Raw genomic sequence first — 142022 nt, 5'->3', positions numbered from 1 at the left:
TCTGCTGTAAAGATCTATGAATGGGTGTGTATGTTTTTTTGAGTCAGTCTCAAGTGGACAGAGCTCACCTGTGCAGGGTGAATTAGTGCTGTCAGAGCTCACCTGTGCACTGTGAATTAGTGCTGTCAGAGCTCACCTGTGCACTGTGAATTAGTGCTGTCAGAGCTCACCTGTGCAGGGTGAATTAGTGCTGTCAGAACTCACCTGTTGAAGGTGGTTGGGGGGTAGTTTTCGCCCTCTATGCGGATGTCCGGGTACAGCTGGCTGATGGCTCTGGAGTACTCCTGGAACACTTTACTGTAACCTCAGGAGATACTGAAATCAAAAGAGGACACACCTGAGAGGTGAGCACAGCAGGTCAAAGCTCACCTGTTGAAGGTGTCTCTGAGGATAACACTGAGGTTCATGAGTTGATGGAAACAGATAGAATTAGTTAATAAACTCTCGTATTGATCTTAATTTAGTACAATTCAGTGTAGCCTCCTGGCTTGTTGCTGAGTTCACCTTTTCATACACCTTCTCCTTTCATACATTATAAAGATCAAAAAAACCAACAACAACATATTAATAATAATAATATTATTAATAATTATTATTTTAAAAATTAAATTAATTAATAGCATTAATAATATTATAAATAATATTAATAAAATTAATTAATATTACTATTAATCATATTATTATTATTATTAATATCATATTAATATTTTTATTAATAAAAATAAAAATAATAATGATAATAATAATATTGTTAACAATTATTATAAAAATGTTTAAATTAATTATATTATTATCTTTTTAATATTGTTGTTAATTAAAATAAAATAAAATAATAATAATAATTAATATTGATAATAATTAATATTATATTCATTAATATTAATAGTAATTATGAGAATAATAAAATAACCAATGCTCATCTCTGCAGCCAGCAGCTAGCTTTAGCCTCCGAGCTAACTCACCAGTACTGGAACCGGAGCACGGGCCCGGTGTACAGGGAGGGTTTGGCCGCCGTCCCGGGCTCAGAGTCGGGCAGGGGGTCCGGGGAGAGTCCGGGTCCGTCGGCCTGCTGGTGTCCGCGCTGTGAGCCGGATCTGCCGAGGTACACGTCTCGCACTGTGAGCGCCGTGAAGAGGAGCAGAGCCGCCAGCAGGCCCGCCTGGCTGTACTCCGCCATGTCTGCTGACAGGAAGGGGACTGATCTCCCCGGTAACACCATTCTGCAGTACACCGTTTCCGGTTCAACTTTTCACAATAAAATAAATAAAAGCTTCCAAAAAGACATGTTAGAACTCGAGTGAAGGTCTCAGTTTAAAGGTCCTAGTCTACCCTGCTGACACTCTTAGTTAAAACACTGATTCATTTAAATCACATATTCAAACATTTTGATATTTTTTAAAATGTATTTTAAAGAACCTTGACACTTGTTAAAATGATAACCTGCAATAAAATGGTGTATGGGGAGCTGGGAAGATACCCACTCTGTATTGCAGTTAAAAATTGTTATATAAAAATAATTATTGGGGGAGGTTGATCACAGGTAAAGAAAGAGAGTTAAACCGTATTATGTATAATTATCTGCTTAACCTGCACAACACAGGTGCCTATGTATCACCATAGGGTTTAAAGGTTAAACAGATACCTGTCTTACCTCTGGATCACACAGCAGTGTAACAACATTAACTGGCTTAGACGAACTGTTGAACAGAGGCTTAGAGATCAGTTTCTGCAAAAGTGGCAAGGTGAACTGGATAAAATGACATCATGTGATTTATATGTACAATTTAAACGAGATGTAAAACTAGTAAAATATTTGTTATTTGAAAACCAGAAGTATAGACAGGCTATCTGTAATTTTAGAATGAATAACACCAGGATCCCTAAGGCCACTGGACGGTTTAAAGGCCTGGATAGAAAACAGAGGATTTGTAATCTCTGTCATGATAATCGTGTGGGTGATGAGTACCATATTCTATTTGAATGCAGGAACACAAGCATTCTGAGTTATAGAGACAGGTTGATACCAAAGTATTATTTAAAATGTCCCTCTGTGTTTAAATTAATTCTACTTTTGCAATCAGATAAGCCGAAAGTTATCTGTAAATTAGGGGCTTTTCTGAAGAATGTCCTTCCATGGTTTAAAGGGGACATATCACGCTTTTTTCATCAACATATATTGGTCTGAGAGGTCCCCAAAACATGTCTTTAAAGTTTATGCTCAAAAAAACACTTTGAAATCAGATTTTGGTCTGCCTGAAAAGCCCTCTTCTTCAGTCCTCATCAGAACACTCTGTTTTCTCTCTGACCACGCCCCCTCAGGAAGTGGATGTGCCTCGGCTCTCCAGCACGTTGATCTAATGTTTACATGTTGGCTGAATATAAACGGCTGCTAAGAGATCACGTTACTTCAACCCTCTGAATCTGATCCTGACGGAGAGGCGCCTGTAGCAGGACCTTTCTGAAGGATAGGTCATAGATTTAGTGTTTCTTGTTGTTTTATTTATCAGTATGTAGACGTGTGTCTTGGTACACAGCTACCAACATGTAGCTATGTGGCTATGCTAACTAGCGCTAGCACTTATCCATGATAAATAAAAATCCTCCACTAGATCTTCAAATCTGCAGACCACGGGAGTAAAACCGACCTCTGCCAGAAAGGCAGCAGGACCTTTCTGAAGGATTGGTCATAGATTTAGTGTTTCTTGTTGTTTTATTTATCAGTATGTAGACGTGTGTCTTGGTACACAGCTACGAACATGTAGCTATGTGGCTATGCTAATTAGCGCTAGCACTTATCCATGATAAATAAAAATCATCCACTATATCTTCAAATCTGCAGACGTGGGGAGTCAAACCGACCTTTGTGTTTATTAAGACAGCCTACAACTAGCATGCCTCCCTCCTAAGCTCCTTGTTAGCACACATTTGTGCAGGTAATGAAAAACGGAGGAGGGATTCAGTATTATTTTATACAGTCTATGGGCTGAACAAGCTCCGAGCTCTGACTCCGTGACAGACCGGATATTGTTGTTACGTAACAAAAACACTGAAGTCTGAAACGGCTGGTTTCACATACATTTACAGAAAGGTGGAGAAATCAGAACAGGGGCAGAATGGATTTTTTTCATTCTCGGGGGGTTTGTAGACAGGGACACATATTTCAGGTAGAGAACCATTAAAAATTCAATTTTGCATGATATGTCACCTTTAAGTAAGATCTGCTGTACTTCAGCCATGCAGTGTGCCATCATTATATTGTTTTTTTATTTGTAATTTATGTTCTGTTTGCGGCTCCATATACCATTTGATCATGGTCTGAGCATCAAATTAAAATGAAATGAAATGAATTAAATCTGTCAGTTTTAAAGGACAACTGGAGCTAATCTGTGAAATAGATTAAAATTAGATTTCACAGGTTATTACAGATAAATAATAAATATGATACAGCTGATCTGATTAGGCTGCCTAATAGAGCTGTGTGTATAAAAACATCTTGAGATAGACTAGCTAAATTAAAAATGATCAAACATTAATAATCAGAAGTAAAGTCTGTGAATAAAACAGTTTAAAATCACATGAATCTTTCTTTTACACGTGACATTGATTAAAAACATTTATACTATACTTAAAAAAAAGCAATAGAAATATATTTTAAAACTGTCACTGCCTTTCTGTGTCTCAGTCTCTTATTGTGAAGGAAGAGTCTGTCTGTTTCCGGTTTGATTCTCGTGGTGGTTTCCTGGTTTATAAAAATCCATCAGCAGTTTAAAACCACATCAAACCATCATGTATATCTTTAAACATCAATAACAATGTTTCTAATTTAGGGATTCATTATTTCAGATTTTATTTTAAGACGTCATATCTCCACGACACGAGGGATAAACAGTGTGACGTCACATTCGTGCGACAGGCTGCTTCCTGCCGCTGGAGGAGGTAAAGGTGAAGGAGCAATAAAACCTGAATAAGGGTCGGATCCCCCTCACAGGAACTCCTCCAAGAACAGGGTCCAGGTCACCTGACGGCTCACGTCACACAGGTACATTCAACTGTAAGGTAACCAGGGGACTACAGACTGGATTTAAACCCTCTTAATGCTGAGGGTCCACCAGACCAGACACAAGGTCTATGCTGGTCTGGGCTGGTCTGTTAAGGTCTGTTATTATCTGTTCTGGTCTGTATGTTCTGGGTCAGTGAACTGGACTCTGGTGATGAGGATCTAAAGGCGGTTCTGTTATTGTTTTGTAGTTTTTTGTGTTTGAATACCTGTCCTACCTGTCCTACCTGTCCCCTCTATCTGTTTCAGGACAGGTTACCATGGTGATTGCGGGGGGGTTAATAAGGTCCTGTGTCCTGAAGCCCCGCCTCCTGAAGCCCCGCCCCCTGGACTTTTCTGGACAAGGATTCAGTTTTTCCCCAGTTCACAGAGAGTCACCTTCACCTGCTCACAGTCTCTCTGCACCTCTTTCTGCTGGACTCCCATCATGCAGGCTCAAGAGGGTACCTGTCAGGGACCTGTCCGGTGTCTGGACGGCGTCAGGACTCAGGGACCAGTCAGGTGCCCCATTGGTGTCAGGACTCAGGGAGCTGTCAGGTGCCCCAATGGCATCAGGACTCAGGGACCTGTCGGGTGCCCCTACGGCGTCAGGACTCGGGGACCTGTCAGGTGTCTGGACAGCATCAGGACTCAGGGACCTGTCAGGTGCCCCGACGGCGTCAGGAATCAGGGACCAGTCAGGTGCCCTTGCGGCGTCAGGATTCAGGGACCTGTCAGGTGCCCCGTGGGCTCCAGGACTCAGGAACCTGTCAGGTGTCTGGACAGGTTCAGGAGTGAGGAGGTTCTCGGGTGTCTGGACGGGTTCAGGAGTGAGGAGGTTCTCAGGTGTCTGGACGGGTTCAGGAGCGAGGGGGTTCTCAGGTGTTGCAGGTGATGAAGGATCAGCCGGCTGGTACAGCGTTGTGTCGGACTCGGCTCTGGTCCACCTGTGTGAGCACTTCCTGGTGAGCGTGCAGCAGGTGAGCGGGCTGCCGTGGTGGTCTAGCATCATCGTGGCGACGCTGTCAGTCAGAACGCTCGTCACTCTGCCGCTCGCCGCCTACCAGATGGTCATCATCGCCAAGGTAAGGGTTACAAAACGGGGACTCAACCAAACTTCAGTCAAGCTACTGTGAGGTAAAGAGGCGGGGCTTCAGCCTCCTCGCCAACAGCTACAGTGTTCCTGTCAATCAAGTCAGCCACGCCCTTATTTGGGCAAAACTCATAACTTTGTCCATTAGACGCTCTATGTAGTTTGGCTGTCGTGTAAAAAGTCTCCAGCAGGGGGCGACATGCTTCAACAAAACCATCACCAATGATCTCTTAGCTTTTTCACACACTCTGTTTCTTTCACACACACCGTCCTGCTACACACACACACACACACACACACACCGTCCTGCTACACACACACCGTCCTGCAACACACACACCATCCTGCTACACACACACCGTCCTGCAACACACACACCGTCCTGCAACACACACACCGTCCTGCTACACACACACACGGTCCTGCTACACACACACCGTCCTGCAACACACACACCGTCTTGCCACACACACACACACACACATCCTCCTGCTACACACAGACACACATCGTCCTGCTACACACACACAATCAGCCGATAAAGGAGAGTTAAGGTTTAGAGGTTCAGATGTAGACCTGGTTCTGATTTAGAGGGTGTAGATGGAAACCTGGTTAAAGTTTAGTGGTACAGATGTAGACCTCGTTCAATTTTAGAGGGTTCAGATGTAGACCTGGTTCAGGTTTAGAGGGTTCAGATGGAGACCTAGTTCAGGTTTAGAGGGTACAGGGGGAGACCTGGTTCTGGTTTAGGGGTTCACAGATGGAGACCTGGTTCTGGTTTAGGGGTTCACAGATAGAGACCTGGTTCAGGTTGAGAGTTACAGATGGAGACCTGGTTCTGATATAGAGGGCACAGGGGGAGACCTGGTTCAGGTTTAGAGTTACAGATGGAGACCTGGTTCAGGTTTAGAGGGTACAGATGGAGACCTGGTTCAGGTTCAGAGGGTACAGGGGGAGACCTGGTTCAGTTTTAGAGGGTTCAGATTCACCGTCCTGCTACACACACTCAGATCTCAACCTGTGGATTCATCAAACACAGACCCTTTACTTCCTGTTTGATAAAAACTACAAAGACCAGCGGCTTTAAAGGTGAAACTACAAATCTGACACACGTGTCAATGAACCAATCAGCTGCGAGCTACAGACAGGAAGTCAGACAGGAAGTCCGACAGGTGTTAGAGTGATCATTAATCAGAATGCTTGCCTCTGATTGGGTCCTGTAAAGTGCTTCATAGTGACCTCCATGTGTTCACAGGTGGAGGCCCTGAAGGCGGAGGTCTCTGAACTCGCCAAGAGACTCAAATATGAAGTCTCAGTCCGAGCAAGAGAGAGAGGCTGGACGGAGAAACAGAGCAGGTAAACAAACCAACAAGAACCACTGCTCGTCCTCAAAGAGTCCAGGTTCTGTGTAGAACCAGGTCACAGGTCTTTGTGTTCCTATGTGTTCAGGTTCCAGTTCAAGAAGAATCTGCGTCGTCTGGTCTCTCAGCTCTACATCCGGGACAACTGTCACCCCTTCAAAGCCAGTCTACTGGTCTGGGTCCAGCTCCCCTTGTGGATCAGCCTATCCTTTGCCCTCAGAAACCTGAGTCTTGATCAGTCCAGTAAGCCTGCACACAGTCTGGACCAGTTCAGTACACTGGTTCTTGGCAAGTTCAGCAACCTAAAACTGGACCATGTAATAAGTCCATATTGACCCTACTTAGGTCCAGAAACAGGACTTGGCTCAGGACCAGGACTGTTCTTTAGAACTAGTCTTGTCCTTACCCAGAACTTGTTTAGGCATAGACCAGTACTTGGTTTGTTCCTGGCCCAGGTCTTGATTCTTCTTGTTCTGGTCTCTGCAGCACAACACTCCGGTCTGGCGGCAGGGGGAGCGCTGTGGTTCCCCAACCTCACTGCACCGGACTCTACCTGGATCCTACCGGTCTGCCTCGGACTCACAAACCTGCTCATCGTAGAGGTCAGTGTGATCATTTGATGACGTCACCTCACCTGATGATGTCACATGACCTGATGATGTCACCTCACCTGATGATGTCAACTGACCTGATGATGTCACCTCACCTGATGATGTCACCTCACCTGATGATGTCACCTCACCTGATGATGTCACCTTTCTTCAATTTAAGGTGTTTTCTCTCCAGCGGGTCGACCCGACGCGTTTCCAGAAGTTTCTGACGAATTTCATTCGAACGATTTCAGTCCTGATGATCCCCGTCGCCGCAACAGTCCCCTCAGTGAGTAAAAACAGTCAGTAAATAAATACAGTCGGTAAATACAGTCAGAAAATACAGTCATTAAATACAGTCAGTAAATACAGTCAGTAAATAAATACAGTCAGTAAATAAATACAGTCAGTAAATACAGTCGGTAAATACAGTCAGAAAATACAGTCAGTAAATACAGTCAGTAAATAAATACAGTCAGTAAATAAATACAGTCAGTAAATACAGTCGGTAAATACAGTCAGAAAATACAGTCAGAAAATACAATCGGTAAATACAGTGAGTAAATACAGTCAGAAAATACAGTCAGTAAATACAGTCAGTAAATAAATACAGTCAGTAAATAAATACAGTCAATAAATACAGTCAGTAAATATAGTCAGTAAATACAATCGGTAAATACAATCTATAAATACAGTGAGTAAATACAGTCAGAAAATACAGTCAGTAAATACAGTCAATAAATACAGTCAATAAATACAGTCAGTAAATACAGTCAGTAAATACAGTCAGTAAATACAGTCAGTCAGTAAATACAGTCTGTAAATACAGTCAGTAAATACAATCTATAAATACAGTCAGTAAATACAATCTATAAATACAGTCAGTAAATACAGTCTGTCAGTAAATACAGTCTGTAAATACAGTCAGTAAATACAGTCAGTCAGTAAATACAATCTATAAATACAGTCAGTAAATACAGTCAGTAAATACAGTCAGTCAATAAATACAGTCTATAAATACAGTCAGTCAATAAATAGTCTATAAATACAGTCAGTAAATACAGTCAATAAATACAGTCAGTCAGTAAAAACAGTCAGAAAATACAGTCAGTAAATACAGTCAATAAATACAGTCAGTCAGTAAATACAGTCAGTAAATAAATACAGTCAGTAAATACAGTCAGTAAATACAGTCAATAAATACAGTCAGTAAATACAGTCAATAAATACAGTCAGTAAATACAGTCAGTAAATACAGTCTATAAATACAGTCAGTAAATACAGTCTATAAATACAGTCAGTCAGTAAATAAATACAGTCAGTCAGTAAATACAGTCAGTAAAAGCAGTCAGTAAATACAGTCAGTAAATACAGTCAGTAAATACAGTAAGTTAGTAAATACAGTCAGTAAATACAGTAAGTTAGTAAATACAGTCAGTAAAAGCAGTCAGAAAATACAGTCAGAAAATACAGTCAGTAAATACAGTCTATAAATACAGTCAGTAAATACAGTCAGTAAAAGCAGTCAGAAAATACAGTCAGAAAATACAGTCAGTAAATACAATACAATAAAGGAGAGACCTGGTTCAGGTTTAGAGATTCAGATGGAGACCTGGTTCTGGTTTAGAGGGTACAGATGAAGACCTAGTTTGGGTTTAGAGGGTGTATAAATAGACCTGGTTCAGGTTTAGAGGGTGTAGATGAAGACCTGGTTCAGGTTTAAAAGGGTGTAGATGAAGACCCGGTTCAGGTTTACAACTACATATGGGAACATGGTTCAGGTTTAGAGGGTGTAGATATAGACCTGGTTCAGGTTTAGAAGTACAGATGGAGACCTGGTTCTGGTTTAGAGGGTACAGATGGAGACTTGGTTCAGGTTTAGAGGGTGTATAAATAGACCTGGTTCAGGTTTAGAAGTACAGATGGAGACCTGGTTCTGGTTTAGAGGGTACAGATGGAGACCTGGTTCTGGTTTAGAGGGTACAGAGGGAGACCTGGTTCTGGTTTAGAGGGTACAGATGGAGACCTGGTTCAGGTTTAGAGGTACAGATGGAGACCTGGTTCAGGTTTAGAGGGTACAGATGGAGACCTGGTTCTGGTTTAGAGGGTACAGATGGAGACCTGGTTCAGGTTTAGAGGTACAGATGGAGACCTGGTTCTGGTTTAGAGGGTACAGATGGAGACCTGCTTCAGGTTTAGAGGGTACAGATGGAGACCTGGTTCAGGTTTAGAGGTACAGATGGAGACCTGGTTCTGGTTTAGAGGGTACAGATGGAGACCAGGTTCAGGTTTAGAGGGTACAGATGGAGACCTGGTTCAGGTTTAGAGGTACAGATGGAGACCTGGTTCAGGTTTAGAGGGTACAGATGGAGACCTGGTTCAGGTTTAGAAGTACAGATGGAGACCAGGTTCAGGTTTAGAGGGTACAGATGGAGACCTGGTTCAGGTTTAGAGGTACAGATGGAGACCTGCTTCAGGTTTAGAAGTACAGATGGAGACCAGGTTCAGGTTCAGAGTCTGGCCTCAGGTGTGTTTTCTGAAACATGCTCAGGTGTGTCTGACATTCCTGAACTCCTTCATCAGATTAAACACATTCAGACACGTTTATCAGCCAACATGCAGAAAACATGCTGCTGCTGGGACACGCACCTGGACCAGGACTTTACCTGAGCCAGGACTAGTCCTGAACCAGGACCAGAAATTAAGACTGACCAGCAATGAAACCTTTATTCATGACGTCACAGAGACGTTTTTATTCATCAATAGAAATCTTTAAATCTACATGTTGATGTTTTAGTTTCACTGTCTCTGAGTCACTAACACACACCCTGTTGTTTTTACCCCCTCCACACACACACACACACACACACACACACACACACACACACACACACACACACACACACACTAACACACACACACACACACACAGTCCATGGCTCTGTACTGGTTTGTCTCCAGCCTGGTCGGGTTCAGTCACAACCTTCTCCTTCGATCTCCGACGGTCCACAAAATCCTCAGACTGAGAACTCAAAGATCTGAGTCCCCGTACCGAGACCTGCTGTCTGCCTTCACCAACAAGTACTTCAAATAAATACTACAGAGTACTGTAAACAAATACTGCAGAGTACTGTAAACAAATACTACAGAGTACTGTAAACAAATACTGAACGTACTGTGACTAAATCAACAAATACTGCAGCCTGTTTGGAACAGCTCATGACATTTGATCCTGTTAAAAGAATCACTGCTCTGAATGTGAACTGATGAAGTCTGATGTTATACAAGTGTACTCCTGCTGTAAATACACAAATGAAATATGCTCTGTGTGTGTGTGTGTGTGTGTGTGTGTGTGTGTAACTTCCTGCTCCATGTGAACACAGTTTGAACAAATACAGGAAGATTAAATTTGACCTCTGCCTTGAAATATTTCCTGTTTACTGTTTTCCCACTGACCGACTGAAACATTCCAAGAGTTTAAGATAGACATTTAATCCCCAGTTTATCAACATTATTAGATCATTTAACATTTCAACATCACTTTATCAACATAACAATCTCTTATTGGTGACATGCACACATTGCTGGGTCTGCATTCACTTTTCTTTGTTGCTTTTTTCAAGATTTTTACTAATAAACTGATTATTTATTTACATTTCTATAAAATCCTTTAAAAAAGATTTGATGTTTAGTTTTTTGGAGATGTTTAAATCTCAGAGTGTTTGTGGAGTAGTGAGGTGAGAGATTACACAGGTGTTAGTTATGTCTGAATAATAGCTGCCTTGAGTCTCAGGCGGTCACTGTCAGTGTTTATGGATCCTTGTGAACAGCTGATTGAAGTCTGATTTGACTTTCAGTGACTAGTAATAATAATAATAATAATAATTAATATAAATACAGTCATTTCATGTTCAGAAGCTCTCAGAGATTCATCACTATTTGAAACATAAAACCGGAAATGAGCACAAAGTTTAAAAGTAAGATTTTATTGTTTTTGATCACTAAATTATTTCTGCACATATTATTGTTCCTGGAACTAAAGACTTCAGTCTAACTCTGACCAATCAGCTGAGGGGGGCGGGGCGAGCTGCTTGAGACAGCTCTCAGCCTCCACTTAGAGCTCAGACCAGGACCCAGCCGCGACCAGGACCCAGCACAAACCAGGACTTGTTTCAAACACTCCATATCAAAGACCTCATCACCATGAAGACTCTACTCTTTCTGCTTCCGGTTCTGGCGCTCCTCTCGGTCCCGGTTTCTGCGGGTCCAGGTTGTGGACCATGTGACCCGGATCAGTGCGCCCCCCTCCCTACAGAGGGCTGCCAGGCGGGCTCTCTGATGGACGCGTGCGGCTGCTGCTCCGTGTGCGCCGCGGCGGATGGAGAGCTGTGCGGTGGCCGCCGCGCCGCAGCGCGCCGCTGCGGATCCGGGCTGGAGTGCGTCAAGAGCGTCGAGGACAAGAAGAGAAAGCTGGGGGTCTGCGTCTGCAAGAGCAACTACGAGGTCTGCGGGACCGACGGGACCACATACCGGAGCGGCTGCGACCTGAAGAGAGCCAGCCTGACAGTCGAGACCGAGGGCAAAGAACCCATCACCATCCAGAACAAGGGACGCTGCGCCACAGGTGAGACTGAGACCCACAGGTGAGACATGAGACTGAGACCCACAGGTGAGACTGAGACCCACAGGTGAGACTGAGACCCACAGGTGAGACATGAGACTGAGACCCACAGGTGAGACTGAGACCCACAGGTGAGACTGAGACCCACAGGTGAGACATGAGACTGAGACCCACAGGTGAGACTGAGACCCACAGGTGAGACTGAGACCCACAGGTGAGACTGACACAGGTGAGACATGAGACTGAGACCCACAGGTGAGACTAAGACCCACAGGTGAGACTGAGACCCAGACATGAGACTGAGACCCACAGGTGAGACTGAGACCCACAGGTGAGACTGACACAGGTGAGACTGAGACCCACAGGTGAGACATGAGACTGAGACTGAGACCCACAGGTGAGACAGAGATCCAGGTGAGACTGAGACCCAGGTGAGACTGAGACCCAGGTGAGACTGAGACCCACAGGTGAGACATGAGACTGAGACTGAGACACAGGTGAGACATGAGACTGAGACCCAGGTGAGACTAAGACCCACAGGTGAGACATGAGACTGAGACCCAGGTGAGACTAAGACCCACAGGTGAGACATGAGACTGAGACTGACCCACAGTAGAGACATGAGACTGAGACTGAGACCCACAGGTGAGACTGAGACAGGTGAGACTGAGACACAGGTGTGTGTGTGTGTGTGTGTGTGTGTTTTTCTCTCTGTTTGTGTGTGTTTATGTGTGTCTGTGTGTGTCTGTGTGTTTCTGTGTGTGTTTCTCTGTGTTTCTCTGTGTGTGTGTGTGTGTGTGTGTGTGTGTGTGTGTGTGTGTGTGTGTGTGTGTGTGTTTCTCTGTATGTGTGTGTGTGTTTGGACATGTTATTCTGCTGTGAGGCTCTCTGACTCTAACTCTCTCTGACGATGATGATCCTCCTTCATCCCTCTAAAAAAACACCGAATTCTTCCTTCATGAAAAACCTCACTGAGCATGCTCAGAACCTCACTGAGCACGCTCAGAACAAACTGAGGTCAGACTGAACTGAATTCCTCTGAGGTCACTGAGGATTTTCTCTCGGAGGATTCCTGCGACTTGTTTCATCCTGTTTCACATTCAAGTGGAAACTTCCCCTCAAAACCTCCATCCCTGATTCTAATAACCCCAAATACCCGTCTGTCTCTCTGCCAGTCTGTCTCTCCACCCGTCTGTCTCTCTGTCTGTCTGTCTGTCTGTCTCTCTGTCCGCCTGCCTGTCTGTCTGTCTCTCTGCCTGCCTGTCTGTCTCTCTCTCTGCCAGTCTGTCTCTCCACCCGTCTGTCTCTCTGCCTCTGTCTGTCTGTCTGCCTGTCTGTCTGCCTGTCTGTCTCTCTGCCTGCCTGTCTGTCTGTCTCTCTGCCCGTCTGTCTCTCTGCCTGTCTGTCTCTCTGCCTGTCTGTCTCTCTGCCCGTCTGTCTCTCTGCCTCTCTGTCTGTCTGTCTGTCTCTCCACCCGTCTGTCTCTCTGCCTCTCTGTCTGCCTGTCTGCCTGTCTGTCTCTCTGTCTCTCTGCCCGTCTGTCTGTCTGCCTATCTGTCTGTCTGTCTGCCTGTCTGTCTCTCTGCCCGTCTGTCTGTCTGTCTCTCTGCCTATCTGTCTGTCTGTCTGTCTGTCTGTCTCTCTCTGCCTGCCTGTCTGTCTGTCTACCCGTCTGTCTGTCTGTCTGTCTGTCTGTATGTTCACCTGTCTGTCTGTCTGTCTGTCTGCAGCTCCGGTCATCGTCACTCCTCCAGGTGAGGTCTACAACGTGAGTGGCTCTCAGGTGTACCTGAGCTGTGAGGCAGTGGGCGTGCCCACACCTGTGCTCACCTGGAAAAAGGTGAGCGATCTCCGTCCTTGAAACAGAAGTCTTAAAGTCGGTCTAAAGATGAAGTCAGGCAGATAACTCAGTGACCCCCTCCCACCCGGGCTTCCTGTTTGGCTCACTTCCTGCTTCCTGTTTGAAACAATAAGAGTCCGCTCGAGATCAAACAGGAAACAAATTAGGAAATTAAAGTTGAACTTCTGAGAGACTTGAGGACACTAGAGGTGGTTTTATCTGATATCTGAAACAAACCGACCAATCAGAGGCTGCCGCTCGATTGATAGGAAATGATTACTAACGTGTGTTTATAAAAGTAAACATTTCAAAAGAAGAGCTGCTAAAAAAAGACTCTGGATGATGAAGATGTTGTTTTCACTCAGGTCCTCACTGGGAGAAAGAGGATGGAGCTTCTTCCTGGAGATCGGGACAATCTGGCGATTCAGACGAGAGGAGGACCCGAAAAACACGAAGTGACCGGCTGGGTGCTCGTACGTCTATCTATCTATCTATCTATCTGTCTGTCTGTCTGTCTGTCTGTCTGTCTGTCTGTCTGTCTGTCTGTCTGTCTGTCTGTCTGTCTGTCTGTCTGTCTGTCTGTCTATCTCGGTGTGCTCGACAGTAACAGCTCTGTTTCCTGTTAGATCTCCCCTCTGACCAAAGAAGAAGAAGGATCGTACGAATGTCACGCCGCCAACTCCAAAGGAGAAGCTTCAGCTGTCGGATCCATTCACCTGGTTGAGTCCATCGATGACATCACTGTCAAGAAAGGTAAACATGACAACAAAATACGCCGCAGTCAGATCAACAAACACGACAAAAAACAAAACAAAACACAATAACTTAAAACAACAAACACGACAACTTAAAGGTGACATATCATGCAAACTGGACTTTTTAATGGTTCTCTCCCTGAAATATGTGTCCCTGTCTACAAACCCCCTGAAAAGTAAAAGACTCCATTCTGCCCCTGTTCTGATTTCTCCACCTTTCTGTAAATGTGTGCTGAAACCAGCCGTTTCAGTTTTCAGTGTTTTTCATACGTCACAACGCCATCCGGTCTGTAACAGGAAGTCAGAGCTCGGAGCTTGTTCAGCCCATAGACTGTATAAAATACAACTCAACCCCTCCTCCGTTTTTCATTCCCTGCACACATGTGTGCTAACAAGGAGCTTAGGAGGGAGGCATGCTAGTTGTAGGCTGTCTTAATAAACACAAAGGTCGCTTTGACTCCCCACGTCTGCAGATTTGAAGATTTAGTGGATGATTTTTATTTATCATGGAAAAGTGCTAGCGCTAGTTAGCATAGCCACATAGCTACATGTCTGTAGCTGTGTACCAAGACACACGTCGACATGCTGACAAATAAAACAACAAGAAACACTAAATCTGTGACCAATGGTTCAGAAAGGTCCTGCTGCAGGCGCCTCTCCGTCAGGATCAGATTCTGGATCAGATTCAGAGGGTTGAAGTAACGCGGGTCTGTGAGCAGCCGTGTATATTCAGCCAACATGTAAACATTAGATCGACGTGCTGGACAGCCGAGGCCACACCCACTTCCTGAGGGGGCGTGGTCAGAGAGCTCATTCTCATTTAAAGGCACAGACACAGAAAACAGCCTGTTCTGAGCAGGGCTGAAGAAGAGGGGTTTACAGGCAGACCAAAATCTGATTTCAAAGAGTTTTTATGAGCAATAAACTTTAAAGACATGTTTTGGGGACCTCTTAGACCAGTATATGTTGATGAAAAAGAGCAGAATATGTCACCTTTAAAACAACACAACAACACGACAGCATAAAACAACAAACAGGACAAACTACAGAGAACTTCAGAAACACAACAAACGAGAGTAACGACTGAATGTTCACCAAAGAGTCTCTGCAGCAGTTACTGTTAGACTCTGAGGCCGCCTCTTTAACTCCACAGCTCCCCCTACTGGACCAAGTCAGACCACATTTAACAGAAACATTGTCTCCTCTTTTTAAAGCTCAAACTTTCAAACTTTGACTTCATTATTTTTAACGTTTTGATAAATATTTAAATCGATCATCATGTTTAAATAAACAAACAAAAGAAAGAACATCGCTCTGACGTGAGAATGTTTCCTCACCAACTTCATACGACTTAAAAACTTGAATATCTGATGATGTCATTTTCTTTCAGTGATGAAGGACGATGAGCTGTGACCAGCTGATCAGAGATCCACGGAGACGATCAGCTGATCAGAGATCCATGGACACGTTATTTTTGTAGTCCTATATAGAATTCGTAGTCTTATTTTGAGTTTTTGTTTAAGTTTTAACCTTTTTGTTTTTATCAAATTATTCACATTTTAATATTTGTCTTTTATTTTGTTAGTTTTCTGAGTCACTCAGGCTTTTACTTTGGAAAGATCTGCAGTTTCCTTCCTTAAACACATCGTGATGCTTTCAGGTGCTCATTAGTTGTTGGAGAACTCTAAAAAACCTCAGACATTTGTAATGAACTGATGCACCTAAACGCAGCACGGTGTGTGTGGTTGGTGGTCTTTGTGTCCGCCCTGTGATGGGCCAGTGACCTGTCCGGGTGTAACCCCGCCTCTCACTCAGTGACCGCTGTGATTGGCTGATCAGGATGAGTCGTATAGATAAAAGATTGATGAATAAACTGATTAATATCAAATTCTGTTTGTCCAAGCTCCGCTTTGTAGAGCTCAAATTTATCTTTGAGAGAAATAAACGATGAGAAATGTTAAATAAATCAAAGAAGACGTGTTTGTATCCATGAAACTGATCAATGATCCATTTTACTGTCATCATCATCACTGTACTGTTTTCATATATCTTTGTTTACTTGTTCTGGTTTTTAATAAACACAGTATGAGTCACTTTGTGATGTTTCTCCCCCCCTCACATAAAATATAAAAACATGTTTGATTTAAAGTCGTGAAAAATGATCGCTCCAGAGTTTAATCCTGTTTTTAACACATTCACATCACTCAGCAGGAACTCAGTTTCTATAGCTGCAGTATGATTTAATGTTATATATATAGTATAGTATATAGTATGTTTGACCTATGACCTGCTGGATGAGTCACATGATGTTTAGGAACCAATAAGAAAGAAGGAAAGAAAGAAACATTGGACCAAAAGGCAGACGAAGTAAATCAGATTTATTCCACTTTTACAAAAAACTAAACATTAAAACTAAAAACATGAAACTTCTGGGTGGTGTTGAAGTCAGCCTGCAGAGAGGCTTCTGATTGGCTGAGACACTATGATGTCATCATACGTGGAGCAATGCTCATGGACATCAACTCCTGGAAGAGGAGCTTACAGGCGTACGGCATCCGGACGAGAGATATCTGAGAGAGGTGGAGAGAGAGAGAGAGAGAGAGAGAGAGAGAGAGAGAGAGAGAGAGAGAGAGAGAGAGAGAGAGAGAGAGAGAGAGAGAGAGAGAGAGAAGGTTTAGTTATGTGGAGTTGTGTTGACAGTAGTTACCTGTAGGTGTTTTTCGACCAGAGGAACTTTACCCCTGAACTACGTGCATTTCAACTGGTGGACCCAGGGTCTAAATTTAGTTCAGGGGTAGATAATCTCCCCCCTAGTTTTTATTTGTTCTATCTTTTTTGTATGTGTGTGTACTTTTCAAAAGAAGAAGCTGTGATTCTCTTGATTTAGCAGCTTGTAACAGTAGTCTTCTCTCAGCCCACCGTGAATGCGTCTCTCCTCCCGGTGTTCCGGTTTTAAAAGTGACCCTGTAAACTGGAGACCTTCAGCTGAACGTGTCAGTGTTTGTGGAGTTTACACAGCTGTTGAAACACAGAGGGAGTTCCTGGAAATGCAAACTAGTTTAGTTTTTATTAAGATTTCAAAATATCCTCATCAGATATTTAATGATGGTCTAAAGACGTTTATGAGGGATGCATCCGGCTGAGAGTCTCCAGTTAACAGGGTCGCTGTTTAAACCAAAACACCGGCCCATCTCTGCGATCACGGCTTTTTGAGTTCAAAAGGATTGGTGTCATCTGTGATGAATGGCATTCCTCTTTGTGTTACTGCCCTCTACTGGTCTGAAGGTGTAGTGCAGTTACTTCTTTTTCCTTCATACATCACTGGCCGGATTTGCACAATCTACCCGGGACTTCAGCCCATGGTCAAAACGCAGACAACAATGGGGGACCAGGAACCTTTTAGTTCAGGGTAAAGTAGTTCTGGGGGCTGAAAGACCCCGGGACTCTTGGTCCAAATGCACCTTGTGTGTTGTGTTAATAACTCGTTGACAGTAGTTACCTGTGTCTTGTTGCGGCAGCCCCGACACTCGTAGGTGTGTGTGCGAGTGTTGGCGATGGCCATCAGTCCACACAGGTTACACACGTGTACCTGATACGGGTCAGACGCCTCGAACAGACGCTCTCTCAGGAACTGAGCCGCTCCGTGAGCAATCTGACAATCACGCTCCATCTCTCCGAATCGCAGACCTCCATCACTGACACACAGACGGGTAACAGGTGAGTCAGACAGATCACAGGTGAGTCAGACAGGTCACAGGTGAGTCAGACAGATCACAGTAGGTCTCAGGTGAGTCAGACAGATCACAGTAGGTCTCAGGTGAGTCAGACAGATCACAGTAGGTCTCAGGTGAGTCAGACAGATCACAGTAGGTCTCAGGTGAGTCAGACAGATCACAGTAGGTCTCAGGTGAGTCAGACAGATCACAGTAGGTCTCAGGTGAGTCAGACAGGTCACAGTAGGTCACAGGTGGGTCAGACAGGTCACAGTAGGTCTCAGGTGAGTCAGACAGATCACAGTAGGTCTCAGGTGAGTCAGACAGGTCACAGTAGGTCTCAGGTGAGTCAGACAGATCACAGTAGGTCTCAGGTGAGTCAGACAGATCACAGTAGGTCTCAGGTGAGTCAGACAGGTCACAGTAGGTCACAGGTGGGTCAGACAGGTCACAGTAGGTCTCAGGTGAGTCAGACAGGTCACAGTAGGTCACAGGTGAGTCAGACAGGTCACAGTAGGTCTCAGGTGAGTCAGACAGATCACAGTAGGTCTCAGGTGAGTCAGACAGATCACAGTAGGTCTCAGGTGAGTCAGACAGATCACAGTAGGTCTCAGGTGAGTCAGACAGATCACAGTAGGTCTCAGGTGAGTCAGACAGATCACAGTAGGTCTCAGGTGAGTCAGACAGGTCACAGTAGGTCTCAGGTGAGTCAGACAGGTCACAGTAGGTCTCAGGTGAGTCAGACAGGTCACAGTAGGTCTCAGGTGAGTCAGACAGGTCACAGTAGGTCTCAGGTGAGTCAGACAGATCACAGTAGGTCTCAGGTGAGTCAGACAGATCACAGTAGGTCTCAGGTGAGGTAGGTTATTCAGACAGGTGCCTGGCTTACCGTGATCGTCCCTCCATAGGCTGTCTGTTGAGGATCTGGACGGGGCCCCGGGCCCTCGAGTGGATCTTATCGTCCACCATGTGCTTCAGTCGCTGATAATATGTGGGCCCGATGAAGATCTGAGACGTCAGCTTCCTCCCCGTGAACCCGTTATACAACACCTGATCAAGAACCAATAATCAGTTAAACACCTGATCAATAACACACTAGTGACAGAAGATAAAGGAGAAGAAGATAGTGACCTCATTTCCTCTCAGGTGGTATCCGTACTCTGACAGAAGGTTCGACACCTTTTGCACGTTAACAGCGTCGTTGAACGGCGTGGCGTCGCCGATCTCACCTTTGTTTGCAGAAACCTGAAACAAACAAACAAACAATTATCTTTTAACAACAAACCTGCGAGTCAACAGGAAGGGTGTTAAAACCCCTGAATAGAAAGTCTCAGACCGAGACGAGGTTTGAACTCTCAGCTGATGAACACGTGTCACATCAAAATGATAACCTCTCAGTCGTTCTGATTATTACAGCCTCATATTTGATTCTGCCTCTTCATTGATAGACAGTGTATAAAACAGGAAGTCACCTTGCCCTGCAGACACTCGATCAAATGGCCGACTGTCATTCTGGACGGGATGGCGTGAGGGTTGATGATGATGTCAGGTGTGATTCCCTCACAGGTGAAGGGCATGTCCTGCAACAAGAACACAGTTACTGACTGTTTCTGATGTCTGATCAAACTTACTGACTGTTTCTGATGTCTGATCAAACTTACCGACTGTTTCTGATGTCTGATCAAACTTACCGACTGTTTCTGATGTCTGATCAAACTTACTGACTGTTTCTGATGTCTGATCAAACTTGCTGACTGTTTCTGATGACTGATCAAACTTACTGACTGTTTCTTATGTCTGATCAAACTTACCGACTGTTTCTGATGTCTGATCAAACTTACTGACTGTTTCTGATGTCTGATCAAAATGACTGTTTCTGATGGCTGAGCAAACTTACCGACTGTTTCTGATGTCTGATCAAACTTACTGACTGTTTCTGATGTCTGATCAAACTTACTGACTGTTTCTGATGTCTGATCAAACTTACCGACTGTTTCTGATGTCTGATCAAACTTACTGACTGTTTCTGATGTCTGATCAAACTTACTGACTGTTTCTGATGTCTGATCAAACTTTCCGACTGTTTCTGATGTCTGATCAAAATGACTGTTTCTGATGTCTGATCAAACTTACCGACTGTTCTGATGGCTGATCAAACTTACCGACTGTTTCTGATGTCTGATCAAACTGACTTTTTCTGATGTCTGATCAAACTTACTGACTGTTTCTGATGTCTGATCACTTACTGTTTCTGATGTCTGATCAAACTTACTGACTGTTTCTGATGTCTGAACAAACTTACTGACTGTTTCTGATGTCTGATCAAACTTACTGTTTCTGATGTCTGATCAAACTTACTGACTGTTTCTGATGTCTGATCAAACTTACAGACTGTTTCTGATGTCTGATCAAACTTACTGACTGTTTCTGATGACTGATCAAACTTACTCACTGTTTCTGATGTCTGATCAAACTGACTGTTTCTGATGTCTGATCAAACTTACTGACTGTTTCTGATGTCTGACCAAACTTACCGACTGTTTCTGATGTCTGATCAAACTTACTGACTGTTTCTGATGTCTGACCAAACTTACCGACTGTTTCTGATGTCTGATCAAACTTACTGACTGTTTCTGATGACTGATCAAACTAACTATCTGATGTCACACCAAACTTACTGACTGTTTCTGATGTCTGATCAAACTGACTGTTTCTTATGTCTAATCAAACTTACTGACTGTTTCTGATGTCTGATCAAACTAACTGTATCTGATGTCACACCAAACTTACTGACTGTTTCTGATGTTTGTCATTGTTTACCAAGTGTACCTCCGTGTTTCTCTTTATTTTCATGGTGTTGTTTACCTTGTTAACACCCTGTTTACATTGTTTACATGGTGTTGTTTACTTTCTTTACATCCTGTTGTTTACCTTGTTTACACCCTCTTGTTTACTTTGTTTACCTCCTGTTGTTTACATGTTGTTTACTTTGTTTACACCCTCTTGTTTACTTTGTTTACCTCCTGTTGTTTACATGGTGTTGTTTACCTTGTTTACACCCTCTTGTTTACTTTGTTTACCTCCTGTTGTTTACTTTGTTTACCTCCTGTTGTTTACATGGTGTTGTTTACCTTGTTTACACCCTCTTGTTTACTTTGTTTACCTCCTGTTGTTTACTTTGTTTACACCCTGTTGTTTACTTTGTTTACCTCCTGTTGTTTACACCCTGTTGTTTACCTTGTTTACACCCTCTTGTTTACTTTGTTTACCTCCTGTTGTTTACATATTGTTGTTTAGTTTGTTTACACCCTCTCGTTTACTTTGTTTACCTCCTGTTGTTTACATGTTGTTTACTTTGTTTACACCCTGTTGTTTACCTTGTTTACACCCTTTCGTTTACTTTGTTTACCTCCTGTTGTTTACATGGTGTTGTTTACTTTGTTTACCTCCTGTCTGTACTGTATTCCGCAGGTTCCTTTCTGTCCGTGTCGGCTGGCGAACTTGTCTCCGATCTGTGGAATCCTGACGGAGCGAACCTGAGAGCAAACAGGAAGTTCATATAACACACGTCTTCCTCTCTGAGATGACTCAGGTGTGTCAGGTGTGTCAGGTGTTTCAGGTGTTTCAGGTGTTTCAGGCGTTCCATGGTGTTTCAGGTGTGTCAGGTGTGTCAGGTGATTCAGGTGTGTCAGGTGTGTCAGGTGTTTCAGGCGTGTCAGGTGTTTCAGGTGTTTCAGGTGTGTCAGGTGTTTCAGGTGTGTCAGGTGGGTCAGGTGTTTCAGGTGTTTCAGGTGTTTCAGGTGTTTCAGGCGTGTCAGGCGTTTCAGGTGTTTCAGGTGTTTCAGGTGTGTCAGGTGTGTCAGGTGTGTCAGGTGATTCAGGTGTGTCAGGTGTTTCAGGTGTTTCAGGCGTGTCAGGTGTTTCAGGCGTTCCATGGTGTTTCAGGTGTGTCAGGTGTGTCAGGTGATTCAGGTGTTTCAGGTGTTTCAGGCGTTCCATGGTGTTTCAGGTGTGTCAGGTGTGTCAGGTGATTCAGGTGTGTCAGGTGTGTCAGGTGTTTCAGGCGTGTCAGGTGTTTCAGGTGTTTCAGGTGTGTCAGGTGTTTCAGGTGTGTCAGGTGGGTCAGGTGTTTCAGGTGTTTCAGGTGTTTCAGGTGTTTCAGGCGTGTCAGGCGTTTCAGGTGTTTCAGGTGTTTCAGGTGTGTCAGGTGTGTCAGGTGTGTCAGGTGATTCAGGTGTGTCAGGTGTTTCAGGTGTTTCAGGCGTGTCAGGTGTTTCAGGTGTTTCAGGTGTTTCAGGCGTGTCAGGTGTTTCAGGCGTGTCAGGTGTTTCAGGTGTTTCAGGTGTTTCAGGCGTGTCAGGTGTGTCAGGTGGGTCAGGTGTTTCAGGTGTGTCAGGTGTTTCAGGTGTGTCAGGTGGGTCAGGTGTTTCAGGTGTTTCAGGTGTTTCAGGTGTGTCAGGTGTTTCAGGTGTTTCAGGTGGGTCAGGTGTGTCAGGTGTTTCAGGTGGGTCAGGTGTTTCAGGTGTGTCAGGTGTTTCAGGTGTGTCACATGTAGACACAGTCTCGTGATCGTGGCATCATCTCACCCTGATTTTGCAGAACTTGTACCCCTCCTGGTTCAGCGTCACCATCACCTGGTCCACGATACCGGTCTCGCTGGTTCTCAGGAAGGTGCTGCAGTCTCTCTTGGTGTAGCGGCGGTTGGTGCTGTCCAACTCGTCGTCGTTCTCTGGAAGCGTCACCGTCTTCCCGATGATCACGTCCTCGCCGGAGACTCGAACGCCGGGCGCTATGAGCCCGTCGTCATCCAGCTTGTCGTAGATAGCGTGTCTCATACCTGGGACACATTTTCATTTTCATTTGTGAACTACTGAAACTGGTTCCTCATAATCCACGTAAGGTACACCTTTCAGTTTGAATGACCGGCTCTCACCTTGACAGGTTTCACGTGTCGGCTTCTCAAAGATCTCCTCCTGATCAAATCCTTTCTTTGACTCCTGCTCTTTGTACGAGCGATAGAACACAGACCTGCAGAACACACACAGAACTGATCAAACACAGACAGGTAACATCGCTACCTACTGGGTCACATGACACACCAACTATCAGGTGAGGCAGTTTTTTTAAAGCTTTTTCCCCAATAACACCTCAGGGGCGAGTAAATACACTAAATTACAGTAGTTCTTAGAAAACATTCTTCATGTGACCACTGTGACTGTATTTTCATTCTCTTGATTCACAGAAAAATGCCATGAAAGGACTGTATTGCACATTTACGATGATCCTTGAATGCACCTGCAGTGACAGATGCACTGGACAGTCAGTTCACGGCACTCTGAAATGCATCTGCATCTTTGATGACGAGGAGTTGATCCAAACTTTCTAAATGTGTCTGATGTTTCACCAAACTGGATTAAATCAAGCTGTAGACGGTAACCACGGCAACAACGTCAAACATCAAATATTAAACAGACGTCCCCCGGTTGTGTCTTTGTCACTAACGCACACCGGGGGGTAAAAATCCTCAATGAAGATGAGACAGATGCATGGAGGTGAGGAGAGCTGGTTCATAAAGCACACCTGCTGCAGGTAGAGACCAAGCTAACACTGACTAAAAATTTCACTTTCATGTTTTTTCATGTCGGTTGCAAAATTTTCTATTTTTCATGTTTTTTCATGTCAGTGGCAAAACTTTCACTTTTTCATGTTTTTTGAGGTCAGGGGCAAAATTTTCACTTTTCCATGATTTTTCATGTTATGGTCAAAATTTTCACTTATTCATGTTTTTTCATGTTATGGTCAAAATTTTCACTTTTTCATGTTTTTTTCATGTCAGGGGCAAAATTTTCACTTTTCATGTTTTTTCATGTCAGAGGCAAAATTTTCACTTTTTCATGTTTTTCATGTTATTGTCAAAAGTTTCACTTTTTCATGTTTTTTCATGTTATTGTCAAAATTTTCACTTTTTCATATTTTTTCATGTCAGGGGCAAAATTTTCACTTTTTTTCATGTTACGGTCAAAATTTTCACTTTTTCATGTTTTGTCATGTTATTGTCAAAATTTTCACTTTTTCACATTTTGTCATGTTATTGTCAAAATTTTCACTTTTTCATGTTTTTCATGTTTTTGTCAAAAGTTTCACTTTTTCATGTTTTTTCATGTTATTGTCAAAATTTTCACTTTTTCATATTTTTTCAGGTCAGAGGCAAAATTTTCACTTTTTCATGTTTTTTCATGTCAGAGGCAAAATTTTCACTTTTTCATGTTTTTTCATATTATTGTCAAAATTTTCACTTTTTCATGTTTTTTCATGTTAAGGGCAAAATTTTCACTTTTTCACATTTTGTCATGTTATTGTCAAAATTTTCACTTTTTCACATTTTTTCATGTCCGGGGCAAAATTTTCACTTTTTCATGTTTTTTCATGTTATGGTCAAAATTTTCACTTTTTCATGTTTTTTCATGTTATGGTCAAAATTTTCACTTTTTCACATTTTTTCATGTCAGGGTCAAAATTTTCACTTTTTCATGTTTTTTCATGTCAGGGTCAAAATTTTCACTTTTTTCAGCTTTTTACAGTGATGGCAGCAACAACGTCAAACATCAAATATTAAACAGACGTCCCCGGTTTTGTCTTTGTCACTAACGCACACCGGGGGGTAAAAATCCTCAATGAAGATGAGACAGATGCATGGAGGTGAGGAGAGCTGGTTCATAAAGCACACCTGCTGCAGGTAGAGACCAAGCTAACACTGACTAAAAATTTCACTTTCATGTTTTTTCATGTCAGGGGCAAAATTTTCACTTTTTCATGTTTTTTCATGTTATTGTCAAAATTTTCACTTTTTCATGTTTTGTCATGTTATTGTCAAAATTTTGACTTTTTCACATTTTGTCATGTTATTGTCAAAATTTTCACTTTTTCATGTTTTTCATGTTATTGTCAAAAGTTTCACTTTTTCATGTTTTTTCATGTTATTGTCAAAATTTTCACTTTTTCATATTTTTTCATGTCAGGGGCAAAATTTTCACTTTTTCATGTTTTTCATGTCAGGGGCAAAATTTTCACTTTTTCATGTTTTTTCATGTTATTGTCAAAATTTTCACTTTTTCATGTTTTGTCATGTTATTGTCAAAATTTTCACTTTTTCATGTTTTTTCATGTCAGGGGCAAAATTTTCACTTTTTCATGTTTTTTCATGTTATTGTCAAAATTTTCACTTTGTCACATTTTGTCATGTTATTGTCAAAGTTTCACTTTTTCACATTTTTTCATGTCAGGGGCAAAATTTTCACTTTTTTGAGCTTTTTACAGTGATGGCAGCAACAACGTCAAACCTCAAATATTAAACAGACGTCCCCCGGTTGTGTCTTTGTCACTAACGCACACCGGGGGGTAAAAATCCTCAATGAAGATGAGACAGATGCATGGAGGTGAGGAGAGCTGGTTCATAAAGCACACCTGCTGCAGGTAGAGACCAAGCTAACACTGAGCCCCTCAGATAATAACTCTAGTATCTATAAATAACAACGTTGTCATGGTCACTTGGTCTTCTTCTTCTGTACACCTTCTTGTTTGCTGCTGTAACTCCATGAATTTCCCCGTTGTGGGACGAATAAAGGAGCATCTTATCTTACCTGAAGAACCCTCGGTCGACGGCTGATCTGTTCATGATCACCGAGTCCTCCTGGTTGTAGCCGGTGTACGAGGCAATCGCTACGATGGAGTTAATACCTGAAAAACAAAAGGTCCGTTAAGAGGTGAGGCTGCCTTACAGACAACGAGCAGGGTCAACTAAACCCTGAAACACACCGGACAACAGGTGAGCTACAGTTTATAGCCGTTACATGTCAGAGCAATCAGTGTGTCCAGGTGTGAGTTACCTGCTGGCAGCTCTCTGAAGCGCAGGTACTCCATGGATCGCGTGGTGACGAGCGGTTTTTGAGGGTAGTACAACACGTGAGCCAGCGTGTCCATTCGAACATGGAAGTTTGTGATGTAGACGCCCATGGCCTGTTTCCCCATAGCGGACTGATACGTGTTCCTGGGAGACTGACATACAACAGGTGTGTACAGGTGTGAACAGGTGTGTGTACAGGTGTGTGTACAGGAGTGTGTGGATGTAGAATGGTACAGAAAGGTCTTTATGTGTGTGTTGCCGTCAGACGTCTCTGTGTGTTCGTACCTGGTTGTGGTCAGGGAAGGGGATGATGGACGCACACACTCCCAGGATCATTGACGGGTGGATCTCGCAGTGAGTGTAGGTGGAGCAGTAGGCCACGCCCTTTTCCTGCAGGTCATCAGGTGTCATGGCCAGCATCACCGTCTCCTCCTCCAGAGTGTCGATGTACTCGACCACGCCGCTCGCCACCAGGTCCTGCCAGCTGAAGACAAAGGACGATTTTACTGGAGACACGTTCGCAACTAAGCCCCGCCCTTTCCCTCCGGCCATTAGGCCCCTCCCCTTCCTGTTACTCAGGAATACGTGTTAGAATGGAAGCTTGCTATTCTCCATCTCACCTGTACCTGTTCAACATCTAGGACACACCTGAGGTTGTTTTTACTTTGTGTAACCGGTGCCTGTACCTCACCTGTCCCCTCGCCTCACCTGTAGCTGTTATCACTGTCTCCCCTGTCCCCTTGCCTCACCTGTACCTCACCTGTCCCCTTGCCTCACCTGTACCTCACCTGTCCCCTTGCCTCACCTGTATTTGTTATCACTGTCTCACCTGTCCCCTGGTCTCACCTGTCCCCTTGCCTCACCTGTAGCTGTTATCACTGTCTCACCTGTCCCCTGGTCTCATCTGTCCCCTTGCCTCACCTGTAGCTGTTATCACTGTCTCCCCTGTCCCCTTGCCTCACCTGTACCTCACCTGTCCCCTTGCCTCACCTGTAGCTGTTATCACTGTCTCACCTGTCCCCTTGCTCACCTGTACCTCACCTGTCCCCTCGCCTCACCTGTAGTTGTTATCACTGTCTCACCTGTCCCTCACCTGTAGCTGTTATCACTGTCTCACCTGTCCCCTTGCTCACCTGTCCCTCACCTGTCCCCTTGCTCACCTGTACCTCACCTGTCCCCTTGCTCACCTGTACCTCACCTGTCCCCTGGCCTCACCTGTAGCTGTTATCACTGTCTCACCTGTCCCCTTGCTCACCTGTACCTCACCTGTCCCCTGGCCTCACCTGTACCTGTTATCACTGTCTCACCTGTCCCTCACCTGTCCCCTGGCCTCACCTGTAGCTGTTATCACTGTCTCACCTGTCCCCTTGCTCACCTGTAGTTGTTGTACTCGCGCTCCTTCAGCTGGTCGATGTGGCGTCTTTTCAGCAGCAGTTTTTGTTTTTCGACGATCAGCAGCGGTCGACAGATTCGTCCTGCGTCCGTGTAGATCCGGATCTCTCGCTCTCTGATGTCTCTGATCATCGACACCTGAAACCAACAGGACACCTGAGCTCAGGCACTTCTCAGGTACACAAAATAAATCTTTGGACAGGAACATTTTTGATGCATCTAGGAGCTCTGCAGGACCCCTGAAAAAGCTGTGTGTATACCTCAGACACGATGATGTCCATCTGTCTGCGGAGTTTCCTCAGAGTGTTCATCAGCTGTTCCGGGTCTTTGTGGATCCCGACCCAGCAGCCGTTCACAAAGATCTTAGTCGCACTAAAACATTAAAAAGGAAATATAATTTAAACTAAATAGAGTTAAACAGAGTCCGATTCAGTTTCAGACAGATGATGTTGGTCTGTTTAACTCTACGTTTCAGTCCAAAATGAGGCTCTGCTGCCCCCTGCTGGTCACTTTCAATCATTAAGACAGAGAAACCACTACAATGATTTAATACTAATCTACGTCTCCTCCTGCTTTAATACCGGATCAATAAAGTAAGATCTTATAATGAATCAGACACGTACTCTGCAATGGCTGCAGGTGAGATCTCCTCCAGGTTCTCCATGCTCCACTCCTCCAGAAACTCCAGGATGGGAGATGGCTGGGAACCCACGGAGATGTAGGCCATGAGAGCGAGATTCTTCACCAGACCCACAGCATGACCCTGAAACACAGCAGAGCTACGTCAATAATCAATAATCAGTGACTGATAAGAATCATTCAGCAGACTGTGAGGCTCTCTGAGGGTCAGCAGCTCAACAAAAGTTGTTTCCATTTTGTACCTCAGGGGTCTCGGCCGGACACACCATCCCCCACAGCGTGTTGTGTAGCTGTCGGGGTTTGGCCAGTTTTCCGTCCCTGCCGATGGGAGAGTTGACTCGACGGAGGTGAGACAGGGTGGAGGCAAAGGTGAGACGGTTCAACACCTGAAAGCAGAGGAGTCGGAGAGTTTTCAAGCTGTCAGTAGATATACAAATATTCAAGTGTTAATGTGACGTAAACATAAATCAGCTCTCTAACGTTCTCCAGTTCAGTGACGCGTCAGTTTGATGAGGCTCAGACCGTCTCACCTCTATGCAGGAGTCTTACCTGGGACACTCCGGCTCTGGCCTGGTGAGCCTTCTTGACATCCCCCCAGTTCCCTGTGGCGAGCGAGTACTTGAGTCCGTCAGAGATGATGCGTGTTTTGATGGCGAGCTCTAAGTTGAAGTCTTTCCCTCGATCGATGAACTTCTGAGCGTAAATCCTGATCTCCTTCAGCAGGTTCTTAAACATGCTGTGAACACAGAGTTCATGTTTATATGAAGCTGCATTAATGTGTTCATAGAGACAGGTTCTTTAACATGCTGTGAACACAGAGCTCATGTTTATATGAAGCTGCTTTAATGTGTTCATAGAGACAGGTTCTTAAACATGCTGTGAACACAGAGTTCATGTTTATATGAAGCTGCATTAATGTGTTCATAGAGACAGGTTCTTTAACATGCTGTGAACACAGAGCTCATGTTTATATGAAGCTGCTTTAATGTGTTCATAGAGACAGGTTCTTTAACATGCTGTGAACACAGAGCTCATGTTTATATGAAGCTGCTTTAATGTGTTCATAGAGACAGGTTCTTAAACATGCTGTGAACACAGAGTTCATGTTTATATGAAGCTGCTTTAATGTGTTCATAGAGACAGGTTCTTAAAACATGCTGTGAACACAGAGTTCATGTTTATATGAAGCTGCTTTAATGTGTTCATAGAGACAGGTTCTTAAACATGCTGTGAACACAGAGTTCATGTTTATATGAAGCTGCTTTAATGTGTTCATAGAGACAGGTTCTTTAAACATGCTGTGAACACAGAGTTCATGTTTATATGAAGCTGCTTTAATGTGTTCATAGAGACAGGTTCTTAAAACATGCTGTGAACACAGAGTTCATGTTTATATGAAGCTGCTTTAATGTGTTCATAGAGACAGGTTCTTAAAACATGCTGTGAACACAGAGTTCATGTTTATATGAAGCTGCTTTAATGTGTTCATAGAGACAGGTTCTTAAACATGCTGTGAACACAGAGTTCATGTTTATATGAAGCTGCATTAATGTGTTCATAGAGACAGGTTCTTTAACATGCTGTCAACACAGAGTTCATGTTTATATGAAGCTGCTTTAATGTGTTCATAGAGACAGGTTCTTTAACATGCTGTCAACACAGAGTTCATGTTTATATGAAGCTGCTTTAATGTGTTCATAGAGACAGGTTCTTAAAACATGCTGTGAACACAGAGTTCATGTTTATATGAAGCTGCTTTAATGTGTTCATAGAGACAGGTTCTTTAACATGCTGTGAACACAGAGTTCATGTTTATATGAAGCTGCTTTAATGTGTTCATAGAGACAGGTTCTTTAAACATGCTGTGAACACAGAGTTCATGTTTATATGAAGCTGCTTTAATGTGTTCATAGAGACAGGTTCTTAAAACATGCTGTGAACACAGAGTTCATGTTTATATGAAGCTGCTTTAATGTGTTCATAGAGACAGGTTCTTAAACATGCTGTGAACACAGAGCTCATGTTTATATGAAGCTGCTTTAATGTGTTCATAGAGACAGGTTCTTTAACATGCTGTGAACACAGAGTTCATGTTTATATGAAGCTGCTTTAATGTGTTCATAGAGACAGGTTCTTTAACATGCTGTGAACACAGAGCTCATGTTTATATGAAGCTGCTTTAATGTGTTCATAGAGACGGGTTCTTTAACATGCTGTGAACACAGAGCTCATGTTTATATGAAGCTGCTTTAATGTGTTCATAGAGACAGGTTCTTTAACATGCTGTGAACACAGAGTTCATGTTTATATGAAGCTGCTTTAATGTGTTCATAGAGACAGGTTCTTTAACATGCTGTGAACACAGAGTTCATGTTTATATGAAGCTGCTTTAATGTGTTCATAGAGACAGGTTCTTTAACATGCTGTGAACACAGAGTTCATGTTTATATGAAGCTGCTTTAATGTGTTCATAGAGACAGGTTCTTAAACATGCTGTGAACACAGAGTTCATGTTTATATGAAGCTGCTTTAATGTGTTCATAGAGACAGGTTCTTAAAACATGCTGTGAACACCGAGTTCATGTTTATATGAAGCTGCTTTAACGTGTTCATAGAGACAGGTTCTTAAAACATGCTGTGAACACAGAGTTCATGTTTATATGAAGCTGCTTTAATGTGTTCATAGAGACAGGTTCTTTAACATGCTGTGAACACAGAGCTCATGTTTATGTGAAGCTGCTTTAATGTGTTCATAGAGACAGGTTCTTTAACATGCTGTGAACACAGAGTTCATGTTTATATGAAGCTGCTTTAATGTGTTCATAGAGACAGGTTCTTTAACATGCTGTGAACACAGAGCTCATGTTTATATGAAGCTGCTTTAATGTGTTCATAGAGACAGGTTCTTAAACATGCTGTGAACACAGAGTTCATGTTTATATGAAGCTGCTTTAATGTGTTCATAGAGACAGGTTCTTAAAACATGCTGTGAACACCGAGTTCATGTTTATATGAAGCTGCTTTAACGTGTTCATAGAGACAGGTTCTTAAAACATGCTGTGAACACAGAGTTCATGTTTATATGAAGCTGCTTTAATGTGTTCATAGAGACAGGTTCTTTAACATGCTGTGAACACAGAGCTCATGTTTATATGAAGCTGCTTTAATGTGTTCATAGAGACAGGTTCTTTAACATGCTGTGAACACAGAGCTCATGTTTATATGAAGCTGCTTTAATGTGTTCATAGAGACAGGTTCTTTAACATGCTGTGAACACAGAGCTCATGTTTATATGAAGCTGCTTTAATGTGTTCATAGAGACAGGTTCTTTAACATGCTGTGAACACAGAGTTCATGTTTATATGAAGCTGCTTTAATGTGTTCATAGAGACGGGTTCTTTAACATGCTGTGAACACAGAGCTCATGTTTATATGAAGCTGCTTTAATGTGTTCATAGAGACAGGTTCTTTAACATGCTGTGAACACAGAGCTCATGTTTATATGAAGCTGCTTTAATGTGTTCATAGAGACAGGTTCTTAAACATGCTGTGAACACAGAGTTCATGTTTATATGAAGCTGCTTTAATGTGTTCATAGAGACAGGTTCTTAAAACATGCTGTGAACACCGAGTTCATGTTTATATGAAGCTGCTTTAACGTGTTCATAGAGACAGGTTCTTAAACATGCTGTGAACACAGAGTTCATGTTTATATGAAGCTGCTTTAATGTGTTCATAGAGACAGGTTCTTTAACATGCTGTGAACACAGAGCTCATGTTTATGTGAAGCTGCTTTAATGTGTTCATAGAGACAGGTTCTTTAACATGCTGTGAACACAGAGTTCATGTTTATATGAAGCTGCTTTAATGTGTTCATAGAGACAGGTTCTTTAACATGCTGTGAACACAGAGTTCATGTTTATATGAAGCTGCTTTAATGTGTTCATAGAGACAGGTTCTTTAACATGCTGTGAACACAGAGGTCATGTTTATATGAAGCTGCTTTAATGTGTTCATAGAGACAGGTTCTTAAACATGCTGTGAACACAGAGTTCATGTTTATATGAAGCTGCTTTAATGTGTTCATAGAGACAGGTTCTTTAACATGCTGTGAACACAGAGTTCATGTTTATATGAAGCTGCTTTAATGTGTTCATAGAGACAGGTTCTTAAACATGCTGTGAACACAGAGCTCATGTTTATATGAAGCTGCTTTAATGTGTTCATAGAGACAGGTTCTTAAACATGCTGTGAACACAGAGCTCATGTTTATATGAAGCTGCTTTAATGTGTTCATAGAGACGGGTTCTTTAACATGCTGTGAACACAGAGTTCATGTTTATATGAAGCTGCTTTAATGTGTTCATAGAGACAGGTTCTTTAACATGCTGTGAACACAGAGTTCATGTTTATATGAAGCTGCTTTAATGTGTTCATAGAGACAGGTTCTTTAACATGCTGTGAACACAGAGCTCATGTTTATATGAAGCTGCTTTAATGTGTTCATAGAGACAGGTTCTTTAACATGCTGTGAACACAGAGCTCATGTTTATATGAAGTGTGATCATATGAAAATAATTGCGAGTACTGATGGTTAAAGGTGTGTGATGCCGGAGGTCAGAGGTCATGACAGTGAGTGAAAGAAGACCCACCCCCTGAACAGGAAGGCCAATAACGGCCCAGCAAGGTCCAGCCTCTTGTTGCCATAGTGATCTCTGTCGTCAAGCTCCCGTCTGCCGAGAGCGGCCAGCAGCAACCTGTGCACCATGTACCTGTACACACACACACACACACACACACACACACAGTTCTTACATGTTAATTGTTATGCATCAATGAGGCAGGAGAAACAGGCAGCAGGTTTACAAGACATAGCGACGTTTAGCTCCTAAACTCAGACTGAGGTTGTTATTGTCGTCGTTATTGTTGTTATGGTCGCTGTCGTCATTGTTGTTATCGTTATTGTTAGTGTCGTTAATGTCATTGTTGTCATCGTCGTTATTCCTGCTGTTTTTGTTGTCCACATTGTTGTCGTCATTGTTGTTGTTGTCGACGTTATTTGTCATTGTTGTCCTCGTTTTTGATGTTGTTGTTGTAGTTGTCATTAAAGTCTTCATCGTCGTTGTTATTGTTATTGTCGTCATTGTTGCATTGTTATTGTCGTTGTTGCCTTTGTCAGCGTTATTATTGTTGTCATTGTTGTCATTGTTGTTGTCGTTGTTGTCGTTATTGTTGTCAACATTTTTGTTGTCATTGTCCTTTTTTTGTTGTTGTACTTGTTGTTATTGTCGTTGTTATTGTTGTTGTTGTTGTTGTTGTCATTGTTGCGTTGTTGTTACTGTCATTGTTGCCAGCATTATCATTATTGTCATTGTTGTTGTCCTTGTTGTCATTGTCGGCCACAAACCCCTCAGAGACTCTCTGATATGACTCAGGGATGTGACTGACAGCAGAGACCCCTCACATCCTCATATTGATCATTAAATGTAAGGTGCTGTGAAACGATGACCTTTGAACCTGCATGAAGAACGTGTCCTGAATGACGACATTGTGCTTCTATTGTTAGCTCTCGTGCTGGTACTGTTACAGGTGTGTGTCAGGTACACTCACCCTAAGAAGTAGGCCTTCTTGGTCTCACAGAAGTCGCTGACCCCCACGTGGGGCAGCATCTCTTTCTGCAGGACTTCTTTGGCGTATTTGATTCGTCGCTCTTTCGTCACGCCGGGTTTGGCTCCTCTCGAGCCGATGAAGTTCAACGCCACGTTCTGCTCCTGGATCACGAACGCCTCGTCCAGAGACGGCTTCACCTGGAGACGGGGACATCAATGATGACCTCACAGGGCAGTGAGCGGGGCTACCACACACACACATATACACACACACACACACACACACACACACACACACAGTCTGACCAATAATCAATAATCACCATCTCCATCATCTCGGGGTCGTCGAAGTCGTAGATGATGTGTTCCAGGATGTCTCTGTCCGACACGAAGCCCAGCGCCCTGAACACGATGATGATCGGGACTTCCTGTCTGATGTACGGCAGCGTGGACACGATCCTCTGACCGATCGCACTCTTCTTCACTCCCTGAGGACACAAACAAAACCTTATCAATGAGGCTATGGATCACTCCTAATCATCAATGAGGTAAGTAAGTGTAAGTGTGTGTGTGTGTGTGTGTTACTATCCAGGTGGACTCACCTGTCCTCCTCTGGCCATCATGCTGACCCAGATGGTGCTGGTTGGGCGGGACGAGTTCTCCAAACAGGACCTGCACTCTCCTGTGTAGGCGTACTTTGAGTCCTTCTTGGCAAACACGTAAACAGTGTTGGTGGCCATCTTCTCCTGAGCGATCAGAACCTGAGGACAGCAGGTAACCAGCAGGTAACTATCTTAACTAGTCTCACCTGGACAAACACCCACAGCCCAGCTTTTACACCACATGTTCCAGGGGGGGACAGGGGAGACAGGAGGGACAGGGGGAACAGGAAGGCAGGAGGGATAGGGGGGACAGGAGGGACAGGGGGGCAGGAGGGACAGGGGAGACAGGAGGGACATTGGGGGGCAGGAGGGACAGGGGAGACAGGAGGGACATGGGGGGTAGGGGGGACAGGGGAGACAGGAGGGACATGGGGGGCAGAAGGGACATTGGGGGGCAGGAGGGACAGGGGAGACAGGAGGGACATTGGGGGGCAGGAGGGACAGGGGAGACAGGAGGGACATGGGGGGCAGAAGGGACAAAGGAGACAGGGGGGGACAGGAGGGGCAAGAGGGACAGGGGGTCAAGAGGGACAGGGGAGACAGGAGGGACAGGGGGAACAGGAAGGCAGGAGGGATAGGGGGGACAGGGGGGGGGGGCATGGGGGCAGAAGGGACAAAGGAGACAGGGGGGACAGGGGCGACAGGAGGGACAGGGGGACGGGGGGCAAGTGGGACAGGGCTCAAGAGGGACAGGAGGAACAAGAGGGAGAGGGGAGACAGGAGGGACGGGGGACAGGGGCAGCATGAGGGACAGGAGGGATAGGAGGCACGGGGGGGGGGACAAGAGAGTAAGGAGGGACAGGAGGGACAGGACACAGTGATGTCACACAGTGATGTCACAGTGTACCTTCTCAGAGCCGTTGATGATGAAGTAACCTCCGGGGTCGAGGGGACACTCATTGAGCTCACACAGGTCTCTGTCGGTCAGCCCGCTCAGCAGACAGTAGGTGGAGCGAAGCATGATGGGGATTTTACCGATGAAGGTCTTCTGGTGTTGCGTCTGCAGCTGGTCCTCGCCCTCCTTTATGATCGTCTTCGTGATGTCAACATACAGGGGGGCCGAGTACCTGGGGACAGGACACCACAGGTGAGACGAGGTATGGGAGAAGCCGGGTCAGACGACAGGCCGGGCGGGAGGAAGAAGCAGGTGAGACTTACGTTAGGTTTCGCAGTCTGGCCTCGTTGGGCATCATGGGGGACGGGGCTCCGTCTCTCTCCCAGTGGGTGGGCTTGGACAGGTAGATCTGCTCGAACTTCAGCAGGTAGCGCGGCTGAAACACAGAGGTCACGATGTCAGAGGAGCTCTCATCATCTCAAGCTAGAAATCTCCAGCACAGACCCTAAATAACCCCCCCATTCAGGACTAGGTGTTGGTCCAGATCCAGTCCCAGGACCTTTATCAGATCTGGTCCTAGTCAGGATCTGTCCAATTGGTTCCTCACCGGTTCTTCCACCTCCCCCGTGGTGTGCTGGGCTTCAGCCTGCAGGTCGATGGGCGGAGCGTCCTCCACGATCCTCTGGACGGACATCTGAATGAACTCATCGAACGAGTCCAGCTGCTGACGCACCAGACCTTTCTCGTCAAAGTAAGAGCTGAAACAGGAAGCAGAGAGGCTTTTCAAAATAAGAGCTGAAACAGGAAGCAGAGAGGCTTTTCAAAATAAGAGCTGAAACGGGAAGCAGAGAGACTCGTCAAAGTAAGAGCTGAAACAGGAAGCAGAGAGGCTTTTCAAAAGAAGAGCTGAAACAGGAAGCAGAGAGGGTCGTCAAAATAAGAACTGAAACAGGAAGCAGAGAGACTTTTCAAAATAAGAGCTGAAACAGGAAGCAGAGAGACTCGTCAAAGTAAGAGCTGAAACAGGACGCAGAGAGACTCGTCAAAATAAGAGCTGAAACAGGAAGCAGAGAGACTCGTCAAAGTAAGAGCTGAAACAGGAAGCAGAGAGACTCGTCAAAATAAGAGCTGAAACAGGAAGCAGAGAGGCTCGTCAAAATAAGAGCTGAAACAGGAAGCAGAGAGACTCGTCAAAATAAGAGCTGAAACAGGAAGCAGAGAGGCTCGTCAAAATAAGAGCTGAAACAGGAAGCAGAGAGACTCGTCAAAGTAAGAGCTGAAACAGGAAGCAGAGAGACTCGTCAAAATAAGAGCTGAAACAGGAAGCAGAGAGGCTCGTCAAAATAAGAGCTGAAACAGGAAGCAGAGAGGCTCGTCAAAATAAGAGCTGAAACAGGAAGAAGACAGGCTCGTCAAAATAAGAGCTGAAACAGGAAGCAATTAAAGCAAGTCTTGAAAGTAAACCAGGTGAGCTTACCTGATGACAATCCAGCAGGCCTCCTGCCACAGATCTGGAGTGATCTCATCCTCGTCCTCATCGTATTGATTTTCGGCTGTGACAAGTGAGCATTACATCACTGATCAATAACAAATAAACATGATGTCATCACTGATCAATAACAAACGAACATGATGTCATCACTGACATAAAGATAAATTTTACATTTAAAATATATCTTGAATATCTTTACCTAAAGTTTATTATCTTTAAGTTGAATCTTTCTTTAAAGTTGAATCTTTCTTTAAAGTTGAATATCTTTATTTAAAGTTTAATATCTTTTTTTAAAGTTCAATATATTTAAAGTTTAATATCTTTGTTAAAAGTTTAAATCTTTATTCAAAGTTTAATATCTTTTTTCAATGTTTAATATCTTTAAGTTGAATCTTTATTTAAAGTTTTATATTTCTAAGCTTATTCTTTATTCAAAGTTTAATATTTTTATGTAAAGTTGAATATGTTTATCTAAAGTTGAATATCTTTATTTAAAGTTTAACATCTTTACCTCAAGTATAATATAATCAAAGTTTAATATCTTTAAGTTTAATATCTTTGTTTAAAGTTGATTTTTTTTAAGTTTAATATCTTTAAAGTTTAATATTTTTAAGTTAAATCTATATTTAAAGTTTAATATCTTTCAAAGTTGAATATCTTTATTTAAAGTTGATTTTTTAAAAGTTGAATATCTTTATATAAAGTTTAATGTCTTTAAGTGTAATATCTATATTTAAAGTTTAATATCATTATTTAAAGTTAAATATCTTTAAGTTGAATATCTTTATTTAAAGTTGATTTTTTTAAGTTGAATCTTTATTTAAAGTTTTTCTCTCTAAAGCTGTTTTTTAAGGGATTAGCATGTTAGCTGCCTGATAGCAGAAAGCCTCGCAGAGGTATTGTGAGCTCCTTTAATTTGTCTGTTCAGTGGAGGTTTGTGTTTGTTATTATTATGTTTATGTTTGTTGCCTGTTTGTTGCTGAAGCTGAAACATTAAAGTGATGAAACGTGTTTTGAAGATGAAGTTTCCAGAGAAGAGAGATGGTATCCTCCTACAGAAGCTTTCTTTAGCTAGCAGCTAGCCTCAGGTCTCAGATGAAGAGAAGTTTAGTTCTCAGTGTTTTTAATGAACTCTTATTAACCTGAGAGATAATACCGTCTCTTTAAAGGCAGGAACTCTTCTTACCTTCGTCCTGATCGTACATGATGCTGCTGGAAATCTACAAATCCAACAAAGAGTGAAAACAATCACAACGTTGGAGAGCTGCGCGCCCCGGAAGCGTTTCTTCTTCTTCTGTTTCAATGACGGTAGAAGAACGAGTTACCGCCACCCGCTGGTGAGGAGGTCAGGTAAAACCAGAAATATAATATATAGACTTTTAATTATAAAATAAAATAAAGACAATACCTAAAAAAATATAAAATAAATGGAAATAAATAAAATAAAAGAAATAGTAGTAGTTGTAAAAATGAATTATATCTCACAATCAAATTCTCCTTATCAAGTTAAACTATACATTTATCTTTCTGGGACTCTCTTGTGTGCCTCTAGTTAATATTTTAGAAGGTGTAAAATAACATGCAGCCATTTTTTTTTGTCTTGTCCATCGTAGTCCGACTCGTCACTCCAGCACTTTCTCTTCTTCTATCATTTATTTATGTATTTATGTACAAACATTTATAACAAAATAACAAACAGAATATTCCAGGAATTTATTTATATATATATACATTTTTATTCCATACATGAACAGGACATGAGTCTTAAACATACATTATGTACATACATTACCTACAGTATATACACACACGCTCACAAAACAAATGAAAGAAAGAAGACTACACCAAACAAATAATAAATAAATATCAATAAATACTTAAAGCATGCTTGAAGTTCATGTAAAGTGTAAATTCATGTTGATATGGTTGATTATAAATAACCATAACAAACATGGAAGTAATATCAAATTTACTCTGGTAAGGAGTTCAAGAAGGATGTAACCGTATCTCACAGTCCACTTTATCCCTGATCGAGATGTGGCAGCAGCTCGTTCCGTCCGGATAAGGTCTACTAACTCTTCCAACCAGCTGCACACACTCAAACAGGCTGGAGTTTGAATCTTCCAATTCAAAACAATTCTCCGTTTAGCAGTGTCACAGATAACCCCTCTGTTCTGTCAGCTAATACACAGAATGAAAAACATTTTGGAACAACAACATGAAGGATCTCTGTGAGGGCATTTGTCCCAGCTGACCAGAAGGAGTTCATTGCAGGGCGTTCCCATAGACAATGCACAAGGGTGCCTCTTTTACCGCAGCCATGCCAGTGTCTGTCTGAAAGGGAGGAATTCATTTTGTTGCATTTAACAGGCGTGATATACACCCTGTGCAAGATTTTCATCTGAATAACTCTATAACGTACACATTTTGATATTATGGAGGTATTCCATATTCTTTGCCTGCTACTTGTGGAAAGAGAACCTCCGATATCCTTCTCCCAGCAAAGTTGTGTGGGTGAGTTACTCTGAGTTATGGAGAGGCTCACTAGTTTATATATATTTGAGACCAATCCTCTTTTAGCAACAACTTCCCTCAGCTTATCACCAATACCTCTCTCTGTAGCCAGTGGCACTCCTTTATGCAACTTAGATTTAATTATAGAATTTATTTGTTGGTAATGCATGAAGGATGTATCACTAAGAATATTCTATTTTCACTTTGGTCCACATGAAATTTTAGATTTATAATGTTTTTACATCTTTCTTATTTTTAATGTCTTTAATTGTGGTGCTGCAGAAAAGGTTCAAAGTTTGGTCTGAAGCCGGTCCATGCCATGAGTTATTTTGGATAGTGAGTTTGTTTCCTCCCTGTTTGGTATTTCCTGTGTTGTCATCTTGTTCCTCTTCATGTCTTGTTTCCTTGTATTCTCCTCTGTGTTGGTTATGAGTTATCCTTGTTGTTTATTCATGTTCCATGTCTTCTTGTATTCCTTGTGTCTATTTTCTCGTGTGTTTCTAGTCTTTAGTGTTTCCTGTTTTATTTTGTAGTTCTTGCCCCCAGTGTGTCTGTGTTTAGCTTTACTTCCTGTCCTTGTGTTTCCCTCCAGTGTTGATTGCAACCTGATTATTTTCACCTTTCCTTTCCTTTTTGATAAAGCTGGCTCAGGTTTGGACCAGCTCTTAGTTATGAGTCATGAGTCTGTTTCTGCTTGAGGTTTCTGCCTGTTAAAGGAAGTTTGTCCTCGCCACTGTAACTTGCTAAATACTGTGAGGAACAATGCTCATGGTGGATTAAGGTGGGGTCAGAGTCCTATCCTGTCTTGGTGTTGGGTCTCTGTTCATAATTTGACATAGAGTGGTCTAGACCTGCTCTGTTTGTAAAAGCGTCTTGAGATAACGTTTGTTGTGATTTGGTGCTATACAAATAAAGATTGATTGATTGATTGATTGACCTGTGTCTTTTGTCACACCTGTGTTAGATTACCCTCTGTGTATTTAGTCTCTGTTTCCTGCCTCGGCGGTCACTTCACTCGGCTTGAGGCAGAACAAAAGGAGAGGACCCAAAAAGAGAGGTTTAATAAACAAAAACAAAACTTACTTAATAAACAGAATCCAGGAGAAACCCTGGAATGAAGAAAAGACTCTGGAGGAAACGTAGCAGCCTCAGGTAAGACTCAGTGAACAGGCCTCCCTCTCTCACACTGACTCCCTAAAGGCGATCTGTTTCTGATGCATGAGTCTCTCACCTTTACTCTGACAAAATAAACACTTCCTGTGAAACTGTTTTTTTTTTCACTTTAAACCAAAGCACTAAATACTTCAACATTTAAAAGAATTTCAATTAGACAACAATTAGAAGTAAATGATTGATGAGCAGTCCTACATGGAAAGAATTTAATTGGAAACTAAAATTGAGATATTTTAAAACTCCTGTGATTACATCAAAATATGATAGAAATAGGTCAAACCTGTGTTGGAGAAACTGTAAGCAAGTGGGAGACCATACCCACATTTTCTGGGATTGCCCGATATTAAAAAACTTTTGGTTAGGGATCCAAATAGAAGTTCGATCTATTTTGAAGGTTGATTTGCCATTGGATCCACGATATTACATATTAGGTTTAGTCCCAGAGGGAGCTATGGACAAAAAGAAAGTCAAATTGTTGCATGGCCTTTTATTAGTAGCCAGGAAAATGATAACATTGACCTGGCTGAAACCACTACCTCCCACCCTTCACCAATGGAAAGAGAGATTAAAGACAGTTTATCTGATGGAAAAGATAACTGCAAAACTTCACTGTAGATTGGATTTGTTCTTAACTTTGTGGGCTCCTGTAATTAAGCACCTTCAACTGCCAAACAATTATGATAGAGTAACTTGAGGGGGGGGGGGTCTTTCCCTCCTTGTTTATTTGTGTGGATGAGACCAAAACTAGGAACCTATCTATGACTGCCTGCCTGGAAATGCCTGCCGAGTTCTAATGTTTTCTCATTTAATTTCTTCTAAACAGACTCTGTAACATACTATGTGTACAACTTTAAATAAAAATTGTTCAAAAAAAGAAGTAAATGATTGATTGTTAGGGATGTGTGGGAACCATCTTTGTGGGGACATTTCAAACCGATTCCAAAAAACAGGACGACGAGTCAAAGTTAGAGAAAAAGACAATCTTTGTTTTTTAATTCACATATAAAGGAATATAGAACACTGCACGATAACACGTTTGTGTGTGTGTGTGTGTAATGTGTATGTTTGGTGTGATGACGTCATCAGTTCGGTAGGGGTAGGATGATGTCATCCCTAGCAGGGTCCCTCTGCGACGATCATAATGTCGACGTTTTTCTCCCTGAACAGAGAAATAATCAATAATTAATGATCAATATTAACTGATAATTTAAACTCCTGGTCAACATGAATCAATAATCAGTTTGCTCCTAATACATAAAAGATCAATTATAATTAGACATGTTTGATTTTGTTGATTAAACAGTCTTCAATCCTCCTCTTCTCTGATTGGTCAGGGAAGCAACCAATCAGTGCATACCAGATATCCTCATCAGATTATTGATTTTAATGAATCAGATTAATGATAGTGATTAGTTGTTCAGCACTCACAGTCTGTGGACACACAGAGAACACTCGTTGGGGTATGTGACTCCATCACTGCCGCACACGGGAGAGTAATTCAAAGGGCATGCCTGTGCCAAGCTCAACCCCACACAGGAGGGCTGAAAGACAACAACAACAACAACATCAACAACAAACAACATCTGACATTAAAAAACAGCATTCTATAAAATAAACACATCAGAAGATCAACAGACAGCAGATTCAGAGAGGAGGCTGAACAGACTGTGACCCTGAACTCTGAGCTGGTTTACCCTCCAACAAGAAACTCTGAGCTTCAGGTTCAGAGCAGCCGATCTGAGTGAGTTCAGTAAACGCTGCACAGGTTCATACAGGAGTACGCCTCATGGATAGAACACCTAACGGACCGTACGACATAACGGACCAATCGACTAACAGACCGTACGACATAACGGACCAATCGACTAACAGACTGTACGACATAACGGATCATACGACATAAGGGACCGATCGACTAACGGACCGATCGACTAACAGACCATAAAACATAACGGATCATAGGACTAACGAACAGCTTGCCTAGGGGACCGTACGACATAACGGATCATACGACATAACGGACCGATCGACTAACGGACCGATCGATTAACGGACCGGTCGACTAACGGACCGATCGACTAACAGACCATAAGACATAACGGACCATACGACATAACGGACAGCTCGCCTAGGGGACCGTACGACATAACGGACCATACGACATAACGGACCACACGACATAACGGACCATACGAGACAACGGACCATACGACATAACGGACCATACGACATAACGGACCGATCGACTAACAGACCGATGGACTAACGGACCGTAAGACTAATGGATAGCACACCTAACGGCCTGTAAGACTAATGGATAGCAAGCCTAACGGCCCGTAAGACTAATGGATAGCACGCCTAACGGCCCGTAAGACTAATGGATAGCAAGCCTAACGGACCTTAAGACTAATGGATAGCACTCCTAACGGACCTTAAGACTTATGGACAGCACGCCTAATATCACAACCGACAATACGCCTAAGGGACCATAAAACCCAACGGACTGTAAGACTAACGGACAGCAGGCCTAACGGTCCGTAAGACTAATGGATAGCACGCCTAACGGACCCTAAGACTAATGGACAGCACGCCTAACGGACCCTAAGACACAACGGACAGCACGCCTAACGGACCGTAAGACTAATGGATAGCACGCCTAACGGACCTTAAGACTAATGGACAGCACGCCTAAGACATAACGAACAATACGACTAACGAACCAAACAACAAACGGACCATACGACTAACGGACGGCAGGACTAATGGACTGTATGTTTTATGGACTTCAAGACCAATGGACTGTACGACACAACTGATGACAGTGACAACATCAAACTATATAGATATCTCTAATTAGATATCTCTGCCGGAGGTTCTATTCCACTGATCTTGTGTTTCTGTAAAATGAAGTTCATTTATGCTCATGTCATTAAAGGGATGGTTTGTTTCTTACCTGTCTGTACAGTCTTGATTTATCTTCAGCATCTGGAAACAAACAGGAAACTTCATTAGGCTCATCTGAACACAGGTGTTTACAGAGATCTGACCAAAAAACACAAACAATCAGAGACATAACCCCTACCAATATGAATGGAGCGATGCCTGCGAGCTAGCTCAGCTAGTCAGGCAGTCTGCTTGAGCGGCCCTGATTTCACTTTTCCAATAAAATGACGAACACATGTTTCTAGCTTGGTGGTCTTGAACTGATGGACCCTACAGGACTGCTTTCAAGGACACCAGCCTACTGACCCTACAGGACTGCTTTCAAGGACACCAGCCTACCCACCCTACAGGACTGCTTTTAAAGACATCCGCCTACCAACCCTACAGGACTGCTTTCATGGACACTAGCCTACCCACCCTACAGGACTGCTTTAAAAGACACCAGCCTACCGACCCTACAGGACTGCTTCCAAGGACACCAGCCTACCCACCCTACAGGACTGATTTCAAGGACACCAGCCTACCGACCCTACAGGACTGCTTTAAAAGACACCAGCCTACCGACCCTACAGGACTGCTTCCAAGGACACCAGCCTACCCACCCTACAGGACTGCTTTAAAGGACACTAGCCTACCAACCCTAAAAGACTGCTTTCAAGGACACCAGCCTACTGACCCTACAGGACTGCTTTAAAGGACACCAGCCTACTGACCCTACAGGACTGCTTTCAAGAACACCAGCCTATCCCCCCTACAGGACTGCTTTCAAGAACACCAGCCTACCGACCCTACAGGAGTGCTTTAAAGGACACAAGCCTACCAACCCTAAAGGACTGCTTTAAAGGACACTGGCCTACCAACCCTACAGGACTGCTTTAAAGGACACAAGCCTACCAACCCTACAGGACTGCTTCAAAGAACACCAGCCTACCGACCCAACAGGAGTGCTTTCAAGGACACCAGCCTACCGACCCTACAGGACCGCTTTAAAAGACACAAGCCTACCGACCCCACAGGTCTGCTTTCAAGGACACCAGCCTACCGACCCTACAGGACTGCTTTAAAGGGCACTAGCCTAATAACCCTACAGGACTGCTTTAAAGGACACCAGCCTACCAACCCTAAAGGACTGCTTTAAAGGACACCAGCCTACCAACCCTACAGGACTGCTTTAAAGGACACCAGTCTACCAACCCTACAGGAGTGCTTTAAAGGACACCAGCCTACCAACCCTAAAGGACTGCTTTAAAGACACCCGCCTACCAAACCTACAGGACCGCTTTCAAGAACACCAGCCTACCAACCCTATAGGAGTGCTTTAAACGAGAGATCTTTTTGTTTTTGAGTGCAGAGCATTGTTTATACACCCGCCCAGATTCAGTCTTACCTGTACAGAGAAAAACAGCAGCACAGATGAGCAGAAAAGTCCTGACAAACATCCTGGATGAAAACTCGGAGAGAGAGTTGAAACACAAACTAAATGCCCGATATGTCAGAGAGGAGGTTAGATCCGTATATTTGCTAGCATCTGATTGGTTTCTGAAGTGTCCGTGTGCAGGTCTTCGTGGTTGTGAAGGTTTTGAGGCTGAGTTGTCGTCATATAGAGGATGGACACTTGTTTACAGGGAAAGGATGAGCCGTGTGTCCCTGTTTGGAACAATGTGACCCGATGTTGTTGTGACGGCGGCTGCTCTCTTTGTCTAGACTTTAATCTGGGGATCAACGCTCTGCCGCTCTGAAATATCACTGACTCAGCCAAAAGGAGGAGGAGCCACCCAAACAAAATACCAAGCTCTGACAAAAGTGTGCACGATAACAGATGAACATACGTTAATCAACAACTAAAACACACTGTGAACTGGATATTGTGGTGAAGAAGCAAAAACAGCTGCAGGATGTGATTTTTTTTAGGGTTTAAGATTAAAGTTAGGGGTTAGGGTTATGTGAGGGGAAGCAAACCTGTCCCCCATAATAAGGAGCAGGAGGTGCACGGGCCGTCCCCCAAGGTGCTGGGGGGTCCCTCCTCCTTAAAATATTATATATGTGCTGGAAACTAAATTGTTTTTCATTCCTCTCACTAATTTCATAGTGGATGGTGAATATGTAGTGACAAAGGGGAGGATTGGAGAGGCCTACATTCAAATAATTAAAATAAATACAAACCCTTGAATGAGAAGGTGTTTCCAAACTTTTGACTGGTAGTTCAGTTTTGTACAAAATCAGAAGAATGCAAAATGAGTGAATAAACACTTTATTTCCTCGAGGTTTTCTACAAAAGACATCCAAAAAATATCAACATTTGAGACAGCTCGTCCAAGCCCAAACAGCTCGGTCTGTGCTCCTCAACTTGACACTCTGCTTCTGTGGGCCAGTACTCGATCCAGGTACTCTCACTGAGGACATACTGAAACCTAATGAGAGCAAAGGAAAAACACACATCAAGCCTTCAAAATGGATGGATTTAATCCACTGGAGAGGCATCCAAGAGGACAATTTTTTTTCCAGACATGACTTCATGTGATTACCAAATCAAGGCAATGGTAAGAACTGCTTTTAAAATTCAGAATGATGGAATTTTAAACATGTGATTTGATCATGTGAAACTAAATGAACCATGATTAGAAATAAAACAGAGGAGAAACTTACAACTGGTCTTTGTCGTGTCTGTGAATATCTGTAGATGTGCCCATGATCAGGTAGGTATTGCCTGTTCTCAGGCCCAAAGACTCTCTGCAGTGTGGAACACTGAGGAAAGTGCGAATTTTACCCTGAGGACCCACATCATGACTTTCTGTCACACAGGAAGAGAAGAGGTGGTAGTCATAAAAAAAAAATACTTTTGCAATCTGTCTTCCCTCTGGAACCATGTCTTGTCTCTTTCATGTAATTCATACGGAAACCACATCCCTAATGTGTCGTGGTGTTTTGCTCTGGATTAGTTCTTCACAAGGACCAAGAACTTCTAGAGTGTCAGCTGTTTAGTGGCCCCTCTCCTTTGGAATCAGATAACCAGTCAGGGTCCGGGAGGCAGACACACTCTCTACTTTTAAGAGTAGGCTTCAAACTTTCTTTGTTGATAAAGCTTATAGTTAGAGCTGGATCAGGCTTGGACCAGGTCTTAGTTATGCTGCTATAGGCTTAGACTGACACACTGGGATCCTGTCTTTCCCTCTCTCTCCTCTCTCTGCCTGTCTCTCACTTTAACTCTTCCTGTCCCATTAAAGTTACTAACCATTCTGTTCATCTTTCTTTCTTTCTTTCTTTCTTTTTCTTTTCATTCCTTTTTCCTTTCTATCCTTCTTTCTTTCTCTCTTTTATTCTTTTTCCTTTCATTCCTTCCTTCTTCCTTTCCTTCTTCACTTCTCTCTTTGTTCTTCTGTCATTCCTTCACCATTTATTCTCCTCTTTTTCTTTCTTCTGGTCTCCCTCTCTTCTCTCTTTTCTTAGACCTTTCTGGAGTCCCTGAGCTCCCTTGTCTCGTAGGTTCCTCTGGATCTCTGCTGCTGTGGACGTGCCAGACTCCAGCTGCTACAACTACTACTATCCGTCTCCCCACTATCATCTCTCTCTCTCTTCATCTCCCTCTATCCCTCTCTCCAACACGGTCTCAGCAGATGTGTGTCTAACATGAGTCTGGTCCTGCTGGAGGTTTCTGCCTGTTAAAGGAAGTTTGTCCTTGCCACTGTAACTTGCTAAATGCTGCAAAGTGCTCTGCTCATGGTGGATTAAGATGAGATCAGACTGAGTCCTGTCTGGAAGATGGGACTGGATCTGATCCGGTCTTGATGTTGGGTCTTTGTTAATAATAGAACATAGAGTACGGTCTAGACCGGCTCTGTTTGGAACGAGTCTGAGGAGAACTTTTGTTGTGATTTGGTGCTTTATAAATAAAGATTGATTGATTTGAAACTCAAACAAAGGATGTTGGCTGCTAGTGGTGTCTTCATACTTGGAAAATAGCATGAAGTGTATATGTGACAAACAATAACAAAGTGGATGTTAAATTGTAAGGAGAGAAGGAAACATTTGAACCATTTGAGGGCAAATGAAAGCAAAACACCAACCTTCTTTTAAGGCTTCAAGTACCCGCATTGTATATACGTCAGAAGACGATCCCTCTGTAAGTCGTTCCACTCGCACTTTGAACACTGAGGATAGACAGGATGCAGATTGTACGCTCATTTGCTTACAGAAACAAACACATAGAAGTATTTGTGCGTTTATTACATGTTGATTATTGTCACTTTCTTACCAAAGCTTGTTTGGCTGGTCGACTCACAGGCTTTAGCATTTCGCTCATCAGTGTTGATGTGTCCCTTCTTCTGCATGCTGCAGGTCTCTGGAAACACACAACAGATGGAAGTAAATACACCTGAATGTGTACTTGTTTTGAAGGTTAGATCTTACCTTGTTAAAGTCACAAAATAAGTATGTGACTGTGTTTGCAGGGGGTTGTTTTGGAAAAGAACATCTCTACAGGCAAGTACCAGACCGTGTTTGGTACATTTGCACTCAGATTCTGTGTGTATTAACTAAAAGGTGTACAGTAAATCAGACTCTGCTTCTGCAACTGTAAATACGTCTCTGTATTTGTCACTTTGGATGCTAATAAACCAAACTAAACTAGTTTAGTTTAACATTTTGGTCAGTGAAGTTACGTGTCAGAGAGTCCCTTCAAGAACTTCTTATGTTAATGTTAATAATCTAAAGGTGCATTTCGACCAAGGAACTAAAAGGTTCCTGTGCCCCCATTCGACCGTAGGCTGAAGTCCCGGGTAGATTGTGCAAATCAGACCAGTGACGTATCGAGAAAAAACAAAGTAAATGCACTACACCACCAGACCAGCAGAGGGCAGTAACACAAAGAGGAATGCCATTCATCACAGATGACCCCATAGAAGCAGACGGACAGGCAGGTATCATTATGAGCAACACAACAGTTAGCCTGTTAGCATGAAGAGACTCAGCTGGTCTGTTTTAGATGGTGCTATATTTCATCACAATGGATTCACTGAATCATCACGTGAGAGGAGATAAGCGCGAGTAGCAAAGACGTTTCAACACGGCTTTAAAATCCTTTTGAACTCAAAAAGCCGTGATCGCAGAGATCGGCCGGTGTTTTGGTTTAAACAGCGACCCTGTTAACTGGAGACTCTCAGACGGATGCATCCCTCATAAACGTCTTTAGACCATCATTAAATATCTGATGAGTATATTTTGAAATCTTAATAAAAACTAAACTAGTTTGCATTCCCAGGAACTCCCTCTGTGTTTCAACAGCTGTGTAAACTCCACAAACACTGACATGTTCGGCTGAAGGTCTCCAGTTTACAGGGTCACTTTTAAAACCGGAACACCGGGAGGAGAGACGCATTCACGGTGGGCTGAGAGAAGACTACTGTTACAAGCTGCTAAATCAAGAGAATCACAGCTTCTTCTTTTGAAAAGTACACACACATACAAACAAGATAGAACAAATAAAAACTAATGAAAGAAAGAGAAATCAAGTGAATCACAGATGGAAAAAACAATGACTGGGAAGGGTTTTTGGAAAAAAAATCAAAATAAATGACAAAAAAAATTAAAAAAAAATGACAAAAAAAGAAAAATTGGAAGAAAAAATATTTGAAGAATAATTTTTGAAAAAATATTTGAAAAATAATTTTTGAAAAAATTTTTTGAACTTTTTTTTTTTTTTTTAAAGTTTTGAAAAAAAAGTTTTGAAAAAAAAGTTTTGAAAAAAAAGTTTTGAAAAAAAAGTTTTGAATATATATATATTTTTTTTAAATAAATTTGACAAAAAAGTTGACCCGGAGCCTGTCAAAAAAAATACATTTCCCTGAAAATTGAAATTGTGCTCCAAAATTAGATAAACATGAAAACAGTGAAAATTTTGCGCCTGCGGTTAAAAACATGGAAAAAGCAATGAATGAATCAACACGTGAGAGGAGATAAGCGCGAGTAGCAAAGACGTTTCAACACGGCTTTAAAATCCTTTTGAACTCAAAAAGCCGTGATCGCAGAGATCGGCCGGTGTTTTGGTTTAAACAGCGACCCTGTTAACTGGAGACTCTCAGCCGGATGCATCCCTCATAAACGTCTTTAGACCATCATTAAATATCTGATGAGGATATTTTGAAATCTTAATAAAAACTAAACTAGTTTGCATTCCCAGGAACTCCCTCTGTGTTTCAACAGCTGTGTAAACTCCACAAACACTGACACGTTCAGCTGAAGGTCTCCAGTTTACAGGGTCACTTTTAAAACCGGAACACCGGGAGGAGAGACGCATTCACGGTGGGCTGAGAGAAGACTACTGTTACAAGCTGCTAAATCAAGAGAATCACAGCTTCTTCTTTTGAAAAGTACACACACATACAAAAAAGATAGAACAAATAAAAACTAATGAAAGAAAGAGAAATCAAGTGAATCACATGATGTGTGTGATGTTATTGTGGACGGAGGGAGGAATAAAAACACTGCGGTTAATCTACCAATCAGACACGGTCAGCATTGCAGGCCCCGCCCCCTGAAAGTCCCGGGACCTTTGAAAAGTACTACCCCCCTAGCAGGGGCTTTTTAGGGGGGAGATTATCTACCACTGAACTACATTTAGACCCTGGGTCCACCGGTCGAAACGCACGTAGTTCTGGGGTAAAGCTCCTCTGGTCGGAAACGTCTTATCTTTAAAGATATTGCAGAGATTCATGTCCCGTTTACCTCCAATACATATGCATTCATCATTTGTGCAATGCGGCTGTTTGGTTTTCCTCTCCGGACGGTAGAACTTCACACATGGACTTTCTGCTGAAAGATAAAACAATATTTTTGTTACAAACAGAAGCACATCAGAAACTTTGAAAAATACTTGTCTCAAAGTTTCTCCCCAGCTCACGGTCATAGTATTCATAGACAGACACAGCAGCTGGTTGTAGGACTCCCACTTTAAACTTTTGATGGATCCTAAATGTGATCTCCTCTGGCTGCGTGTGAGAAACCTGTGAAGAGGTGTGAGGCAGGTATAAAGAAAGACAGGACAGAAAGACAGTGAAGAGTGTTGAATGAAGGGAGGAGGTCTCACCTTGTCCAAGTAGATGATGAGTGAGCCTCTTTCAGACAGTACGGTGTTCATGTCATAATTGGCGATGGTGCGGGCAGGTCCTTGGGACATCTGGACAAATACAAACATGTTTAAACAACCGTCTCAACCACTGAATACAGCATTCTTCCTCTAAACAAAACTCAATGTCCTGCATGTGGCGTTGTTTTGTGTGCATCTGTAGACGTTCTTACATTGTCCAGGTCTTGTGTGTTCACAATAAAGCCAGTTAGCAAGCTGATATCCAGGATTGAAAGAGTTGCATCATGTTTTGTGTCTTTGTACCTGTCAAAAAAGGACAGGAGTGTTACATCCAATGCCAGAAGACAGGGATCTGGAAACTCCTCTATCAGTGTCAGACAAAGTATCCTTTAAGATCTCAGGTGTCTAAAGCTTTAAAATGGAAGTTGAAGTCTCTGGAAATTTGGTTTGAAAGATAAACACTGAAGTCCATAGTGATGCAAAAAGGGGACTGTGTCCTTCTCCAGCAACACGCACCTCTCGCAACCAGAACTGTGGTGACCATTGTACATCAGAGTACACTTGTAGCATTCCTAGAACTGATTTGTAAGGAATAATGCTTGGTGAATGGGTAGTTATGTACACTGGCTCCCCATAAAATCTAGTGTAGAATTTAAAATCCTTCTGACCTCCAAAGCTCTTAATGATCAGACACCTTCATATCTTAAAGAGCTCATAGCGCCCTGATACCCCTCTAGAACACTACGCTCCCAACATGCAGGCCTGCTCATCGTGACTAAAGTCTCTAAAAGTAGTATGGGAGGTAGAGCCTTCAGTTATCAGGCCCCTCTCCTTTGGAATCATCTACCAGTCAGGGTCCGGGAGGCAGACCCCCTCTCTACTTTTAAGATTACACTTGAAGCTTATAGTAAGAGCTGGATCAGGCTTGGACCAGGTCTTAGTTCTGCTGCTATAGGCTTAGACTGACACATTGGGATCCTGTCTTTCCCTCTCTCTCCTCTCTCTGCCTGTCTCTCACTTTACCTCTTCCTGTCCCATTAAAGTTACTAACCATTCTGTTCATCTTTCTTTCTTTCTTTTATTCATTTTCCTTTCATTCCTTCCTTATTCCTTTCTTCACTTCTCTCTTTGTTCTTCTGTCATTCCTTCACCATTTATTCTCCTCTTTTTCTTTCTTCTGGTCTCCCTCTCTTCTCTCTTTTCTTAGACCTTTCTGGAGTCCCTGAGCTCCCTTGTCTCGTAGGTTCCTCTGGATCTCTGCTGCTGTGGACGTGCCAGACTCCAGCTGCTACAACTACTACTATCAGTCTCCCCGCTATCATCTCTCTCTCTCTCTTCATCTCCCTCTATCCCTCTCTCCAAGACGGTCTCAGCAGATGTGTGTCTAACATGAGTCTGGTCCTGCTGGAGGTTTCTGCCTGTTAAAGGAAGTTTGTCCTTGCCACTGTAACTTGCTAAATGCTGCACAGTGCTCTGCTCATGGTGGATTAAGATGAGATCAGACTGAGTCCCATTAAAGTTCCTAACCATAGACCTTCCTGGAGTCCCTGAGCACCCTTGTCTCGTAGGTTCCTCTGAATCTCTGCTGTAGGTTTGTGGTTTCATACAGAAACCACAATCCCTAATGTGTCGTGGTGTTTTGCTCTGGATTTGTTCTTCACAAGGACCAAGAACTTCTTGAGTGTCAGCTGTTTAGTGGTATGGGAGGCAGAGCCTTCAGTTATCAGGCCCCTCTCCTTTGGAATCATCTACCAGTCACGGTCCAGGAGGCAGACCCCCTCTCTACTTTTAAGAGTAGGCTTCAAACTTTCCTTTTTGATAAAGCTTATAGTTAGAGCTGGATCAGGCTTGGACCAGGTCTTAGTTATGCTGCTATAGGCTTAGACTGACACACTGGGATCCTGTCTTTCCCTCTCTCTCCTCTCTCTGCCTGTCTCTCACTTTAACTCTTCCTGTCCCATTAAAGTTACTAACCATAGACCTTTCTGGAGTCCCTGAGCTCCCTTGTCTCGTAGGTTCCTCTGGATCTTTGCTGCTGTGGACGTGGTCCAGACTCCAGCTGCTACAACTACTATTATCCGTCTCCCCACTATCATCTCTCTCTCTCTCTCTTCATCTCCCTCTATCCCTCTCTCCAACACGGTCTCAGCAGATGTGTGTCTAACATGAGTCTGGTCCTGCTGGAGGTTTCTGCCTGTTAAAGGACGTTTGTTTTTACTTACATGACATCTATTCTCAGCCTGTAAGTCTGCTCATTGTCATCCGTTATTTCTGCAAAACAGTCAGTGTTTTGTTCAAGTGTTATCCTGGGACTCATCAGAGTAAAAAGCACAATGAAACAGCATGTAAAGAGGGGCAGAGTAGATGAAAGTTAAACAGGAATAAAGACGATAAAGACAAATTACCAGGGATGAGCTGCACTGACAAGTTAAACTTCTGACAGTCCCTGCTTTGTTCTCTGAGTGGAGCATAGTACAGCGACACCATCTGTCACAAGCGGGAAAACAGCAAGTATGTGAGAAGCTTCCTGGGAAGCCATGTTTAAAGTTCAGACCTTACAAGGTAAGAAAGAGTCTCAAAATCAGAAATGACAATATCTTTTATTCACCTTCACTGTTGCTTTTCCTGTCCCCGTGGCGGTCACGTTCGCATCTACATTTATAGAACTGGTCTGTAAGAATTTAAACGTGCACACAAACATAAGTCAAGAAAAGAACAGTCAGGATATTCAGGAGCGTGTGTGAAAGACGGTTCTCACTTTAATTGTTCTTGTGATGGAGTGGTTTTCTATGTTAAAGTTGAAATAGTCAGGCCTTGCTCTTCCTGACAACGCAATGGTCACTTTCAGATCATACTCTGGGTCATTAGCACTGGCCCAGTGCTCAGCCACAGCTTGGTACACCATCATGGTCGCCTGGAGAGGAAAAGTGTGAGTAGAAGAAGAAGCCATGATGAGTAAAAATCCTGAGGTATCAGGATTGAGAGGAGAGTCCTTGTTACCTGAGTTGATCCGTAACCTCCGCCCACCTTCTGCTGTTGGTTTAACCACCTGACAACAGGTCTGGCATCTTCAAAGGCCTGTATAAACACAAGGATTCACATTCATGCAGATGGCGTTGTGTCCCATTTATTTGTCACTTGAGTAAAATTAGAAAAGGTAAGTCCTGACTGTCCTGGCTCGTTCCATCATTACCCTCTTTTCAACCAACCTGAACCAAGTTGTATTTCCGGGCTGGTGCTCACGCTGGTTTGAAGCTGGTTGAACTCGTGAACCAACACGGCACCCTGTTTGTTTGTCCGCCCGCTCGAGTCCGTGGAAGAGGCACGTCATGACGTCAGATTTATGTGACCGCTTTTCCTAGCAACCCTAGTGCGAACCTTCCCTCACAACAACAACGATGGCGGACTTTTCTGGATCTCTTGCGACGACCAAACCGCGAGGTGGCAGCTTGTCTCGTCGGCCGACCGCTGCTTTGCCTTGGAATCCATTACTCTTTTTTTATTGCCCCTGCTCCTGATGTAAGCAGTTTGTGGGTCTAGACCAGCAAAGAGTTGGAGCTGCTCTGGAACGGGTTTTCCCCGGCTGGGGCTCTCAGTTGACTATCACCTCTCTCTCTTACTCCCCTCTATCTGTCTTTCCAGACCCAACTCGGTCTCAGCAGATGTGTGTCTAACATGAGTCTGGTCCTGCTGGAGGTTTCTGCCTGTTAAAGGAAGTTTGTCCTTGCCACTGTAACTAGCTAAATACTGCGATGTGCAATGCTCATGATGGATTACGGTGGGGTCAGAGTGAGTCTTACCCTGTCTTGGTGTTGGGTCTCTGTTCATAATTTGACATAGAGTGGTCTAGACCTGCTCTGTTTGTAAAAGCGTCTTGAGATAACATTTGTTGTGATTTTGCGCGATACAAATAAAGATTGATGATGATGATGATGATGATTGAGCGCCGGCTCCGAACCGGCCTTGAAACTGCCTTGGTGGAAAAGGGGTACATGTGGTTTGATTTAGGTGAGCATGCTAACAGATCAGACCATTCAGTCGGTGAGAGAAGTCAAAGAAGACAGCTAAAGACCCAGCTCTTTAGGAAGCACTATGCACTTAGCTAGACTGTTCTCCACTGTTGTCCCCAGTGGCAGATCATGTCTTCCAGCTACAGTTGACTCTCACTGTCCTGCTCTACTCTGGGACTCTGTGTTCAGGTCTGGAGTGACCCAGCACTTGGTACTTTGGTCATTATTGTGGTGATGTTAATTGCTGATGATGATAATGGAAGGTCTTAAATGGTTTGGTTGCTTCATTGTAGATGTTCCTTATTTACTTTGTGCATTGCCTTTACACTGCTTGGCAGTACCTGCACCCAAATGGACTTGAAGCTCTTTGTTCCTCTCACTGATCTTGTTTCCTCTTGTCTAGATCTTTGCTTGTGTTGTTCTTGTTCTCGTATGTACGTCGCTTTGGATAAAAGCGTCTGATAAATGACATTGTAACATTGTAACATTGTAACAGCAGAAATAAACTCGTTTACAGCCTGGTTCAAAAAACAGTTCTGCTCTGAATAGCTGATTTCTCTCTGCCAAGCAAGCGGCAACCTCCGGTCTCAAAATATGAAGCCCATGCTGCAATTCATCAAGAATCCTCTAGAGGCTGGCTGCAGAAACACCGGAAACCACATACACACCCATTCAAAAAAGAGGATCTTTGCAGCATTAATAAACATGTTTACAGCCTGGTTCAAAAAACGGCTTGGCTCTACGTAGCTAATCTCTCTATCGGCACACACTGTATGGGGGGGGGGTGACATTTTTTGAGTTCTGCATTTCCAATATGGCTGCCGCGAATGATTTGCTTCAAAACGGCGCTCAGGAACAGATGGGTGACGTCACAGATACTACGTCCATTATTTATACAGTCTATGGTGCCAAGAAGAAGTGCTCACCTTGGTTTTCACCAGAGCAAGAAGAGCGTACGCAGTGGCCTCCAGTGTGTAAATTTGTCCCTTAGGCACAGGCCAGTGGGACCGATCTGGGGAAGAGAAACACCAAAACACAGATTCATAACAGCGCTGTAACTCCAACAAGCTTAATCCAAGCATTATTGAGTCCGATGGTATTGAATCAATTATCAATTCAGCTGGGTTCTACGAAACATGTCATTTATTGTTTGTGATCTGTGTGACGACACCTGGGGAAGCAAATCTGTAAAGAACTTCCTGGTTCAGTTTAAATTCGTTGGCCAGGGCGTATGATGTCATCGCAACCGCGTACGGGTTGGTAAGGCTCGGCAGACGATTCTCCAGGTAGGCCGCTGCTTTGTCTATGCTGTTTGGCAGACTCTAGATACAAAAATAGAGAAAAGATGTCTTGTCAAACTCTCAGACGACGCTGCTCTTGAATCTCGAATAGTAAGAAGGTTGAGGGAAAAGGAGTAAACACTGTTTGGAGCTGTTGTACTCACATGTACGATGTCAGAGCACAGCGTCCTTGACTCGTGCATGGCAATGAGGCAGAAGGCCGTCATGGAAGCGTCTGAATCTGTGCCTCTAACGTCACCCTGCACATGCACACAAACTACTGTTAATCATATCAAATCATAGACCGTGAAGTGGGACAGTTTTTGTATCTCAGTGATCTATATTGTAACATCAAGATGAAGAATGTGTGATGATAATATAAGCAAACGCACAATCATATCTCCGTGGGTCACCCTCCCAATCTCTCTAAATGCACCATCAGCTTGCTGCGTGTTGAGAATAATAAACTTGACAGCGGCACAGATTACGTTTCTGTCCACTTGCACCAAGTTGTAGACCATGGCAAACACCTTGACTACACAGGCGGTCAACCTTAGAAAGGAAGGGAGAAGGTTTTTAGATGTGTTTAAATATTTTCACTGGACATACAGTCAGTCTGCAGCGCCTCACCAAGTGCTGCTTTGGTGATTGGGAAACACAGCAAAGGACCCATCTCTTTTACGGTACTTGAGCTCTTGATTGTAGCCTGGAGAGAAACAGAACAAAGAACTCGTAAAAGAGTCTTGTGCATTCGCTCTCAAACATGTTCTTCCTTTGATTAAAGCATGTTTTGTATTCCTCTGATGGCTCAAGTTGTTGTGACGGATGTGACAATCCTGGTGCAAACAGTGTATAATATAATGTCAGTGCTCCTGGCTTGGATCCTTGGGGCAGGGTTGTTTACTGAAACCATCTCTGCCGAGTCTGGAACTTTACATTTCTGCACAAAGAGGCATCAATGATATCTCTGGTATCAGCACCAGCTGTTCTTGCCTACCAGTCTTGATGTGTTTGATGGCTTCGTCACGTTTCTGGAAGCCCACGGTTTCCCACTGGTTGGTTTTGTCCAGGTATGTGGTTGCGATGGTGGTCAGGGTCATGGACATCATATTCTCCTCTCCACTGCCGGACGGCAGGAAGATCAGAGTACCCATGGAGTTACCACTTATAGCGTCCTCCAGCGGTGCAGAATCTCGTCTACCTGCATGCAAACAAAACAAAAAACAATAAAAATAGATTGTTAGACAAAGGCAGATACAGACACTTCATCGCATGACACGCCCAAACTTAAAATGTTGCTTACCGGTCACGTAGAGATATGTTCTGGTAAGAGAGTTTGGAACAATATGGTTCTTTGGAATAAAACTGTTCATGGTTTCTTCTTGTTTTCCACCTGAAAAGAAACAAATGTTGGGAAGTCAGTCAGAAGGTGACACATGCACGGCAGTGAATCACTACATCATGTAGGTATTCAATGACAGACTTACCAACACCTTTTCTTGCAGGGTCTAGACTCACACTCATTTCAGCTTTTGTTAAAACACCTTTGGGCTGGAAAAACAACAACATAAATCACATACTTAGTAATTCTAATAAACCCTCAGGCAGACAAAGCTGTTCATAATTCCCTGACCAACGAGCTCTGCTCAGGCAGCCAACCAGGTACATCCCTGTTTGTTTTCCTTTTCAACCAATCATTTATCTGCAACAAGTGCTCCCAGATGCAAATTCACGTCCACTCTGTGCAGCTTCTTCATCGTCATGGATGATTTTGCCTATCCAAGCTAGCCATTAGTTAGCTCATCAAATGCCTAACAAAGCTCCTGCTGTCGAAAATGACTCCTTACAACAAGCAGAGCAAGGCAGCTGGACAAGGGACTACCTGTGGACACATTTTGGGTCTAATGATTTCTGACTCTGCTGTGAAGATTCAGAGCTCCCTCTGCTGACTGGCTGCAGTATAGCTCATAAACCCCGCCTCCATTATGTTAACAGGCCAAACTATAAAATAAAAACACATGTCAAAAACATGGTTTCTGTCATTACAGTTGTTATTATGCTGATTATTAATAATAATAATAATAATAATAATAATAATAATAATAATAATAATAATAATAATAATAATAATAATAATAATAATAACTGGTGTTTATTTTTCTGAGAAATTCAGTTTGAATTAATTATTCTATTCCAGAAAAAAGACAAATAAAGTAATAAAAAGGACAGAGGCAAATTCAGTTTCTTATTTAGTTCCACCTTTCACCAGAATTTTGACTTTTGTCTGAATTTTGAAAAGGAGTTAGAATTTTAGAATTCTGACCCAGAATTCTGGAATTCTGTCTTTGATTCTAGAACTCTGCCTTTGATTCTAGAACTCTGCCTTTGATTCTAGAACTCTGCCTTTGATTCTAGAACTCTGACTTTGATTCTAGAACTCTGACATTGATTCTAAAACTCTGCCTTTGATTCTAGAACTCTGACTTTGATTCTAGAACTCTGACTTTGATTCCAGAACTCTGACTTTGATTCTAGAACTCTGACTTTGATTCTAAAACTCTGACTTTGATTCTAAAACTCTGACTTTGATTCTAGAACTCTGACTTTGATTCTAGAACTCTGACATTGATTCTAAAACTCTGACATTGATTCTAAAACTCTGACTTTGATTCTAGAACTCTGACTTTGATTCTAGAACTCTGACTTTGATTCTAGAACTCTGACTTTGATTCTAGAACTCTGACTTTGATTCTAGAACTCTGACTTTGATTCTAGAACTCTGCCTTTGATTCTAGAACTCTGCCTTTGATTCTAGAACTCTGCCTTTGATTCTAGAACTCTGACTTTGATTCTAGAACTCTGACTTTGATTCCAGAACTCTGACTTTGATTCTAGAACTCTGACTTTGATTCTAGAACTCTGACTTTGATCTCAGAGGCAGAATTCTGAGAGAAAAGGTCGGACTTAAATAACAAATCAGTGGCCCTGATCCTCTTCTATTATCAACGCCATGATGAACAGCTCTGTGGACCAATGAGGCTCCTGCAGCGCTGTGTGCTCCAGATTCTCAGAGTAGAGGAGGAACGGTGAGAGGAAACAAACACTGACTAAGAGTCATTGAACTCTCCATAACCGCGAGAGTCTGCTTCACACCCACGGGAGAATCTGTTCTGCTGTGGACTGGACCCACCTGAGGGAGCTCTGATGTTTTATCTGTGAGTTTAATGTGTCTTTGGGTTAGCTCTGTGGGACAGGTCACTTCTGTGCATGCCTCACCAGTGGAAGGTCAATTGGTTTTTCACATGTTGGATTCATGTATGCAGGCCATAGGTGGCTGCCAATTGAAGCCTGGTTTTATATTTTACTGCAGTATGAAAACTGATATGGTTACAGCCTATGGAAACAGAAAGATGGAGTGTGATTCTCGTACCACAACGTGCAAAATCTTCATGACTCCATCAGAGAGTGACGAGTTTCTCACAGCTGCTTTGACCACAATGCTGTGCCGTCCGTTCTTTGTGGGAGTAATGATGAAGGGTACAAATTGATTAGAGTGAGGCCCGACTTTGACCTCCTGACGATGCCTCCCTTGCTTGGAGGCTGCACTGCACACGTGCTCCGTCTCCAACAGATCCACACGCACCTGTAAGACAGACGAAACAAAGAGTGAGTGTGAAGACAGAGTGGGTTTAAAACCGACTATTATTATTTGGGTCAGGAAAAGGCTAATCTGTTGAACTGTGAGGCCTCGCATTTGGATGCTGCTGCTGCCAGTCCTTCAAAAATCAGTGTACGACAGTGTACAGTGTTTTGGTCTAAACAGCGACCCTGTTAACTGGAGACTTTCAGCCGGATGCATCCCTCATAAACGTCTTTAGACCATCATTAAATATCTGATGAGGATATTTTGAAATCTTCATAGAAACTAAACTAGTTTGCATTCCCAGGAACTCCCTCTGTGTTTCAACAGCTGTGTAAACTCCACAAACACTGACACGTTCAGCTGAAGGTCTCCAGTTTACAGGGTCACTTTTAAAACCGGAACACCGGGAGCTGACAGAGATGGATTCACACTATCAGGCTCACAGAAGACCAATGTTCAGGAGGTATTAAACCAGGTGAATCACAGGTGTGTGTGATATTATTGTGAGACAAACACACTGCGGGTGATCTACCAATCAGAAATGCTCAGCACTGCAGCTCAGTCCCCCAAAGTTCCTGGACCTTTGGAAAGTACTGACCCTGAGCAGGGGCTTTTCAGGGGGAGATTAACCACCTGAGGGCTAAAATTAAACCCTGGTTCCTGTTGTCAAAATGTGCATAGCTCCCCAAAAGGTTCCTGAGGAAAGTTCCCGTGGTGAAAAAGCACCTATAGACTCACAATTGCAAGAACTGGGCTGTAGTTGTGGAGGACTGCTTTGACCTCCAGCTGCTCTCCTCGGACAGCAGAATACGGCAGCCGGAGATCGATGAAGAAATCTTTTCTGACTTTTACTTCCAACGGCTCGCCAACACAGATCCCATGAGTCCTTGACAGACTAATACCAATGACCTGCCAGGTTGTCGATGAGTCGGCCAATATAAAGTTTTTCACCACTGATGTAGAGTCGCTGGAACAAATAAAAATGTCAGAACTCAATAAGATGAAGGGTAGCTTTAAAAATGAATGAGTAAACAGACGTCTTTTACTGACCAGTTCGGGTTGTTTGGAGGGCAAGCAGGAAGATGGAGATCCATCCACAGCCAACTTACATGGAACCTTGACCGAGAAATAATTTCATCGCTGTCCGTATAAGTGCCCTCACCTAAAGTGTGATTAAAACAATGATTTTTTAAACTACTATTCTTCCATTTCAAGTCCAATCAGTTTTGTTTAAAAGCGCCTTACTCACTGAGGAGTTGGCAACATTGCTCACTGAAGACGGTTGTGACCAGTGTTGCCAACTCCTCAGTGAGGAAAGTGGCTATTGGCTGTCCTAAAAGTCGCTAGAAGTCGCTAAATGACGTCATCACTTAATTAGCATAATCTGAATTGTAGTGGACGCTGCAGGAGAGACGTGTGACGTAGAGGGAGAGACAAAAAAAAGAGTAAAAACACCCTAAATATGTTTATAACTACACTTAAGAGCCGACAACAAATCAAAGTAAACATTACATTTTTCAACCAGAACATTTTCAGGATGTTTGTTGTAAACAATCTACATTAACTCTCTAAAAGGACCAAAAAGAGACAGTAGGCGGGATCAGCCAGCGGTGTCTTCGTACATGCGTGATACATTAACAGTCTGGATGCTGAGGGGTGAACGCCTCCTGCTCTGAATGCAGCTAGGAGGGACTCACAGCAGCATCCACTGCTCCATGAGTAGAGTAATAACGATACATGCTTTCACGTCAGTCTCCAAAAGTCTGAATTTAACTCCAGAAAAAGTTACTAGATTTGTCGCTAGTCGCTTTCTTGAAAAAGAGTTGCTAGAGGAGTCTGAAAACTGACTAAATATAGCAACACAGTCGCTTATTGGCAACACCGGTGACTTCCATCGTACCTGAGGATCTTTTCCTCCGGGTGAGATCTGGACATTTCGACTCTGGAAGCAAAACACAGACAACATCTTTAAAATCTAACAAGGAAGTGATCCTCTTCAAAACAAAATAAGCCCATTAAACTTTGTGATGAATAGTTTAAAAATAGTTTAAACACACCCTGTATAAGTGCAATGGGTGCGCTCTGGGTGTGTTTGTCCTTGTGCAAAGAGGGACATAGACATGAATGCAATGTTCATGGGTTTTCATGAGTGATTTTTTTGTTGCTGCTGCCATCTTTAGGACCGTGGCACCATCAGCCGGCTGTCAAAAATCACCATTCAGACAAAAATCGCCCCTAACAAAATAAATATTATTTAAAAAGATAAGATATCTAGATTTGGAGTCTTATTTACTTCTAATTAAACTGCTGGAAATGTGTCTTTTCTAGTATTTATATGGATACCGTCCTCAGTCCCTCTCCTTATACCAGAGAGTCCCCCATGACGTAAGAGCACTCCTATTCTCCTCTATCCCTCTCTCCAACACGGTAGGTCTCAGCAGATGTGTGTCTAACATGAGTCTGGTCCTGCTGGAGGTTTCTGCCTGTTAAAGGAACTTTGTCCTTGCCACTTGAGCACTAATGCATCCCCATACCATCAGGGTTGCTGACTTTTGAACTGTGTGCTGATGGTCCTTCTCTTCTTCAGAGCAGAGGACATGGTGTCTAACGTGAGTCTGGTCCTGCTGGAGGTTTCTGCCTGTTAAAGGACGTTTGTCTACCTTGAACTTTCCTCCCAGTATCTGCGATCTTAATTTGGTCACTACCTAAAGCTCACGACCATGGCTGAGGGTTGGAACATAGATTAACTTGTGAATGTTGAGTGCAGCGTGATATGAAAGGAGCTGAAATGGATCCCTCCCATCACTTACTTTAACTCTCCCATTAAAGTTACTAACCATAGACCTTTCTGGAGTCCCTGAGCTCCCTTGTCTCGTAGATTCATCTGGATCTCTGCCGTAGATTCCTTTCTTTCTTTCCTTTGATTCCTTTCTGCTGTCTTTCTTTCTTTCTTTCTTTCTTCTTTTGTTTCTTTATGCTTTCTTCCTTTCTTTCTTTCTTTCCTTTGATTCCTTTCTGCTGTCTTTCTTTCTTTCTTCTTTTGTTTCTTTGTTTCTTTGTTTCTTTGTTTCTTTGTTTCTTTCTTTCTTTCTTTCTTTCTTTCTTTTCTCCTTTGATTCCTTTATGCTTTCTTTCTTTCTTTCTTTTTTACTTCTCTCTTTTCTTCTTCCTTTCTTTCATTCATTCCTTTCTGCTGTCTTTCTTTCTTTCTTTCTTGACTTCTCTCTTTTTGTCTTCTTTCCTTTCTTTCTTCCTTTCTTTCTCTTTTTCTTTCCATGTTTCTTCATCCATTATGTCCCTTTTTCCTATCCCATCCTTTCCTTCTGTCATTCCTTCACCATTTATTCTACTCTTTCTCTTTCATTCTTCTCCCTCACTTCTCTCTTTTCTTAGACCTTTCTGGAGTCCCTGAGCTCCCTTGTCTCGTAGGTTCCTCTGGATCTCTGCTGCTGTGGACGTGGTCCAGACTCCAGCTGCTACAACTACTACTATCCGTCTCCCCACTATCATCTCTCTCTCTCTTCATCTCCCTCTATCCCTCTCTCCAACACGGTAGGTCTCAGCAGATGTGTGTCTAACATGAGTCTGGTCCTGCTGGAGGTTTCTGCCTGTTAAAGGAAGTTTGTCCTTGCCACTTGAACACTAATGCATCCCCATACCATCAGGGTTGCTGACTTTTGAACTGTGCGCTGATGGTCCTTCTCTTCTTCAGAGCAGAGGACATGGTGTCTAACGTGAGTCTGGTCCTGCTGGAGGTTTCTGCCTGTTAAAGGACGTTTGTCTACCTTGAACTTTCCTCCCAGTATCTGCAATCTTAATTTGGTCACTACCTAAAGCTCACGACCATGGCTGAGGGTTGGAACATAGATTAACTTGTGAATGTTGAGTGCAGCGTGATATGAAAGGAGCTGAAATGGATCCCTCCCATCACTTACTTTAACTCTCCCATTAAAGTTACTAACCATAGACCTTTCTGGAGTCCCTGAGCTCCCTTGTCTCGTAGATTCATCTGGATCTCTGCCGTAGATTCCTTTCTTTCTTTCCTTTGATTCCTTTCTGCTGTCTTTCTTTCTTTCTTCTTTTGTTTGTTTGTTTGTTTGTTTGTTTGTTTCTTTCCTTCTTTCTTTCTTTTTTACTTCTCTCTTTTCTTCTTCCTTTCTTTCATTCATTCCTTTCTGCTGTCTTTCTTTCTTTCTTGCCTTCTCTCTTTTTGTCTTCTTTCCTTTCTTTCTTCCTTTCTTTCTCTTTTTCTTTCCATGTTTCTTCATCCATTATGTCCCTTTTTCCTATCCCATCCTTTCCTTCTGTCATTCCTTCACCATTTATTCTTCTCTTTCTCTTTCATTCTTCTCCCTCACTTCTCTCTTTTCTTAGACCTTTCTGGAGTCTCTGAGCTCCCTTGTCTCGTAGGTTCCTCTGGATCTCTGCTGCTGTGGACGTGCCAGACTCCAGCTGCTACAACTACTACTATCTGTCTCCCCACTATCATCTCTCTCTCTCTTCATCTCCCTCTATCCCACTCTTCAACACGGTCTCAGCAGATGTGTGTCTAACATGAGTCTGGTCCTGCTGGAGGTTTCTGCCTGTTAAAGGAAGTTTGTCCTTGCCACTGTAACTTGCTAAATGCTGCAAAGTGCTCTGCTCATGGTGGATTAAGATGAGATCAGACTGAGTCCTGTCTGTAAGATGAGACTGGATCTGATCCGGTCTTGATGTTGGGTCTGTTTGTAAAAGTGTTTTTTTGTGATTTTACAGAAAATACAGATTGATGACTGATTAGGAAGAGAAGAGTATAGTATCACCTAGTCTGTAGGGAGTCCCTGAAGCACTGGACTGAAACAACAGCCCAGCATCGTAGAACACACCCATACCATCCTCTCCTCCGCCTCGCGTGCAGCCCGTGTCGAAGGTCTCTACAATGTCCCACACCTGAGCGGGGTGGAAACTCAAGTAAGGCTTACAAATGTAATATTTAAACACATATTTTACAATGTATCCTCTAACAGAGATGATGACATAAAGTGAAATAAAGAAACTGCCTTCTTCTGGGTGAGGCGGTGCTCGTTGTTTAACACGTGGACGCCTTTGTCAACCATGACGAGTCCCACTGTGGCCCCTGGGTCTCCTGTTACTTTCACACCAAACACTCTGTTTGGCTTATAAGACGGAGCGGGTCTCGATGGTTCAAGCCGCAGCTGGATGTGTAGAAGATGACGTTTGTCAGTTCAAGCGGTTTCATAAAATAAAACACGTCTGAGGAAGATGCACTTAAATCTGTCAGTTTGTGCACGGGTGTTCAAACACTTCTGGCGACATCAGCGTCGTGTGACTCACCGTGCCCGTGCAGGAGTCCTTTACATCCACCCAAACAGAGTCTGACACCACTTCATTATCGTTTGTATGAAAGTAAGCTACGACGCGGAAGGATGGCAGCATTTCTTTGGTGATGGGAATCAGCAAGGAGATCAGAACCTGACCTCTGTCCTGGAATCGACCAGTTTTCACCAGCTGACCTCTGCTCAGGATCTGCAGGGACACACATGAACATCAGCATACACAAACATTAAAACCATCACATGAACAGGTGTAAAACATCTCTCACCAGACAAGTGATGTCACTGTGTGCATTATCGTGTCTTCTTGGGAAAAGGAACATTTTCAGATTTTCTCCCAGTTTCCCCTCGGCTGTGTCCACTTCTGCAGAAATGAGAATTAGAGACACACAGGAGACTCTGAAATTATCTGCTACACCTGCCATACTTTGCTACTCCCACCACTATCACCACCCTTTCTTTACCAGCTGATGTTCCTTACTGATGTACATGAAGCTGTTGCTTTTAGAGGAGTACGGGTCGGCTTGCATGGTGGCCATTGCCTGTCGGTTACTTGCGATTTTAGGATCATTGGTCCTTGCGAGAAACTGGAGACACAGACGGGTTAGTGATAAAAATATTAAAAACACAAACCAAAAAAAAATAAAATCCTGGGGAGGGGGAATATATTTAAAGAATTAAAAAAATACATTCAATTAAAAAACTGCATAAAACATGTTCCTACTGCTTAAGTTTTTTTTTCTTTTATCTCATTATTTTGACTTTTATATTGGAATGTTCATTTTTATCCAATGACATTTTATCTGATCATTTTTACATTTTTCTCATAATTGTGACTTTTTTTTCATAATTTTTTACTTTAATCTTACAGTTGGAATATTTTATCTCATAATTTCAATTTTTATCCCATAATTTTGACATTCATCTCATAATTTGACAATTTCCCTCATAATTTTAACTTCTTATTTCTTAATTTAGAATCACAACTTTACTTAGAACTGTATAATTCATGTTCAGTCCCATAGTTTTGACTTTTATCCCACAATTTAACTTTTTATCTCTTAATTTTGATCATTTTTTATCTTATAATTCTGACCCAACCTTTGTGATTTTTCTCTTAGATATGGACATCCATGAAAACAACATGTGCAGTATCAAGCTTCACAAACTGATTCAATTCTGAGGGATATGTTTTTATACAAACATGTAATGGCACAAGGTAGACACCTTATGCCATTACATGTCTGTTATTATTCAATGTTTGGACACCAGGGGACAGAAAAAAAACATGTCAATGTTAAACATTTCAACACAATGTGGTTTTCAATGCTAGAATCAACGGCAGAATTCTAGAATCAACGGCAGAATTCTAGAATCAAAGGCAGAATTCTAGATTCAAAGTCAGAATTCTAGAATCAAAGGCAGAATTCTAAAATCAACGGCAGAATTCTAGAATCAAAGGCAGAATTCTAGAATCAAAGGCAGAATTCTAGAATCAAAGACAGAATTCTAGAATCAGTCAGAATTCTAGATTCAAAGGCAGAATTCTAGAATCAAAGGCAGAATTCTAGAAACAGTTAGAATTCTAGAATCAAAGGCAGAATTCGAGAATCAAAGGCAGAATTCTAGAATCAAAGTCAGAATTCTAGAATCAAAGGCAGAATTCTAGAATCAAAGTCAGAATTTTAGATTCAAAGGCAGAATTCTAGATCCAAAGGCAGAATTCTAGAATCAAAGGCGGAATTCTAGAATCAAAGGCAGAATTCTAGAATCAAAGTCAGAATTCTAGATTCAAAGGCAGAATTCTAGATTCAAAGGCAGAATTCTAGAATCAGTCAGAATTCTAGAATCAAAGTCAGAATTCTAGAATCAAAGGCAGAATTCTAGATTCAAAGGCAGAATTCTAGAATCAGTCAGAATTCTAGAATCAAAGTCAGAATTCTAGAATCAAAGGCAGAATTCTAGATTCAAAGGCAGAATTCTAGAATCAAAGGTGGAATTCTAGAATCAAAGGCAGAATTCTAGAATCAAAGGCAGAATTCTAGATTCAAAGGCAGAATTCTAGAATCAAAGGTGGAATTCTAGAATCAAAGGCAGAATTCTAGAATCAAAGGTGGAATTCTAGAATCAAAGGCAGAATTCTAGAATCCAAGGCAGAATTCTAGAATCAAAGGCAGAATTCTAGAATCAAAGTCAGAATTCTAGAATCAAAGGCAGAATTCTAGAATCAAAGTCAGAATTTTAGATTCAAAGGCAGAATTCTAGATCCAAAGGCAGAATTCTAGAATCAAAGGCGGAATTCTAGAATCAAAGGCAGAATTCTAGAATCAAAGTCAGAATTCTAGATTCAAAGGCAGAATTCTAGAATCAGTCAGAATTCTAGAATCAAAGACAGAATTCTAGATTCAAAGGCAGAATTCTAGAATCAGTCAGAATTCTAGAATCAAAGTCAGAATTCTAGAATCAAAGGCAGAATTCTAGATTCAAAGGCAGAATTCTAGAATCAGTCAGAATTCTAGAATCAAAATCAGAATTCTAGAATCAAAGGCAGAATTCTAGATTCAAAGGCAGAATTCTAGATTCAAAGGCAGAATTCTAGAATCAGTCAGAATTCTAGAATCAAAGTCAGAATTCTAGAATCAAAGGCAGAATTCTAGATTCAAAGGCAGAATTCTAGAATCAGTCAGAATTCTAGAATCAAAGGCTGAATTCTGAGATCCAAGGTGGAATTCTAGAATCCAAGGCAGAATTCTGATATCAAAGACAATACTTACGGTAATTTGCCCTCTGCTGGTCCCGGCCTGTGTACTGACGGGCAGTCTGACCATGCCATTAGCTAAAGTGTTCTCCTGTAAGTTGCCTGGATTGATCACCACTGGAACACCTTGTGCTGGGGTGCCATCAGGATTCACGACTTCAGCCTGCCATCAGAAACACAAGCAGCTGACTATCAGACAACGACCCCAGCAGGTTGGATGTAGTCAGACTTAACTCATGGAAAAGAGCCCAGAAATCTCGACTGGGAGTCCTTTATCGTTATATTTAAAAAAAAAAGATGTTACCGAGACATAAAAGGGAGTCCCTGGTTTGTAATATCTGGGTGTTTTCTTGAAGGTGATGGTGTAAGGCGATGTAACAATCTTGATGTTTTTCAACTCTGCCTCCACCATCTCACCACCTGGAACAGGACGTGATGCAGAAACAACACAGTGACACGAAGCGACAGCACAGCATGCATTTCACATCATGCTTATGGTGTCGTTTGGGAGCTTTTAGACACTTCCCCATTCAGATCTGTTGACTGAGTTAGTGATGAAGAATCACAAAATATTAAACATCCTGTGTTTCAGTTCTCTCACCGCTGTCTGTCAGCAAGCTAACAGCTACAAATATGGAGCTCCCTATGAGGTGCCCAATGTCGTCAAAGTCCTTTGTGATGTGCTCTCTCTTCAGAATAACCTCTCCAGCACCTCCATGGATCTAACATAATGGAGACATTCATCTTTAAAAACAGCAAAAAGGAAGTATGAAGTTCTTTGGCTGTTCTGCTGAAGCGCCGCTCCTACCGGCACAGTCTGAATAGAACGTGAAAAGCCTCTCTTTTGACCGTCCTGCACCACCCCAAACAACACATAGGCCGTGCCATCCACCTCTTCCCCAAAGGGATAGCTACAAGAGAAGAAGATCGAACATGTGATGGTTGAAATGAAATAAAAACTGACTATCAGACAGCACTTAAAATATCTTATTCTCAAATGAAATAAATCTGGAGTCTAAATCCACAAAATGAGACTCTTTACGTACGAAGCTTTGATGTTGACCGTGAAATCTTGGCTGTCCACGTAAAAGAAAGGGCTCACAGGCGTCAGTTTAACCTCGAAACTGGGCAGCACTGATAAAACAAACGTGCGTTAATGTGTCTCATGATGTAAAAAAAAAACCACATTGACGCATCATTACCATTATCAAAACATTACCATATTCCTTGACCTCGAACTCTGCTGAGAAGCTATGCTGCGGGGAGCTTTGGAACTTAGCCAGCACCTTCCACAGCCCAGGACTACACACACAAAGAAACACAACAACACATGTTTATATACACAAGTAAAATGACACTACTGTGAAGGATTAAATGGAGAACCACAACGTGTATCTATGGTTTGACAGTCTATCTATTTGCCATGAGTTGTTTTGAATAATTGTGTATTCTAGGCTGAGAGAACAGTAGATGGTAACAAATTCAAGGTTTCAAACAAACAATGCAATATGAAGTTGTTCTGTTAAATGTGAATGCAGTTTTGATGCTGCTTAGGTTAGGGTGAAGTCCTGAGTTAGGGTTATGATTAGGGTTAGGGTTAGGGTTAGGATAAGGGTTAGGGTTAGGATTAGGGTTAGGGTTAGGGTTAGGGTTATGATTAGGGTTAGGGTTAGGGTTAGGATTAGGGTTAGAGTTAGGGTTAGGATTAGGGTTAGGGTTAGGGTTAGGATTAGGGTTATGATTAGGGTTAGGGTTAGGGTTAGGATTAGGGTTATGATTAGGGTTAGGGTTAGGGTTAGGGTAATGATTAGGGTTAGGGTTAGGATTAGGGTTAGGGTTAGGGTTAGGGTTAGGATTAGGGTTAGGGTTAGGATTAGGGTTAGGGTTAGGGTTAGGGTTAGGGTTAGGATTAGGGTTATGATTAGGGTTAGGGTTAGGGTTATGATTAGGGTTAGGGTTAGGGTTAGGATTAGGGTTAGGGTTAGGATTAGGGTTATGATTAGGATTAGGGTTAGGGTTAGGGTTAGGGTTAGGATTAGGGTTATGATTAGGGTTAGGGTTAGGGTTATGATTAGGGTTAGGGTTAGGATTAGGGTTAGGGTTAGGATTAGGGTTATGATTAGGATTAGGGTTAGGGTTAGGATTAGGGTTAGGGTTAGGATTAGGATTAGGGTTAGGGTTAGGGTTAGGGTTAGGGTTAGGATTAGGGTTATGATTAGGGTTAGGGTTAGGGTTATGATTAGGGTTAGGGTTAGGGTTAGGATTAGGGTTAGGGTTAGGATTAGGGTTATGATTAGGATTAGGGTTAGGGTTAGGGTTAGGGTTAGGATTAGGGTTATGATTAGGGTTAGGGTTAGGATTAGGGTTAGGGTTAGGATTAGGGTTATGATTAGGGTTAGGGTTAGGATTAGGGTTAGGGTTAGGGTTAGGATTAGGGTTAGGGTTAGGGTTAGGGTTAGGATTAGGGTTATGATTAGGGTTAGGGTTAGGATTAGGGTTAGGGTTAGGGTTAGGATTAGGGTTATGATTAGGTTTATGATTAGGGTTATGGTTAGGGTTATGGTTAGGATTAGGGTTAGGGTTATGATTAGGGTTAGGGTTAGGGTTAGGGTTAGGTTTATGATTAGGGTTATTTTTTACTTTTATCCTTAAATTCAGTTTTTTTCATCTTATAATTATTTGCTCTTATCTCTCTATCCTGCTTTAATCTTTATATTTCATCTCTTCATTGTGACCATTTATCTCACAATTTAATTTACAATCCTTACATTTGACTTACTATCTCATAATTTCAGCTCACAAAATGTGTGAACATTAACCACAAACCATTAAAACATTTTTTTAAAAGGAGTCAAAAGTCAAATGTAGTCAAATAAACTCACCTTACAATCTCAGATAATCGGTAATCCCCAGAGTGTAGCCCTGACTTTTGAACTGGGAATGTATTGCTTTCCAAAGTGATGCCTTCAGGGGTCTAGAAACAAAGAAAATGCGTTAACCACGTTCTCTGAGGCACACACATCTACACATTCACATTAAACCTGTGCTATAAGTTGAAGTAATCCTTCTGCTTATGATACAGACCAATCATCATAGACTTTTACTGATAGCTTTAAATGTAAGATAATATACTGTACCACTATCTCAACATCAATGGCATCATAAGTTTGGAGGAACTCATCCGTCATCACAGGCTCCATCCTGGGTGTCACTGTAAATATCCTGTAGTGAACTGAGAAAGACTGAGTGTGAAATATTCTATAATATAATATAAGGGATGTTATATGAAATCAGTGTTATATTACAGCACATGCCTTGACTGTCCGGGGTGTACAGGGTCTGGTCTGTCTGGATGAAGATGTACCCGGACTGAAAGGACACTAAAACCACATGCTCCAACAGGCGTTGGGGGAACTGAGCTTGTAGGTACACAAACTGCTTCTTATATGGATCCCAACTTAAGTCTCCAGGTGAGACCTGAAACCAGCATGAAGACACACAGGCAGATTTTGAAGAGCAGGATGGGATATGTAGATTATCTTGTATGTGGTCATGGTAGGAAATGAATCCTCCTGGGACCCAGAAGAATAACAGTTTCAGAATTTCAGTTATTTCAACATAAATTAAGTCGATGGGATGAAAATAAATGTCAGGTTCATTTTTGACTAGACCCGTGTTGTTTATAGTTGATGGTCTGTCTTTGTGGTGGACACCAGGATGATGAGAAGCTGCTTTCTAAAATATCTCTTGAATCCAGATTTGCATCAGATGTAAACCTTTCTGACAGTGCTCTGATAATCTGAGGCTAGACTTTAGAAACCAAAGTTTCAGAATTTCCACAAGTGATCCCAAACATAACTCAACTTAAACTGAGTCTCTGAAAGCCAAACTGAGATTTTCTATCATTCAATCAATGAGTCAGACTTTATTTTTAAAGCACTTTTCATACAATAATATCACAACACAAAGTGCTGTACCTAGAAATAATAATGGTTTTAACAAAATAGGAAAAAAAATAGATAGATACACACACAAATATAGCATATATATGTATATATATAAAATACTAATAATACATTTAAAAATATAATTAAAAAATGAAAAAGAAGTTGAAGAACTGAGGACATTTCTATATTTATTAATAGAAATAAAAAATAAAAAAAGAGGTCACTGACGAACTGAGGAAAAATAATATTTATATATATTTATGGATATAAATATGGACATATATATGTATATATATATACAGTTATGATAATACAAAAAATGTAAATGAAATAAAAAATAAAAAAGTAGTTGCTGAAGAATTGAGGAAAAATATTTATATATATACCTATGAATATATATACAATTATTATAATAATAAAAAGGGGAAAAATAAAATGTATATATATTCATGAAAATATATATATATAATTATATTAATAATAAAAATAAAAGTGAAATAAAAATAAAAAAGAAGTTGCCAACGAACTGAGGAAAAATAATATTTATAGGTATTTATGGATATAAATATATACAATTATAATAATAATAAAAATGAAATAAAAAAGAAGTTGCTGACGAACTGAGGAAACACTGTCATCACATGTTAATGAGGAAACACCAAAATAGAATAAATTAATAAGATAATGAAATACTAAAAAGTTAAACTAGTAAAATAAACTTAGATGTTACACTAAAAGTAAATACAGCAAAGAATAAAATATTAAAATTCTGTGAGGTAATCTGTAAAAACCACAAGATGATAAGATCGAATTAATTACTAAATAAATTATGAAATAATCCACAATAAATTAATAATTAAAAACAAATTGCTGAATAAATAATATTTATGTGTCTGTAATAATTCAAAATAAGACAGTATATGAGTTTAAAATTGACTAACATTTGTTCTAGCAAATAAATAAATACAGTAATGCTAAAGATGGTGTATGACTCAGTTTAAAGTGAGACTACAAAGGTCGTTCCTGTCACCTGTGATACCAACAATTTACAACGACTTTCCCCTGACCCCAGAATGTGCCGAAATGGTAGCCACTGTGAAAAGACAGAACTCTGAGGCGAGGATGTCCTCTACATGGTAGGACAGGTTTCAGCATGTTAGCTTATATAATAACAATATTCACCGTTATTTGTGCAAGAGCCTGGAAGTCATTTGAACCAGTGAGGGTCAAAGTTGTAGATGACAGCACTCTGTCTTTTTTCGGATGGCTCATCACGTGGATTTCCACTCTGACGTCCGCTCCTGTGCAGTCCTGACACTCCACAAAGATGTTTTCTGCCGTTCCCACACGCAGCAAGTTTGGGGCAGACATCACCTCCCTGCAGGGAAAAGGAAAGAGTCACTCTTCTGTTAGCTGCTGTGCACAAGGACCAAGCTAAACTGAAGTCCACACACATAGCAACACAGGTTCTGGGACTTGTAGCCTCAGTTGGCCTTCGAGCAGGAGCATTTTGCAACAACTTGAGGAAAAACACAAAAGCTAGGAACCAATTACAGACCAGTAGAGGGCAGTAAGATGAAGGCCATACAACAAAGATGACGCCATAGAAGGAGACAGACAGGCCGACATCGTCACGTACGGCTCCACAGTTAGCCTGTTAGCATGAAGGAGATCACTCTTGTGCTTGGAAGAAGACGAGCACGAGTAGCAAAGAGGATTCAGAACGTATGAAACGCTGGATTTAAAGCAACAAGACAGATTTTACAAGCCATGGCAGAGATCGACCGGTGTTCCGGTTTAAAGAGCGACCCTGTTAACTGGAGACTCTCAGCCGGATGCATCCCTCACAAACGTCTTCAGACGATCATTAAATATCTGATGAGGATATTTGGACGTTTGAATAAAAACTCAACTAGGATGCATTCCCAAGGACTCCCTCTGTGTTTCAACCAAGAGGCAACCTCCAGTCTCAAAATATGAAGCCCATGTGAAAGTGTTATAAACTGCAATTCATCAAGCATCCACTTGAGGCTGGCTGCAGAAACACAGGAAACCACATACACACCCATTCAAAAGAGCCGATCTTTGCAGCATTAATAAACATGTTTACAGCCTGGTTCAAAAAACGGCTTGGGTCTACATAGCTAATCTCTCTATCGGCACACACTGTACGGGGGGTGAATTTTATTCTAACGCCACGGTTAAGAAGATATTAAGATTAAGAGTTTTTGCCCAAATAAGGACATGACTGACTTGACTCCCGGTCGGGAACACATAGCTGTTAGCTAGGAGGCTCAAACTCCGCCCCTTTATGTCACACTCTGCCTGGCTGAGTTCAGCATTTCAAATATGGCTGCCGCCAACGACTGGCTTCAAAACAGCACTCAGGAACAGATGGGTGACGTCACGGATACTACGTCCATATTTAATACAGTCTATGGTTTCAACAGCTGTGTAAACTCCACAAACACTGACACGTTCAGCTGAAGGTCTCCAGTTAACAGGGTCACTCTTCAGACTGGAACACCGGGAGCTGACAGAGACACATTCACACTATCAGGCTCAGAGAAGACCGATGTTCAGGAGTTATTAAACCAAGTTGTTTTTTTGGTGAAATAAAAACACTGCGGGTACTCTATCAAACAGAAAACGTTAAGCAGTACAGGCCCCGCCCCTTAATGTTCCTGGACCTTTGGGGAGTACTACCATAGACTTTATGAATAATGGACGTAGTATCCGTGATGTCACCCATCTGTTTCTGAAGCGCTGTTTTGAGGCCAATCGTCGGCGGCAGCCATATCGCTGCTGTCGAGCGATTGTGACGTAAAGAGGCGGAGTTTGAGCCTCCTCGCCAACAGCTACAGTGTTCCCGCCTGTCAATCAAGTCAGCTGTGCCTCTCCCCCATACAGTGAGTGCTGATAGAGAAATGAGCTATCCAGACTACACTTGTTTTTTGAACCAGGCTGTAAACATGTTTATTTCTGCTGTAAAGATCGGCTTCTTTGAATGGGTGTGTATGTGGTTTCTGGTACTTCCAGAGCCAGCCTCAAGCGGATCCTTGATGAACTGAAGTTTTTAGCACTTCTGCATTGGACTCATATTTTAAGACCGGAGAGTGCCACTTGGTACTACCCCAAAAGCAGGGGCTTTTCTGGGGAAGATGAACTACCTCAGAACTAAATTTAGACCCTGGTTCCTGCTGTCGAAATGTGCATAGTTCCTCAAAAGGTCCCTAGTTTCTGGGGAAAGTTCCTGCACCCAAACTGGAGGGAAAATACAGGAAGAAACAAAAAAAAAAAAAACAAGGCTGCAAAGGAAACTATGAAAGAAGAGCATGAGGAATCTGAAACTACAACTGGCTGTAAAAGACACAAATGTGAGGTAAGAATTACAAAATATGACAGGAAATGGAGAGACCGAATTGAAGCTAAACAAAACCAACTCATGCCAATTACTTTGTGAGGCAGTGGAAGCTGGTTTGTGACCTTTGACCCTACAGGGAGTATTCCTGAAACCCAGGTTGAGTTTCAATTCCCTCAAATTGCCAAATAAATAAATAAAAGAATTTGCTCCTCTGTGGATTTCACAAATAATGAGTAACTGGTTGGTGACCTTGATTGAGACCAAGCTTTGAGTCAACACATTTCACCACAGCTGGTGTAATCCAGGCAAACCTAGACCAGAGTACTTTGATCGATGATACACAAACTGCAAAAACAGAACCTGCATCACAGCCGGTGATTCATGTTGCTGCTCTGAAAATATCAGAAAACATCAGTCGCTGAATAAGCAAACTGTTCATATCTGTGTTTTCTATGAATGGGCCTGAAGCTCAGGTGGATTCAGAGAAAGTATGGATGTTACTCACAGCGGCGCCGCATCAGCTTGCAAAGCCAGAGAGGCAAGCAGCAACAGCAGAGTCCTTCGCATCCTCTGATCGGATCCTGAACCCCTTACCTGGGCTGTTGCTCAGTGGTCCAAAGTCCTCTTTTGCAGGTGAAAGTCAATTTAGTATGAAAATCTGGATCTCTGGATCCAAGAGGTTTTTGAAGTCCAGTGAAGTGTCCACACTGTGACTGCTCTCTCTGCCTTTATACAGACGGGTCGACTGGTGATGATGACATCCTTCTCAATGCAGTAAGAAAGGTTCAACTAATATTTACCCTCTCTGATGTGGAGGCCAACACTTTCACAGCTGGGATCAGAATGGAGGTTTGGTCCCCACTCATGTATGTAGAGGACAAATCCCAAGATCACAGGAGCTTTAAGTAGGCTTCCAATGACTTTAACTGTGAGCTATCCTTTAGATGGATTAGATTTTGCACTAAATAAATTAATAAATGAATACATAATAATAATAATATTAATTATAATTATAATTAATTAAAATAATACATAAATTTCAATAAAAACACTGGAGGTAACATAAGACTTTAAAACTCCAGATGGGAAAAAAACTCACTAAAATAAAAAATTAATAAAACACTAAAATGTTAATCCAGTAAAAGAAACTAGGATGCTACACTAAAAATAAATACAGCAAAATAAAACAGAATATAATATTACAATTATGAGAGGTAATCTGTAAAAATCACAATTTAAGATCTAATTAATAACCCCATAAATTAATACAAAATTAAAATTAAAAAAATTAACTGAATAAATTATACATACCACCAAAATCAAAAGTTTGGACACACCTTCTCATTCAATGTTTTTTATTTATTTTAATTATTTGACTGAAGGCATCAAAACTATGACATAATCTGTTTTTGCCATAATCTGGATTACAACAGTAGTCAAATAGGACTCTCCATTGTGTACTAACCCTACCTCTGAACAACACAACTGATGGTCTCAAACACATTAAGAAGGCAAGTCATTCTACAAATGAACTCTTCAAAGCTCATGTTAATTAGAAACCATTCCAGGAGACCACTTCATGAAGCAGACTGAGAGAATACCAAGAGTGTGTAAAGCTGTCATGAAGGAAAAAGGGGGCTACTTTACAGAATCTAAAATATGAAACAGATTCTGCTTTATTTAACACTTTTTTGTTAATTAAATAATTCCATATCAATCAATCAATCAATCAATCAATCAATCAATCAATCAATCAATCAATCTTTATTTGTATAGCACCAAATCACAACAAACGTTATCTCAAGACGCTTTTACAAACAGAGCAGGTCTAGACCACACTATGTCAAATTATGAACAGAGACCCAACACCAAGACAGAATCAGACTCAGTCTGACCCCACCTTAATCCATCATGAGCATTGCACATCGCAGTATTTAGCTAGTTACAGAGGTGAGGAAAAACTTCCTTTTAACAGGCAGAAACCTCCAGCAGGACCAGACTCATGTTAGACAGCCATCATGCCTCGACTGAGTTGGGTCTGGAAAGACAGATAGAGGGGAGTAAGAGAGAGAGGAGATAGTGATGAGACGAGTAGTAGAAGCTGTTGCCGCTGGAGTCCAGCACGTCCGCAGCAGGAGGACGTCTACGACAGCTCAGAGGAATCTACGAGACAAGGGAGCTCAGGGACTCCAGAAAGGTCTATGGTTAGTAACTTTAATGGGACAGGCAGAGTTAAAGTAAGTGATGAGGGGGTTGGGGAGAAGGGGGTGAGCTAGGATCCCAGTGTGTCAGTGTGCCAGTTCCCCCGGCAGTCTAGGCCTATAGCAGCATGACAAAAGCTGGTCCAAGCCTGATCCAGCTCTAACTATAAGCTTCATCAAAAAGGAAAGTTTGAAGCCTACTCTTAAAAGTAGAGAGGGTGTCTGCCTCCCGGACCCTGACTGGTAGATGATTCCAAAGGAGAGGGGCCTGATAACTGAAGGCTCTACCTCCCATACTACTTTTAGAGTATATATGTTCTGTCATAGTTTGGATGTCTTCAGTATTAATCTACAGTGTTTACAATAATTAAAATAAATACAAACCCTTGAATGAGAAGGTGTTTCCAAACTTTTGACTACATCTCTGTGAGAAAGTGACCTTTTATTGTAAAATGTTGCCATCTAGTGGTACATATGTGACACTGCAGTAGATTTAAAAGCACACACTAACACAGGGCATGCAGTTCACTGTAGTCCTGACTGTGACCTCTGACTTCAGACTGTTATCAGTAAGTCTGCAGGCAGAGAGCCAACGCCTGCCTCTTCCCACCAGCCTCAGAATCGAGTCCTTCCTGTAACTCACGCGTACACGTCATCGATTGGTTATCTGGAAGCGACTCTTTATCTTTGTGCAGCTGTTGACACATCGCAGACGAGCAGTCACATGACCCAGAGCGGATCAGAGAAGAAACACGACAGCTTCTGTTGTTGTTGTTGTTTAAAAGCTTTATTCATTTATTTATTTACAGACGGACACTTCTGGCTCTCCAGCATCTGGAATGTCTCTTAACATATTTACAAGTATTTACATGATACGACAGCTATTTCACTATCAGGCACTTTCCCAAAGGCACTTCTTGGAAGGTATTCACTCTAAAATGAGAAATATCCTTTCTATGAGGAGACTGTTAGTTCACATGTGTGATGAGGACATTTGAGAAAAAGACAAGAAACACAACTTTGTGATGCAGGCAGGTGGATGCAAGGTTAACCCTCCTGATCAAAGTCTGTCCAATGAAAACTCTTGTTTTTGTCACCGTCGTGCTCAGAGTGTTCGTCTGAGAGTCCACTACGACCACAGAAATGAATTTCACTCGTTTGCACGAGGTCTGTGGCAAAACAAGAAGTTACAGCGGATACAGTATGTCCACGAAAAGTGACAGAGACGGCGTGTTCCCATTATCAAAGTGACTCACTTCCTGCAGTTTGCAAAGACGGTTTGCTCTGCTGCTGCTGCTCCGGTCATTATGCACAGAAATAAATCACAACATCATGATTACATCGCTGCTGTGCCGCTACTGATTGAAAAATAACCATCGGCAGTGTCATAGCTAGCAGCAGTCTTTGTAGTTGAAGTAAACACGGCGGGAGTCAAAATGCCGTGTGTCGTTTCAGTCGGCTAGCAGACACTGAGCTGTCTCATCGCTGTTCTTTTATACCTCTTTTAGACCCACATGAACCGGGTTGTATTTCCAATCAACACGGCACCTGTTTGTTTTTCCGCCCGCTCGAGCCCGTGGAAGAGGCACGTCATGACGTCAGATTTACGTGACTGCTTTTCCCAGCAGAGCTAGCTTGAATTTTCCCTCACAACAACAACAACGATGGAGGACAACGGCAGCTTGTCTCCTCGGCCGACCGCTGCTCTGTCTTGGAATCCATTAGTCTCTTTGATTTGTTCGCTGCAGGACGATGGAGGAAACACGTTTGGTTTGTGTTTTGAATCACGGCACCCCCGCCCCTCGCCCCTGACGTAAGCGGTTCACGGTTCTAGACCAGCAAAGAGTTCTCATTTGAGCGCCGGCTCCGAACCGGCCCTGAAACTGCCTCGGTCGAAAGGGGGTTGAGTTCCAGCTGAATATGGACTTACATACTCGTGGACATTTAAAGTCTTGTGGGTCAACTTTTCAAGTCAGCATGAATCACATCCCTGACATACTCCGATCAGGACTAGGGATGCAATGATCCGATCCTGGTATCAGATATCGGCTAGATCGGATATCGGTGACAAAAGGCCGATATATAGTGCCGATCCATATGGCAGATCTATTCATCTCAGTTCTATGCTTTTCTGTGTTTACAACAGCCATGTGCGTCTCCTACGTCATCAGCACCGGCCGGTCTGTGCATGATGGAGGAGAACTCCAGAGGCTCTGCAGGTTAGCTGCATGTCACTCTTCTTTTGCTAACAACTCCGCCGGAAACTTGCAACATGTGCAGCGGTAATGTTTCAATGGATGGCGGTTGCACTGAAAAATATAATGGGAGCCCAAAGGAAGAAGTTTACGTCAGCTGTAGCCGACTGCAAAGAAGGAAGAAACCTTCTATTAATGAATTCTAAGTGTGAAAACACGGACAGGTTATTGGATTTAATTGATCCGGATCCTTGAAATGAAGGGATTCCAGCCCAGAGCTGAAGATATTTGTCCAACCCTGAACCCGACCCGACCCGACCATCATAATTTCTATCATTTTTACACGGGCTCAGGCTTTAGCGGTAAATGAGCAATCAGGTGAATCTGGACTCCCCTCAGCAAGCAGTCGTGGGTCAACAACACAAGCACTGGCTCGCCCGTTAGGTGATAATACAGGACCTCTATAAGACCGCATCATTCCTCTGGCCAAAATTTAAGCAGCTGAGAATGGAGGCCGTACATGCTGATGCCCGCACTCTTCTGCAAGCTATGCACGGTGCTGCAGATCAACAGACCATCCTACCCAGAACTTGCAAAATGAGCCAGATCAGTGATGAATAATGAAGGGGCAGTCAGGCTGTGAACGGGTTCGGGTTTAAAAAAATCTAGGTCAATCGAGTTCGGGCAGAATTCTGTCGTGCTTGGGTCGGGTCTAACTTTTAATGCCCGAGTACAGCTCTGTTCCAGCCTCTGGTTTAGCACTTGGACCCAGGTACAGTTCACCATCAAGTCAGAAAAGCCTGAAGTTGCCAAAACCTGATTCTATCCTCACATTAAGGAATAGAGATTGTTAAATCAATACCAGGATCGGATCAGCAGATACCAAAGCCCAGGTATTGATATCGGTATCTGGACCTAAAAAGTAGGACCGGTGCATCCCTAATCCGGACCTGCAGGGATAACAACACAACCATTTCATCCTACTTCTGCAGGTTTCTCGTACCTGTTAGACATTCAGAACCCTGCAGTATGCATTTGAAATAAGACTCCTCCATTAGAGAGGTTAACAGGAAGTCACAATAAAAACGTTCTTAATATAAGAAACAAACACACACAAGATGTACAAGTGGACGGTAACATGAAGTCCACGCGCAACGAAAGGCAACATTTCATGTAAATAAAAGGACGTGACATTTCCAACAGCTTGTAAAAGGCTTTGCAGAGCGACGTCAGAGCGGCTGGTTAACTGTGAGATTAAAGCATGTCAGTGATTAGAAGTATGAGTGTTTATTTCTGACATGCACACACACCTTTAAGTGATTAAAAACAAAGCTGGAAGCTAACTGAGACAGAGATAAAACTCGTGGCTGTGTTGAAAATGTCACATCCTTCACTCTGAGATCAAAGTGCACAGCTCCCTTCTCTTCCATCAATAACTGAATTACAGACCGAATGCATTGACTTGTTGATTAGCGGGATACAAATATACACTTGAAATGACTAAATACGTCCGTCACTTTGACAGGTAAGTGCATTTTTTGTACATTTTGTGTATTTAATTATCTGTTGCAAAAGCTTTTAACCTGGTTTCAACCCCAAATCATCCATTCAGTGCTGTCTGACACTGCAGAACAACACAGTGTTGTTAAATCCATCTCCACGTATGAGTGAACAGAAGAGACGGCAGGTTTCATGTTGTTTAAGTATCGCCACACTCACTCCAGACCCCTAGAGAAACACACTGGGGTCTTTGGTAAACCGGCACCAGAAAAAACAAGGCCAAAATCCTCCATGTGTCCAAGACTTGAGATCAGCTGCTAAGTTAGCGGACAAATTCCACCAGATCCAGATCCATGTCCAGTCCGTCACAGCACCGGATCTGATAGGTTTCTATTCTAGTCTATGTGTTAACTTCCACTGGATCCGCTCCGTGGCGTTCTGGCTGAGTCCTCCGAATCAGATACGCAAGACTTTCATTTTCAATCTCAACAGAGCAGATGGAGCGGGACAGGAAGTCCGGCGCCAAAACAAAATGAGAACATCCTGGTTGATTTTCAGAATAAAACACTCTGGATCTGTTGGTGGAAGTCCGATGTAAGAGGAGGACGCTTGTACCAAAAGGTGATTAGTGAAGTTAGTCCTAGGACAGGTAATGAGTTCGTGCAGACAGGTAGGGGAGGCAGGACTCATGATACATGACCATATCTGATTAACTGGAGACAAAAAATGGCGTGAAAGAAAAGGAAAATGCAGATAATAGAATGAGTCCATCCATCACAGGCAAGTTCGTCCTCCACCTTTCCTCTTCTCTTTCTTCCTTTTGGTTTTAAAAGTGTCTGGTGCATCTTGTGTCCAGCATTAAATCTCTCTTCAGCTTATTCTTTAAGCAGTTACCTTCTGTTCATGTCGTTACCACCACTGCTTGACTCTCTAATCAAGCAGTGGTGGTTTCCTTCACTTTCGTTTTAAAGTGCACTGACCTACAACCAGCGCTCTGCCCGGAGAAGCATGGATGACTTTGGCATCCTAATTATTTCACAACATCCCAAAGAAGTAAAAAAAACTAAGAAATCACTGATCCATCAATGTTTTGTTCCAGGTAGGGCCGTCGTGGTTGTGGTCTTGTTTTAAGGCTCTGGTGTTTTCAATGAAAGTTCATCGGGGTTAACTGCTGCCAGTTTCTTTCCTCAAAACAAACAAACAAACAAACAAACAAACAAAAAAACTGGAACACCTCTGTCGGGTCGCTCATTTGCCAAAAACACTGAGTGATTCCTTTCATGGACGAGACGTTCTGTTCGTCCTAGAGACTTCTGAAGAACTGCAGGGAGAGTTCGTAGGTCAGGAACATGGTGGCGCTCATGGGGAAGCCTCTGATTGCGTTGACCGACGCCCCTCTGAAGAAAACCTGCATGAGAAGAGGAACAGTTTTAGGAACACTCTACTTTTGGTAAATAAATAAGTAAGAGGTGGGCTCCTGTTGCTTCATCTCTTTGAGTTCTGTTGGACAGATTTGTGATATTTTTTAAATTTAATTAAATTTTTTCTTTAAAGTTTAATGGAATGATATAATTTAATTTGTTCTACTATTATAATTAATTATCTTTTATCTAAAGCTCCTGTGTGGAACTTTTGATTTGGGTCACTTTTAGCGCCCCCTTGTGGACAAAGTGTCTTTGCTTAGCCTGCCCTCTATATGCTTAAGTAGTGTCCTCTGACAAAAAGTATCATCCTGCTGGTTTTACAATCAAATGTGTCATTCATTGAGAATATTTAATGAGGAAAATGTAAAATAAGGGCAGTTTCTTCAGCTGCCTCACTGACACCTACCGCCTCACACCACTTTCAGGCATTATACCAACATATAGGAATTGTCAGTCTTGTCACTGAGGACCTTTTTTGCTTTCGTCATAAAGAGGCATCAGTATTCATTTCAGTCTTTTTCATTATTGTCAAAAAACTCCCCACAGGAGCTTTAATAAAATATATATTTTTGTATTCATAAATGTATTTTTATTATCAAATTATTATGAATTGATCAAATTATTTTTGTATGTATTTATATATTCATTTTTAATAGAATTATTAATTTTCTCCGGTGGACTATCGACTTTAATAATTCTGATTTTTTTTTAATTTTCTTTTTTTCTTTAAAGTTTTGTGCGTCGATTTCTTTTTATAATTTTTCTATCATTCTTATTCATAATTTTATATTTAATAATTTAATATATGAATAGTTCATGTGCAAAAACAGATAATCCTGATTTTATACATTTTCAAAAAAACATATTTCTTTTTGATATAGATTCCTAATAAAGTTACATTTTCAAGATACCTCTGATCAGTAAAATAATTTTGACTTAGTCAAAGCCACCAAAAGATAGTAAAAGTAAAAATGTGTTTTTTGAAACAATTTTTTTAGTTTTTCAAAAGTGAGTTAACTGTTTTTGCAAATTAACTCTTCATGTATTATATATATTTAAATATATTAATGCATTTGATGTTTGTATTATATTTAATAAAACCTACAATTTCCTTTTTGTTCATTTATTTGTATTTATGTTATTTTAATTAATTAATCAATTTTTTTTTTCATTCATATATTAATTTTTAATACAATTATTAATTTTCTCCTGTGGACTATCAACTTTAATTATTCTGATTTTTAATTTAATTTTTTTTTTCCTTTAAAGTTTTTTGCATCGATTTCTTTTTATAATTTTTCTATCAATCTTATTCATAATTTTATATTTAATAATACATATATTTAAATGTATTAATGCAATTTTTGTTTGTATTATATTTAATAAAACATACATTTTTCCTTTTTGTTCATTTATTTTTATTTATTTTATTTTAATTAATTAACTTTTATTTAATTTAATTTAAATGTTATATTTCTGTAATATTGTCCAGATAAGAAGTCCATTTTAACTTGAAATCCCTTTGTATTCGAGCAGAGGCCACTTCCTCCATCATGGCGAAACATCAAACTTTGACGAGCCGCCACAGCCACGCCCTTTGAGTTATGAGCATGAGCTCCACAAGTTTTCTTCCTTGAGGTCTTTTCTAACTTTACACCAAATTTGAAGTGGATAAGATGAATCCACTTGGTGGAGTCAATCAAAGAAGGACCTCCAGAAATGTCTGTATTAAGTTTAAAACAGCGGGTTTATGATAAGGGTCCAAGAGGCTTTCTTTGCAGGTCTAGACATGATACATAAGCGTACCATATTTCATCACACTAGGCTGAGAGTGCTGCAGGGGCTGAACTTTTTTAATATTGTTAAAGGGGACATATCACGCTTTTTTCATCAATATATATTGGTCTAAGAGGTCCCCAAAACATGTCTTTAAAGTTTATGCTCAAAAAAACACTTTGAAATCAGATTTTGGTCTGCCTGAAAACCCCTCTTCTTCAGTCCTCCTCAGAACACTCTGTTTTCCCTCTGACCACGCCCCCTCCGGAAGTGGATGTGCCTCGGCTCTCCAGCACGTTGATCTAATGTTTACATGTTGGCTGAATATACACGGCTGCTCAGAGATCGCGTTACTTCAACCCTCTGAATCTGATCCAGAATCTGATCCTGACGGAGAGGCGCCTGCAGCAGGACCTTTCTGAACGATTGGTCATAGATTTAGTGTTTCTTGTTGTTTTATTTATCAGCATGTAGACGTGTGTCTTGGTACACAGCTACGAACATGTAACTATGTGGCTATGCTAACTAGCGCTAGCACTTATCCATGATAAATAAAAATCATCCACTAGATCTTCAAATCTGCAGACGTGGGGAGTAAAACCGACCTCTGCCAGAAAGGTAGCGGGACCTTTTATGAAGGATTGGTCACAGATTTAGTGTTTCTTGTTGTTTCATTTGTCAGTATGTCGACGTGTGTCTTAGTACACAGCTACAGCTACAGCTACAGCTACAGCTATGAACATATAGCTATGTGGCTATGCTAATTAGCGCTAGCACTTATCCATGACAAATAAAAATCATCCACTATATCTTCCAATCTGCAGACGTGGGGACCTTTGTGTTTATTAAGACAGCCTACAACTAGCATGCCTCCATCCTAAGCTCCTTGTTAGCACACATTTGTGCAGGTAATGAAAAACAGGAGGAGGGGTTGAGTTGTATTTTATACAGTCTATGGGCTGAACAAGCTCCGAGCTCTGACTCCGTGACAGACCGGATATTGTTGTTATGTAACAAAAACACGGAAGTCTGAGACGGCTGGTTTCAGCACACATTTACAGAAAGGTGGAGAAATCAGAACAGGGGCAGAATGGATTTTTTTCATTCTCGGGGGGTTTGTAGACAGGGACACATATTTCAGGTAGAGAACCATTAAAAAGTCAATTTTGCATGATATGTCACCTTTAATAAATATGAGTTAATAGGTTAATAAATGCCCAAATTCCCCTTTTAAGTAAATGATTATATAATCATAAATGAATAGTTAACTAACTTCGTAGAGGTCGATGGGACTAAACAACCACAGGAACACACTGTTACATGAACACGTGTTTTGTTTTGGGGGACGCCGTCCTGTGATAGCCGCCTCATTGATCCGTGGCCTTCAGGTCCACGTCAGCAGTCTGGATCCCTTTTTTTGAAACACCGCTGACCTTCTGTTATTGATCACAGGACTGTTGTGTTCACTGAAACATCTGATGTAATGGACAGTATTAACCCTGACACTTGAACGCCGCGTTCTAGCAGCAGATGAGTTGTTGACGACGGGCCAAAGAGGCGGCAGTGTTGCAACTCTTGACCTGATGTGAACCCCCCAGTGAGGCTTTTAAAGGCCACCGTTGATTAGTCTGAAATATTGTATCTCTGTTGTAGTTTTACAACGTTTCTAAACTTTGGAGGACAGCTGCAGGATCTGCTTTTCTTCCATTATGATGTCAAGTCTCCTCCATCCTCATATAAATACAGCTATAAAAGAAATCCACCTGATTATCTGTGGTGGTCTGCGGTTTGTTTTTAAACCACGTGACGCCCTGCTGTAACACGTTTTTTTTCACTTCACAACACGATCATGTGCCCCAGCACACTTCAGGGGATTGGTGTTCTGGGAACGCAGCTTGACTCTTCTCTGGGTTACACTGTTTCCTAGAGTTTCACGTCCAAACGACCAAACCATCTGTTTTATTTACAGCCTCCTTCCTGCTCAGTACAGTACAGCAGAGTACAGGAAGCCCGGCCAGGTTATGTGAAGATAAATCTCCTCACAGGCAGAAGTTAAATCATCTTCTAAACTTTGAAGCTCGTTAAGAACTTCTTAAAGATGATCTCCGGCCTCTTTAAAGAAGGGATAGGTAACTTTAGAGGAACCAGCAGGAGAAGGCCTCCTGAGGGGATTACACAGACTCTGTGTTCCTGGGTCAACATGCTGCTTGGGTTTTCATGTTTAGGGTTATCAGCTGTTGGGTCCTTATGTTGTTATTGTTGATATTTTCTGTTATTTTACGTTTTTTATTCTCTGAGTTCTTTTTTGGGGTTCTTGCTTTTACCTTTTAATTACTTTTGCATGTCGGTCAAAAAACGTAATCCCTGTTTTTAAAAGTGCTGAATAAATTCATATTAATATTAATATTATAACAACAACAACAACAACAATAATAGCTTTAATAACAGTTGTTATTATTATCATTATTAAAACTGTTATTGTTTATAATTATTAATTTTTATTATCATATGCAACGATAGTTATAATAATAATAATAATTAGTATTATATACAATTATAATAATACTAATACTGTAAATAATACATTAGATTTTATTTCTAATAATAAAAATAATAATACTTATATGCAATGATAATAATAATTACATAATACTAATTATAGTTTCAACAATAATCATTATTAGATAATCCTAACAATGCTATTTATTATTATTATTATTATTATTATTATTATTATTTGAGTGTTATCAAATTAACAATAATAAGAAGTATCATAATATAGTAATATCTATTTTTATCATTATTATTATTATAATTATTATAAATTATTAATATATTGTTATTATTGTTATTATTCTGTCTTTTTTTTTTACTTCAGGCTCTTGGATAGTTTCCTTTTGATTGCTGTTATGAAGATAATATACCAAAATAAAACAACTGCTAGCTTTAAGTGTAAAAATGACTATTCAACCTTGCTCTGCAGAATCTTTCAGATACAGAGGCTCATGAAGGGTCTCTAACTTTAACCAAGAACATAAATAATCACTCACTCTGGTTTAACACAGAACTGTAAGTATAAAAGTATAACTTAACTTTTAATGACCATAAAATAAGAGCCTGATATCACATGCAGAGAATAATTCATGTAAATAAATGTGTGTATAGATGTAAATCTGTAATGGACTCTGAGGTCAGATCTCACCTGTGCTCCCTCTGTTTTGTAGCTGTGGATGATGCAGTGTAAGATTCCCTTGTACTTCCTCTGCAGCTGAGCGTCGGCCTGCATTCGACTCTTCACCACGTCGGCTGGCGTGGCCGTGACCCAGGAAATGGACCCTGGAGAAGGAGGAGGAGGAAGAGGAAGAGGAAGAGGAAGAAGAAGAAGAAGAAGAAGAAGAAGAAGAAGAAGAAGAAGAAGAAGAAGAAGAAGAAGAAGAAGAAGAAGAAGAAGAAGAAGAAGAAGAAGAAGAAGAAGAAGAAGAAGAAGAAGAAGAAGAAGAAGAAGAAGAAGAAGAAGAAGAAGAAGAAGAAGAAGAGGAGGAGGAGGAGGAGAAGAAGAAGAAGAAGAAGAAGAAGAAGACCATGAGCTCCTGCAGTCAATAGAGGAGGAATGCATGTACTCTTTCGATCTGAATTTTCTTTTGATGCTGCATTTCAAATATTTCTGATTTCATTGCAAAAGAAATCAGTGGAAACATGAAACGACACTAAAACCCCTGCAGACTATTTCACAGACTCACAGATGCACCGAAAAGTAAGAAGCATTGACTGACTGTCTGCATCAAAACGGACCCGTTTGGAACCAAAAGACTTAAAAACCACGACACAAAGGTTCATTTATTTGGTGCCGTTGTGACACCTGTCGCTGCAGAGCTGCTGTCTTTCATTGAGCTTGTTGTCTGAGTTGTCTGGTTCTCATGCAGGCCTGACGGTGGGGGCCAAACCTCAGAACCCCACAGATTTATGCAACCGATTTCAGCTCTCTGTCCCCCACGTGCTGACTCGCCACGTGCCGAGTCAGCCTGCATCTGGAAGAAAGTGAACTCGAACCTCCACAGCACACACCGTCCCCGGAATCAGAGTCCACAGGCTGAACTCTGTTTACCCACTACACACACACACACACACACAGCTGGAGTTCACTGGGGCTGAACCGTGTGGTTGGCTGTACCTTCACACGCCCACCCTGCTCCACAAATCAGCTGTTTAGGTTTCTGTTTTCTGAAAAATGTATATGAAAGAAACCCTGAGCAGTTTTCAGAGGAGGAGGAGGACTTCTTCACATGTTGGAGGGAAAGACTCACGCCATGATGTCTGACTTAAACCAGGTCATTATACATGCTATGCCCACTTAAAGTAAAATAAGGTCACATGTGTTTACGTCTCAACTTTACGGCTCAAATCAGCATCATAAAGAGATTCACAGGGCTGTAAAAAACAAGAGATATACTGCACAGAGCAATCATTACTTTCTACATGTCATCCAATCCAGTGTTTTTGTCCTTCTTTGCTTTCTGTAGAGTCCAAACTCAATACTTGCTGGAAACATTCAGGTATGATGATAATTGTAATATTTCTGACATGGTGAGCTCACAATCTGGTTACATGTTGTGTGTGTAAGCTGTAACACAGACGAGTCAGGGCTGGGGCTCAGGTTAATGTGGACTGCCATAAAGCTCTACTACCTGGATGTAAACAAGCACAGGTGACAGATGTCGTCTCGTAGCACGGCGTGGTGTGTCAGTATGTTGATGTCGTAAATGAAGATAAAGCTGTATGGAGGCTGTGTCTGGTCAAACTGACATATAACCACACAAACCAAAGATCTGAGGGCTGCACAGAGCATTAACATTTTTAAAAGCAAACTCAAGACCGACCTTTTTAGTCTCGCTTTTAACTGAGTTTTATTTTTATAACAATTTCACTTTTATTTATTTTAAATAATAATTTATTATAAATAATAACAATGTTATCAAATTTTTGTCACTTTCTGTCATTTTATTTTATTTGTTGATTTATCAATTTATTAATTTACTGATTTATTTATTTATTCATTCATTCATTAATTCATTTATCATCTAGTGCAGATTTTAGTCACTTTTTGTCATTTTATTTTATTTGTTAATTTATTAATTTATTAATTTACTGTTTAATTAATTAATTAATTCATTTATTCATTTATTTATTCATTTATTATCTAGTTCAAATTTTAGTCACATTTTGTCATTTAATTTTATTTATTTATTATTTTAATTTTATTTATTCATTTTAAACATAGCATCTTATTTTCTGTTAATGGTTTAATATTTTAGTGTTTTATCATCTTAGACATGTATTTTATTTTGGTGAGTTTCACTTCCTGTGTTGAGTTTTAACATCTTATTTTACCTCCAGTGTTCGTGATAGTGCCCTATCACCCCTCTAGAACTCTACGCTCCCAACATGCAGGCCTGCTCATCGTACCTAAAGTCTCTAAAAGTAGTATGGGAGGTGGAGCCTTCAGTTATCAGGCCCCTCTCCTTTGGAATCATCTACCAGTCAGGGTCCGGGAGGCAGACACCCTCTCTACTTTTAAGAGTGGGCTTCAAACTTTCCTTTTTGATAAAGCTTATAGTTAGAGCTGGATCAGGCTTGGACCAGGTCTTAGTTATGCTGCTATAGGCTTAGACTGACACACTGGGATCCTATCTCCCCCTCTTCCCCCTCATTACTTACTTTAACTCTTCCTGTCCCATTAAAGTTACTAACCATAGACCTTTCTGGAGTCCCTGAGCTGCCGTAGACGCCCCCCTGCTGGGGACGTTCCAGACTCCAGCTGATACAGATGTGCTGGACTCCAGCGGCAACAGCTACTACTACTCGTCTCATCACTATCACCTCCCTCTATCCCTCTCTCCAACACGGTCTCAGCAGATGTGTGTCTAACATGAGTCTGGTCCTGCTGGAGGTTTCTGCCTGTTAAAGGAAGTTTGTCCTTGCCACTGTAACTTGCTAAATATTGCGAGGTGCAATGCTCATGGTGGACTAAGGTGGGGTCAGACTGAGTCTGATCCTGTCTTGGTGTTGGGTCTCTGTTCATAATTTGACATAGAGTGGTCTAGACCTACTCTGTTTGTAAAAGCGTCTTGAGATAATGTTTGTTGTGATTTGGCGCTCTACAAATAAAGATTGATTGAATGACATAAAAGCTCCACTAGCAGTTCATCAGAGTTTCAGCCTTACATGAATCATACAGCTCTTTCTGTCAGAGACTGAGGTGAACAACACGACACCCTGTCCCGCTCTGTGGTGACGTCAGAAAGCTGCGCATGGACCGTCATATTTACCCGCTAGTCCTCCAGCCAGCCAGATGGAGCAGGGATGAGGGCTCGACGTGGCGTCCGGCTTCAGCAGGTCGCAGAAGATGGTGTAAGGGATGAAGTAGAGCATGTAACCTGGAACGTCCCTGAGCACCATGGCCCCGCCCCCCCTGTACAGACCCTGCAGGCCCTCGGTCTGCAGGATGCTGCTGATGCAGTGGATGGGGCCTCTGTAGAGTCTCTGGCTGGGGATGTCGACGGAGCGCAGAGGGATGTTGGTGCCGTTTGACACGTTGCCGGCAAGGTGCAAGTTCTCTGTGAGAGAGGACGGAGATGAGTGAGAGGTGGCATAAGCAGTTTTAGAAGGGATTGAGACCTTGAAATAAGAAAGAAGAGGGAGCTAGTTTGATGTCAAACGGCTCTATTTAACATCACGCACCATGTTCTCTCTTTTCTAAAGATGCAAATCGGCACAAAGAGGAAGCAATCTAAATAAATGTGACTGCCACATGATGATAGGTGTGAACTGTGGACGTATAAAAGACAGTAAATGTTTCACGTGCCGTCTCTTCCGGTGATTGAACTCCTCTGACCTCAGCTTTACTGTTTTATGGCTCCAATGGAAAGACACAGCAGCTGCATTCAAAATATTAAAGCCGCAAGCGGCGATGAACGGGCCCTCGCACACCTGCAGCCGCCGCCTACGCGAGCCGCCGCAACATGTAAACCGCCGCCTGATACTTGCCACCACATGATGTGAAAGCAAGATCTGAGAGTATATACTGCCTCAGGTGGTGCAAATGTTCCAAGTTTTTGGCTGATTGCCAAGAAAACCTCCAAACTTGACAGTAAGCCACGCCCACAATTTTAGTCTGAACACAATTCCTTTAACAATAATGTAATCGTCAATATGTCTGCTATAGAATGTGCCTTGTTTGGACTGAATTGGAGAAAAACTCTAGGAGGAGCTCTCAAAAGTATGCACCCTTATTTGGGCGTCATTCTTCACATAAAAAGCTGTATGTGCGTTTCATGCCCCGCCTCAACTCATGTCACGCCCACATTTTTAGTCTGAACAGAATTCTTCGAACAGTTTTTAATCGTCAGTGTGTCTACTATAGGTTACCCTTGGTTTGGAATGAATCGGAGAAGTGCCTTCGGAGAAGATAACGAAAGTATGCACCCTTATTTTGACGCCATTTTTCATGTTCAAAGCTAGGTGGCGCTCTTCCTGTTGAGTTTGGGATATGGGTGCAAGAGGCTTTTTTGTGCGTCCTGATGCCATGAATATGGGTAAAATTTTTCAAGCGTGTAGCTCAAAATAACCCCTATGGGGAGGTTTTTTTGAAAACTGTAGGGGGCGCTAGTGAGCACATTTTTTTGACTTTTTTTGCGAAACCCATAAAATGTTGCAGTTTTCCCCAGGACTGATGAGTGTGTTGGATGAGGTGAGATTACGTTCATTTTAAAGTCACAAAAATCCATTTTCAGACGTTTTTTTTTTATGCCCCGCCCCAAAGTCCGACACGCCCACATCTTTCATCTGAACGGAATGCCTTTACTTTGTATTAATCGTCAATGGGTTTACTATAGAATGAGCCTAGTTTGGACTGAATCAGAGAAAAGCTCTAGGAGAAATTAGCAAAAGTATGCACCCTTGCATGGACCCATTTTGGCCCTATTTTTCATGTTCAAAGCTAGGTGGCGCTCTTCCTGTTGAGTTTCGAATATGGGTGCAAGAGGCTTTTTTGTGCGTCTTGATGCCATGAATATGTGTAGTACTTTTCATGGATGTAGCTCAAAAAACCTCTACGCGTAGGGTGTTATTTTTACCTCTAGGGGGCGCTACTGAGAATTTTTTTGCGAGACCTATAATAACTTGCAATTTTCACCAGACCTGATGAGTGTGCAAAAAAATCTGCGCTTTCATTCACGTTCAGGGGTCCAAAAATGCGTTTTAAGTGGCGGAAGAAAGAGCAATCCTTAGGGTTACAATAGGGCCTTCGCCACCAGCGGTGCTCGGGCCCTAATAAATGTGACTGCCACATGATGATAGGTGTGAACTGTGGACGTATAAAAGGCAGTAAATGTTTCACGTGCCGTCTCTTCCGGTGATTGAACTCCTCTGACCTCAGCTTTACTGTTTTATGGCTCCAATGAAAAGATACAGCAGCTGCATTCAAAATATAATGACCTAGTGTCTCAGTCGCTCCGCCTGAATGTCTGAAAGCAAAACTCTCCTCTGACACTCTGACACACTCCCACACATTAAAGTGAGATTCAGTGCTGAGGGGTTTAAGGAGCTGTGTTGGAAATGTTTTTTCCACCACGAATATAATCAGAAAGAAATAAACAATGACTTTAAAATTAATATAAATGTGTTTCTTAATTAAAGCCTCTCCAACGACTCCACGACTAAACCCTTTCAGTGAGGATGTTTCTGCACAACCTGAACCTGAAACTTTGCAAACATGCCCTTTCACACATGTCCCTCACAGACTGGAGGAGGTCTAAGGAGACAGGACAGAAGAAGGACCCTCAAAGATCACAGTGGGTGGACGAATCTTCTCGACCTTCACCTGCTGCGTTCTCACATTGTTTCACTCTGACTTCTTTTCATGCACCGTCTGGTTCAGGAAAGGTTCCTACCAGGATGCATCAAAGCGACACAGTCGTGCATTCTGATTTGCAGGCAGGAGCAGAGCTGCGTGTTTCGATCATAGACTGTATGAAAAATAGACGTAGTATCCGTGACGTCACCTGTCTGTTTCTGAAGAGCTGTTTTGAGGCCAATCGTTGGCGGGAGCCATATTGGAAATGTTGAACTCCTAGCCAACAGCTAGAGAGGTGCAGAGGTCTTCCCCCACTCTCTACTCCCTACATTTCCTGTCTCTCTCCAGCTGTCGTGTCAATAAAGGCGAAAAAAACCCCCAAAATATACCTTAAAAAAACAAAGAAGGAACAACCTAACCCAGATTTACCTGCTAGAACCGTCTGAGTCTGCATCTGAAGTCGGATCTTCACCAGATCCACAGGCGCTCCGATTCCCACCGACATCAGTCCGGTCAGCATGCTGGCCACGGTCAGGTCCAGCATGCCGCAGGGATGCCGCTCATTGCCATAGCGATACTTGCTAATAAGTCTTTGTGTGTTACTGAAGAAGCCAAACACGGCTGAGTTGTAGACGGTGATGCTGGCCAGAGGGAAAGACATGCCCTTAAAGAACCCCATGACCTGAAAAAACACGGACAGGGTTTTTGATCAAAGACTCAGGAAAACACTTCAGAGGGGAAAACCTGCAGAACACATTTTAACAGGAATTATTTTCATCAACGCAGAAAGAAGAAAGGAGGGAAGCAGCTGCCAAATATTTTGGTCTGCAGGAGGCGGGGGAGGAATTTAGGAGACACATGTTGAAATTCAAACACAGCTGTCCAGCAGCTCAACGAATCATCTGACCGCTGAGAGAGAGGAGAGCAGGGCTGAGACTGTGTTTCATCGAGCAGCACGGCCTGTTGCACATCCAACTCCACTCAATCATACATTTATCTTCACTGTACGTACGCAGCTGGGATCGGTTAGATCACACAAATGATCAGGCTGTTTCTGCAGAACCAGAGCTCTCACAAACAAAGCTGAGAAACTGGGTCAGTGAAGAAAACAGCAGAAACACTGGAGAACGTTAAAGCTGAGTGAGGCGGGAAGTCAAACCGACAATTACAGTTTTGTTGAGTTAAATATCACGCAGGGATGGAGTAAACTCAAACACACACGCAAACTGACACAAACAAAAGTCGCTGAGGGCGAAGACGAGAGGAGGACGAACTGCATGACTTTAAAGAGGAAGGACTTTTAGTTTAAAGGTGACATATTCTGCTCTTTTTCATCAACATATATTGGTCTAAGAGGTCCCCAAAACATGTCTTTAAAGCTCATAAAAACACTTTGAAATCAGATTCTGGTCTGCCTGTAAACCCCTCTTTTTCAGCCCTGCTCAGAACAGGCTGTTTTCTGTGTCTGTGCTTTTAAATGAGAATGAGCTCTCTGACCACGCCCCCTCATGAAGTGGGTGTGGCCTCGGCCGTCCAGCACGTTGATCTAATGTTTACATGTTGGCTGAATATACACGGCTGCTCACAGACCCGCGTTACTTCAACCCTCTGAATCTGATCCAGAATCTGATCCTGACGGAGAGGCGCCTGCAGCAGGACCTTTCTGAACCATTGGTCACAGATTTAGTGTTTCTTGTTGTTTGATTTGTCAGTATGTCGACGTGTGTCTTGGTACACAGCTACCAACATGTAGCTATGTGGCTATGCTAACTAGCGCTAGCACTTATCCATGAAAAATAAAAATCATCCACTAGATCTTCAAATCTGCAGAAGTGGGGAGTAAAACCGACCTCTGTGTTTATTAAGACAACCTACAACTAGCATGCCTCCCTCCTAAGCTCCTTGTTAGCACACGTGTGTGCAGGGAATGAAAAACGGAGGAGGGGTTGAGTTGTATTTTATACAGTCTATGGGCTGAACAAGCTCCGAGCTCTGACTTCCTGTTACAGACCGGATGGCGTTGTGACGTATGAAAAACACTGAGAACTGAAACGGCTGGTTTCAGCACACATTTACAGAAAGGTGGAGAAATCAGAACAGGGGCAGAATGGGTTCTTTGGATCCAGTGGAAGTTAACACATTGACCAGAATAGAAACCTATCAGATCCGGTGCTGTGACGGATCAGAGACGGACAGAGTACAGATGTGGTGGAATTTGATGGTGGGACCAAGTCAAAACCACACACTGAGACCCCAACAAGTCTCTGTTTTGGGATCAATATAAAAACACAAAGACGCTTTGTTATTGTGCTTAGTGAGTGGAAGCAGCAGGGTCATGTTCTGATCTGAAATGTGAACCTCAAGGAGGTTTAAAGGGTTAAATAATCACCGTTTCCTTCCTGTAGATGGTGAGGACACAGTGTAAGGTGTTCTTGTAGCCTTGTCCCGCCTGCAGTCGTGTCTGGAGGAGAGAAAGCAGGAAAATAAACATCATTATGAAAGGAAGGACTAAATCAGAAGAAGGGTGAAGTCTTTGCCTTGTTCCACTACTTTACATAAGAACTTTATCTCTTTCAGTCTTTAGACTTGTTCGCAGTTTGCTCTGGATCTACATCGGGACCGGCTCTCCGCTCTTTAGACTCCAAACTGCTGAACATGACTTACATTTTTCTTGTTTGTTTGTAACAAATCAAGAAAACAACAATCCCTTACGTATAGGAAATGTTTGGTGTCAGAGGACAGTTTTCTCGAGCACACAAAGTGGTGCAGAAATGTCTTCCACATGCCGAACTGCTCTTAATTTCTCCCTAACAACAAGTAAAGCACATGAAAGCCAGGAGTCTTGATGCGCTGAAGATTTCTGTTCCTTTGTTTCAATGTGTGGTAAGAGATCATAAATACCTTCACTGTGTCGAGAGGATGGCCAACGACCACGCTGGAGGCTCCTGCAGCCAAACGAGAAACAAAAACAGAAGAAGAAGAAAATTAGGGCACAGAGTAAGAGAGGGAAAAACCCAGAGCAGGGACTTCATGCACGGTGAAGGATTGAACACAAACACATGTAGAAGGCAACCTTAAGGACGTGCATGTTAGATGATCTGAGTTAATACATTCTGTGGTCTGTGGCTCTGGTTTGCATGCTTTCTCCTGCTCCCAGTTTCAAAACGGGCCATCAGACGCTGAAAACCAAGTTCTCTGCATCCATGCCTCTCTTAGAGATTCACTGCACATCCTCTGCAGTGACATTAAGTTACAGGTATTCATTAAGCTCCTCTAAAAGACAGGAAACAGGTCGGCTGACGTCTTGCATTCAATAACAGCGTCACTAAGAGGAACATGAAGGCTTTGTGAGGCGTGGCTCCTCAGATTAACTTGAATTCTGATGACTCAGGAGTCGTCCGTCAGACAAACTCAGAACCTTCAGAGAGTCCTGGGGTCTAATGGAGAAAAACAGATGCTCTAATTCACGAGTTAGAAGTGTACATAGGGAGTATATATATAATGTTTGTTATATTGTATTTTATTCTATTTAATTTAGTTTTATTGCATTCTATCTAATTTAGTTGTTATTGTATTCTATTTAATTTAATTTATTTGGTTTGGTTTCATTTTATTCAATTTAATTTAATCAAATGTAGTTTTTTTTTATTCTATTAATGTTTTAAAATTATATTTAAATGTATCTAATTTAGTTTTATTTTATTCTATTTAATTTAATTTAGTTTTATTCTATTTAATTTAATTTAGTTTTATTGTATCCTATTTAATTTAATTTAATTCTATTCTGTTTAATTAAAGTAATTTAGTTTAAACTAATTTAGTTTTATTTTATTCTATTTAATTTAATTTAGTTTTATTGTATTCAATTTAATTTAATCAAATGTAGTTTTTTTTAATTCTATTTAATTTTTTTAATTACATCTAAATGTATCTAATTTAGTTTTATTTTATTCTATTTAATCTAATTTAGTTTTATTTTATTCTATTTCATTTAATTTAGTTTCATTTTATTTAATTTAATTCTATTCTGTTTAATTAAAGTAATTTAGTTTGATTTAATTTAGTTTCATTTTATTCGATTTAATTTAATTTAATTATATTCTGTTTAATTAAAGTAATTTTGTTTAATCTAATTTAGTTTTATTTTATTCTATTTAATTTCATTTAGTTTTATTGTATTCTATTTAATTTAATTTTATTCTATTGTATTTAATTTAATTCTATTCTATTTAATTAAAGTAATTTAGTTTAATTTAATTTATTTGATTTAGTTTCATTTTAATCTATTTAATTGAATTGAATTCTATTCTATTTAATATAAGTAATTTGGTTTTATTTTATTCTGTTTAATTAATTTAATTTTTTACCTTTATCATTATTATCATTATTATTATTGTTATTATTATTATTATTATTATTATTATTATTATTATTATTATTATTATTATTATTATTATTATTATTATATTTTAAACTCTGTAAGCACATTGTTGTATTGTCCCTGTCCCGTGTTGTAAGCTTCCAGAACAGAATAATTTCCTCCAATGGGGGATCAATAAATTATATCTTATCTTATCTAAACTCACCTCAGAGAGGGATATGATTCACTGTAAACGAGCGGCAGTGTGTCGTTCTCACCTTTTGTTATCACAGCAACACACTGAGGGTAGAGTCAGACCTCTTAATACCAACAGGACTTCAGGGTGAGACAGAAATGAGTCAGTTTGAATCAGCCAGTCACAACACAAGTGAGCTCTGTTGAACTAGGTGTGTTTATTTCACATCACATAATGACGTCATGTGTTCCAGGGAAGCTTGGTGGATCTGTAAATGTTTGATTGGAGAGTTTTTCAAACCTGCAACTTTGAATCTGCATTATCATCCTCATCTTTTGGATATACATTTTAACCTCTACACTGCAAGAACTCAAAACTAAGGAAGTGTTTTTGTCTTATTCAGGTAAAAAAAAATATCTTCTTAAACTTAAAATAAGCCACAATCATCTAAGAAGCCAAGAGAAATGTCTTATTTGAAGATTAACGCCATAATTAAGACCTGAAATGCATCTAAAGGGTAAAAAGAATTCTGCAGATGGAATAAGACAAGTGTACTTGTGAAGTTTTTTGAATTAAAACATTATTCTTATTTCCAGAAACTTTAATGAGACATTTTTCTGATTCCATTGGAAGATTTTTTGCTCATTCCCAGCAGTTCAGGTCTTATTTATGGTTTTAGTATCTCAAAATGAGACTTTTTTTCTGGACTTGTTTGGAGAATGTGGCTTATTAAGTCTAAAAAGACATTTTATACTAGAAATAAGTGACTTAGTTTGGAGTTTTTGCAGTGTAAGTGTTTTTTAGTCATGTTTTTTTTTAAAGGCTTCAGTTTGGCAGTCATGTCTGAGTCTCAGTCCAACAATTTCAGTCATTTTTCCTTTGCAACATTATGTCTTGTATTTTTTTCTCCTGATATTAAATCTTTTCTTTCTCAGCTTGTTATTTTTGACTTTTTATACATATTTTTTTTGTTTGAAACATGGGGAGCAGAGAACGGATATAGCCTCTGTATGTGGGGCGCTTAGACCTCTAGGCCACCAGCCCCCCTCAGCTTGTTATTTTAACTATTATAGCTCCTTTAAAATATGAAGTTTAAGATGAAATAGTTGCAATTTTTTAAATCATGCATTAACTGACCCCTTTTTAAAACACTTTAACATCCTTGTATATATAGATATATCTATATATATCACCTTAATTCCCAGCACTTCTGTACATACTTTAGTATTATTATATTCTATTTTCATTTTAATGGTATGTATATCTTATTTTATTCATTTTTTCTCTCATTTTTGGACTTTTTTTTACATACTGTATATCAGGGGATCCCAAAGTGAGGGTCAGGACCCCTGGGGGGTCCTGAGACACAAATGGGGGGTCGAGAGATGTCCTCCAGAATGTTTTTTTTAAAAAGTTGTCTAAAAATAGTGTATTTTACCCATTATAGTAAAAAAATATTGCCAAAAATAGACGCTAAAGTTGAAATAAACCCTTGAAAGTAGAACATGTAATGAGTTTTCTGCCTTTCTTTGTTTCCAGATGACTCCTAAGTTTAGAGTTAGTGAACAGTTAAGTATCTAAAGCATCAGTAGCAGCAGGTTCATTCATAAAGGCACAGGAAACACAGACACATGCTCATATAGGTAGGGTCATTTTCTGCAGACCAGCTAAATGAAGACACATTAAATCACTCTGAGGGACAGTGGGAGTCGCGAGTCTTTGGCACCTATATTTTGGGGGTCACGGGCCACCAGCCCCCCTCGGCTTGTTATTGTAACAATTTTAGCTCCTTTAAAATGTAAAGTTTTAGTTACAACAGTTGCATTTTTTTTTTAAATTATGCACAAACTGACCCTTTTTAAAACCCTCTAACATCCCTGTACATAACACCTTAATTCCCAGTGCTTTTGTACATGGCTAATTCTAACTTTTCTGCCCCTCTGTACTCACTTTATCATTATTTTGTTGTATTTTCATTTTATTCATATTTACATCTTATTTTATTCCTTTTTTTCTATTAATATTTGACTTTTTTACATACTGTTCATAAGTGCAAACCCCCCCCCCCATCATAAATAAAGTATTCCTGATCTGAAACATCATGCAGCACTAAAAACCTGCCTTTCACTTCAATCCCTGCTCATTCAAACTCAAACTTTATTGATTTATTTTGTGCACAAACAGTAACATAATATCCAAATGGTCCCTTAAAGCTCCTCATCCTTCTGGATCTTGTGTGGATAAACAGAAAAACACGGTGTCAGAATCAGGGGCACCAGAGGCCCTGCTTTTGTGTTTGTTGTGTTAAAAAGCTCTGGGAGCAGCGCCCCTAGCGGTCACATGATGCCACTGCAGCATTCCTCTTAAAGCCGTTTTTTAAAATACCTCTAAGAGACAAACTCCTGCAGCTTCAGCCTCTGAGAGCATGCACAGAGGTGATAAGAGGTTTTAACCAGCACTTTATCTCAGTTTGGTGGTGAAACACACACAGGAGGAGAGGTGGGTTTGTTTATCAGTGTGGGAAACAGAGAGAGGAGGGAGGGGGTTCTCCTTGCAGACCCTCCATTGTTTACTCTGGATGTGGACACATGAAGGGGCAGCTGTTTTTCCTTCTTCCAGAAGAGTTTAAGTTCATTGTTAAAAAAAAAAGCAGTTTCCACTTCCCTTGCATTTTCCTCCCTGCTTCAATCCAAACATGTCTGCAGGATCTATTGAATGCATAGACCCCCTCCCCCACAAAGTCCCCTCCTGATCCAGTGAAAACAAGGCATCTGCAGAGAGGAAGCCCCTCTCCCTTTAAAAACGCACGGACAAATTTAAAGTCACTCACCCCCAATCCATCCTGCGAGGAAGTCATCCAACATAAAAATCTTTGAGTTCTGCATCTTCAGCTCAGAGCCTCAAGCTTCCAGCCGACCTCCTCTCATCAGTCAGGACCAGACCCACAGGAGAAAAGCTCTGCAGGGATCCTCAGAGGCAGCCAAGAGTCACAAAGTCTCCCCTCTGAGGTCTGAGTGATGGTGCAGTGCTTAGATCCGTTTCTGTGGAGGAAATAAAAATCTTCTGGAGTGTGTGCTTTGATAAGAAAAGCTACACACAGCAGGTTGCAAAGAACAGCCAATCAGAACAAAGAAGGAATATGTAGGGCAGATCTCTCGGCCAATCAGGTGTGAGCTCTTCAAAGGCACCCAGCCAATAGAGAAGCGGTCATGGAAATGAGCCATGAGGAGCAGAGCAGCAATACAGAACAGGAAGTCAACTTTACTTTTTAGTTTGACTTTCAAAACAATAAAATAAGATTTTTTAAAATCTTTTTCTTTGACACAATTTTTTGTTTTTAGTATTTAAGTTAAAATTTTTACTTCACCTCAAAAAAATACATTAACATATTTCACTGAAATGTATTGTTAGAGATTTATATTGTCATATAAAAGTATTATTTTCAACTGAATCTGAATTAAGTGTTGACTTATCTTCACATCATTCTGTATTTCTTAAAAAGTATAAATATCATACATTTACATATTGGTCATTTTTATGCATACTTATACTTTTGCAGAATCAATTCTAATTTTAAACATTTTTCTGGAACAATTGATAGTTAAATACAATATGATATGTCACAATATAATTTTACAGTATAATTTATGTACAGGAAAAGACTTAACAGTACTATAAAATACAAACTATATGATACAATAAGTCACATAAGATATGATATATGATACAATACGATTAGTCATGATACAATTGGATATGTCAGGATACAATACGATACAATATGTAGTGATACAAACAAAATACTCTTTGTAGATATAATACATCATGATACTATATGTCACGATATGAAGCAGTCAGACAGGATACGTCAAGATAAGATACGACATGATTTGATAGAACACAATAAGACATGTCACGATACTATACAGTCATGGCCAAAAGTTTTGAGAATGACACAAATATTACATTTTCACAAAGTCTGCTGCTTCAGGGTTTTTTAGGTGTTTTTGTCAGATGTTTCTATGGTATAATGAAATACAATTAGAAGCATTTCATAAGTATCAAAAGCTTTTATTGAGAATTACACAGAATTCATGCAATAAGTCAATATTTGCAGTGTTGACCCTTCTTTTTCAAGACCTCTGCAATTCTCCCTGGCATGCTGTCAATCAACTTCTGGACCAAATCCTGACTGATGGCAGTCCATTCTTGCATAATCAATGCTTGGAGTTTGTCAGAATTTGTGGGTTTTTGATTGTCCACCCGCCTCTTGAGGAGTGACCACAAGTTCACAATGGGATTAAGATCTGGGGAGTTTCCTGGCCAAGGGCCCAAAATCTTAATGTTTTGTTCCCCGAGCCATTTTGTTCTGACTTTTGCTTTATGGCAAGGTGCTCCATCATGCTGGAAAAGGCATTCTTCATCACCAAACTGCCCTTGGATGGTTGGGAGAAGTTGCTCTCGGAGGACGTTCTGGTACCATTCTTTATTCATGGCTGTGTTTTTAGGCTAGATTGTGAGAGAGCCCACTCCCTTGACCGAAAAGCAACCCCACACATGAATGGTCTCAGGATGCTTCACTGTTGGCAAGAGACAGGACTGATGGTAGCGCTCACCTCGTCTTCTCCGAACAAGCCTTCCTCCAGATGCCCCAAACAATCGGAAAGGGGATTCATCAGAGAAAATGACTTTACCCCAGTCCTCAGCAGTCCAGTCCCTGTACCTTCTGCAGAATATCAGTCTGTCCCTGATGTTTTTACTGGAGAGAAGTGGCTTCTTTGCTGCCCTCCTTGACACCAGGCCTTCCTCCAAAAGTCTTCGCCTCACTGTGCGTGCAGATGCACTCACACCTGCCTGCTGCCATTCCTGAGCAAGCTCTGCACTGGTGGTGACCCGATCCCGCAGCTGTAACACCTTCAGGAGACGGTCCTGGCGCTTGCTGGACTTTCTTGGGCGCCCTGGAGCCTGTTTGGCAACAATTGAACCTCTCTCCTTGAAGTTCTTGATAATTGGATAGACGGTTGACTGAGGTGCAATCTTACTCGCTGCTAAAAACTTCCCTGTTAGGCCCTTTTTGTGCAATGCAATGATGGCTGCACGTGTTTCCTTGCAGGTAACCATGGCTAACAGATGAGGAACAATGGTGTCATGCACCATCTTCCTTTTAAAGTGTCCAGTCACTCAATCATGACAGATTGATCGCCAGCCTTGTCCTCATCAACACCCGCACCTGTGTTAATGTGTGTGACACCTGTGTGTCATTGAAATGATGTTAGCTGGTCCTTTTGTGGCAGGGCTGAAATGCAGTGGAAATGTGTTTTTGGTGATAAAGTTCATTTTCAAGGCAAAGAGGGACTTTGCAATTAATTGCAGTTGAGCTGATCACTCCTCATAACTTTCTGGAGTATATGCAAATTGCCATTATAAAAACTGAAACAGCAGACTTTGTGAAAATTAATAGTTGTGTCATTCTCAAAACTTTTGGCCATGACTGTACAATAGGAAATGCAAAATCTACAGAGGTGTCAAAAGTATTCACATTCATCACTCAAGTAGAAGTATAGATACTAGAGTTTTAAAAAGACTTCTGTAGAAGTTGAAGTATTCAACTCAAGCTTTTTACTCAAGTCAAAGTGTAAAAGGTTTCAAAACTACTTAAAGTATAAAAGTAAAAGTAATGTAAGGGGAAAATGCCTTTAAGGACAAAAGCTTATAGTGCACTACCTGTTATGGTCCTGATTTGTTGTGTGATTTGCCCTAACCCTCTCTCTCTCTGCCTGCAGGTTGCATGGGTAGGGGCGGGGCCGGTCTCCTCAGCAGTAAGGCTCATCAGGCACACCTGTCCCTGATCTGCTCATCAGCACTGGCTTCTTAAGCCACCACCAAACACTCCTCCAGTGCCAGATTATTCCTCTAGCCGCATGCTCCATGTCCCGTTGTAGCCTTGCTCCTGAGGAGATTCAAGCCACGCTTTTCTGTTACTTATCTCGAGTTGTTTCCAGAGGATTGATTCCTAGTTTTTGTTTGTGAGTTTTTGATAGAACCTTTTTCCCCTTTTGGGTGATTTTGTGTTACTCCTAGTTTTGTACTTTTTCTCAGTTGTTTTTACCCGCAAGGCGCTTTTTGTTGAACCTTGGTTTTTGCTTAATAAATACTTTTTCCCTGTACTCTGCATTTGGGTCCTAGTCCTTTGCTCAAGCCGTAACACTACCCCACCTCCCAAATAAACATGTGTCTAAAGGCCATAATGACTCTTAATGTTGTATTAATATGTTAATGTTTAAATATTTGGGTTGCACCTGTTTCATCCACATTCATGCTCATTGAAGATGAACTCATTTTTGTAGAATGCAAATACATTAAAGAACCATATATGTGTCCTACTGAGCATTAACATGTTTCATGGAGCAGAAGATATGAGGACTTGTTGCCTTTAAGTATTGTAATGGTGCAAAAAAGTCAAACTTCACAGGCATGTTATCAACAACCTTTATTGGAATGTTAATGTAAATAAATGTTTTTTTTTTTTTAATGATCGACAATCAAAATGAAATAAGAGTAACAAGGTTATTTTTAAAATGTAAGGAGACGAAGTAAAAAGATGGCTGAAAAAGAATTACTCCAGTAAAGTAAAGATACCCAACATTTCTCCTTCAGTAAGGTAACAAAGTATTTGTACTTCATTACCTGACACCTCTGAAAATCTGTGATACATAAAGTCACATAAGTTATTATATATGATACAATATGCTATGTCACGATACAATGTGATATGATACGCTCAATATACTTTAATATCCTCTTGGGAAGAGTTTGTCTCAGACCCAAGTGCTGTTCCAGCTCAACTGCTCCACAGTGGTATCAGTGAATAAAAACATAAAATAAAAATCTACATGTAAACACAGAATATCTGCACCAAACAACAATATTAAGATGTGAAAATAAGAACAACATGATGCCTTTGAACGAGCCATAGAGCGTCATGGAACATTATTTAAGATTTGAATCAAAGTCGGCACAAAAGAGGTTTAAAAACAGCTTTAAAGGTGACATATCATGCAAAATGGACTTTTTAATGGTTCTCTACCTGAAATATGTGTCCCTGTCTACAAACCCCCCGAGAATGAAAATAATCCATTCTGCCCCTGTTCTGATTTCTCCACCTTTCTGTAAATGTGTGCTGAAACCAGCCGTTTCAGACTTCAGTGTTTTTGTTACATAACAACAATATCCGGTCTGTCACGGAGTCAGAGCTCGGAGCTTCTTCAGCCCATAGACTGTATAAAAAACAACTCAACCCCTCCTCCATTTGTCATTACCTGCACACATGTGTGCTAACAAGGAGCTTAGGAGGGAGGCATGCTAGTTGTAGGCTGTCTTAATAAACACAAAGGTCGGTTTTACTCCCCACGTCTGCAGATTTGAAGATCTAGTGGATGATTTTTATTTGTCATGGATAAGTGCTAGCGCTAATTAGCATAGCCACATAGCTTTATGTTCGTAGCTGTAGCTGTAGCTGTAGCTGTAGCTGTAGCTGTAGCTGTAGCTGTAGCTGTAGCTGTAGCTGTAGCTGTAGCTGTAGCTGTAGCTGTAGCTGTGTACCAAGACACACGTCTACATACTGATAAATAAAACAACAAGAAACACTAAATCTGTGACCAATGGTTCAGAAAGGTCCTGCTGCAGGCGCCTCTCCGTCAGGATCAGATTCTGGATCAGATTCAGAGGGTTGAAGTAACGTGATCTGTGAGCAGCCGTGTATATTCAGCCAACATGTAAACATTAGATCAACGTGCTGGAGAGCCGAGGCACATCCACTTCCTGAGGGGGCGTGGTCAGAGGGAAAACAGAGTGTTCTGAGGAGGAATGAAGAAGAGGACTTTTCAGGCATGCCAAAATCTGATTTCAAAGTGTTTTTTTGAGCATAAACTTTAAAGACATGTTTTGGGGACCTCTTAGACCAATATATGTTGATGAAAAAAGCATGATATGTCCCCTTTAATGTGAGTGGTGGGAAGAGTTTGTTCTAAGAGGAAAAGCTATTCAGTGGATCTTTATAACCACCTGCAACCTGTGACACACTTCTAAGGCGACGTTAAGCTTCCATGTTAATCCCTGTGCTGTTGTTTGGTCCGGTGCTTTAGATACCACGCAGCTATTAAGAAGAAACTCCATGAGGGAGGTCAACGCTCTGGTCAAGGGCGGCAGCGGGGAGGGCGTTCCTGATAGCTCACATAATATTTAACAAAGACCTAAACCAGAGCACCTGCAGGAAAAACACAAACACGAGGAGAACAAACAGAGACATGGACACCAGGATGTTCCTCATGTGGCCCTAAACCGAGCTAGAGTACTTCTTTTACGTGTGTGATGATTCAGTCTGTAACTATCCCAACATCAGAATCTGGTTTAACAGCTGCTGTCACTAACCCTGGTGATGAATCGGCAAAACAAACGAGAGTGATGACAAACTGAGTTTTATTGGAAGTTGAGATGGGAGGAAGCATGAAAACACTGACCTGTTCAAGTCTATGGTAAACAGGCTGCAGGACGCTGGTTTCCCAACACGTACTGTGGAGAAGGTCAGGTACTGAAGAAACCTTAAAGGTGACATATCATGCAAAATGGACTTTTTAATGGTTCTCTACCTGAAATCTGTGTCCCTGTCTACAAACCCCCTGAAAATGAAAAGAATCCATTCTGCCCCTGTTCTGATTTCTCCACCTTTCTGTAAATGTGTGCTGAAACCAGCCGTTTCAGTTTTCAGTGTTTTTCATACGTCACAACGCCATCCGGTCTGTAACAGGAATTCAGAGCTCGGAGCTTGTTCAGCCCATAGACTGTATAAAATACAACTCAACCCCTCCTCCGTTTTTCATTCCCTGCACACATGTGTGCTAACAAGGAGGTTAGGAGGGAGGCATGCTAGTTGTAGGCTGTCTTAATAAACACAGAGGTCGGTTTGACTCCCCATGTCTGCAGATTTGAAGATCTAGTGGATGATTTTTATTTATCATGGAAAAGTGCTAGCGCTAGTTAGCATAGCCACATAGCTACATGTTCGTAGCTGTGTACCAAGACACACGTCGACATGCTGACAAATCAAACAACAAGAAACACTAAATCTGTGACCAATCCTTCAGAAAGGTCCTGCTGCAGGCGCCTCTCCGTCAGGATCAGATTCTGGATCAGATTCAGAGGGTTGAAGTAACGCGGGTCTGTGAGCAGCCGTGTATATTCAGCCAACATGTAAACATTAGATCAACGTGCTGGACAGCCGAGGCCACACCCACTTCATGAGGGGGCGTGGTCAGAGAGCTCATTCTCATTTAAAGGCACAGACACAGAAAACAGCCTGTTCTGAGCAGGGCTGAAAAAGAGGGGTTTACAGGCAGACCAGAATCTGATTTCAAAGTGTTTTTATGAGCAATAAACTTTAAAGACATGTTTTGGGGACCTCTTAGACCAATATATGTTGATGAAAAAGAGCAGAATATGTCACCTTTAATACACAGTCAAACATCAGAAGAGAAGAAGTGACTGATCCACAAGATCGTGGACTAGGTTGATGTGTCATATCGGCATTGAGTTGCTGGCATTAAAAAGCCACAGTGGTCTCATCTTTCTCAGGTTTTAAAACTTCTGTGTATTGTGCATAGACTGTATAACACATGGACTTAGTCTCTGTGACGTCACCTGTTTGTTTCTGAAGCAGAGATTTCAAGGCCATGGGACTGTCACCGTCAACACCCATCGGCTGCGTTTTCAGAGCGCAGCACGGAGCAGGACCTCCGGTCAGCTGGAGTCATGTGACCGAGGTTTTCCCGCTGTACTCACTGAATCAGGGATTCTCCTCCTCCTCCTCTCCTCATTCTGGTCCTCTGAAAACCTCTGACCTGTTGACTCCAGGCCTGGCTCCGCTCATCATGACTTTGGTTTGTTGTTGTAGTTAAGTGAAATACGATCTGGTGATAACACAGAGTGTTTTATTCTGAAAATTAACCGGATGTTTTCATTTTGTTTTGGTGAAACCTGACTTCCTGTCCCGCTCCATCTGCTCTGTTGAGATTGAGGCGTCGTGCTCCGGCATCCGGGAACAAATAGAAGTCTTGTGTATCTGATCCGGAGGACTCCGACCTGCCGGATCAGAGACCAAGCCGGAACGCAACGTAGCGGATCCAGTGGAAGTTAACACACTGACTAGAATAGAAACCAGACCGGACATGGATCTGTCAGTCAAGTCACCCATGCCCATAATTATGCAAATTTTAAGTGTGTGCCGATGGAGAAATTAGCTATTAAGACTGAAACCGTAAACATGTTTATTTCTGCTGTAAAGATCGTCTTCTTTGAATGGGTGTGTATGTGGTGTCTGCTGCTTCTGCAGCCAGCCTCTAGTGGACACTCGAAGCACTGCAGTTTTTAGCACTTCCACATCACCTTCATTGCTCACGTCTGGAGAAATATGATCAGTGGGATGGAAGGTATATAACTGTCTCTTAAACTGGAAAAAGGAACATGTGCTAATCTTTGTTTTTAAGACCCAGAGAATCAACACTGACATTTCCTTCCTACCTCTGAAATGTCTTTGTTCATGCTGTGCAGTGACAACTTCTTATACCAAAAGCTGCAGAAAGTTCCAAACCCTTCAGGATGTGTTTTGAGAAAAACCTGCATTCTTTGTGTGAATTTCAGTCAGTGTAAACATCCTAATCTTGAGTTTGTGACATAACAAGTGTAGAATAAGAGGATTGTCATACTTAAAGCAACTTAAGGGGACATGAAGGGGGACTGGATGTAAACACTCATAAAGCCTCTCTCTGCAGCAAGTTAATGTTTGACGGTTGTTGCGAGGAAACCTCCTCCTCCTCCTCCTCCTCCTCCTCCTCCTCCTCCTCCTCCTCCTCCTCCTCCTCCTCCTCCTCCAGACAAGCCCAGCTCCACCCTGCAGTGAGCGTCTGATAACAGAAGCACAACTTTTGTAACACTTTATGGAAGATTACCAGAAAAACACACGTGAGGCTGCGTGCGACCTTCAGCAGGCAGCGAGGAAAAACACACTTCTGCTTGACTTTGTCCTCAACGTATCTCTGTGCTGATTGTTTTTACCATAATGATACACTGAAGAAGACAAATAGAACAAAACACCAGAGAGGATGATACAAAAATTAAGAGCCAGTGGGAGAAATTCAAAGCTAGAACATAGAGGAGACTTTTGTAACAGAGATGAATAACAGAACAGATCAAAATGCATCACAGGAAATGAAAACCACACAGCACACTGGTCGTATATGCTTCTGCATTTAGATGTCACCTTAAGTGATCCAAACTCTCATTACTGTCCCAGATCAGGACATCTATCAGATAAAACCTGTCCTTCTTAGACAAAGTCTGCAGCTCGAGTACTGACTCCTGTGTTAGCTTCTCTACACTGGCTCCCCATGAAATCTAGACTAGAATTTAAAATCCTTCTTCTGACCTACAAAGCTCTTAATGCTCAGACACCTTCATATCTTAAAGAGCTCATAGTGCCCCATTACCCCTCTAGAACACTACGATCCCAACATGCAGGCCTGCTCATCGTACCTAAAGTCTCTAAAAGTAGTATGGGAGGTAGAGCCTTCAGCTATCAGGCCCCTCTCCTTTGGAAACAGAAAACCAGTCAGGGTCCGGGAGGCAGACACCCTCTCTACTTTTAAGAGTAGGCTTCAAACTTTCCTTTTTGATAAAGCTTATAGTTAGAGCTGGATCAGGCTTGGACCAGCTCTTAGTTATGCTGCTATAGGCTTAGACTGACACACTGGGATCCTGTCTCACCCCCTTCCCCCCAATCCCTTCATCACTTACTTTAACTCTCCCTGTCCCATTAAAGTTACTAACCATAGACCTTTCTGGAGTCCCTGAGCTCCCTTGTCCCGTAGGTTCCTCCTGCTGTGGACGTTCCAGACTCCAGCTGCAACAGCTTCTACTACTCGTCCTGTCACTATCACCGCTCCCGATCTTTTCATCTCCCTCTATCCCTCTCTCCAACTCATTCTCAGCAGATGTGTGTCTAACATGAGTCTGGTCCTGCTGGAGGTTTCTGCCTGTTAAAGGAAGTTTGTCCTCGCCGCTGTAACTTGCTAAATACTGCAAGGTGTAATGCTCATGATGGATTAAGATGGGTTAAGACTGAGTCCTACCCTGTCTTGGTGTTGGGTCTCTGTTCATAATTTGACATAGAGTGGTCTAGACCTGCTCTGTTTGTAAAAGCGTCTTGAGATAATGTTTGTTGTGATTTGGCGCGATACAAATAAAGATTGATTGAATGATTGGTTGACTCATTGTCTGCCTTCAAATACGACCATGTTTCTACAGCATCACAGAACGGACAAACTAGTGACATTCGTGTTTTGGAGGTCTAGACCGTACTCTATGTTCTATTATTAACAAAGACCCAACATCAAGACCGGATCAGATCCAGTCCCATCTTCCAGACAGGACTCAGTCTGATCTCATCTTAATCCACCATGAGCAGAGCACTTTGCAGCATTTAGCAAGTTACAGTGGCAAGGACAAACTTCCTTTAACAGGCAGAAACCTCCAGCAGGACCAGACTCATGTTAGACACACATCTGCTGAGACCGTGTTGGAGAGAGGGATAGAGGGAGATGAAGAGAGAGAGAGATGATAGTGGGGAGACGGATAGTAGTAGTTGTAGCAGCTGGAGTCTGGCACGTCCACAGCAGCAGAGATCTAGAGGAACCTACGAGACAAGGGAGCTCAGGGACTCCAGAAAGGTCTTTGGATGCTTGCTCCGTACAAACGAAAAGCCAGATGCAGGTCAATGTTTGTGGGGTTCATGTTAAAGTACCCGTAGTCTGAAACCTTAAACCGCATATTTTGAGGGGTTTCCTCATTCAGGTTCATCGAGGTAACCCACACCGCAGCTGGTCCGCACTGCCAAACATAGACAAGACGGGCTCCCAGAGTCCTCCAGACGCCGTGACGTCCGTGTGTACGGCGAATTAAATCAGGAATTCCACGATGAAGAGTCATCAAGGGGAGAACAAAATTCATGTTGAGCAACTTAGGATCACAAAACCCTCCAAAGGTCTGTCAGATAACAGGAAAACCACCAGCAGGTGACCCACATATCTATACATAGACGCTGTGTGTGCCACTGGGTGTGTCACCGTATATGTGTGTGTGTTTGCTGATGATGCATCTCACATGTGTGTGTATCTCGTTTCACAGACTGCAGGTTCTGAGGTCGGGTTTGTTGACATCAGGCTCCAGCTCACATTCACAACATATGGACATATTCTGCAACCGGACCAACCTCTGCTCTCGTCCCCAAGAGAACTTATACACTTATATTTTGACAGTATAGGTGCTTTTTGACCGCAGGAACTTTCCCCAGGAACTAGAAACCTTTTGAGGAACCCTGCATGTTCTGACAGCAGGATGACAAGGATTTGCAATAAGGACCCAAACGCATGACTTTTAAAGTCTGCAACAAAAGGAGGCTCTTTATTCAAGTAAATAATAAAACAAAGTATGAACAAAAAGCACAATATGAAAACTGGAGAACTACAACAAAGAAACAAAAGGAAAACTCAAACTCTACCTGGTGAAAAACTACAGAGACAAACTCTGGTACTTGGACGTAGAATGGAGGCCCATACACAACAGACGAGACCCGATGATCTGGCACAGGACAGGGGAGGATGCAGGCTTTTATACAGGAGGTAACGGGGCACAGGTGGAACCAATGAGGAGCGGGGACGACAATCCCAACAGCAAGAAAACACTAGGACAGGAAGTGAAGGTGCCTGAAACGAGAGGAGAGACATGACTACAAAATAAAAAGCGGACATGACAAACATGAAAGACTAGACTGAAGTGAAAGGTGTCAACAAAACTGACGAGACATGACACAGGAACCAGGGTCTGAATTTAGTTCCTGGGTAGATAATCTCCCCCTGAAAAGCCTCTGCTCGGAGGGTAGTGGTCTGCAATGCTGAACGTCTCTGATTGGTAGATTACCTGCAGTGTTTTTGTCTCACAATAACCTCACACACACCTGTGTTACATGTCTGCAAGCAACATGACATGAAGGTCAGAGGTCATGGACAGGGACACTGACAAAAAGAAACTTAAAACCCTCAAATACAAACACATGTAAGGCCTTTGGGTTCTAAAAGGTGGAGTGGAGGTGTAAAGCTCCACAGCCATCCACTAATTCTACTACAAAGAGTAGACAAACTAAAGAACAGGCCTGAACCAACTGTAATCTGAAAAGAACTCTCCTGAGAGATCAATCCTCTTTTTAATTACCCTGTTGCCACCCTCCTTCCCTCCACAATACATCCACACTCTCTCACAACACACTCTTCAAACACAACCCAGAGGAAACAACTGAAGGTGTTGTCTTCTCTGTTGCACACCCCTAACTGAGGGAAAGGAGCTCCTTTTATTGAGCAGCCAGGCTGATGAGCTCAAGCTGGGTGCAATAAGGGCAGGTGCTCTCAATGATGAGCTCGTTAGGAGCCCTGGAGGTCTCAGACTAACTCCGTCTGTAACACCTGTGATTGACTTGGTTTAATAACTCCTGAACATTGGTCTCCTCTGAGCCTGATCGTTTGAATGCACCTCTGTCAGCTCCCGGTGTTCCAGTCTGAAGAGTGACCCTGTTAACTGGAGACCTTCAGCTGAACGTGTCAGTGTTTGTGGAGTTTACAACAGCTGTTGAAACACAGAGGGAGTCCTCAGGAATGTAAACTAGTTGAGTTTTTATTCAAACGTCCAAATATCCTCATCAGATATTTAATGATCGTCTAAAGACGTTTATGAGGGATGCATCCGGCTGAGAGTCTCCAGTTAACAGGGTCGCTGTTTAAACTGGAACACCGATCCATCTCTGACGTGGCTTTTTAAATCTGTCTTCTTGCTTTAAGTCGAGCGTTTCGTACGTTTTGAATCCTCTTTGCTACTCATGCTTGTCTCCTTCCAAGTGTTGATTCAAAGCTCGATCAAAAACAGCACAAGAGGAATCTCCTTCATGCTAACAGGCTAACTGTAATGTCGCACATGACTCTGCCGGCCTGTCTGTCTCCTTCTATGGCGTCATCTTTGTTGTATGGCCTCTATCTCTTTCTTACTGCCCTCTACTGCTCTGGTGGTGTAGTGAGATTACTTTCATTGCTTCTCCATACGTCACTGGCCTGATTAGCATAATCTTAATTTAGTTCCTTGATGAGTTCCTGCAACTAAAAGTTCTGACCTGTGAAACTTCTTCATACTGTTCTTATTTTATAACATTTCTGAAATCTGAAATGCATGCAAGAGAAGACGTGCAGAAGGGTCATGTTGATAACTTGCACTGAAAAGTATTGATTGATTGAACATTGCAAAACATAGTGTGTTTTATCGACTGTGCACAAAGTCCACGTGTTAATATCAACACAGAACATGTGAACAGCACACATCTCTGCAAAACAAGTCCCAAAAGCTCTGCATGTCTCCTTGAACCCTGTGTGTGACTCCGACATGTGTCCGAGGTCTGTCCTGATTCTGGTCTCTGATTGGTCAGTTCGAACAGGTGTGGCTGACATTGATGGTGCATGTTGAAGCGACAGAGAGCATGTGCAGGGAGAGAACAACAGTGAGACAGGAAGTGGGTCGATGTGTTGGAATAAAGTGGCTGTGGAAATGAAAATTATAAATCATGACAAGTGTTTATTTTGTAGCAGCGAATTATTTCAGATGAGACGAATCAAACATAAAAAATCATACAAATGCAACGTTGAGTGAAACGCCGCTTTCTCACCAGCTCAAGGCTAAACCAGTCCTGACCTGATGAGACCTGGACACCTCTAGACCTCTGAAGGTGTGCTTTGGTATCTGGCACCAAGACGTTAGCAGCAGATCCTTTAACCCCCTCGTTCCCAAACTGTTACCACGACAGGATTTGACGTGTGTACTTCTCAAGACCGTAACTCCTGAACCGTTTAAGATAACCGGATCGGATTACATGGTCCAGCTTTCTTTCCTCAGTGTCTGCTCGTTGCAGCAGCTCTCTCTTCATTGTTCTTTTTTCATATCTGTTTAGTTCTCTTTGTATTTGGAGCCTGTCAGGACTTTTAATGACTCATTTGTTGGCCATAGACACCAAACTGGATACGTGTTTTACTAGCCCGTAGCATGTCGATGCTAAACGATGCTAGGCCCCATGTTCCCTGCGAGGTAAGGAGAAGGAGGCAAGGACGACGTGCTGGTACTGAGGTGCAAGCTAAGAAAAGGCGACATCGACCCGTCCTTCCACCCACCGTTATGGGGAATGTAAGATCTATCTACGATAAGGTGGACAAGCTAACCCAGCACCAGAGTAGCATCATGCTAACAGAGCTAACACCGGACACAAACGCCACATTGGAAGGATTTCACCAGCTGTGGGCGGACAGGATACGGGAGAGCAAGACTGGACTAACTGGGGAAGAAGGCCAGCTCAGTCCTGGACCCTGTGGAGGTGGTGGCTGACAGGAGAATTATGAACAAGCTGTCGTCTCTGATGAACATTTCTTTCCTATATATATTCTTGTTAAACTCTTGTTCTGTACACCTTCTTGTTTGCAGCTGTAACTCCATGAATTTCCCTGTTGTGGGACGAATAAAGGAGGATCTTATCTCATCAGTGACACTGACCTCATTTGGTAAAGGTACTGACCCCTGCAGACCGGAACACCCCACAAAAGCTGCAGCTTTGGTGATACTCTGGACCCAGTTTTATCTCCATCACAGTTTGGTCCTCATTGAAAGTCGCTCTCATCCTCTCGCTGGTTTGCTGCTTCCATGTCATCTCCAAGGAGAAAATGTTCCCCTGCTGCCTCACATACAAGTGGCAACTCAGACCGCAAGAATTTAAGTCAATGCAGAAGTGCTGAAAACTGCAGTTCCTCGAGTGTCCACTTGAGGGCTGGCTCTGAAAGTACCCGAAACCACATACACACCCATTCAAAGAGACGATCTTTACAGCAGAAATAAACATGATTACAGCCTGGTACAAAAGACGAGTGTAGTCTGGATAGCTCATTTCTGGATCGGCACACACTGTACGGGGTGCAAATTTTTTCATAACACGGCAATTTCAAAGATATTAAGATTACAAGTTTTTCATTGCGAGAGGCACAGCTGACTTGATTGACAGGCGGGAACACTGTAGCTGTTGGCGAGGAGGCTCAGAGCCCGCCTCCTTACGTCACACTCCCTTAACAGCTCCATGTTGAGTTCAACATTTCCAATATGGCTGCCGCTGACGATTGGCTTCAAAACAGCGCTTCAGAAACAGATGGGTGACGTCACGGATACTAGGTCCATTATTTATACAGTCTATGGTCACATATCCATCCAGTGACAGGTGCCACTTTCACGATGTGGAATAAGTTAAGATGACTCTACTCTCTGGAGGACTGCTTGGCTGCATGTTCCAGATACATCCAGAGATTAATTCAGTTTATGACACATTCATCACACTTATTTAACAACGGAACAAAATGTGTCATTCTGAGGAGGGAGTGATTTATGAAACAATAATGATAATGAATATTCCTTTTTCTGAAACAACCTACACATCTCTCCAACACATTCATATTCAGCCATTGTGTTCTAATTAGTTCATTTATTCATGTTTTGGCGAGCTTAGTCTGAGTGCAACATATTACCAAGAGGAGGAAAAAATGAGAAACTTAAAAAGGAGGCTAAAGCTGTGTTGTTTATATTTATACTTCTGTACTTGTCAGGAGGAAGGTCGGTTGGCACCATCTGCTGGCAGGAGTAGGAAATGCATTTAACCTTGTATTACCAGAGGGGGGTGTGTAGATCTGAAGGGGAGGGAACAAGAGTTGATGTGCAGAGTGGAGCTGGCTGTGTGAGAGACGAGGGAGGGGTTATCAAGCATTTCTACATTCCAGGAAGAGGAGCAGCGCTGTAAACTTTGGACTTTGTCTGTCACAGTGGACTGATATCAAACACTTTTTAACTACTTGTTGTTTATTATTTGTTGACTCAGTTTTTATGAAAATATTTGTATTGACTTTATTTCATCTTCAGCTTTGATCCTGACCCTTTTTTATGATTGATTTTAAATATTGATGTTCTTCTTGTTCTTTTGATGCTGTCTCTTATTTTGAAGGACATATATTTGATTGTTGTGGGTGTGCATTAGCATTCTTGTTTTTGAAGATGTGGTATGTTTGGACATTTCTTTCCTTCTGCTTCTTGTTTTCAGCGGCTGTAAAGAACTTTGATTCATTTGATTTGTATGAAAGGTGTTCTATAAATAAAGCTTGATGGATTGAAAGTGAGGACAGACACGGTGCTGTTAAAGACACACTTTGATTTATTGGATGATTTTAGGTACAGGTTGACTTCACTTACACAATCAGTTCACTTCAGCAGAATCTCAGCTGTGTCCCAAAAAGAAAAGAGCTTTTACAAACCCATGTGATTATTAATACACTTCTATCAAACCTCACTGAACCTCATCTGTACATCCATTTGTGGAAAACAACATTTGGATCCGCCACCTAAAAAAAAGTGTGAGTGTAGACGTCTTTCCAAATCCACTGATCCAAAAGAAGCAGACAGGAATATCTGCTGCAGTTAGCTCAATCAGCAACAAACCTGAAGTCAGAAAGTTCATCTGTACAATCTAAGAGAAGTCCAACAATCCTAATTATTGATGTGAGTATTAAAGTCTTCATCAGTTGAACAAAGAATGAAAAGGACTTGTTTGATCAGCTGATTGGACTCAATAAAAACAGGATCCTGAATGTAGAAACATGAACATTCTGACATGTTAGAGATGATATTTTCATCTGCAGACTTTACATCCTTTGATTTAGGATCAGAAAGAAGCTCCTGCTTTTCACTTTGTCATGTTTTCAAGTCTTTTCTAACGCTTCATACCTGCAAAACCTGCCCCCCACACTGAAGCCCTTTCAAAATAAAAGTCTCTGCAAAATAAAACAAACATCATTTTAACCATCGAGGCTCAAAATTCATGAAGCGTGATCAACAAGCAAACAACAAATAAAGATCTTCCCATCCTGTGGAACACAAACATTTCACACAGAGCTGTTTTTTTTTTCTTTTTTTGAAGCTTCATCAAAAATAGAAACCCAACTGTTGCAAATAATCCAGCATCACTGTCCTCATCCCTTAAAGCGTCTACAAAAGCAGCAGCTCCAAAAAGACTCACAAAGCCGGCATGAAGACCTGAAGCACAGAGAGTTCTTGGAGGGAGAACCATCAGACCAGAACCATGCAGCTTTGAAATCCTCTTGTTGCTCATATTTGGTCTGAATGGACTTGAAGGTTTTTATTGGAGTTCACAGAACTCAGCAGTGTCTTCATAACTGTACCTAAACCATAGTCCAGCATAGAGGGGCTGAGTGAATGTGGTCTGGACTCTGTGGAGGAGAGTCATGGTTTCAGAGACGCTGTAGAAGGACAGAATACCTGCTCTGTGATCCAGGTACACTCCTACTCTGGAGGACTGAGGACCTGAGACAGGAGTGCTGACTTTGTTGTACCAAAAGTTATAACTGTTGTTGTCACAATCTAACCTCCAAGATTTATCATTATATCCAAATAAACAATCATGTGAGCTCCCTGCTCTGCTGATATTCTTGTATGCGACTGCTACACAAACTCCGCCCCCTCTCCACTCCACCTCCCAGTAACAACGTCCGCTCAGACTCTCTCTACTCAGGACCTGACACAAAGAAGTGAATCTGTCTGGGTGACTAGAATAAGACTGTTCTTGTTGTTTCCGTGTTGCTCTTCTGTTCCCATCAGATAATAACAGCCGTGTGTTTGCTGTGTTTGGATCCAGTGTGACTCCACGTGAGTATCTTAAGAACCCAGCTCTGGTCTTGGGCTCTGGTGGTTCTGACAGTAAAGCATCCACTTCAGTCGCTGCCTGTGAGACGTTGGTCCACTTCTCTCTCAGGACCTCCTGTAGTTGATCTCTGACTTCTGACACAGCTGCTGTCACATCCTCAAAGTACCTGAGAGGACGGGTCTTGATGCTGGATGAGTCTGCAGGTCCACTGAGTCCTGACAGTGAGGGGTAGCTGTGTAGAAACTGGTTGTGGTCCTCTGTGTGTGCCAGCTTCTGCAGCTCAGCGTCTCTCCTCTTCAGCTCAGTGATCTCCTGCTCCAGCTTCTCCTGAAGCTCTCTGACTCGACTCACTTCAGTTTCCTGCTGGGATCTGACCCGCTGCCTCACGTCAGAGCGTCGTTCCTCCATGAGACGGATCAGCTGGGTGAACATCTCCTCACTGTGCTCCACTGCTTTATCAGCGGAGCCGTTGATAGCCTCCACCTCCTGTTGAAGCTGCTCCACATCTTTCTCTCTGTCCTGGATTCTCTGCTGGATGTTTAGTCGACTCTCCTCCAGCTCTCTCTGCTTCTCGCTCCGCTCTGCTGCAGCTGAGACCGTGTCGTGGCCTTTGTGATCGTCCACAGAGCAGAGATAACAGATAGACTGCTGATCAGTACGACAGAACATCTTCATCACCTCATCATGACGAGAGCAGACGTTCTCCTGGAGCTTCTTGGAGGGCTCCACCAGCTTGTGTTTCTTCAATGGATCCAGCTCAGAATGAAGCTGAAGGTGTTTCTGGCAGTAAGAAGCCAGACACTGCAGACAGGACTTGAGGGCTTTGAGTTTCCTCCCAGTGCAGACGTCACAGGCCACATCTTCAGGTCCAGCATAAGAGGGATCCTCAGGAGCAGCTTGGAGTCTGGTCTTCTTCAGTTCCTGCAGTACCGTCTCCAGCATGGTGTTTCTCAGCAGGACAGGCCTCGAGATGAAGGTGTGCCTACACTGAGGGCAGCTGTAGCTCTCCTTCTCCTCCTCTGTATCCCAGTGGGCTTTAATACAGTCCATGCAGTAGCTGTGTCCACAGGGAACAGCCACCGGATCCTTCAGTAGATCCAAACAGATGGAACAAGAGAAGGATTCCCGGTCCAGCTGAACTCCTTTCTGCGCCATTTCAACACTCGCTGTCGACGACTGACTGAGGTTCACTTCCTGAGAAGTGAAACTAGTCTGAGCTCTGATCTCAACAGCATGTGTTTGAGCAGGATCAGAGGCCTGTCAGCTCACCACCATGTTGGTTACACCCATCCTGCAACTGTAGATCTGAAGGGGAGGGAACAAGAGTTGATGTGCAGAGTGGAGCTGGCTGTGTGAGAGACGAGGGAGGGGTTATCAAGCATTTCTACATTTCAGGAAGAGGAGCAGCGCTGTAAACTTTGTGCTCTGAATGAACGAGGAAGGAAAGGTTCAACCTGATCACCGTGTGTTCACTTTTCAGCCTTTAGATGGAAATCACTTCTTTGTGACTCTTTCTTATTTCTCAGACTCCTCCTACATTTATTGAGTTTTCAGGATTAAAGAAAAATGATCTCCTAGAACACAGCTGTCAAAGTGGACTGATATCAAATCCTTGAAGTGCTGTATAACATGAGTTTTCTTTGCTCTGCACACCACACCCAGCTCTACCTGTCAACCAAACTCACCTCCTCCCTCTCATCCACTTCCCTCTCTGACTGTCTGAATGAATTAAATCCTGGTTCACCTTCAACTTCCTCAAATTAAACCCGAGGTAGTCGGCCTCGAAGAAATCCTGGCAAACAGTCCGATGGTTTAGGAATGGGAAGCTGCTCTTTGTTCGCTCTGTTTACAGTGCGGATGGGGAGCTGCTGACCTCGACTGAGAGTGTAGTCTTACGGTGGAAGGAAGACTTCGAGGATCTCCTCAATGCCACCAGCTTGCACTCCGAGGAGGGGGCAGAGCCGGGGGACTCAGAGGTGGGCTTGCTCATCACTGGGGCCGACGCCGCAGAGGCAGTTTGACAAATCCCAAGCGGCAAGGCCCCGGGTGTGGATGAGATCTGCCCCAAGTTCCTCAAGTCTCTGGATAATGTAGGGCTGTCCTGGTTGACACGCCTCTGCAACATTGCACGGACGTCGGGGACTCTGCCTCTGGAGTGGCAGACTTTTTAAGAAGGGGGACCAGAGGGTGTGTTCCAACTATAGGGGGATCACACTCCTCAGCCTCCCTGGAAAAGTCTACTCCAGGGTGCTGGAGAGGAGGGTCCGACTGTTGGTTGAACCTCAGATGCAGAATGAACAAAGCGGTTTTCGTCCTGGCCGTGGAAAACTAGACCAGCTCTATACCCTCTCTAGGGTGCTGGAGGGGGCATGGGAGTTTGCCCAACCAGTCCACATGTGCTTTGTGGACTTGGAAAAGGCTCATGACCGTGTCCCCCTTGGTATCCTGTGGGGGGTGCTCAGTTTATATGGAGTAGATGGCCTGTTTGGTTCGCATTGCCAGCAGTAAGTCAGATCTGCTCCCGGTTGGGGTTGGACCACGTCAGGGCTGCCCTTTGTCACCGGTTCTGTTCACAACTTTTATGGACAGAATTTCTAGGTCAACCAAGTGGTGGAGGGTCTCCAGTTCAGGGATCTTAGGATTCCATCTTCACTTTTTGCAGAGATAGAAATAGATTTCACAGATTTGGTAAAAAAAACAGAGGGGGGCATATCTCCCAAATTTTTTCATGAATTCTGGTAAGCTTGCGAACAATAATGATAAAGAATATTCCTTATTCTGAAACAACCTACACATCTCTCCAACACATTCATATTTAGCCATGAAATATTTGAATTAGTTAATTATTCATGTTTCAGCAAGCTTAGTCTGAGTGCATCATATTGCCAAGAGTCCATTCAGCTGCTGAAGCTCAACCAGGGCAGGTTGGAGTTTGAATGACAAGTCATTCTTGCAGACAGTGAGGGCCGTGTGTGAACGCAGCTCTCTGTTACCTTTCATTTCTGCTCATTGGCTTTCCTCCAAAGTGCTGCACTGTTCTCCATGCCCCGTTCAATAACATCTTCCGTCCTCTTTTTTTACAACTTCCATACATTTGAAGTGCGACTGACACTTCCCATGTTTGATCATTTTGTCATTCAACTTTTCCGCAGTTTTAGCCATCGTCTCATTAACGAAAGCTGGATCATTACGGACCCTTTCTTTGGTGAGGGGACCCAAAGCGTGGACCTCTGAACAAATAAGCACTTAACCGATCAATCATCATTAAAGCGAGCCAATCACGTTCCTCTCTCCATCTATCAAAGCGGGCTGCCTCGACACAACCTCCTACCAAGCTTGAACAGTAGGGAGAGGAGGGCAGAGGCATAGGTGAACATAAAGCTGCATCTTCCACCTGTGGAATCTGACACTGGCAGCTGGATGTCATTATCCCTCGCATCATCTGTTCTTGACTTTTATGGCAAATTTTTTTTAGGAAATGCTTTGTTGCCGTTTCATGTCAGTTAGCTCCTTGCGTTGCAAACTTAAAAAGGAGCCTAAAGCTGTGTTGTTTATATTTATACTTCTGTACTTGTCAGGAGGAAGGTCGGTTGGCACCATCTGCTGGCAGGAGTAGGAAATTATGAAATGCATTCCTACTAGGGGGGGAATGTTTTTGCTCTGGTGTTTTCATTGGATTTATTTGAAGGTGCTTTGTTCTATAATCTTGTTTACATGTAGCCAAGCTAGCACAGCTGCTAACAGCTAGCCTAGCTTGTATGAAATGTGTCCTGTAACACCTGAGTTGATGTTATTGTTGTCTCTTTTCTGTATTTCAGGCCTTCAGTTCTTTACTTGTGGATCTGTTGATTAGTTGTATCTTTTGGACGGACAGTTTAACATGTTGGGTTTGTTTGTTTGAACAGTTCTTGAACTTGAAAACTCAAATGGTTTACAGTATTTAAATGCTTTTATCTTGTCTGCTGTGTTTCTGTTGTAAATATTGTAGTTTGTTTTGGTTTGTTGGTAAAGAGTCACACTTTGGTTTGTGTTGTGTCTTGTGCAGCTCTTCTGCTGTGTTTGGTGATATAAAGGCACTCACAGTTATGGAGAGTTCAATGACTCTTGTGTTAGTGTTTGTTTCCTCTCTCACCGTTCCTCCTCTACTCTGAGAATCTGGAGCACACAGCGCTGCAGGAGCCTCATTGGTCCACAGAGCTGTCAGCACATGTTGGTTCCACCCATCCTCAAAGTGTCGATCTGAAGGGGAGGGAACAAGAGTTGATGTGCAGAGTGGAGCTGGCTGTGTGAGAGACGAGGGAGGGGTTATCAAGCATTTCTACATTCCAGGAAGAGGAGCAGCGCTGTAAACTTTGGACTTTGTCTGTCACAGTGGACTGATATCAAACACTTTTTAACTACTTGTTGTTTATTATTTGTTGACTCAGTTTTTATAAAAATATTTGTATTGACTTTATTTTATCTTCAGCTTTGATCCTGACCCTTTTTTATGCTTGATTTTAAATATTGATGTTCTTCTTGTTCTTTTGATGCTGTCTCTTATTTTGAAGGACATATATTTGATTGTTGTGGGTGTGCATTAGCATTCTTGTTTTTGAAGATGTGGTATGTTTGGACATTTCTTTCCTTCTGCTTCTTGTTTTCAGCGGCTGTAAAGAACTTTGATTCATTTGATTTGTATGAAAGGTGTTCTATAAATAAAGCTTGATGGATTGAAAGTGAGGACAGACACGGTGCTGTTAAAGACACACTTTGATTTATTGGATGATTTTAGGTACAGGTTGACTTCACTTACACAATCAGTTCACTTCAGCAGAATCTCAGCTGTGTCCCAAAAAGAAAAGAGCTTTTACAAATCCATGTGATTATTAATACACTTCTATCAAACCTCACTGAACCTCATCTGTACATCCATTTGTGGAAAACAACATTTTTTGGATCCGCCACCAAAAAAAAAAAGTGTGAGTGTAGACGTCTTTCCAAATCCACTGATCCAAAAGAAGCAGACAGGAATATCTGCTGCAGTTAGCTCAATCAGCAACAAACCTGAAGTCAGAAAGTTCATCTGTACAATCTAAGAGAAGTCCAACAATCCTAATTATTGATGTGAGTATTAAAGTCTTCATCAGTTGAACAAAGAATGAAAAGGACTTGTTTGATCAGCTGATTGGACTCAATAAAAACAGGATCCTGAATGTAGAAACATGAACATTCTGACATGTTAGAGATGATATTTTCATCTGCAGACTTTACATCCTTTGATTTAGGATCAGAAAGAAGCTCCTGCTTTTCACTTTGTCATGTTTTCAAGTCTTTTCTAACGCTTCATACCTGCAAAACCTGCCCCCCACACTGAAGCCCTTTCAAAATAAAAGCCTCTACAAAATAAAACAAACATCATTGGCTCAAAATTCATGAAGCGTGATCAACAAGCAAACAACAAATAAAGATCTTCCCATCCTGTGGAACACAAACATTTCACACAGAGCTGTTTTTTTTTTCTTTTTTTGAAGCTTCATCAAAAATAGAAACCCAACTGTTGCAAATAATCCAGCATCACTGTCCTCATCCCTTAAAGCGTCTACAAAAGCAGCAGCTCCAAAAAGACTCACAAAGCCGGCATGAAGACCTGAAGCACAGAGAGTTCTTGGAGGGAGAACCATCAGACCAGAACCATGCAGCTTTGAAATCCTCTTGTTGCTCATATTTGGTCTGAATGGACTTGAAGGTTTTTATTGGAGTTCACAGAACTCAGCAGTGTCTTCATACCTGTACCAAAACCCAAGTCCAGCATAGAGGGGCTGAGTGAATGTGGTCTGGACTCTGTGGAGGAGGGTCATGGTTTCAGATACGCTGTAGAAGGACAGAATACCTGCTCTGTGATCCAGGTACACTCCTACTCTGGAGGACTGAGGACCTGAGACAGGAGTGTGGACTTTGTTGTACCAAAAGTTATAACTGTTCTTGTTACAATCTAACCTCCAAGATTTATCATTGAATCCAAAGAAACAATCATGTGCTTTTCCTGCTCTGCTGATATTCTTGTATGCGACTGCTACACAAACTCTGTCCCCTCTCCACTCCACCTCCCAGTAACAACGTCCGCTCAGACTCTCTCTACTCAGGACCTGACACCAACCTGTGAATCTGTCTGGGTGACTAGAATAAGACTGTTCTTGTTGTTTCCGTGTTGCTCTTCTGTTCCCATCAGATAATAACAGATGTGTGTTTGCTGTGTTTGGATCCAGTGTGACTCCGAGTGAGTATCTTAAGAACCCAGCTCTGGTCTTGGGCTCTGGTGGTTCTGACAGTAAAGCATCCACTTCAGTCGCTGCCTGTGAGACGTTGGTCCACTTCTCTCTCAGGACCTCCTGTAGTTGATCTCTGACTTCTGACACAGCTGCTGTCACATCCTCAAAGTACCTGAGAGGACGGGTCTTGATGCTGGATGAGTCTGCAGGTCCACTGAGTCCTGACAGTGAGGGGTAGCTGTGTAGAAACTGGTTGTGGTCCTCTGTGTGTGCCAGCTTCTGCAGCTCAGCGTCTCTCCTCTTCAGCTCAGTGATCTCCTGCTCCAGCTTCTCCTGAAGCTCTCTGACTCGACTCACTTCAGTTTCCTGCTGGGATCTGACCCGCTGCCTCACGTCAGAGCGTCGTTCCTCCATGAGACGGATCAGCTGGGTGAACATCTCCTCACTGTGCTCCACTGCTTTATCAGCGGAGCCGTTGATAGCCTCCACCTCCTGTTGAAGCTGCTCCACATCTTTCTCTCTGTCCTGGATTCTCTGCTGGATGTTTAGTCGACTCTCCTCCAGCTCTCTCTGCTTCTCGCTCCGCTCTGCTGCAGCTGAGACCGTGTCGTGGCCTTTGTGATCGTCCACAGAGCAGAGATAACAGATAGACTGCTGATCAGTACGACAGAACATCTTCATCACCTCATCGTGACGAGAGCAGACGTTCTCCTGGAGCTTCTTGGAGGGCTCCACCAGCTTGTGTTTCTTCAATGGATCCAGCTCAGAATGAAGCTGAAGGTGTTTCTGGCAGTAAGAAGCCAGACACTGCAGACAGGACTTGAGGGCTTTGAGTTTCCTCCCGGTGCAGACGTCACAGGCCACATCTTCAGGTCCAGCATAAGAGGGATCCTCAGGAGCAGCTTGGAGTCCGGTCTTCTTCAGTTCCTGCAGCAGGGTCTCCAGCATGGTGTTTTTCAGCAGGACAGGCCTCGAGGTGAAGGTGTGCCTACACTGAGGGCAGCTGTAGCTCTCCTTCTCCTCCTCTGTATCCCAGTGGGCTTTAATACAGTCCATGCAGTAGCTGTGTCCACAGGGAACAGTCACTGGATCCTTCAGTAGATCCAAACAGATGGAACAAGAGAAGGATTCCCGGTCCAGCTGAACTCCTTTCTGCGCCATTTCAACACTCGCTGTCGACGACTGACTGAGGTTCACTTCCTGAGAAGTGAAACTAGTCTGAGCTCTGATCTCAACAGCATGTGTTTGAGCAGGATCAGAGGCCTGTCAGCTCACCACCATGTTGGTTACACCCATCCTGCATTTGTAGATCTGAAGGGGAGGGAACAAGAGTTGATGTGCAGAGTGGAGCTGGCTGTGTGAGAGACGAGGGAGGGGTTATCAAGCATTTCTACATTTCAGGAAGAGGAGCGGCGCTGTAAACTTTGTGCTCTGATTGAACGAGGAAGGAAAGGTTCAACCTGATCACCGTGTGTTCACTTTTCAGCCTTTAGATGGAAATCACTTCTTTGTGACTCTTTCTTATTTCTCAGACTCCTCCTACATTTATTGAGTTTTTCAGGGTTACAGAAACATGATCTCCTAGAACACAGCTGTCAAAGTGGACTGATATCAAATCCTTGAAGTGCTGTATACAGGGATTAAAGCAAAAAAAACACCAAATCATACTACCCGACCATCAACCCACCATGCCACACATGTAAGAGCCTTTCTTTCCTGCCTATCGGTCACTTCCCAAAGGTTTTCATGTATAAAGGAGTTTACTGTGTACCTGCCTTTAGCCCAAGGACATGTACACAGTATACTGTCCTCTAATAAAGTGTTTGAGTTGTCAAAAGACTTTTACCTTCACTATTAAGATTCTCAAGACTAATAGCATTTCAAACTTAAGAAAACAGAAAAAAGCGGGCCTTTAGATTCTCCTCTGTTGTAGAATCATCTTAAAAACCAGAACCAGAAGACCCTCTGCAGAGGTTTCACTCTTACTCCCAGATTGTCCTCTGAAGCAGAACCAGGGGGTTCTCTTTGTGAACGAGTTTTTGGTTTCAGCTCCTCAATAATTTCTTGCAGCTTTGATCTCTTGTGGACTGAAACAAACACACATCAGCTGCTTGGTATACAACAGTCTTCTATGCAGAGCTGCTCCTCCTCAGGGCACATTGATTAAAGATATTTGAACTCCCTGTGTTAACCATGTCTGATTCTCTCACCTTTAGGCGATCACTGTCCGTTAAGAACAGATGTGTAAGATACTGAGGTGGTGACCTGATCCTAAACCTGTGCTCGTCATAAAACCAGTTATTTAGGTCATCTGGATGTCACAATCCACAGTGTACCGCTCAAACAACAAGTAGAGAGTCCTCTGAAGGGATACACACAGAAAATATGAGCTTTAAATCTTAGGAAAATGAGGCTGAGGGTCAAAGGTCACACATGGAGACCTGTTCCTGTTTTGTTGACAGAGTCTCACTTCACAGTCCATCTACACTTAAAATAAGACCAACAAGACTTTTCTCTCCTCTTTGTAAATCTGCAGTTTCAGAAGAATCACATCAACCTGAATAAGAGGAAAGCATGCCTCGTCTGCCGACACTAGGGGGCAGTATAAGCTCATCTTTGACCACCAGGACCGCACCATTAATTCAGCCTTTTTCCAATGTCACAGATTCAATTATGGTCGACCTTTTTTCGCCTCACGTGGCCGCATTCATGTCACGGAACATGCGATTCTGATGGAATTCCTGGAGCAGCCCAGTAAATAAATCTGACCTCAGTTCTGATGCACGCCACCGAGAAATGCACCGAGGCCGGAGTCCTGCAAACACAGACTCTAAAGGTCTGAACTGCCCGAGTGTTGGTGGCTTCATACATACTGAGTGTGAAGTTAGTCGTGTGAAGAATCTGGGACGTGCTGGTTGTAGAGAACAGGCGAAATGTGCAGCTCCTGTTGTCTGATGCACCTGCAAGTTTACTCCTCGGTGCGAATGTGTGCATGAGGAAACATTGAGGCATTATTTGCACTGCTGGTTAACTGTAAACTGACTTTTCTCCAAAAGAGACTCCACTGATGGTAAACTGCAGTTCTCAAAAGCTCCTGTGTTCCTGATCCTGCACAGAAGCCACCAAAAAGGGTTTTTATAGATGCCTGTTGAGATCATTTCGCATGGTGGAGACATTTCTGTCCAGGTTTATTCAGAGTAGGGGTGACCCCGACTATTCGTTCTAACGAGCCTTAGTCGACTGCCAATCTCATAGTTGAATATTTGCATATGAAACGTGGATCATTCCATTCAAACCATGGGGGGGGCTCAATGTCTAATTTTACATTATTTTCCTGTTTCCTGTAAAAATAGTGTCTCATATCCTATTTTGATATAAATATAGACTTATTTAATGTAATTCTGAGAACAGCTCTTGAAGTGTTAAATCTCTTTAAAGGTGACATATCATGCAAAATTGACTTTTTAATGGTTCTCTACCTGAAATATGTGTCCCTGTCTACAAACCCCCCGAGAATGAAAAGAATCCATTCTGCCCCTGTTCTGATTTCTCCACCTTTCTGTAAATGTGTGTGAAACGAGCCGTTTCAGACTTCCTTGTTTTTGTTACGTAACAACAATATCCGGTCTGTAACAGGAAGTCAGAGCTCGGAGCTTGTTCAGCCCATAGACTGTATAAAATACAACTCAACCCCTCCTCCGTTTTTCATTCCCTGCACACATGTGTGCTAACAAGGAGCTTAGGAGGGAGGCATGCTAGTTGTAGGCTGTCTTAATAAACACAAAGGTCGGTTTTACTCCCCACGTCTGCAGATTTGAAGATCTAGTGGATGATTTTTATTTATCATGGATAAGTGCTAGCGCTAGTTAGCATAGCCACATAGCTACATGTTGGTAGCTGTGTACCAAGACACACGTCTACATACTGACAAATAAAACAACAAGAAACACTAAATCTATGACCAATCGTTCAGAAAGGTCCTGCTGCAGGCGCCTCTCCGTCAGGATCAGATTCAGAGGGTTGAAGTAACGTGATCTCTGAGCAGCCGTGTATATTCAACCAACATGTAAACATTAGATCAACGTGCTGGAGAGCCGAGGCACACCCACTTCCTGAGGGGGCGTGGTCAGAGAGAAAACAGAGTGTTCTGAGGAGGACTGAAGAAGAGGGTTTTTCAGGCAGACCAAAATCTGATTTCAAAGTGTTTTTTTGAGCATAAACTTTAAAGACATGTTTTGGGGACCTCTTAGACCAATATATGTTGATGAAAAAAGCGTGATATGTCTTCCTTTAAAGTGGTAATTAAATCTCCCCTGGTAATTAAAGGTGGACTCTCCCATTTAGCAGGGACCTGTGGAGCAGACGTACCTCAGCTGGCATTAAGATCTTTCTTAGCTCAAAATGTCAGGAAATAAAACTTCAGTTGATCCTAAAAACTAGTGATGAAGATGAGGAGCAGCTTCATGAAGAGGGCTGTGAGATCAAGGATTACCGGACCACACAAAAACTGTACGGGGCCAAAATAACCAGGAGGGATACCCAAAGCTGTCTGAAGCCTCAGAAACAACCCACAGCATCCCATCCACCTCCACACCATCAGAGAGGATATTCTCAAAGACAGGATTTACAGTCAACAAAGACAGGAGCGCACTTCTGCCCGTACACACGATGGTTTTCCTCACGTACAGTTTGAAAAGACTCAAGCGGACAAAGACGAGATGAAAGAGGTTCTGTTAAGAGATTTAAAAACCCTTTAGCTGGTTCAGGTTTGATTTTGAACATTATACAAATGTTTAGTCTTAAGTTGGACAAACTACCCTCTGCAGTGCTGCTCTCTGCTGTGTGAACACTGTTTAAATATCTCCTGATTCCTTTCTCTATAGTGGAGCGTTGTTCCATGTTTAACTGATGGTGGCCTTATTTGAGTTTTCTCTCCTTCATCACCTCGTTGTTTTTGTAATACAGATCTAAAACATCTCATAATATTCTGTTGTCCCTTTTACTTTAAGCTGTGAGTCTCTTAATTGTAAAGGGTTATGTGTAATATTGTCATGCGGTCACCATCATGCAGACTTTGGGTCAATAAGGAGAAACAACAAACATTCCACTATTCATCCACTACGGGCAAAATCTGATGAATCAGATTCCACTAAGCAAATCCTTAGTCGGGCTCACCCCTAATTCAGAGTAACTTTCTCAAGGACCTGAACACCTTGTACAAGATCTCATTTATCATATAGGTATACTCTTTTGGTCAAATGTAACATAAAGACGGTCCCTGCAGTCCAGAGTCTGTGAGTGGTCGAGCTCAGAGGACGGCTCTTCCACATTACAGATGGAAACCAGGTCGTAGCTCGGGGGTCTGTCTCGCTGAGGTTGAAAAGAGGTGTCGCTTCGTAAAGGAAATGTTCCACTGATGAGTTATTGACCCAGAAAGGCTGAATCTATGAATATACGTCTGCTACCTCTGACTCAAAGCAGGAAATCACCTGATGTTTGTGGGATTCTGCAAAAACGCTTCTAAATAAAACATCTTGAGGAAGTTTTATCAACTCAGAGAAAAAGCAGTCCTCATGTCCTCTCAGGGGCCGTGGATATTGTTCTAAGTAATTTGCATTATCTGAATCAAATAAACTATAAAAGTAAAATTAGGTTTTCTCTTAATCATAGAATAACTCAAGCCTTTACATATTTCATTGTACTCCTTTGTGTTCTTTTATTTTATTGTGTGTCTTGAACACCTCTGCATCATGCAGGTATTAACATTAATTTCACTAGCAAGGACCACACCAACAACAGAGTGAGATTTGAAAGGTAGTTTATTGATTATGGATTATTGTATTGATGGATATTGAACTCTTTGTCGCTTTGGGGAAGCTTCGTAGGGGATCCGCTGTAGCACCCAGGCACGACTAACCCCCTCAGGGCCCTGTGGATCAGGAGGAGAGGAGCAGAAGGAGAAAGAGAAGGGAGGGAGGGATTCGGAAACAAGAGCGAGAAAGGAGGAAATGGTCAGGTTTGAATTTATGGGAAAATGGAAGAGGCGTGGTTGAGGTGTGGCCCTGCTCCTGAAATTTTGATATCATCACCACTTAATTCAGGATATGGAGGCTCAAGATGGAGTGTTTGAGAAAATCAATATGGAGTTAACAAAAGGAAAAGAAACAGCTGATCAGATTTCTCCTCAGAATTTTGACTGCAAAACAAATAGAAACAAGACTGAAACGACACGAAACAGCAAGACAGGGTGAAACCCATAGACTGCATAAAATATGGACGTAGTATCCGTGACGTAGTATCCGTGATGTCACCCGTCTGTTCCTGAGCGCTGTTTTTGAAGCCAATCGACGGCGGCAGCCATATTGGAAATGTGGAACTCAACCAGGCAGTGTGTGACGTGGTGTGAGCCTCTCAGCCAACAGCTATGTGTTCCCGACCCGCAGTCACGTCAGTCATGTCCTTATTTGGGCAAAAACTTGTAATCTTAATATCTTCTGAACCGTCGCGTTAGAAAAACATTCACCCCCATACAGTGTGTGCCGATAGAGAGATTAGCTACGTAGACTGAAGCTGTTTTTTGAACCAGGCTGTAAACATGTTTATTTCTGCTGTAAAGATCGTCTTCTTTGTGTGTGGTTTCCTGTGTTTCTGCAGCCAGCCTCAAGTGGACGCTCGATGAACTGCAGTTTATAACACTTCCTCATGGGCTTCATCGTTTGAGGCCAGAAAAACAAACAGAAAAAATGTACTGCAATTTTTTTTCCCCTGCAAAACAAAACAAAACGACACGTAACGGCACAAATGACACGGAAAAAAAAAAGTACAAACAAAAATTTACTGCAAGAAAACATTCACTGTAAACTCGGGATGGGGACCGAATTCGGTACTTTTATAGGTACCGACCGAATTCCATCGGTACTACCGAGTACCGACTCACGTAAAATCAAACGGTACCATGTTTCGGTACCTGAACGCATCCCTGTGACTGTGAGGGAGTGGAAGAGGAGGCGAGTTTCCATGCTTTCGCCCTGTAATAAAGTCAGAGACTGATCAGGTGGATGTGTCTGCTCTCTGCTCTCTGCATCTACTCGCCAAACGGAGCCTGCAGCTGACGGGCGCGCACACTCACCGCGAGGCGGAGCTGCAGGAGGATTAAGTTTATTTTATACAGTCTATGGTTGAGACTGACCCTCTTGCTCCGACTACCTGCCCTGTTTATAACCGTTCCTGTGTGCGTGAATGCCCAACAAGTAAGTTGTGTGTCTGTTATTATAAAGAGACGGAGAGCTGACTGTTTCCTGTCTGCAGGTGTTCACGTGTGTTCATTGATAAACTCCCTAAAGAGCAATTAGACGCCACGAGCACGTGTCAGCTAATATATCTAATCACCTATATAATCCTGTTTCTGTTCATTTCATGTTAAATTAAATAAATATGTTAAATTAAACAAATTTGAGATGTTTTTTTTTAAATTAACATTTATTACCACATAAAAACACAAAAGTACCGAAAATTGGTACCGTTGAGTACCGGTACCGATTCCCAGGTACCGGGTATCGGTACCGTATCGGTTCAAATGTGAAAGGTACCCATCCCTACTGTAAACCAAACAAAACAAGGCCGAGAGGAAACGACACAACATGATGCAACACGAAAAACTAAAAAAGTACTGCCAAAACATTTTCTACAACACAAAACAAAACAAGACCTGAACGAAACAACACGGGATGACACAAACAAACAAAGTACAAACAAAAATGTACAGCAAGAAAAACATTTACTGTAAAACAAACAGGGTTCCCATGCATCCTGGAGAACAGTTGACCAGTTTTCCAGTTCTGGAAAACACCTGGAAAATGGGAGAAAAGGTAAAATGTCCTGGAAAATTATTCCAACATGACTGTGTGCGATCTGACAAGGTTAAAAAAACACATCCCCATTCAACATTTGTGGCCATTTTTGTCATTCAGATCTATTTAGGTCATTAATGCACTGATCCTCTTATTATAATTATTATTATTTATTTCAGAAGGCAGCTTCCAGAGTCCTTTGCAGCTCTTTTATTTTTTCTTAGCTAATTTTATATTTTTGAGAAAAGAGAAAGCTGAGATGAGAGTTGGCCATCATTGTTACTTGGTTGCACTAATAAAGTGAAGTGCTGCACTCTGTGGTTGCATTATTCTATAATCAATTTGCCATCATTTTAAAGCATGTAAGAGATGATTTCATGGATAGCCATAGACTGAACGTCTTTCAATGTAGACTTCCACTGAGAGGAACATATTAGACTATTTAGGAACTAAATTAGGAACTGAATTTAGACTTTCATACCAGCTTGATCATCACTGAAAATGTCCTGGAAAATGATCTCTGGAAAAGAGTGGGAACCCTGCAAAACCAAACAAAACAAGGCCGAGAGGAAACGACACAACATGATGCAACACGAAAAACTAAAACAAATACTGTAAAAAACATTTTCTACAAAACTAAAGAAGACCTGAACGAAACAACACGGGGCGACACAAACAAAAATGTACTGCAAAAAAACATTTACAGTAAAAACAAAACAAGACTAAACTTACTGAGAAGTAACAACAAAAAAACAGCCTCCACAAAAAGGGGCAAAAATGACTGCATTTAACATTTTCTACAAAACAAAGCAAAACGGCACAACACGACCTGAAACAACAAGAACTGAACAAATCTTACAAACAAAAATATACTGCAAAAAAATATTTTCTACAACACAAAACTAAACAAGACCATAATAAACACGATACGACAAGAAATGGCAAGAAACTGCACAACATGACGACATGAAACAAACAAAACATACCAACAAAATTTACTGCAATAAAGAACTTTTTGTACAAAATGAAACAAGAGGAGAGGGCTGCACGGTGGTGCAGTGGGTAGCGCTGTTGCCTCACAGCTAGAAGGTTCCTGGTTTAAATCCCCGGCCGGGCGGGTGCCTTTCTGTGTGGAGCTTGCATGTTCTCCCCGTGCATGCGTGGGTTCTCTCCGGGTTCTCCGGCTTCCTCCCACAATCCAAAAACATGCTCAGGTTGATTGATCACTCTAAATTGCCCGTAGGTGTGAGTGTGTGCATGAATGGTTGTCTGTCTCTCTGTGTTAGCCCTGTGATAGGTTGGCGACCTGTCCAGGGTGTACCCTGCCTTCCGCCCAAAGCCAGCTGGGATAGGCTCCAGCCCCCCGTGACCCCTAACGGGATAAGCGGTCAAGATAATGGATGGATGGATGAAACAAGAGGAGATGACACAAAACAAATTCCAACAACAGATGTCAAGACCACACAATAATTAACATTTTAAACACAATCCACCCGTTTGAATGTAAGACTCGTACTGAGGCTTCACTGTTCAGAGACCGAACCCTGTGCTCTGTTCTGTGATGTTCATCCTTCAGCTTCACATCTTGAGTTCAGGGTTATTTCTTTGCGGATAGAAGCTTACAGCATGTTATTGAACTTATGTAAACTCGCGATCTTTATCCGAACAATTCAAAAATACCTGGCAACAATCCAGAGCCTGATTTAATATCAATCTAAGACCGTGGACCTCCCCTCCGACCGCTCAGACTAATCGTCCAGGAGAAACAGCAGCAGGCTCTTTTCATGAATTCCATTAACATCTCGTTTCTGCAGACCAGGACCCGGAATGAGCTGCAGCTCATTGCTGCGAGGCCCCAACACGGCGAGGATAGAAATACGTTTTAATGAGCTCCAGACCTCAGGCGATAGAGTAGATCTTTTTTATTTGAAGGCCATTTGAGACTTTAAGAACGAATAGAAATGAGCCAATATTGTCTTAAAGTAAGAAAACACAGAAAGGAGAGAAAATAAAAAGTGTGCAGGTGATGAGAAAACGCCTCCAAACATTCAATCAGAACACAACAAACACTGCACGACACACAGGCTGATTGTTTCTGCCCCCTAGAGGCTGCCATGTGCATTGCAACCCCCAGTGTTAATGTATAAGGAAGAAGAACATGCTGAGCTGCACTCCTAGGTTTACTCTCACTGCAAGAGTCATCCTCTGGGGAACATGAGTACGCATGTAGCGTGTTTTGTGTCATGTGATGTGATTGTGTTTGTATTTGTGTATTTTAATGATCAATCATTCATGATGTATCTTGATTTGTAAGTATCCTTTTACTGTTTTAATGCAGATCCCTGTACAAAGACCTTTATTTCAAAATTATATTCAAAGCAGACTTAAACAGGCCCGTCATGAATCCCTCCTCCACAAGATATCAACATTTATTACCCTGAAGACACTCGAACCCAAATGCCCAACGCACCTTTGTCGTAGTCTAATTGGCTAACATGCATGTGGAGGAATAAGAATGGATTTTTAAGTCTTGTCTGTTGGAGTTTTGACTCTTTAGTGCAAGAAAACCTGACTCACATTAAGGCCGCATTCACACCAGAGCTGTTTGGTCCGCTTGGAACAATCCCTGGTCCGTTTCCTCGGATGGTCCGGTACGTTTGGACTGGTGTGACAGCGCTTTTGAACGGCGGTGTGCTTGAAAACAGGGGTCTGGAGTAGGAGTCGATTCTCTTATCGATTCTCTTATCGATTCTCTTATCGATTCTCTTATCGATTCTCTTATCGATTCTCTTATCGATTCTCTTATCGATTCTCTTATCGATTCTCTTATCGATTCTCTTATCGATTCTCATTGGATGAGGGAATGAAATAATACAAATGGGTTTGTTTTTATGGGTTTTGTTTGTTTGGGGCATGGTATTTCAGTCCCTCCAGGATTTCGCGGGATTTTTTTGTGATTGTTGCGTCCCCAAAAAGTCTGAATTTGCGACAGCTTTTTGAAAAAATTTCGGTGAAAGTTGCGATTTTTTTTTTTTGCTTTTTTCCCCCCAATAACATCTCAGGGGCAAGTAAATACGCTAAATTACAGTTGTTTTTAGAAAACATTCTTGATGTGGCCACTGACTGTATTTTGATTCGCTTGATTCACAGAAAAATGCCATGAAAGGACTGTATTGCACATTTACGACGGTCCCTGAATGCACCTCGCAGCGACTGATGCACAGTCAGTTCACGGCACTCTGAAATTAATCTGCATCTTTGATGACAAGGAGTTGATCAATACTTACTGAATGTGTCTGATGTTTCACCAAACTGGATTAAATCAAGCTGTAGATGCAGAGCTTTTTATGGTAACCACGGCAACAACGTCAAACATCAAATAGTAAACAGACGTCCCCCCGGTTGTGTCTTTGTCACTAACGCACACCGGGGGGTAAAAATCCTCAATGAAGATGAGACAGATGCATGGAGGTGAGGAGAGCTGGTTCATAAAGCACACCTGCTGCAGGTAGAGACCAAGCTAACACTGAGCCCCTCAATCTATAAATAACAACGTTGTCATGGTCACTTGACCTGCCTGCTGTCCTCTCTTTTCACCCGTTCTCTGTGCGTGTTTTGAAAAGTGCCGATCAAGTGAGGACTTACGTTTATGTTCCAGGGAAGTCAAATTGATGACAAAACCGATGACGTACAGGAGCTGAGATTAAGGTAATTGGTCAAATTTGCGGGAAAGTTGTGGTGATTGTATAAAATTGCAAGGCCGCGGGAAAATCGCGCTGATTGGTTGAATTTGCGTTGATAGTTGCGATCGCGAAATCGCAACTTCCTGGAGGGACTGGTATTTAGAGTTGAGAGTCTTTATCTTCTCCCTTAAAGAAAACATGGGAATAATGATACATAACTACACTTATTAAAGGTGACATATATTGGTCTAAGAGGTCCCCAAAACATGTCTTTAAAGTTAATGCTCAAAAAAACACTTTGAAATCAGATTTTGGTCTGCCTGAAAATCCCTCTTCTTCATTCCTCATCAGAACACTCTGTTTTCCCTCTGACCACGCCCCCTCAGGAAGTGGATGTGCCTCGGCTCTCCAGCACGTTGATCTAATGTTTACATGTTGGCTGAATATACACGGCTGCTCAGAGATCACGTTACTTCAACCCTCTGAATCTGATCCAGAATCTGATCCTGACGGAGAGGCGCCTGCAGCAGGACCTTTCTGAACGATTGGTCATAGATTTAGTGTTTCTTGTTGTTTTATTTATCAGTATGTAGACGTGTGTCTTGGTACACAGCTACGAACATGTAGCTATGTGGCTATGCTAACTAGCGCTAGCACTTATCCATGATAAATAAAAATCATCCACTAGATCTTCAAATCTGCAGACGTGGGGAGTAAAACCGACATCTACCAGAAAGGCAGCGGGACCTTTTATGAAGGATTGGTCACAGATTTAGTGTTTCTTGTTGTTTTATTTGTCAGTATGTAGACGTGTGTCTTGGTACACAGCTACAGCTACAGCTACAGCTACAGCTATGAACATGTAGCTATGTGGCTATGCTAACTAGCGCTAGCACTTATCCATGACAAATAAAAATCATCCACTAGATCTTCAAATCTGCAGACGTGGGGAGTCAAAGCGACCTTTGTGTTTATTAAGACAGCCTACAACTAGCATGCCTCCCTCCTAAGCTCCTTGTTAGCACACATTTGTGCAGGGAATGAAAAACGGAGGAGGGGTTGAGTTGTATTTTATACAGTCTATGGGCTGAACAAGCTCCGAGCTCTGACTTCCTGTTACAGACCGGATATTGTTGTTACGTAACAAAAACACTGAAAACTGAAACGGCTGGTTTCAGCACACATTTACAGAAAGGTGGAGAAATCAGAACAGGGGCAGAATGGATTCTTTTACTTTTCAGGGGGTTTGTAGACAGGGACACAGATTTCAGGTAAAGAACCATTAAAAAGTCCATTTTGCATGATATGTCACCTTTAAAACAACATGCAGCTCTGATCATTCTAGATTTCACCTGAAGAGATAACAGAAAATATGCAACAAATGAACCTACCGAAACTCAGAGGCATCTACAGCGGCAAAAGGGTGTAAACCCTTAACCACAAATCTGGTCCCTGCTCGATGAAAGGGGTTGCTAGAGGTGCGCGAGAGCTACCCGCTGCAGCCTCTGAGCTCGCATGACTCTGGCAGTCATCGTCATTATAAAATGTCATTTCAGGAGTTGGAGAGAAGTCATAAGGTGAAAGGAGGTTAGCAGGGAGCTAACATAAACACAACAGAGGAGCTGGAGGAGTGTATCGTTACCTTCGACATTACAAGCAGAGGACGCCGTGACGTTAGCTCCGCTCCTGTTTTTACCTGGATGAGACTCACCTTCGCTCAGCAGTCCCTCCAGGAAGTTGCAATTTCGCGATCGCAACTTTCAACGCAAATTCAACCAATCAGCGTGATTTTTTCGCGGCCTTGCAATTTTATACAATCACCGCAACTTTCCTGCAAATTTGACCAATTACCTTAATCAATCAATCAATCAATCAATCAATCAATCAATCAATCAATCAATCAATCAATCAATCAATCAATCTTTATTTGTATAGCGCCACAACAAACGTTATCTCAAGACGCTTTTACAAACAGAGCAGGTCTAGACCACTCTATGTCAAATTATGAACAGAGACCCAACACCAAGACAGGGTAAGACTCAGTCTGACCCCACCTTAATCCATCATGAGCATTGCACATCGCAGTATTTAGCTAGTTACAGTGGTGAGGAAAAACTTCCTTTTAACAGGCAGAAACCTCCAGCAGGACCAGACTCATGTTAGACAGCCATCATGCCTCGACTGAGTTGGGTCTGGAAAGACAGATAGAGGGGAGTAAGAGAGAGAGGTGATAGTGATGAGACGAGTCGTAGAAGCTGTTGCCGCTGGAGTCCAGCACGTCCGTATCAGCTGGAGTCCAGATCGTCCGCAGCAGGAGGACGTCTACGGCAGCTCAGAGGAATCTACGAGACAATGGAGCTCAGGGACTTTAATCTCAGCTCCTGCACGTCATCGGTTTCATCATCAATTTCACTTCCATGGAACATAAACGTAAGTCCTCACTTGATCGGCACTTTTTAAAACACGCACAGAGAACGGGTGAAGAGCGAGGACAGCGGGCAGGACAAGTCACCATGACAACGTTGTTATTTATAGATACTAGAGTTATTATCTGAGGGGCTCAGTGTTAGCTTGGTCTCTACCTGCAGCAGGTGTGCTTTATGAACCAGCTCTCCTCACCTCCATGCATCTGTCTCATCTTCATTGAGGATTTTTACCCCCCGGTGTGCGTTAGTGACAAAGACACAACCGGGGGACGTCTGTTTACTATTTGGCGTTTTTGCTGCTATTACCGTAAAAAGCTCCCGTCTACAGCTTGATTTAATCCAGTTTGGTGAAACATCAGACACCTTTAGTAAGTTTTGATCAACTCCTCGTCATCAAAGATGCAGATTCATTTCAGAGTGCCGTGAACTGACTGACTGTGCCTCTGTCGCTGCGAGGTGCATTCAGGGACCGTCGTAAAAGTGCAATACAGTCCTTTCATGGCATTTTTCTGTGAATCAAGCGAATCAAAATACAGTCACAGTGGTCACATCAAGAATGTTTTCTAAAAACAACTGTAATTTAGCGTATTTACTCGCCCCTGAGATGTTATTAGGGGAAAAAAGCAAAAAAATCGCAACTTTCACCGCAATTTTTTCAAAAAGCTGTCGCAAATTCAGACTTTTTGGGGACGCAACAATCACAAAAAAATCCCGCCAAATCCTGGAGGGACTGACTAAGTAGCGTATCAAACACGTTACATTTCCACAAGTGAATTGCATGCTGGGTGGACACATGTTTCTGCATATTGGAAGTATTCCCCCCCTTTGAAGAAATTAAAGCTTTGCAAGTGTTGCAAGTCGCCCCGGTATCATCTTTCAGCCAAACTCTGGAGAGGGCTTCTGCCTGGACGCCATGTTGGAAAAGTTCTAAACCAAAATACACTTCTCACGGTTCACGTCATCACGCATTTGCGACGTAAGAGGAATCTTTAGGCACGCAAACAAACGATTCCCAGGAATCAAATCACTTGGAACCGGTTCTCAAAAAGAAACAGTTTTCGGTTCCTATCCCTAGTCCCGGCTTGGACCAGCTCTTAGTTATGCTGCTATAGGCTTAGACTGACACACTGGGATCCTGTCTTTCCCTCTCTCTCCTCTCTCTGCCTGTCTCTCACTTTAACTCTTCCTGTCCCATTAAAGTTACTAACCATAGACCTTTCTGGAGTCCCTGAGCTCCCTTGTCTCATAGGTTCCTCTGGATCTCTGCTGCTGTAGACTAGCATGTTCTCCTTGGGCATGGGTTCTTTCCGGGTGCTCCAGCCTTCTCCTGCAGTCCAAGAAACATGCTTAGGAGGTTAATTGGTCACTCTAAAGCTGGTCTATCTTTCCATGTTCTACCTGTGATAGGTTGGCAACCTGTCCAGGGTGTGTCCTTCCTTCCGCTTGAAGTCGGCTGAGATAGGCTCCAGCCCCTGCGACCCCAGAACAGGATTGCAGGGGTCTTTCTCTCTCTCCTCTTTCTCTGCCAGTCTTCCTGTCCCATTAACTTTACTAACCATAGACCTTTCTGGAGTCCCTGAGCTCCCTTGTCTCGTAGGTTCCTCTGGATCTCTGCTGCTGTAGACTAGCATGTTCTCCTTGGGCATGGGTTCTTTCCGGGTGCTCCAGCCTTCTCCTGCATTCCAAGAAACATGCTTAGCAGGTTAATCGGTCACTCTAAAGCTGGTCTATCTTTCCATGTTCTACCTGTGATAGGTTGGCAACCTGTCCAGGGTGTTCCCTGCCTTCCGCTCGAAGTCGGCTGAGATAGGCTCCAGCCCCTGCAATCCAAGAACAGGATTGTAGGGGTCTTTCCCTCTCTCCTCTTTCTCTGCCAGTCTTCCTGTCCCATTAACTTTACTAACCATAGACCTTTCTGGAGTCCCTGAGCTCCCTTGTCTCGTAGGTTCCTCTGGATCTCTGCTGCTGTGGACGTGCCAGACTCCAGCTGCTACAACTACTACTATCCGTCTCCCCACTATCATCTCTCTCTCTCTATCCCTCTCTCCAACACGGTCTCAGCAGATGTGTGTCTAACATGAGTCTGGTCCTGCTGGAGGTTTCTGCCTGTTAAAGGAAGTTTGTCCTTGCCACTGTAACTTGCTAAATGCTGCAAAGTGCTCTGCTCATGGTGGATTAAGATGAGATCAGACTGAGTCCTGTCTGGAAGATGGGACTGGATCTGATCCGGTCTTGATGTTGGGTCTTTGTTAATAATAGAACATAGAGGATGGTCTGGATCTTTATGGAGTGTGGTACAGACACTTTAAGAAGCTGTCTTGTATTCTCTTCACTTAAAAACAAACTTGTGTTTTTTTCTATTTGAAGCTCAGACTTTAAACCATCCAATTCCCCCTCTGGTCTGGACTCTGTTGTTCCTGTAAATACTGTTAGGAGAGAAACTTTTCCTACATTCAACCTTTCAGCACAAACAGCTCACACACAAACCACCGGAGTGGAAAAAAGTTAACTTTTATCTACCTCCTTTTTTTTTTTCTTTTCTTCTCATCAAAACGGATCCTTTCCAACCTCGCGGGCCGACATCGCAAAGTCGACACATTACCTGGCTTGCCAGCACACACACACACGCACACACACACACACGGGCCACACATACACACACACTCGCCACAGGAAAGGAAGCCCATTTTCTTTTACTACTGTCACTCCACATTAAGGATGCTCACCCTCAAACAACCTGCTGGAGGCCGCAGCAGCAACCTTGTTTTACATAAGCACCTCACACACACACAAATACGCACGCACACACACACACACACTCAAACAATAGGACTTCTGTTCTTGTGAGGACACACAGCGACACACATCACCACCCAGCCTTTATCTCTGTGCGCTATAAACAAACCTGCGCTCATCAGCCGCCTTCCAAAATCTAATTTTAACAGCGTACATGTTCCAAGAGTTGAATCCAGTAGTTTCATCCAAATCACAAAACTCAGGAGGAAAAGATCTGAACTGTGTGACCAAGCATTAAAGATGCTCCTAGCTCAACGAGGTGCTCTGTATAATTCAGGGCTGTGTTTAGTTTGGATTCTCTGCAGCGTTGTTTGGAGTCAGTCCCTCCAGGAAGTTGTGATTTCGTGATTGCAACTATCAACGCAAATTCAACCAATCAGAGCGATTTCTGCACGGCCTTGCAATTTCATACAATCACCTTAATCTCAGCCCCTGCACGTCATCGGTTTCATCATCAATTTCAGTTCCTTGGAACAAAAACGTAAGTCCTCACTTGATCGGCACTTTTCAAAACACGCACAGAGAACGGGTGAAGAGTGAGGACAGAAGGCAGGACAAGTGACCATGACAACGTTGTTATTTATAGATACTAGAGTTCTGATCTGAGGGGCTCAGTGTTAGCTTGGTCTCTACCTGCAGCAGGTGTGCTTTATGAACCAGCTCTCCTCACCTCCATGCATCTGTCTCATCTTCATTGAGGATTTTTACCCCCCGGTGTGTGTTAGTGACAAAGACACAACCGGGGGACGACTGTTTAATATTTGATGTTTGACGTTGTTGCTGCCATCACTGTAAAAAGCTGAAAAAGTGAAAATTTTCACCCTGACATGAAAAAGTGAAAATTTTGCCCCTGACATGAAAAAACATGAAAAAATGAACATTTTGACCATAACATGAAAAAGTGAAATTTTTGACCCTGACATTAAAAAACATGAAAAAGTGAAAATTTTGACAATAACATGAAATAACATGAAAAAGTGAAAATTTGCCCCTGACATGAAAAAGTGAAAATTTTGACAATAACATGAAAAAACATGAAAAAGTGAAAATTTTGACCATAACATGAAAAAACATGAAAAAGTGAAAATTTTGACCATAACATGAAAAAACATGAAAAAATGAATATTTTGACCATAACATGAAAAAGTGAAATTTTTGACCCTGACATTAAAAAACATGAAAAAGTGAAAATTTTGACAATAACATGAAATAACATGAAAAAGTGAAAATTTGCCCCTGACATGAAAAAGTGAAAATTTTGACAATAACATGAAAAAACATGAAAAAGTGAACATTTTGACAATAACATGAAAAAACATGAAAAAGTGAAAATTTTGACAATAACATCAAAAAACATGAAAAAGTGAAAATTTTGACCATAACATGAAAAAACATGAAAAAATGAACATTTCGACCATAACATGAAAACACATGAAAAAGTGAACATTTTGACAATAACATGAAAAAACATGAAAAAGTGAAAATTTTGACAATAACATCAAAAAACATGAAAAAGTGAAAATTTTGACCATAACATGAAAAAACATGAAAAAATGAACATTTCGACCATAACATGAAAAAATATGAAAAAGTGAAAATTTTGCCCCTGACATGAAAAAACATGAAAGAGAGAAAATTTTAGTCAGTGTTAGCTTGGTCTCTACCTGCAGCAGGTGTGCTTTATGAACCAGCTCTCCTCACCTCCATGCATCTGTCTCATCTTCATTGAGGATTTTTACCCCCCGGTGTGCGTTAGTGACAAAGACACAACCGGGGGACGTCTGTTTAATATTTGATGTTTGACGTTGTTGCCGTGGTTACCGTAAAAAGCTCACCGTCTACAGCTTGATTTAATCCAGTTTGGTGAAACATCAGACACATTTAGTAAGTTTGGATCAACTCCTCGTCTGTCCAGTGCGCCTGTCACTGCAGGTGCATTCAAGAACCGTTGTAAATGTGCAATACAGTCCTTTCATGGCATTTTTCTGTGAGTCAAGAGAATCAAAGTACGGTCACAGTGGTCACATCAAGAATGTTTTTT

At 42.2% G+C, this 142022-nt stretch overlaps 9 protein-coding genes across 12 annotated transcripts in view; 2 read left to right on the top strand and 7 right to left on the bottom strand.

The window, feature by feature from the left end:
• selenot2 (selenoprotein T, 2) overlaps nucleotides 1-1207 on the bottom strand; it is a 3864-nt gene extending 2657 nt beyond the window's left edge. For both annotated transcript variants that reach the window (XM_034689939.1, XM_034689938.1), the window contains exons 1-2: nucleotides 963-1207; nucleotides 205-315 (exon numbers count right to left, since the gene is read on the bottom strand). In XM_034689939.1, coding sequence (XP_034545830.1) covers nucleotides 205-315; nucleotides 963-1177 — 326 coding nt within the window. In that variant the 5' untranslated portion in view covers nucleotides 1178-1207. The remainder of the gene's footprint in view (nucleotides 1-204; nucleotides 316-962) is intronic.
• Nucleotides 163-10507, top strand: LOC117817302 (cytochrome c oxidase assembly protein COX18, mitochondrial). 3 transcript variants are annotated; one of them, XM_034689922.1, is made up of 8 exons: nucleotides 163-344; nucleotides 3844-4039; nucleotides 4312-5121; nucleotides 6385-6485; nucleotides 6579-6733; nucleotides 6977-7092; nucleotides 7262-7369; nucleotides 10013-10507. In XM_034689922.1, the coding sequence occupies exons 3-8, from the start codon at nucleotides 4318-4320 to the stop codon at nucleotides 10172-10174; spliced, it is 1446 nt and encodes a 481-aa protein (XP_034545813.1). In that variant the 5' UTR covers nucleotides 163-344; nucleotides 3844-4039; nucleotides 4312-4317; the 3' UTR covers nucleotides 10175-10507. The 3 variants fall into 3 exon arrangements, with proteins under 3 accessions (XP_034545813.1, XP_034545814.1, XP_034545812.1); XM_034689921.1 differs by having other exon boundaries at nucleotides 164-344; nucleotides 4307-5121; XM_034689923.1 differs by lacking the exon at nucleotides 3844-4039 and having other exon boundaries at nucleotides 4307-5121.
• Nucleotides 10508-11164: 657 nt separating this feature from the next.
• igfbp7 (insulin-like growth factor binding protein 7) lies at nucleotides 11165-16389 on the top strand. The gene is made up of 5 exons (XM_034689936.1): nucleotides 11165-11704; nucleotides 13432-13541; nucleotides 13907-14014; nucleotides 14168-14294; nucleotides 15687-16389. The coding sequence occupies exons 1-5, from the start codon at nucleotides 11284-11286 to the stop codon at nucleotides 15707-15709; spliced, it is 789 nt and encodes a 262-aa protein (XP_034545827.1). The 5' UTR covers nucleotides 11165-11283; the 3' UTR covers nucleotides 15710-16389.
• A 266-nt stretch (nucleotides 16390-16655) lies between these two features.
• Nucleotides 16656-37859, bottom strand: polr2b (polymerase (RNA) II (DNA directed) polypeptide B). The gene is made up of 25 exons (XM_034689911.1): nucleotides 37728-37859; nucleotides 36527-36602; nucleotides 35657-35807; nucleotides 35373-35485; nucleotides 35062-35281; nucleotides 34155-34313; nucleotides 33876-34040; nucleotides 33554-33750; nucleotides 32596-32715; nucleotides 28493-28679; nucleotides 28186-28329; nucleotides 27928-28067; nucleotides 27565-27676; nucleotides 27288-27442; nucleotides 26198-26396; nucleotides 25896-26064; nucleotides 25650-25746; nucleotides 22943-23037; nucleotides 22596-22846; nucleotides 21456-21545; nucleotides 19482-19589; nucleotides 19141-19254; nucleotides 18899-19059; nucleotides 17796-17991; nucleotides 16656-16866 (listed from the first exon to the last, which is right to left on the bottom strand). The coding sequence occupies exons 1-25, from the start codon at nucleotides 37744-37746 to the stop codon at nucleotides 16777-16779; spliced, it is 3528 nt and encodes a 1175-aa protein (XP_034545802.1). The 5' UTR covers nucleotides 37747-37859; the 3' UTR covers nucleotides 16656-16776.
• Nucleotides 37860-41193: 3334 nt separating this feature from the next.
• On the bottom strand, nucleotides 41194-44889 carry si:ch211-195b11.3 (uncharacterized protein LOC100334344 homolog). Its single transcript, XM_034689942.1, has 4 exons — nucleotides 44559-44889; nucleotides 43182-43213; nucleotides 41657-41769; nucleotides 41194-41387 (listed from the first exon to the last, which is right to left on the bottom strand). Exons 1-4 carry the CDS (start codon nucleotides 44608-44610, stop codon nucleotides 41342-41344), a joined length of 243 nt encoding a protein of 80 aa, XP_034545833.1. The 5' UTR covers nucleotides 44611-44889; the 3' UTR covers nucleotides 41194-41341.
• Nucleotides 44890-45340: 451 nt separating this feature from the next.
• LOC117817291 (complement C3-like) lies at nucleotides 45341-75183 on the bottom strand. The gene is made up of 41 exons (XM_034689908.1): nucleotides 75093-75183; nucleotides 72406-72601; nucleotides 70591-70753; nucleotides 70414-70508; nucleotides 70159-70250; nucleotides 68496-68578; nucleotides 68323-68410; nucleotides 68085-68187; nucleotides 67878-67998; nucleotides 67581-67696; nucleotides 67293-67439; nucleotides 65000-65105; nucleotides 64788-64882; nucleotides 64520-64711; nucleotides 64225-64380; nucleotides 63988-64114; nucleotides 61086-61127; nucleotides 60236-60347; nucleotides 59924-60152; nucleotides 58973-59185; nucleotides 57030-57093; nucleotides 56846-56935; nucleotides 56540-56743; nucleotides 56173-56248; nucleotides 55935-56094; nucleotides 55707-55802; nucleotides 55434-55584; nucleotides 55189-55274; nucleotides 53253-53330; nucleotides 53011-53166; nucleotides 52861-52923; nucleotides 52658-52739; nucleotides 52475-52523; nucleotides 50465-50555; nucleotides 50253-50342; nucleotides 50067-50169; nucleotides 49892-49978; nucleotides 47424-47510; nucleotides 47236-47319; nucleotides 45818-45962; nucleotides 45341-45582 (listed from the first exon to the last, which is right to left on the bottom strand). The coding sequence occupies exons 1-41, from the start codon at nucleotides 75152-75154 to the stop codon at nucleotides 45441-45443; spliced, it is 4722 nt and encodes a 1573-aa protein (XP_034545799.1). The 5' UTR covers nucleotides 75155-75183; the 3' UTR covers nucleotides 45341-45440.
• Nucleotides 75184-77553: 2370 nt separating this feature from the next.
• slc25a48 (solute carrier family 25 member 48) lies at nucleotides 77554-100199 on the bottom strand. The gene is made up of 7 exons (XM_034689935.1): nucleotides 99921-100199; nucleotides 95436-95479; nucleotides 94924-94995; nucleotides 92964-93216; nucleotides 90010-90297; nucleotides 86886-87019; nucleotides 77554-81891 (listed from the first exon to the last, which is right to left on the bottom strand). Exons 1-7 carry the CDS (start codon nucleotides 99973-99975, stop codon nucleotides 81787-81789), a joined length of 951 nt encoding a protein of 316 aa, XP_034545826.1. The 5' UTR covers nucleotides 99976-100199; the 3' UTR covers nucleotides 77554-81786.
• Nucleotides 100200-115449: 15250 nt separating this feature from the next.
• On the bottom strand, nucleotides 115450-118297 carry LOC117817299 (tripartite motif-containing protein 16-like). Its single transcript, XM_034689919.1, has one exon. The coding sequence runs from the start codon at nucleotides 118128-118130 to the stop codon at nucleotides 116451-116453; it is 1680 nt and encodes a 559-aa protein (XP_034545810.1). The 5' UTR covers nucleotides 118131-118297; the 3' UTR covers nucleotides 115450-116450.
• Nucleotides 118298-121712: 3415 nt separating this feature from the next.
• On the bottom strand, nucleotides 121713-124500 carry LOC117817298 (tripartite motif-containing protein 16-like). The gene has a single exon (XM_034689918.1). The coding sequence runs from the start codon at nucleotides 124385-124387 to the stop codon at nucleotides 122708-122710; it is 1680 nt and encodes a 559-aa protein (XP_034545809.1). The 5' UTR covers nucleotides 124388-124500; the 3' UTR covers nucleotides 121713-122707.
• Nucleotides 124501-142022: the final 17522 nt, after the last annotated feature.

Source organism: Notolabrus celidotus, chromosome 8 (genome assembly GCF_009762535.1).
Source record: "Notolabrus celidotus isolate fNotCel1 chromosome 8, fNotCel1.pri, whole genome shotgun sequence".
In the NCBI taxonomy this organism is placed as follows: domain Eukaryota; kingdom Metazoa; phylum Chordata; class Actinopteri; order Labriformes; family Labridae; genus Notolabrus; species Notolabrus celidotus.
This window is presented reverse-complemented; position numbering and strand designations above follow the sequence as displayed.

Excerpts from the sequence above, each read along its gene's own strand:
- si:ch211-195b11.3 (XM_034689942.1), bottom strand. The coding sequence starts at position 44,610 with ATGTTTGTCAGGACTTTTCTGCTCATCTGTGCTGCTGTTTTTCTCTGT. Across the intron at positions 43,214-44,558 it reads TGCTGTTTTTCTCTGTACAG|ATGCTGAAGATAAATCAAGA; the intron begins GTAAGACTGAAT and ends GTTTGTTTCCAG. Across the intron at positions 41,388-41,656 it reads TCTCTGTGTGTCCACAGACT|GGAGAAAAACGTCGACATTA; the intron begins GTGAGTGCTGAA and ends TTCTCTGTTCAG.
- LOC117817291 (XM_034689908.1), bottom strand. The coding sequence starts at position 75,154 with ATGCGAAGGACTCTGCTGTTGCTGCTTGCCTCTCTGGCTTTGCAAGCT. Across the intron at positions 67,999-68,084 it reads GTTCTATTCAGACTGTGCCG|ATCCATGGAGGTGCTGGAGA; the intron begins GTAGGAGCGGCG and ends CCATTATGTTAG. Across the intron at positions 50,343-50,464 it reads ACACACAAGACCTGGACAAT|ATGTCCCAAGGACCTGCCCG; the intron begins GTAAGAACGTCT and ends GTATTTGTCCAG.
- LOC117817299 (XM_034689919.1), bottom strand. The coding sequence starts at position 118,130 with ATGGCGCAGAAAGGAGTTCAGCTGGACCGGGAATCCTTCTCTTGTTCC.
- LOC117817298 (XM_034689918.1), bottom strand. The coding sequence starts at position 124,387 with ATGGCGCAGAAAGGAGTTCAGCTGGACCGGGAATCCTTCTCTTGTTCC.
- igfbp7 (XM_034689936.1), top strand. The coding sequence starts at position 11,284 with ATGAAGACTCTACTCTTTCTGCTTCCGGTTCTGGCGCTCCTCTCGGTC. Across the intron at positions 11,705-13,431 it reads CAAGGGACGCTGCGCCACAG|CTCCGGTCATCGTCACTCCT; the intron begins GTGAGACTGAGA and ends GTCTGTCTGCAG. Across the intron at positions 14,295-15,686 it reads TGACATCACTGTCAAGAAAG|TGATGAAGGACGATGAGCTG; the intron begins GTAAACATGACA and ends ATTTTCTTTCAG.
- polr2b (XM_034689911.1), bottom strand. Across the intron at positions 35,282-35,372 it reads GCCAGACTGCGAAACCTAAC|GTACTCGGCCCCCCTGTATG; the intron begins GTAAGTCTCACC and ends TCCTGTCCCCAG. Across the intron at positions 34,041-34,154 it reads TGATGGCCAGAGGAGGACAG|GGAGTGAAGAAGAGTGCGAT; the intron begins GTGAGTCCACCT and ends TTGTGTCCTCAG.
- LOC117817302 (XM_034689923.1), top strand. The coding sequence starts at position 4,318 with ATGGTGATTGCGGGGGGGTTAATAAGGTCCTGTGTCCTGAAGCCCCGC. Across the intron at positions 5,122-6,384 it reads AGATGGTCATCATCGCCAAG|GTGGAGGCCCTGAAGGCGGA; the intron begins GTAAGGGTTACA and ends ATGTGTTCACAG. Across the intron at positions 7,093-7,261 it reads CAAACCTGCTCATCGTAGAG|GTGTTTTCTCTCCAGCGGGT; the intron begins GTCAGTGTGATC and ends CTTCAATTTAAG.
- slc25a48 (XM_034689935.1), bottom strand. The coding sequence starts at position 99,975 with ATGCAGAACTCAAAGATTTTTATGTTGGATGACTTCCTCGCAGGATGG. Across the intron at positions 94,996-95,435 it reads ATCCTCTCGACACAGTGAAG|ACACGACTGCAGGCGGGACA; the intron begins GTATTTATGATC and ends TCTCTCCTCCAG. Across the intron at positions 90,298-92,963 it reads GACTCAGACGGTTCTAGCAG|AGAACTTGCACCTTGCCGGC; the intron begins GTAAATCTGGGT and ends CCTCTCTCACAG.